The following is a 106,946-nucleotide window of genomic DNA, read 5'->3' as shown; positions in this document are numbered from 1 at the left end:
TGGCTGTCCTGAAACTCTTTTGGTTTTTCCAGATATGGTTTCTTTGTGTAGCCTTGACTATCCTTGACTTACTTTGTAGACCAGGCTCGCCTTGAACTAACAGAGATTCACTTGCTTCTGTCTCCCTGGTGCTGGAATTAAAGGCCTGTGCCGACACTGCCTGGCCTGAAACTCTCTTTGTAGACCAGGCTGGCCTCAAACTCACAGAGATCTGTCTGCCTCTGCCTTCCCAGTGCTGGGAACCATGCCTGGCCAGGTGGAATGTTATAAACACACATCAGAGGGTTCCACTAAAAGCATTTGCTCCAGAAACTCGTAGAGGCTGAGGCAGATCTTTGTGGGTAGAGGCCAGCCAGAGCTATGCAGTCAAATGAAACAATTTATCATCAGCCTTTGGCAGTACCTTATCCATATAGACATTCTCAGAGCAAAATTATGCAAGTTGACCTGGTAGAACAGCCTTAAAACATGAATATTTGCAAAAGATAGGGAACAAAACTTTGAACCACAATTAAGTGAATTATCTCCCTTGGGGGTAAAATCTTACTATCAGTTCAGCATGGTGCACACACCTTTAATTCCAATGGGAGGCAGAGGCAGGCGGATCTATGAGTTCAAGGCCAGCCTGGTTTACATAGTGAGTTTTAGGCTAGAAAGGGCTACATAGTGAAAGGAGGGGTGGGAGGGGAAAGGTATTATTGGTTTTCCCAGGCAGGGTTTCTCTGTGTAACCCTGGCTGTCCTGAGGCTCACTTTGTAGACCCAGTTGGCCTACAACTAAAGAGATCTACCTGCCTCTGCCTCCTGAGTGCTGGGATTAGAGGCCTGTGCCACTACCACCACCAGGGTTCAAAATTTTTTAAAATTGTATTTGTATGTGTGTGTACATTCATGTGCATGTACACACCAATGGTACAAGTGTGGAGTTAGCCCAGCTGCCGGTGAACTTCTTGTCCTCCTCTCTCAATCTCTCCAGTGTTGGGATTACAGATCTGATCAACCACATCTGCTTTCCAAACCATTCTATGGCAGCCTGTGTCCAGGATCCCAATCTTCCCAGCCAGAGGGGAATCCTTTGGTTACCTGACACCTTGAGGTGTTGTTTGCAATATGTTTACTATTTTGAATGTAATCACATCCAAGTTAAACAACACTGAGACAAACATGGTGTGTCAGAATGCTTTCACATGGAACAAACCTGGCTCTGAAGAGATATTGAGACACTGATTTAATTGTGTTAGAGCTTCCCTTATTTATTTCTGACTTATCATATGGGTACAATATCTAAGGGCAAACACAATTAGTTCAAGTTTAGACACATGAATCAAATGAAACATGCTTATTGTAGTTATGATACCTCTTTAAAAAGAAAAAACAAAGCAAATAACTTCTAAAATAGATTTTTATTATGAAATATAAAATTTGAAAAATATTTTAAAAATTGTTGTTAATATTTATTATAATAGAGAAAGCACCACATTAAAAATATGTTGATAAAGAATCTAATCACAACATTGGTAAGTCATGAAGTCTAACTATAGAATTACATCTTTAGAGTATTTAGGGCTGAGTTGGAAATACAGAGTAGTAGTTACATATAAGCAGCCCAGTGGCAGAACTGGGAATGCATACCCATTATGTACACCAAATAAAACTGGGTAAAACTGGCCTGTGAGAACTAGCTCCCTACAACTCTGGTCTGAATGAATCCATAGTATTTTATAGGCCTAATCCACAAAGTGGCAGGTAAATGGCAGGCAGGACTTTTAAAAAATAGTATATTAATTTCTCAAAGAATACATGTAACTTGTACATGTATGCACACATGTATGTGTGTGTGTTGGGGGCTGCAGAGTTCAGGGTAGGGGGCTGGAGAGTTCAGTGTGGGAGGCAGGATATGTAAACCAGGTAGGGTCTGAGGGATGCTAGGAGAACCTGGTTGCCAGGTTCACTTTGATATATTAACTAGGCACCTCAGCCATTTGTCCCAAGCAAGGGTTTGAGACTTTATAACACCTAAACTACTGTTCTGCAGAGTGGGCTTAATTAAACGTGAGTAGAGGTATTTTCTTTTCTGAATTAATCAGTTTAGGCAGTTTTGTGAATGTTGTCCTTTTTTTTTTTTAAAGATTTATTTATTTATTACATATATAGTGTTCTGCCTGCATGCACATCTGCATATAAGAAGAGGGAACCAGATCTCATGATAGATGGCTATGAGCCACCATGTGGTTGCTGGGAATTGAACTCAGGACCTCTGGAAGAGCAGACAGTGCTCTTAACCTCTGGGCCATCACTCCAGCCCATGAATGCTGTCTTAAAACAGCGACTTAAAGGATGAAATAAATTTATTTGAGACAGGTAGCCCTGGTTGGTCTGGAACATATTATGCAGATCACACTGGCCTGTGGTTGACTGATTGCCTTCTACTGTAATTAAAGGCATGTACTGTCAGTAATACCTAGTGTAGCCTTAGCTGCCCTTGAACTCTTCTGTAGACCAGGCTGGCCTTGAACTCTTGACTCCCAGTACTGGGATTAAAGGGGCAAGCCACCACACCTGGCTCTGCAACCAGTTCTTTTGTTTGTTTGTTTGTTTGTTTTGGGTTTTGCTTGTCTTGGGGACAGGGTTTCTCTGTGTAATCCTGGCTGTCCTGGAACTCTGAAGACCAGGCTGGCCTCCAACTCAGAGACCCGTCTGCCTCTGCCTCCCTAGTACTGGGATCAAAGTGTACACTGCCAACACCATGACAGGTTTTACTCTTAAGGAACATTTTGTACTTGCAATCAAAAGTAAAAGTTCTAGTCTGAATATACATAATTATCACAGGAAAAATGTTTAAATAGTTGTTAGAAATTTTAGTGACAGACATTAGAGTGGCAAACCATCTTTTAAAAAAGCTGCCGAAGGCATGTTACAATCCACATATCCTCACTAGCCCAGCAAGAGCTAGTTGCAATTTAAGGACAATACAAATTGCAAACAAACACATTTAACCTGTTAAACATTTTTGCTCAGAGAAGTTCAACATCAGCACCAAGTATCTATCCATCTAATTTCCATTTAAAAAGTTACCAGTGTATACATAACACCTTATGCTTTCCTGTACAATGGCTTAATTTCATATGTGGCTGTTAACTTCTGAAATTAGGCTGTTAAGTCTTTAAGCAACTGAAGAACATGCCTGACAGAACCCACCGTCGAGTGCAAAGTTCTGCTATCACTTCCATTTTTCAAAACAAACCTTTTAAGTAGAGTAGACATGTTTGACTCCCACCTCCCAAACACCTCCAGCTTTCCTTTCTGTTTGGCAGTGCTGGGCACTGGTGACAGAGCCTACATAGGCTGGGCAAGCGCAGCCCCAGCCCTGGTACTTTTTCTGACCTAATCTTTGGTAAAAATTTAAAGCCTTCTCTAGTCTAATTAGTCTCACGTGTATAGTTCAGCATTCAGTTTAATTATTAAAAACATGTATCTAGAAAGCAGCCAGGCCAGGTTTTTGCTTTATACTGCTGTTTTTGTTTTGTTTTGAGACAGACTCTCATCATGTAACTGAGGCAGGCCCGAAACTTGATATATAGCTCAGACTGGCCTTGAACGTGATAGAAATCTGCCTGCCTCTGCCTCCTACCTGCTGGGGTTAAAGGTATGAGCTACCATGCCAGGCATATTTCTGAGACACAGTCTCATGTATCTCAGGCTGGTGTCAAATTTGCTATATAAAGGAGAATGACTGGACTCCGGGCCTCCTGCCTCCATTTCTCAAGTGTTGGGATTACAAGTATGTAATGGGTTACAGCTGAGCAGTCAGGATGTTTCCATAACTCAAAGATGACACTGATTTAAATATCTTAGGTATTTTTATGGCAGTACACAGACAAAAAGGATGGACACAGTTTTTTAAAAAAATCAAGTCAATAGCAAAATGCCACAACAGTATACAGTACATGTGATGTTACAGTCCTAATTTCAACAATTCTATTAAAAACCAATAGGGTTTCTATTTATTCTGAATCAATAAATTATTCATAATTATAAATGTTTCCATAAGTAGTAACAACAGATGTCATATTAGGTATATGAGATTTTTAAAAGAGTAACAAATACTTTAGGATGGTATGATTCAAGTACTGCTTTTACATTATTGAAATGTATCTATAGTTGGTAACTGACCCGTAACACTGGCATATAGATTAATTTAGCAACAATCATGTATGTTGTGCTGTCTGCTTGTTTTTCACATCATCATAGGGCAAACTCTTTCAGTAGGAAATGAGATGTTATACAATACATTGATCCAATTAGTTAGCATATTTATGAAGGAAACGTTCAAAGGCATCGTAGATGGCTTGTCTAAAAATGAAATGTAAAGAAATAATTAGTCATTAACAAATACAGGGAAGGGCAGATAACTACTGTATTTCTTCCTTTCTTTCTTATTTATTTTTTTATTTTCGAGACAGGGTTTCTCTGTGTAGTCTTGGCTGTCCTGGGCTCACTTTGTAGACCAGGCTGTCCTTGAACTCACAGAGGTCTGCCTGCCTCTGCCTTCCATTATGCTGGGACTACAGGCATGCACCACCTCAACTGGCTTAACTAATGTATTTTTAAAACTATCTCTGGTTAAAACTTTAGCTAATGTATTTCTAGAAAATTATCTTGGTTAAAACTATCTGATACAGGACTGGACATGGTGGCACATGCCTTTAATCTCAGCACTTGGGAGGCAGAGGCAGAGGCAGAGGCAGAGGCAGAGGCAGAGGCAGAGGCAGGCAGATCACTGAGTTCGAGGCCAGCCTGATCTACAGAGTGAGTCCAGGACAGCCAAAGCTAACACAGAGAGACCCTATCTTGAAAAACAAACAAAAACCAACCAACCAACCAACCAAAAACAAACAAACAAAAACAAAACAAAAAAAATCCAAACCAAACCAAACAAACAAAAACAGAAGAAACTATCTGATACAATGTTCTTCTGATATCTTACATTCCTCATTCCCTAGAGTACAAAATAAGAGGACCAACCATACAGGAAAAAACACTTCAATGTAAGATATAAAATATGTATTTTTAGTTTATGTTTTAGTCCTCTTATTTCCTTGTTGGCTTCTGTATATTTCTTTTTTTTTTTTAATATTTATTTATTTATTATGTATACAGTATTCTGCCTGCATGTACATCTGCAAGCCAGAAGAGGGCACCAGATCTCATTGTGTATGGTTATGAGCCACCATGTGGTTGCTGGGAATTGAACTCAGGACCTCTGGAAGAGCAGTCAGTGCTTTTAACAGCTGAGCCACCTCTCCAGCCCGGCTTCTGTATATTTCTTAAGGCAAAAAATATTCCCTCAAACAAGCAACAAATAAATATCTGATAGACAAATCATTTTACCTGAAGAGTCCTTGTTTAAAAAGATAAGCACTGATATGACCCCCTTCTAGGTACCGGATTTCACAACCAGGCCAAATTTCTTGTAGGCTTCGAACTCCTGTTCGTGGAATATAGGCATCTTCTTTGGCTTGTACCACTATAATGAGGCTTGGGTCAACTGGAACTAAGTATAGGATTTTGATGCATTAATCAAAGCTCTTTGATTTTTGTACAAATACCTAAAATCATATTCCCAAACAAAATGCACCATACGTGAGTCTGTAACCCTAGCTTCTTGGGAGGTTACCAGTTCAAGACCAGTCTGGACAACTTAGACCCTGTTGTCTAAGTTGGGGAGATGGCTTTGTTAGTAAAGTGCTTGCTACATAAGCATGGGAACATGAGCGTAGATCCTCAGAACCCATGTTGAAAGCTGGGCATAGGGCCGGGTGTGGACTTGGGAGGCAGAGGCAGGCGGATCGCTGTGGGTTTGAGGCCAGCCTGGTCTACAAAGTGAGTCCAATACAGCCAAGGCTACACAGTGAAACCCTGTCTCAGGGGGGGAAAATATATATATACACACACATACACACATAAACACACAGACATACAAATTCTTGTGTAGTCTAGGCTGGCCTCAAATTCACTTTGTAGCCAAGGAGGACTCTGAACTTCTGTTGTCCTCTGACCTCCACACATACCTGTGGAATGCATACCCACATACGGGTACACACACACACACACACACACACACACACACACACACACACCTACCTGCTGGAGAGATGGCTCAAATGGTTAAGAGGACTGTCTGCTAATCCAGAGGACCTGTGATTTATTCCTAGCACCCACATGGTAGCCCACCATCATCTGTAACTCTACTTCTAGAGGATCTGACACCCTCTTCTGGGCTATGGACACCAGGAACATATGTAGTGTATAGACATGTATCTAGGCAAAACACCCATGCACACCTGAAGAATATATGACAAATATTTACACACTACAGATATTCCCAGTTTCCTGTGAAAATTAGTACCTGAGAAGTTTGCTACATGGGTGCACTCATCCATAACTCCTTTCATGAATATTAAAGATTCTTTTTGAAGACTGCTTCTTCTTTTTTCTCTGTTGAGCAGGTGAAATGACTGAGAGTTGTGGCTTGTATAATGACTTTTGTTAGTTGGGAGTGTTTGATTCAAGCATTCCATCTTAGTGGCATCTTGCAGCAGGTGACCTTTTGAAGTAGCACTGATAGATGTTTTACCAGAATTATGGCACTCAGCACACTTTGGGGATACAACTTGGTCTGTCATATCTAAATTTAAAGTTCTAGAAACCAGATTCAGGTTAGTCAGCTTGTCTGCAGGGCTAGGGAAGTGTTTCATGAACTCATGTCCCATTTTGAAAGAGTCTGTCTGAATAGATGATAAAAAAGAAAACATTTAATATACATTAGACTTTATGAAACATTTTAAAAACAGAAAAGGTAAACAATTATCAGTAGGTAAAATATGGTACAGTATGTATACAATGGACTAGTCTCAGAAATTAATGAAAAGCTAGGGGTAGTGGCACACACTTATAATTACAGCACTTAGAAGGCTGAGGCAGGAGAACAGGGTGTTCTAGGCTGGTGTGGGCTACCTAGTGAGACCTAGTCACAGAACCGCCCCCCAATACATACATTACTTTGTGTTCTCTTTTTCTGGCATAGGGTCCCACTGCAGAGGCTCCTTCCCATTCTTGATCCTCTTGTCTTGGCTTCCCAAGTGCTAAGATTATAGGCACAGGCCTTTACTCTTAGCACTAACGTCCCTTCCCTTTTAAGGCACATGGATGAACACTGAAGACATTATGTTATACGAATACACCAGGTACAAAGGGGGAAATGTGTATTCTGCTAATAAGAGGTTTCTCACGGTATATATGAAGCGTGTTCCACTTTATAAAAGTAAAGATGAACTGATGGAACACGTGGAATTCAAGCTCAATAAACTAAGCACCACTGGAAGCTGCTACACAGAAAAAGACAAGCAAAAACTATGTAATTATTAGTTGCTAGATTTGGATTTGAAATGACACCTATTAGCTGGGTGAGGTGGCAAATGTGAGTTTGAGGCCAGCCTAGTTTACAAAGTGAGTCTAGGACAGCCAAGGCTACACAGAGAAACCCTGTCTTGAAAAACAAAAAATTAGAAAGGAGGAGAAGGAGGAAGAGAAATAATAAAGACGCCCATGATGGCTATTTTTGGTTGTCAACTTGACTACATCTGGCATTAACTAAAACCCAAATGGCTGGGCACATCTGTAAGGAATTTTGTTTCTTTGTTTTGCTTTGTTTTGTTTTTAGAGACAGGTTTCTCTGTGTAGCCCTGGCTGTCCTGTAACTCACTGTGTAGACCAGGCTGTCTTAAAACTGACAGAGATCTACCTGCCTCTGCTGCCTGAGTGCTAGAATTAAAGATGTGCGACCCCTCCACCTGGGCATTTTTTTTTCTTAACTAAATAATTTGAAGTGTGAAGACCCATTCCTGATCTGGACCTTTGAGGTGGGAAAATCCAACTTTAATCTAGATATTAAAAAAAAAGATTAATTAATTAATTATATATACAATGCCCTGCCTGCATGTGTACCTGCACACCAGAAGACAGCATTAGAGCCTACTGTTTCATGATCCCAGCATCTACTGAAGACTAGCTCAGACATCCAACCTCCTGTTCCATCTTGTGTCTGCTTCTTCCTCAGGGTATCCAGGCTTTTGCAAACCAATCTGGACTGGAGGGAGTAAGGTTTAGCATGGGCTGGTGGGTGCAATTCAAGACCTCAGGTGGAGGTGAGTTCCAGAGAAATGGCCTTCTAGGGAGACAGCTTCAGTGAGGTAGTTCATTTAATTGTGAGGGACAAAGGCTATTTAAACCTTTGGGGAATGGGACTTTTGGGGTGAGTATACATCATTGGTCGAGGCCAAGGTGCTAGGAATGCCTTATTGAAGAGGAATTTTAGGTGCTTGTTGGACATGCATGGCCTTATAAATAGAGAAGAAGTTTAACCTGTGACCTGGTGCCAGGATACGTGTGCTGGGACACGCAGGTCCAGCAGAGAAGGAGCAGTCCTACTCCTGCCTGTTTCAACATTTTTGGGGTGTGGACATGCCTCAACTTCACTCTTGCTCTGGGCCAGCTCCCCAGTTGTAGGGCTCCAGGGCCCACTTGTAGAGAACCCTGACTAAGACAAGTCCCAACTACTCCTGTGTTGAAAGATGGGCCCCCAATGCAGCAGTGCTCACACACCTGGGACTTTCTTGTCTTGCACTTGCCTGTAGCTGCTGATGACCTTGAACTATTAATCCCCCCCCCCCCCCGTCATGCCCAGCTTATTTTTTTTACCTAATACTTTTAAGTTGATACACACAAATGCCCAGTCCTTTCAAGGCAAATTAAAAAATTTTTGTTGCCAAGCGGTGGTGGCACCTGTCTTTAATCCCAGCACTTGGGAGGTAGAAGCAGGCGGATCTCTGTGAGATCAAGGCCAGCCTGGTCTACAACGAGAGTCCAGGCCAGCCAAAGCTCTGTTACATAGAGAAAACCTGTCTTGAAAAACAAACAAAACAAAACAAAAAAATTGGTCCAAGTTTGAGGACATCCTTGTCTGTAGAGTGAGCTCTGGGACAGCAAATGCTACAGAGAAACCCTGTCTCAAAAAACCCAAAAGATTTTGTTGACTAAAGGATAGAAAAGGTTTCAGTGTCCAGTGATATACATCTTACTTTTCTTTCTTTCTTTCTTTCTTTCTTTCTTTCTTTCTTTCTTTCTTTCTTTAAGCAAGGTCTCACTATGCAGCTGTCTGTGGTGCATGCCTTTGATTCTAGCACTTGAGAGGCAGATCTTTGAGTATGCAGCCAGCCTGGTCTACAAAGTTAAGTCCAGGACTGCCAGAACTCTACTAAACAGAGAAACCTTGTCTCAGAAAAAACCAACCCCATTTCCCCCCCAAAAAGAGTAATTTTGAAAAGTTTAAAAAATGTATATATATTTTTTAAAATTGCTATTGTCTTTATGTAAGTAAATATGCAATCAACTTTTCTTCCAGTGTTACATGAACATTAAAATATTTCAGCTGGGTGTGGTAGTGTATGCCTTTAATCTCAGCACTTAGGAGGAAGAAACAGGTAGATCTCAGTGAGTTTCAGACCAGTCTGGTCTATAAAGCGAGTTCCAGGAAACTTACCTAAGAAACCAGAAACCAAACCAAACCAAACTTACCCCACAGTATTCAAGCATATGAATAATTTCTTCTTCATAAACTGTCTGTGTATAATACTGCTTTTCCAGCTCCCGCCAATTAATTGATTTACTTAATACACCCTGAAAGAAAGTAAGATGAAATCATGACATAGCTTACCCAGTACATTTTTCTTTTTATTAATTACTGTATAAGAGAGTTAGTGCAATTGGGCTTGAGATTATTTATGTATTTATTATTATTATAATTATGATTATTTTGAGGCAGGGTTTCTCTGTGTAGCCTTGACTGTCCTGAATTCTGTAGACCAGGCTGGCCCTCAACTCACAGTGATCTGATTGCCTCTGTCTCCCTGAGTGCTAGGATTACAGGCATGCGCCACCATGCCTGGCTGATATTATTTATCTTTTGAATGGCCTAGGAATTTGATCAACAAATAAGCTTTTACACCGATATTAAACTTTCCCTAAACTGTAAGAGTGGGCCATTGTAGTCATGTGTAAGTCTGTGCTGTAACACTGCAATTCCTTCTGAACTTCTGGTACACTGCAGATAGAAGGCATCTGACACTGACTCTAGACTCTTAGCTGTGCTAGGCTCAGTGAAGAGCAGCATTTCATCACTTGCTATAAGCGACTGCTGGAGGATTCAAGCACAAATCATGAGATTCAGCTCAACAGGGGTCCTTGGAACCCTGCACCAAGTTTGCCTCATTGCCTTTTCCTTTTGTTGATTTTCTGTCATATCCTTTTGCTAAAGTTAAGCTCTGTGTGTGTGTGTGTGTGTGTGTGTGTGTGTGTGTGTGTGTGTGTGTGTAAAACGGAGAGACAATATGTGTGTTCTGTTATTCCTTTTAGTGGTCACTAAACATAGGAGTGATTTGGGGGACCCCCAAGATAACTATATTTAAGTACATGTTATCAAGTATCAGCTGCAATCCAATTACCGTAGTGAAGACTCCAGATGCTGTGGACCAAGACAGGCATGGAATCAACGGCATGGGCTTGGGCCAGTTGGACACCGCTAAGGAGGCCATCTGTAATATGACAACAGCAAGTGTAGTGAGCTTCTTTTCACTAATGTGAGAAATACATAATACTAAAAAGTACTTTATAGTGGGGAGTGAGTGAGATAAGACATGAACACAAGGTCTATCATGTTTATATAATGTATCTAAATTAAAAATTCAACAACATAAATTCCTTGTAGGAAGCAAGGAACTACAAAGGCTTTATTTTGAATATTTTGATAATTTTGCTGTGTGCATAAGCTGCTTCTGGATCACAAGTGTGCTCTTTCTCCCTCAATTTCTCAAATACTGGCAAAGAATGCACTTGGAACATCTGGCTTTGAGTAACATTTTGAATTTAAGTTTTTATTTATTTATTTATTTATTTGTTTGTTTGTTTGTTTTTCGAGACAGGATCTCTCTGTGTTAGCCTTGGCTGTGTCCTGGACTCACTTTGTAGACCAGGCTGGCCTCAAACTCACAGCGATCCGCCTGCCTCTGCCTCCCAAGTGCTGGGATTAAAGGCGTGCGCCACCACGCCCAGCAAATTTAAGTTTTTATAATTCAAGTGATCATCTATAGCAAGTTTCACATACATTTAAAAATACATGCAACACACACACACACACACACACACATGCTACTAATGACAAATGTTACGTTGTCAGAGCACACTAACTGTACTAAGTGCTTCGTGGAGAAAACAGTGCAGCAAGCGCTTATGGCTTAGTGCTGTGGAAATGTACTGAGAGATGAAGCCGGTGAAGCTGGGAGTCAAAAAGGGCTTCTGTTAGGAAGGGAGCTGTGAAGCTGTTGCTCAACTAGGTGATGGCACAAGGGGGCACTAAAGAGACATTAGTGCCCAAAACAGAGCCCTGTGAAACAAGCTAGCACATAGGGAGCAGGAGAAAGCAAAGACTAGACTTAGAAATCCAAGTTATAATAGAAGGGAGGGCTAGGGAGATGGCTCAGTGGTTAAGAGCACCACCTGCTCTTCCTGAGGTCCTGAGTTCAATTCCCAGCATCCACATGGTGGCTCACAGCCATCTATAATGTGATCTGGTGCCCTCTTGTACAGATAAAGTACTCATGTACAATAAGCAAAAAAATTAAAAAGAAAAGTTAAAAAACAGAAGGAAAACACTTAAAGAAACTAGGCTGGGATTCAGAGCAGTGCCTGGCTTAGCTCTCTTCAGAGAGGCTTCCTGAAGTAGATGAGAACAGAGACACACAACTGGGCAATGCAGGTGGGGATGGGGCACAGGTCCCTGAGTTCGAGGCCAGCCTGCTCTACTGAGAGTTCCAGGATAGCTAGGGCTACATAAAGAAACCTTGTCTTGAAAAACAGGAGTTGGGGGTTGGGGAGGAAGCTTTGGAGCACTCAGGCCTAATGTGGGATAGTTTAATCAACCCTTCCCTCAGAGCTCAGGGGCCTGTGCAGAGGAGGAAGATGCATATATATACAATAAACTACTTACAGCAAGAAGCACCACAAAACAATCATGAATTATATAAATGTTACATTCTTAGTGTTTTAGCTATTTGTACTTGCAACCTTAAGAGAACATCTTTCCACTGGGCGTGGAGGTGCATGCCTTTAATCACAGCACTCGGGAGGCAGAGCCAGGTGGATTGCTATGAGTTCAAGGCCAGCCTGGTCTACAAAGTGATCCAGGACAGCCAAGGCTACACAGAGAAACCCTGTCTCAAACCTCCTACCCCTACCCCACCCCCCAAAAAAAAGAAAAAGAAAAAAAATCTTTCCTATCTTGGTTGAGTCTAAAATTCTGAATGCAAATCAATATCTATTATATCTTGTCATTATCAACTTAAAACCTCTATTTAGACCTAAAAATACCTTAACCCCTAAAAAACTAAGCTTAATTGTAAAACCAAACTACCTGGTCTTCAAGACCATCAGAGACTTGAGAAGAAATAAAATTAACTACCTGGGTATACAGGAAGTGCAGGTTAGCAGCTTCCAAAATGAAAAGATGAAAGACAGTGTGCTACCTGATTGTTTTGTTTTTTGTTCTTACTGGCTTTAAGACAATTGGTCTTTGGTTTTTGATTTTGAGGGGCTTTGGGGGAGTATATGTACATTTCTTGTTTTTATTTGTATGTTTTTGCCTGGCTTTTTTTGTTTTGTTTTGTTTTGTTTTGAGACAAGGTCTCTCTGTGTTAGTCTTGGATGTCCTGGAGTCACTTTATAGACCAGGCTAGCCTCGACTCACAGCGATCCGCCTGCCTCTGCCTCCCAAGTGCTTGGCTTTATTTTTTGGTTTTTTGAGACAAGGTTTCCTCTGTGCAGCACTGGTAGTCCTGGACACACTCTGTAGACCAGGCTGGCCCTGCACTCAGAGATCTGCTTGCCTCTGCCTCTCAAGTGCTGGGATTAAAGGCGTGCGCCAGTACTGCCCAATTTTTAACAAAACATCCAATCCAAAGTCTGAGCTATACCTGGAATTCTACAGTATATGCTTGTCTGCTTCTACTTCCTACTTTCACCAACATTAAATTCTCATCTCAAGCACACTTTTATTATCCCTATTTACAAAAATGGTGGCAATGAAATGTAAACTGCAGACTCACATGTCCCCCCATGGATATTCCGGTCATCCCGAGAGGTCCGTAGCCTTCCCTCTCCAGCCAGTGCAAGAGAGCTGCAGACTCTAGAATAAGAGCGCCTCCCATCACAAATAGGTCAGAGACATTTTTCAAGCTGGATCTTCTAGCATTACAAAACAAAATAGAAAATGATTTATTTCATGTATTTACACTTATAATACTTTTAAAAAGTTAAGAAAGTTTCGTGTATGGGTGTCTTTTCTCTTTCCACCTTTATGTAGGTTCTAGGGATTGAACTTTGGTTGCCAAGCTTGAGCAGCAATTGCTTTTACCAGTTCAGTCATTTTGCTGGTCCACAACTACATTTTATTTTATTTTTCTTCCTGAGAAGGAGGCCTGCTCTATACCTCAGGCTAGCAGTGAACTCATATGTAGCCCATGGTGGCCTCAAATTTGAGATCTTCCTGCCTCTGCTGAGATTTCATATATGTGCTATTATGACTGACTACAACACATGTTTTAATCAATTTATTTGAAAGTGGGCCTTGCCATGCTTGCCAGACTGACCTTGAATTCTAGATCTACCTGCCTTAGCCTTAGTGCTGGGATTATAGGTATGTGGAATGAAACCTGGCTAAATTAATTCAAATAAAAACCAACATACCTCAAATTTTCTTTTACTTTTTGGTACAGGGTCTATTATAGATCAGGATGGTACTGAACTCTGACCTGCTAGCCTTTGCTTTACAAGTGCTGGCATTACAGGTGGGCCACTGTGGCCCGCATCAGGGAATTTTCATAAAGAAAAGCCTGCTTTCTGTAACTAGATACTTGGTAGAGAGTAGATGTTAAGCTCCAGGGTGGCTAGGGTTCGATATCAAACTGGTAGGTTCTTCACATAATTAATGTAAGTGGCACCCACTGAATAATCATTAAGTCAATGTGTGTACATTTTGACAAGGTTTTGTTGGAATGCTGAAGCAGGAGCAGAGGTTGGGGCCGAGCCTGGGCTCCAGAGTGAAACCTTGTTTCAGTAGTGTTAACAGGAACAAACAGTATGCTCTCTGCCATCAAAACTGATCACATCCTGTCAGAAAATTCCTCCCTTTCTTTTTGTTCTGTCTTCAGCCAGTTTTATATCTCATTACAACATGTATTTGGCTTTGGATAGAAGCTCCGAAGTTCCACTCCCTGTCATTCCTCGGTTGGCTCTTTTCTTTTCATAGAAAATGCTAGTGCAAGGTTCTGGGTCAAGGGAGATCTTTATGGTGGACCTGGTCTAACTGTTTCCTGTCTTTGGAAGTTTTTGTTATTTGTTTACTCACTTTTGATGAAAACAGACTTAAGATGACTTTTTAAAAGAGAGAAGCAGGGCATGATGGTAGATCTGACTGTAATCCCATCACTTGGGAGGCGGAAATAGGCCAGCTTGAACAACTTAGTGAGGCATCTCATTCAGTGTCCACCTCCCTGACCCCAGCCAAATCAAGCAAGAGCAGTAAACTGTGATTTGAAGATTTAAATGGCAAGCCATTTATTTGTACTCCTGTAGAACTCTTTGAGGAAAAAAAAAATCAAACAAACTGGACCATCATTATTATGGTTTTCAGGGCTGTGTGTGGATCAAGTGCTGGGCCTTGTCTACACCAGGCAAGTGCTTTACCACTGAAATCCAGCTCTACCTCAGACAAGCACATACTATGAGAAACAATGTTCTCTTTCTTTCTTTTGTTGATTTGTTTTTTTCTGTTGTTGAGATAGGGTTTCTCTGTGTAACCCTGGATGCCCCTAGACTCAGATCCACCTGCCTCCTCTTCTGAGTACTGGGATTAAAGGCTTGCACCACCACAGCCAACAGGAGCAATGCTTTTTAAACATAATTCCAAAAGCAATTTTGCATGGAAGAAATCACTAGCATCCCCATTCTATAACAGAACTAAAGAGGCTAGGATATATAATTAGTAAATGACAAGTTATCATTCCAACCTCAGTCTGTATGAGTCAGTCTTATTAACTCAGGTTGCTTCTTGTTAGTCTAAATAACAACCCCCACCCCCGACACACACACACACACACACACACACACACACACACACACACACACACACAGTTTCTTTGTGTAGCCTTGGCTGGCCTAGAACTAGCTCTGTATTTTGCTTGGACTTTACCCTTCACATAGTTCTGCAAAATTCATTCTAACCTAGTCCTCACAGTAAACAAGGAATACTGAGTGCTGATTCAAAGCGTATACTCCCTTCTGGAGAACCCTGCCCCAACCTTCCTAGATAATGCATTGTAACTATCTTCACAAGGTCATTCCAAGCTGGGCGCAGTGGTGCACACACCTGTGATCCCAGTACTCAGGGAGGCAGAGGCAGGTGGATCTCTGTTAGTCTGAGGTCAGCCTGGTCTACAAAGCAAGTCTAGGATAGCCAGGGCTACAGAGAGAAACCAACCAACCAACCAACCAGGACATTCCATTGTTCTGTCAAGGCAGCTGCTTTGGGCTGGTAGGAAACAAGGTAAGAAGAGTGGGTTCTATGATCATAGGCCCACTATCACACCATGGAGTGAATTTCTTGGTCAGATGCAGTGCTGTGTAGAATATTGTGACTCTGGATAAGTCACGGATGGTAGTTTTGGCAGAAGCATTATGTGCAAGAAAGGAAAATACACAACCAGAATAAGTATTGTTAGGGTCTGAAAATCCAAAACAACCCACGCAGGCACAATAGTCCATGCAAAGCAACATCTTCATCTGAATTAGGCAGCAGAAACTGACCAGTCAGGGACAGACTTGAGAGCTGACTGCATCCTCAACTGTTCATCTCAGTAAGTATTAAAGGAGATGACAAAAATCTATTGTATTCAGCCCACTAAACTGTGACTCCTCCTCCCCAAACCAGAATGTTACAGAGCTTTTAAGTATGAAAACCACAAATATCTGTGCCAAGTTACAGCCATAATTTTCCATCAATCAGAATCATTTATTCTTTCATGGTTAGAAACAATCCTTACATTTTGGGGCACTAACAAAGAAAAAGGAGGAAATTAATTGGCTAGCTGTCAGGAAATCTCTCCTAGAGCCTGGGAACTTGATCATCTTATGATCAAAATGAAGTCGGAAAACAAAAAAGGCAGTACTTTGGTTAAGTCTTATTTGTTTGATCCCAACAGTATCCCAATAAGGACAAAGCTTTCCCCTTTCCACGAAGGAAAGACCAATGTATTCAATCTACTAACAGGTTGCTATCTGGTCACCCAGAAGAATGGTGCCATATTGGGGCACAGTATTGGCAGATCTGGCACTCAGCAGCACCTATAACCAGGTCAGCCTTGGTGAGTGAAAGTCCATGTTATCCAGCCAATTCATAACCTCCACTCTGCCACTGTGGCCATTTTGTTGGTAAATCTACTGGGCAAACACAGGGAAGGGATAGCTGGAAAAGGAGGCTGACTGTCCACAGAACAGGCCATCTTACCAACTTGATTACCCAATTCTTTCTCAGGCAAAGTCACATTTTGGTGCACATTTGAGAGACAAGTATCTTAAAATCCTTTGCCCATTTGGAGAAATCACTCATTGTACTTTTCCCCCAAATGTTTTTCTGACCAATTATCCATCACACACCTTCCAAGACTTTGGAAAAACAAAATACTATAGGAAAGGCAAAGTTTGGGGCCAGGAAAAGAGATCAGAGGTTAAGAGCTCATATTGCTATTGCATACAACCTGGCCCTGGCTCCCAGCACCCACACTGGGTGGCTCACAACCACCTGTAAGCACAGCTCCAGGGGATCCAGTGTTCTCCTTCTGGATTCTATGGGCACCTACAATCACATGTACATATCACCCCCCTAAGAAAAGCATATGCAGTAATTCAAAAATATATATTTAAGGGCTGGAGATATGGCTCAGGGGATGAGCACAATGGCTTCTCTTCCAGAGGTCCTGAGTTCAATTTCCAGCAACTACATAGTGACCCATAACCACCTCTAATGAGATCTGGTACCCTCTTCTGGTGTGCAGGCATACATGCAGGCAGAACATTGTGTACATATATGCTTAAAAAGGACAAAGTTTTATCTTTTGTTCAGGTATGTTATCACAAACAAATGTAAAAACATTAAAATAAGAATTAAAGTCAGTGGTAGTCCACACCTTTAATCCCAGCACTTGGGAGGCAGAGGCAGTTGGATCCTTGTCAGTTAGAGGTTAACCCGGTCTACAGAGCAAGTACCAGGATAGCCAGGACTACATAGAGAAACTCTGCCTTGGAAAAATAAGCAAACAAAGAATTAAAGTTCATATTCTTACTAAGTTTAACAAGCCAACTAAGAAAACAGCTGACAACTACGACTCTACTCTTGTCCTGAAGACTACAAAAATGAAGACAACAAAGGTGACAGACACTTACACTTGGTCCTTGGGCTTCCTGCAGCCATTTGAGGAGATGGGTCAAAGAGAAAGTTGTAAAATAATTAAACATACTCATCTCAGAATATATTACTTAAACAAAACAGTTAAATTGGAATATGACTCCCAAGTACCTACTTTCTAGTTACTTCAAAAGCTGTTAGGAATCCGCAGGTTTCTTAATTTAATTGATTTTCATTTAATTTACGTAGCTTTAGTGAGATATAATCACAAACTAAATAATTTACTTATTTGAAATATATAAACTAATATACCCAGCATACTTACAAGGTTGGACAACCTTCAATTTAGATTTAAAATGAAATTTATTGATATAATTTATTTACATGTTTATTTTAGAAATCTAGGATATATAGAAAAGGATTCAAAACTACTTTCTATTTAGACATCGACATTAGCATTTAAAATTATTTCCACTATTTCCTCTTATGTATAGTTTTTCCTCTTTTTCCACCCCACATGGCTTGTTTTGTTTCTGTCTTGCTTTTGGTACCTTGTGCATTTGTTCTACCACCGAGACAAGATAATTTAATGTCCCATTTTTACATCATAAATCCTTTCACACATGATGCTAAGCTTTTATTTAAACGTTAAAAATGCTTAATATTTACCAAATTCTATTCTAAGCTGAGTATTTAGTATTTTTTATAACCTAAGAAACTATTCTCAAGTATAAATGAGAAAACAAATACAAAAAGGTTAAGTGGCAGGTCTGAGGTCAAAACTGCAGAATCAATAAACAGCACAAGCAACTGTATGCACTCTAGTATTATACGCCAGGTTACTCAGTAGTTTCTTTGTGGTGCATATTAATTTCTATTGTCTCATCTAAGTAAAGCTTATGTAGCATGTGTGCTCTCCCCCCTCCCCCCCTTGCCCCCCTGTCTCTTCCTATTTCCAAACAGGTTTTCTCTGTGTAGCCTGGGAGGTCAGACCAGGCTGGCGTGGAACTCACAGAAATCGCCTGTCTCTGCCTCGCTGAGTGCTGGGGGTAAAGGCGTGTCTGGCTGTGTAAGCTCATATATGCTAGGGCACTCTGCCATTGAGCCACATCTTTGCCTAGATGTCAGATGGCTCTGTGTGGGTGTGTGTATGTGTGTGTGTGTGTGTATGTGTACTCACACATGGTGCTTCATATAGAGACCAGAGGTTGACACTGGCATCTTTATCAAACACTGTCCACCTTGGCCAATGAGCTCCAAGAATCCATTTGTCTCTGCCTTCCTAGCACTAGGGTTATGGCTCTTTGGTGAGTTCTGGGGATCTGAACTTAGGCTCTCAGTCTCTGTGCAGGCACCTCACTATCCACCTATCTCCCCAGGCAGGTGTGAGATTAGGAGATAAGGCTCCTAATACATATGTTCATTTTGCTTTTGTATTGAGCTGAACTGATTTTCAATCATTCATAGTAAGTTTCCCTTTCATAGTAGCTTTCCTAATATTGTGTTTGTTACTTAAGAAACACTGGTAACTGTTGAACTTTATTTATATTTCTCTTATTAGCAGAAATGTGCATCAATTTCTTTTCTTCTTCTGTGAATAGTCTGATGTCATTTTGAAAATTAAGTATCGTTCTAAACCTCCACCTTTACTATAAATGTATTTCAAAAATGAACATTTCTTTTCTTTTCTTTCTTTCTTTTTTTTTTTTTTTTTTTTTTTTTTTTTTTTTTTTTTGAGACAGGGTTTCTCTGTGTAGTCTTGGCTGTCCTGGACTCACTTTGTAGACCAGGCTGGCCTCGAACTCACAGTGATCCGCCTGCCTCTGCCTCCCGAGTGCTGGGATTAAAGGCGTGTGCCACCACACCCAGCAACATTTCTTTAATAGCAAACATTTGATTTATTAAGCTCAACATAAGAAGCTCAAGAAATAAGAGGACCAACTGATCCTTATTATAAAAAGGATTAAGGATTAAAATATTTACATTAGTTTCACTGTGCATCCTAAGCTGGCTCTCCTCACAACCTTCCTGCCTCAACCTCCTGAGCACCTAGGATTATAGGAATGACCCACCATATATGGCACACTCTGCCTCATGTGTGCTGGGATTAAAGGTGTGCACCACTACATCTAGCTTTTATGTTTGTTGGTGGTGGGGGGGTGTTTTTTGAGTCAGGATTTCTTGTAGCTCAGGCTGGTCTCAAACTCATTATATATCTAAAGCTGGTCTTGAACTCTTGATCCTTCTGTTTCTACTTTCTACTACATTTCCTTTTAAGAGGGGTAAATTAATCTTTCATTCTTGCTTTTTAATTATTTTCTGAACTGATACTTGGATTTAACTAGTTTTGAAAGTTAGTTACCATAGGGGGATGGAGAGACGGCTCAGTGGTTGAGAGCACTGGATGTTCTTCCAGGGTACCGGGGTTCAATTCCCAGTACCACATGGCAGCTCACAAGTGTAACACCAGTCCAGGGATCTGATGCCTTCTTGCCTCCACAAACACCAAGCACACGTATGGTACACAGATGCATATGCAGGCAAAATACCATGCACATAAAATAAAATAAAATAAAATAAAAAAATCTTTAAAAAAAGTTACTACTGATAATTCTTTTAAAGAGTGAACATGTAACAAGAGAAAGAAACTTTAAGTACCACAAAAGGATATAATAAGGGTTTTCTAGCAATAATGAAGCCATTCTGGCCTCCTTAATCATAGGACGGGCCATGAGAGTTCTGCGCCTCCAGTAATGCTAAGGAAAGAAGGGAAGACACACTTAGAACACAGTGGGCAAGTGCTGAGGAAAAGGGCTAAGGATTCTCTAGGATGGAAGTGCTATGATGTCACAAGTCTTACTTACATGGTCTCCTGTTCCAGCCAGATGAATGCACACAGGTCTGTATCTGCCATTCCATTCCTTAGGCACAATAAACTGGAACCTATAAAAAAAATAAAATTACTTAAAAACAATTAGCTACTATATATATTTTTTTCATGCATACTTTAATTATTTATATGTTTAATGAATCATGGAGAGAGTCTTGCCATTATATAACTCAGGCTGCCCTGAAACTTACTATGTAGCTCAGGCTGGCCTCACATTGTGGCCCTCCTATCCTAGCATCCTGAGTGCTAGGATTACAGGTGCGAGTCACCATGCCCAGATCTAAACTTTCAATTTAAAAAGTATTATAATTAAGGTTACTCTCTCTTTCTGTAAAAGGATGGGCCAATTGATTTACATTTATGAACTTACTTAGGAGTTCTTTCTTCCACCATGTGTGGCCTAGGAATTGAATACTGTTTGTCAGCCTTAACAGTGTCTCTATCCATTCAGCCATCTTGCTGGCCTATAATTTAACAAGCTTAAAGAAAATATTTACAATTTTGACAGTCAGTTTGTAACTATGTGTCCAAAAGTTACAACAATATTATAAACCTTTCTCTTAGGAACAAAAACCATGAAAGCAGGAGAAGACTTAGGAAAATTAGGAATCTGCTGGGATAGAGAAAGGAATGAGAAAATTGGGGGATAAATGTTGCAATGCTACTATGTTTATGAATGCAATGGTAAAAGAATAAAAAACTAACAATTAAAAAAAAAAAAAGGAAATCCACATCTATCCCAATCTCCTGGTAAGTGAAGACTTTCGTGGGACATGCCTTTTGGGCAAGTGTCCAATTATAAATGAGTATATACCATGTGAGTCTTTCCGCTTCTGGGTTAACTCACTCAGAATGATCATTTCTAGTTCCATCCATTTGTCCACAAATTTTGGGATTTCCTTGGGTTTTTGTTGTTGTTGTTGTTGTTGTTGTTTTTGGTTTTTCGAGACAGGGTTTCTCTGTGTAGCCTTGGCAGTCCTGGACTCACTTTGTAGACCAGGCTGGCCTTGAACTCACAGTGATCCGCCTGCCTCTGCCTCCCGAGTGCTGGGATTAAAGGCGTGCGCCACCACGCCCGGCTGATTTCCTTGTTTTTAATAGCTGAATAGTATTCCACAGTGTAAATGTACCACAGTTTCTTTATCCATTCTTCAACTGAGGGACATTTAGGCAGTTTCAAGGCAGTTTCTGGCTATTATGAATAAGGCTGCATATGTACTTGTTGTGTGGCGGAGCATTTTCTGGGTATATTCCAAGGAGTAGAATAGCTGGTTCTTGAGGAAGCCCTAGTCCCAGTTTTCTGAGAAAGTGCCAGATAGATTTCCAAAGTAGTTGTAGAAATTTGCATTTCTACCAGCAATGAAAGAGTGTTCTTCTTACTCCACATCCACTCCAGCATGTGGTGTCACTTGAATTTTTGATCTTAGCCATTATGATGGGTGTAAGATGGAATCTCAGAGTCGTTTTGATTTGCATTTCTCTAATGACTAAAGATGTTGAGCATTTCTTTAAGTGTTTCTCAGCCACTCGATATTCCTCTGTTGAGAATTCTCTGTTTAGTTCTGAACCCCATTTCTCAACTGGGTTATTTGGTTTGGTGGTGTTTAATTCCAGGAGATTGGGATAGATGTGAGGATATCCTACTGAGACTCTAGGTAAGAGAAATATAGGAGATGGGGAACTAGAAGGACCCAGAGGGTCCTAGAAACCTACAAGAGAACATCATGATGGGTGGATCAGGGCCCGGAGGGGGGGGGGGTGTCTTCTCAAACTATTGCACTAACCAAGGACAATACAATAGTAAACATCAAATCTCTACTCTGCTCTACCCAATAGACAGGACAGTCTCCACAGTTATGTGGAGAGTGGGGACTGATTTTGACATGAACTCTGGCGCTCCATATTTGATCACCTCCCCTTGGTGGGGAGGCCTGGTGGCACTCAAAGAAAGAATAAGCAGGCTACCAAGATGAGACTTGATAGCCTATGACCATATAGTGGGGGAGAAGGTCCCCCTAGGTCACAGACATAGGGGAGGGGAATAGGGTGAAAGCGGGAGGGAGGGAAGAACGGGAGGATACAAGTGATGGGATAACAGTTGAGTTGTAATCTGAATAAATTAATAAAATAAAAATAAAAAAATAAAAAAAGGAAATTACCTATGATACCACAGATAGGGAGGAAAGCAACAAATGGGAGTGGAGCTATGCCAATTTTTTGGCACAGTTTGGACATAGATTTATTTAGTGTGGCATGGTGTTATTGTCAGAAAAAAAAAACCTAAATGATTTTTCTCTACAGAAATTAAACAGTGGGGCTGGAGATACAGTTAAGAAAGTAGATAAGCTACACACCTGCTTAGCATGAGCAAGGTCCTAGGTTCAAGCCTAAGTCCCACACACAAAAATGTATATTTATATACTAAACACACACACACACACACAGAGAGAGAGAGAGAGAGAGAGAGAGAGAGAGAGAGAGAGAGAGAAAGAGAGAGAGAGAGAGGCACGCATACTTTAAAAATAAAAAAAGAAGCAAGAGAGATGGTTCAGCAGTTAAGAGCACTTCCTGCCGTTTCAGCAAGCATATACATTGGATTGGGTAGTGGGTAGCTCACAAACATCAAGAACTCCAGCTCCAAGGGATCTGAAAGCCTCTTCTGTCCTCCATGAGCACCAACAAACACATGGCCTACACTCCCACAAATACATAGACACACGTAAAAATTCTTTTTAAAAAGGAAGAAATTGAAGAGTTGCTCTGAAGATATAGTAAGCCATTTGCTTGCCTGGCATGCGCAAGGCCCCAGGTTCAATCTTAGTACTGTAAATTAATTAAGGAAAGAAAGGAATCTAACCATCTATATAGGGAAAGCAGGTGTCCTAAGATGGACTTTTGTGTCTAGAATCAACTCTTGCTTATTCTTGTAACAAGGTAGGGAGCTTCCCTGACTCAGCCACCTGTACTTAGTAAAAGTGACTTTATCAGATATCATACAAATCTTAAGGACTAAGTGTTGGGGACAATAGGCCATATGGCCAATGTTCAGCCATCTTGTCAAAGCCTGCACCTTTTTTTTTTTTTTTTTTTTTTGGTTTTTCGAGACAGAGTCTCTCTGTGTAGCCTTGGCTGTCCTGGACTCACTTTGTAGACCAGGCTGGCCTCGAACTCACAGCGATCCGCCTGCCTCTGCCTCCCGAGTGCTGGGCTTAAAGGCGTGCGCCACCACGCCCGGCAAAGCCTGCACCTTTAAGTCTCTGTTTTTCCTAGAGCTTGCCTTTCACCAAAAACTAGCTGACTCTGTTGTGGGTCAGCAGTTAGACTAAAGACAGACAGAGATGGAGCAACCCTATTATGGTTTAGCAGTTAGACTAGACAAAGAGGGAGCCAGATACCCTGTGTGGCAGGACATTATGACCCTGCCTGGAATTCCCTGTGTTTTGAGAAAAGCCTGCAGCTGGGTTGCTATAGCAATATGCTTCCCTACCTTCTGACTTATAAAAGCTGCTGCCTGACTAATAAAGTTTGAGAGTTTGATCAACCAGACCTGCTCTCCTTCTTTGTGTCTTGCATTCTCAACAGGTGACCTTCCTCCCGTGTTTTAGTCGAACCCCGCAGGTCGGGTCAAGTAAGAACTCAAAGTCAACCTCACCATTCAGGAGAAGTAAAACTTACTGAAGAAATGTAAGCCAAGCATCTATCTATCTATCTATCTATCTATCTATCTATCTATCCACTAAAGCAACCCTCCTTTAATGAATATCACACTCAGAGGAAAAGGTGTCTGTGGAATAGTAGAGGTTGTCAACAGAAACTAATGGCACAGGAAAGTTGATAAAATAAATTAGAATAAAAGGATTTAAAAACAAACAAACAAACAAACAAACAAACAAACAACTTGCAGGTTTCTCTATAGCCCTGGTTGTTTTGGAACTCACTACACAGACCAGGCTAGCTTTGAACTCAATAAGATACTCTTACCTCTGTCTCCCAAGTATTGGGTTTAAAGACATACACCACAACCAGGCAAAAAAATGATTTTTAAAATTCCAGTAAGATAGATGTATGGCTTGGAAGTTACAATTATTAAATTATATGTTTGAAATAAGTATCTCATATATATACATACATACATACATATATGAAATAAATACATTTATGTATCCATTTGTATGTATATATGTATGCATCACAGACACATATTATGACAACTAAAAGATATATTATAAGCTTTCCTAATTTTTACCCCTACAACAAAACAAAACCCAGAACACTCCCCAGTGTATAAGCATTTTTAGGAGAAAAAGAAAAAAGAAAAAAGGAGGGGTCAATGGCTCAGCTAGTAATGTGAGGGAGGCTTCCAATTGAAGAGTTAGAGTAGTAGCCCAGTAGACAAGATGCAAGCATGCACTATGGTCTTAGTTCTACCCATGTAAAGATCTGAGGCTGTGGCTCAGTTGGTGGAGAGCTTGCCTCACACACAAGCGGCCTGGGCTCAGTCCCCAGCAGAACATAAAACTAGCCATAGTAGTACACTCCTGTAATCCTAGCATTCAGGAGCTAGAGGTAGGAGTTACAAGTTCAAAGCAATCCTCAGCTACACAGCAAGTCTGAGGCCAGCTGGGATAGGTGAGACAGACAGACAGAAAGAAAGAAAGACAGGCAGGCTGGCCAGGTGTGGTATTCACTTGTGAGCGCAATGCTGGGGAAACAGCAGAGACAGGCAGATCCTTGAGGCTTGCTGCCCAGCTAACCTAGTCTAACCTGTAAGCCCTAGGTCCCTCAAGATTCTATTTTAAGAAAAAGGTGGATAATCCCTGCAAAACAACATGGGAGGTTGGCCTACAGCCACCACCTGCATGTGGATCTACATACATGACTCCCCACCAACACATACACAAGAAAGAAGAGTTAAGCTGCAAACTTAAAAATGTCCTGCAAGTTTGGTGAGATGGCCTCAGCAAGTAGACGTGCTTGCTGTCAAGCCAGATGACCTGCCCTTGAGTTCTACATCCCACATGGCAGGAGAGAACAGCTGTCATTTGACCTCCACATGTATGCACATGCACATACAAACATTTTTAAGAAGAGCTATAAAAAAATAGCATAGAAAGCTTTTCATTTGTTTTACTCTTTTAAAATTTAAAACATCTTTTGTATCCTTACTTTGGATTATTTTTGTTCCAATTCTTTGTTTGAGATCTAGTCTCACTATGTAGCCTACATTGGTCTAAAAATTTGTCATCCTCCTTCTTCTTTCTCCCAAATCGGGGCATAAGTCAGTACAGTAGTGCATGCTTGTAGGCCCGGGTCTTAAAAGAGGCAGGAGGATGACAAGTTCAAGGCTAGCCTTGTCCACATGGTAAGCTTCAGGCCAGATTAAGGGCTACATAGTGAGAGACCCTATGTCATTACAGAAACAAAAACAAACTATACAAACAAGTATTGTGATTACAAGCATACATTAACCATGTCCAGCTAATTGGATATATTTTATTTCTTCTTTTAAAAATTATTATTTTTGTGACTATGTATGTGTGCCTGCCTATCTGTACACATAGTGTGTCCAAAGAGGTGATTGGGCACAGTGTTCTATACGCCTCAGGGGAAATAATTAACTTAAAAAAAAACCATCATCTTATTTAGTATGTAGCATTATTTTTCTTACTTTACAGATGAGGAAATTGTATGAAGTTGTAAATCTAGAAATAGTGGAGCTGGGGTTCTAATTTTTGAGCTCTTAAATACTAAGTTATATGGCCTTTTATAGTTCTAGAATATAATATAAACAGTGGCTTTCCATAATCTAAGTTTCAGAAGTATGTGAAGAGAAACAGGAAGAAAGATGGGCAGCAGCAATTTAATGTGTGGTTGGCGAATGTGTAATCAGAACATGACATCTGTAGTTCACAGAAGCACTCTTTTTATCTTGTTTTTTTTTCCTTTGCCAACTTTTGTTTTGTTTTTCTCTATGAGATAAAGTCTCCATATGTATCTCAGGCTAAACCCAATCTCCTGATCCTTTTGCCTTAGCTTTCCAAGCTGTGGGATTAAAGCCCCGGTGGCACAGAACCTGTCTCCTCCGTTTACTCCACCTTCCTTTTACTTGATTTATTTTGTCTTGTATCCTGTACTCATCACATTGTTTCCCCACTTCCTCTCTGCAAATGCCTTTATTAAATAACACATACAGATACCCCAAGATAAGATAAAGGCAAGACATTTTATGCCAATAACCTATAAATATTGCCTTTAAATCTCTTCAGTAGTTTGCCTTTAACACTGTGGTCCCTTGGTCACTGTTTTTCTTAATGACTAGTTAAGAAGGCTGAAAGTAATACTTTTGAGTTTCAAATTAAAAAGTGTATTTCAGCTGGGCGAGGTGGTGCACGCCTTTAATCCCAGCACTTGGGAGGCAGAGGCAGGCGGATCGCTGTGAGTTCGAGGCCAGCCTGGTCTACAAAGCGAGTCCAGGACAGCCAAGGCTACACAGAGAAACCCTGTCTCGAAAAACAAAACAAAACAAAACAAAAAAGTGTATTTCAAAGGCAAACACTGCTAGGTTTTCTAGTTTGTCTTGAGACAGGGTCTTTCTGTGTAATCTTGGCTAGCCTGGATTTCATTAGACAGATCAGTAAGGCCTCTCTTCCTGAGAGCTGGTATTAAAGGCACGAGCCACCATACCTGGTCTTAGTGATGCTTTAGAAGCTAGGAGGAAGCTGAGCAGGGAAGCCCTACATTCTGTCATATGAAATGAGTAATGATTTTTCCTTTCCTTTAGAACTCCTTTCTGATTCTGCATGGTTCTTTGGAAATTCAAGCTGTAAGCCTGCCATTTGCACTGTTTGACTCCTGATAACAGATAGAGGGACTTGCACAGAACAGCAAGCTACATCCCAACTCAATAAAGAGAGAGGAGATTAAAAGACAAGAAGATGCTGAAGTAGCAACATGTGTCTCAGCAAATCAAACAAAGCAAAGCAATATATATATATGATTAACATTACATGTATTGATTTAGAACTGTCACTATGATGGACTGTAACACAATTTTAAACCTGTAAGGAAAGAAGGAGGAAGAGTAAGAAGAGAAGAAGAAATCACGTGGGTGCTGGAAATTGAACTCAACTTCCTTTGGAAAAGCAGCCAGTGCCCTTAATGACTGACCCATCTCTCCAGCCCCATCTCATGTTTTTTGTTTGTTTTGTTTTTGTTTTTAAATCAGCCATAGTAAAAGCACAAAATCAAGGAGACAGAATCACAGGTAATGAACCAAGTGACAAGAGGACACAAGTTTTTTTTCTTGCGGATTCTAATATAATCAGCTATTAACATGATGACAGACTACCTATTCACTTATTAGTTAGGCCAAAAAGAAAATAGTCTTATATGTGAATACCAAGGGGAAAAGATGATAATATATGTAAGGTAGCAATGACCTCTTCGTGTTGGAATTATTAATACTTGTCCTTTCTCTTATTTGTATTTTGTTATATCTTAATGCAATGACATGAGCTACTGTGACCCTGCTCCTCCAACCAGATGAGTAAAGAGCAGAAAACTAGATGTCAACGTGTATCAGTTGGGAATTTCTATTCATCAAAATAAATGATGCTTTATAGCCAGTGCATAAGGCTGGCCTGGGCTATATAATGATTGTGTCTCAAACATTCTTTGAAAACAAAAAAATAAGTGCTATTGCTGTGTTAAAAGTTGGTTGTTTCCCTAACGAGGAAGAACTACCTTGACTTCTAATAAATGTTGAAATTATATTATTTCTTCCCTTGAGCCATGTTAACTATGTCCTCTAGCCAAGCTCCCCCTTTCCTTTTTCTATTTTTCTTTTGGCTTTTCGAGGCAAGGTTTGTCTGTGTAACAGGCCTGGCTGTCCTGGACTTGATTTGTAGACCAGGCTGGCCTCAAACTCACAGAGATCTGCCTGCCTCTGCCTCCCTAATGCTGGAATTACAGGTATGCGCCACCATGCCCAGCTACTTCCCCTTCTCTTTAAGCTAATACCTATGCAATTTTCTAGCTCAGCTGAGAATCTATCAGAGCACCTAGATCCAGGGAGTATAACTATAATATGCAGAAATAACAATTCGTTTACCACATACACCATCAATATGCAGTCTAAAGAACTACATATTTATTTAGTGCCTTTTCTTGTCACTGAATATGACTTTCATTCCTCATTTCACTTAGCCCTTTGAACCACCACAAGACATGAAAGGTTGCCATCCCTATTTTATAATCTATGGTTCAGAGAAGTATCTGGCTCTAAGGTGACTGGATTAATAAGTAGTGGGGCCAGAGTTCGGTCCAGATCTGTTTAATGCCAAAGTCCTTGTTCTTGGCTCTACACACACTGCTTGCATTTTATTTTTAACAGGAGGAGGAGGAGGGGGAAGAGAAGAGGGAGGAGGAGAAGGAAGAGGAGGAGGAGGAAACGGCCTTTAAAAACAGCTTAGCAGTTTAGTTCAGAGCACCAGGTTCTCTTCTAAAGAACCCAAGTTCAATTCTCAGCACTCACATGCGAGACACAACCACCTGCAACTCCAGTCCCAGGATCTAACACCTTCTTTTGCCCTCTTAGGTAACAGACACACACATGATGCAGACATACATGCAAGTAAAACATTCACACATATAAAATAAATAAATAAAATTTAAAATAATATCTTAAAGCAAAAAAAAATTGTACTAACTACAACAGGTAAATACAGTTATATCGGTTCCCAGGTGTGGGTTTTTTGTTGCTGTGGTTTTGTTTGTTTTGCTTTTGAGAATGGGTTTCTCTGTGTAGCTCTGGCTGCCCTGGAACTCCCTCTGTAGACCACGCCTGAAACTCAGAGATCCACAATTAAAGACATGTGCCACCACTGCCCAGCCAGGTCTCAGTTTTTTGTTTTTTAATAGGCTAATTTACTGGGTTATTTTACTGAACTAACTTACTGAAACTCAGTTACATAGCTTAAGCATGGTTCTACTACAGAATGATGCCTTATCACTGCTACTGCATGCAAAATCTTTTTTGTTTGTTTTGAGACAGTGTTTCACTGTGTAGATGGTCTGGCCTGGACTCCTCATGTATGTAGGCCAGGGTGGCCTTGAACTCAGAGATCCACCTGTTTCTGCCTCCTAACTTCTGGGATTAAGGGCATGTGCCACCCATCAGAAGCAGAAATCATGACCCCCAGCATTAGGAGGCTGAGGTAGATAGATGTTTGTGAGTCTTAGTCCAGCATGGTCTGCATGATGAATTCATGACAGCCAAGACTACATAGAGACCCTGGACCAAAACTAACACCATTCACACAAAATGCATAAATAAAATAAAGATAGATAGACAGACAGACAGACAGACAGACAGACAGACAGGAGAGAGAGACTGGGAAATGCCTTGGAGGGAGGACTTGTGTTTGAACCCCACATCATGTAAAAGCCATGGGGTGACTTATGTACTCCAGTAATCTCAGCATTTGGGATGTAGAGACAGGAGGATTGTTGGGGCTTGTTACCAGCCAAACTAGCCAAAATTGTGATTTGGCTGGGTCCAGTGAGAGATCTTATCTTGAAAAAGGTACATTGAGCACAAGAGATTAGAGGTATGTTTACTGCTCTAGTAGGAAGTTTGAGCCTAGGAGAGAGGGGCCTAAAACTGAGGTAGACTAAAGGCTCATATAACAGACAACTTATACTCTGAGGGTTGAGAGGAGTCACCCGAGTAAAATGAACAGTCAGAAGGGCAAGCTGTATGTGGCAAACCATGAAATAACAACTGCTGAAGTAAACTCACTCCTGTCTGCTACACCTGGGAGGAGCATGGGAACACAATCCAAGAACAATTCAGTTTTTGAACAAACTGAGATCCCAAGACTTGTTTTCTTGGAGCTTTCTCATAAGCACCAGAATTCTCACACAGCCATTCTTGAACTGTGTTCCCACAGAGGTAGACAGCCAACCTGGCTGATCTCTGGACTCCACACACAAAAGCATGCAGACAGGTATACAACACACAAATAGGCTATAATAATGAACCATTGCACTATGAGTAATAAACATTATAGCCACGCAAATTAGTGGTATAAAGATCCAAAATCAGAAGTGCTGGTGGAAACCTTTCAAATCAGCATCCTGGATGCGGCAGGACCATAAATTACAGGCCAGACTAGGCCACTTGGCAAAACCGTCTCAAACTATCTAAAAAGTCAAGAGTTAAGAATTAACTGACATTTTAGACTAACTACTTAGATTCAGAACTAATTATAAATTACCATGAGAAATTTTGCTGAGAAAAACCTATGTAATCTACATAGTCCAAATTTATGACACTATTTAATTAGTGTATATGCACACTGGAAATTCAGAAAAGTGTTTTGAGATTTAATTTTAAAAAAAACCTTTTTTTTTAAAAAAAGAAAAGATCTTACTGTGTATCCCTGTGGGGCTGCCTCCTGAGTGCGGGGATTAAAGGCATGTGCCATCATACTGGACTTGAGATTTTTATGTGTATACTGGAATGTATGTCTGTGCACACAATGCATGCAGTGCGTAAAGGTCAGAAGAGAGCATCAGATAGTTTCAAGTCACTATGCTAATGCTGCAAACTAAACCTGGGTCCCATAGAAGAGGAACCACTGAGCCTTTTCTCCTGCCCCAGCATCACAGAAATTTAAAAAATATAATTTGTATTCATTTTATATGTATGGATTTTGGCCTGCACTATGTCTTGCACTATGTTCACACAATGCTTAGAGGCCAGAAGAGAGCACTGGCTCCTCCAGAACTGGAGTTGCAGATGGTTGTGAGCCGCCACGTAGGTGATGAGAAGTGAACCCTGGTCCTCTGAAAGAGCAGCTATTGCTCCTAACTGCTGAGCCATCTCTACAGCCCCATCATCACAGAAATTTAAAAGTGAAATTTTACTAATTTTGTGTATGTATGTGGGCACACATGTGGAAAACAGAGGACAACTTGTGGGAATTCCCTCTTCCTACCATTCGGGTCCTGGGAATTGGTCATCAGGTATGGTCAAGTGTCTTTAACTTCTAAGGTATCTCACTATCCCTCAAAGTGAAAATTTAATAGGCACACTCTCTTTACTCAGAGATGACCAGAGCTGGCATATGACTAAAATCCTTTGGAAATGACGCTTTTTGTTGTTTTTTATTTTGTTTTTTGAGACAGGATTTCTGTGTCGGAAATGACCCTTTGTTACTGCACATGTCTGAATTTTTAAGAAAATGGTGTTGACTTCTTAAGTCTTCACAGTGTGACCTCATTTTGATGTCAGTAACAATATATATGCACGAGAGGGTAACTAATCTAGTGTGAGTATTTAGGGCACCATCCACACCCTGTAAGTGCAAGCAGTATTTACATGCACTTAGGCACCTTCTGACACTGTGCTGCTAGAGCCAACTCACACAACTTCTTGCTGAACAGATCCTTACCTTGCAGTGACAGACTCAATTGGCATGATACCAGGTACATAGTGGGCCATGGGAGAAACAAAGTGTCCATCTAGGATCTTACAGTCTGACTGTTCCTCAACCTAAAAGAAAAGAAAACCAAGGTGGATGCACAGTAGACTAAGATATAGGTCTATCGTGGACTTTTTTTCTGATAAACAAGTCCATCCACCTAAAAGCTAACACTCTCTCAGCTCTTGCGCAAGAGCCCTGTTTTTACCTATGAGAGCTGGGCTTCACCCTTAGCCCACACTGTTTTCAGTGCTTATTATGTTTCCTTTTTGCACCACTGTTTTTTTTTATCAAAAGATATATTTTTCAAGACTATTTATAGTTTCATATTTATTTAAAGAATATTACATAACTGATACCTTCTGAAATATTTCATGCTTTTCTTTCAAACTCCTCCATTTATACTTACTTAACACGGAATTATCCACTGCGCCTTTTTAAAGAAAACTTTTACTTATAAATACTTATTTTCCTCCTACACTACAGTATAATTGGGAAATAACAAATTTAATTCATACACTGGCAGGCAATGTCTCAAAATAAAATGCAAATTAAAAGAATTCAGTACAACAGGGCTAGGAGCATGCTTAGAATAGAGCACATGGCAAGCCGGGGGACCCTGGATTCAACCCTAGTTATCACAAAACCAAAAACAATCCAAAGCATTCAACGGCATAAAAGCAATCAAAAGTACAACTTAGAGGCAGCAATAATTTGGTTCAGTTTAAGCTGCTACCAAGCACTCAGAGTGGTTTGATATAACATTTCCTGCTGGTGCATTATGTGTGGAGAAAGGGGAATTTTTATCTATAGTGAAGGCTTTGTGTAGACAGTTTGGCAACACATATTTAAAATCACTACAATTTTGAAGCTGAGGGAGGAGGCGCACAAGCTCAAAGCTAGCTTGGGTTACATAGCAAGACCTTGTTTCAAAAACAATTCGAATAACAACAAAAAAGGAAATTTTGCTTTATTTTAAGCTTACTTCTCAAGAAGTTATTTGCTTTCACATGTACTCTGGTGCCTCATATTTGACCACATCCCCTGGAGGGGGAGACCTGGTGGCACTCAGAGGAAGGATAGCAGGCTACCAAGAAGAGAGTTGATACCCTATGAGCATATACAGAGGGAGGAGGTTCATAGGGGAGGGGAGTAAGGGGAAAATGGGAGGGAGGGAGGAATGGGAGGATACAAGGGATGGGATAACCATTGAGATGTAATAAGAATAAATTAATAATTTAAAAAAATTCCATTTCAGGTCAAAGGTTAAAATAAAGTAGCAGGAAGGGATCACATATTTTCACTATAATAAAACAAAATCTAAAAAATATCCCCAAGCAACAGGCGTGGTGATGCACACCTGTAATCCCAGAAGGCAGATCTCTGTGAGTTTGAGGCCAGCCTACAAAGTGAGTCCAGGACAGCCAAGGCTACACAGAGAAACCTTGTCTCAAAAAATCAAAACAACAACAAACAATATCCATGTCTATGGCTGTAGTTGTTCAAATCCAGATTTTTTTTTCTAGTTTTATGTCTGTGACTTAATATTAGTAAACTGTTTTCTTCCACACGGCAGGCACTCTACTGATGAACTACATTCCTTGGCCCTACCATTAAAAACAAAACAAAACAAAACAAAATAAACAAACAGAGAGGAGGTGCTCTTCCCGAGAGCCCGTGTTTGATTCCCATCACGCACACCGGGTGGCTTGTAAGTGCCTGTAGCTCCAGCTCCAGTGGACCTCACACCTCTGACCTTCACGGGCACTGCACTCATGCACACATACCGCCCACGCACACACATGTTGCAGGCTATTTGATCCCACTGTGATCCCTGAGACTGTGAACTGTAAAAGCCTGCCTTTTAGTTGGTGTGGTTGAGCCCTTTAGTTCAGGAGCTTACAGTACACAGGATTTAATAATGTTAACCCTAGGTCAAGAGCAAGAAACCAGTTAAAGACTCGGAGGGGCTTTGAGTTGAGGGGTATTTAAGACAGCATGTAGAAACGGGGGAGCTTTTAGCTCTTCAGCTTCTTGGGGGGTTTTTGTCTCCCTCCGCCCCCACCAGCACCCCACAGGGACAGGGTTTCTCTGCATAGCCTTGGAGGCCCTGGGCTTGCTTTGTAGACCAGGCTGGCCTTGAACTTACAGAGATCCACCTGCCTCTGCCTCCAGAGTGCTGGGATCAAAATGTGTGTGCCACCATGCACAAAATCCTAATTTTTAAAAGAAAAAAAAAAAAAAAGCAAAAACCAAAATCAAAGAACCAACCAACCAACCAAACCCAAGAAATAATCACCAAAATTTGAACCACAAAGAAAAAAATTTAAAATCTAAACCAGATTTAACACATATGGTATAGAGACCATTTCCATTTACAAATTTCTGGTTTATAAGTGAGAATCTTCTCATGAAGAAAATCTAACCATATCCAATATATTAAAAATGCAAGTATACTTACTTCAGCTGAAGGTCAGGGATGAATTGTGAAACCCACCCATCTAGTCCCCTTCTCATAATACTTCAAAGTATGCAATCACACACACACTTAGATTTTATATAAGCCAGCTGGCTGCTTATGAAACAAAACAATTTAAAAAGTATTCTCCTTTCTCTAAGTTGACAGCACTTTCTTTCTGCATTCTCTGAGCAGTGTCTTCTAGTACTGCTACCTGGGACTTCCTGCTAGCTGCCTTCGCAAATAATGTCTAGTTTGCTGATCCCCCAAGCACAGTGCTGTCTCATAATACTTACTAGTCTTCTTTAATATTCTTCTTTAATGTTGAATATTTGAACCCTCAGGAGCCTACGAATACAAAATGGAACTCAGAAAAATGCAGCCTAAATACTGTGTATTCAGGCAAATGCTAAACATGTTTCCCACTACTTATGAATACAATTATTAAAGCGTGGCTGGTACCGAACAGCATTCTTTAAATATGCACACACACTCCACTGGACTGTCTCGGGGTGACAGCGACAGGACTCCATTCTTGCTTACCTTGTCAATGTGTACTGGATAGTCTCTTGAAACCAGGTTTTGACACTTTTCTCGATTTCCAATCGTCTTTCTGAATTCAAAGAGTCTATTAGGAGACAAAAAGGTTTTGGTCTTTTGTATTAAAAAAAAACCTTTTACTTTAACTATTAGACATACTGTGTTATGAGTGGTGAATAGAGATTAAAATTAGCAAATTCAATTAAACTTTTATCACTGACAGAAAAGCAGAAAAGGGTATTTTCTCTCCTTTAGAAACTGGAAAACTTGTCTTAAAAAAGTATGAGAAACAAAATTGCTCAGAAGCAATATTCACATTTAAGATTCAATATAAAAGGGGCTAATCCTGAAAATAATTTTTCTTAGGTCTACATTTTCCCATGAGTTCCAGTGTATTCCAGTTTCAAAGTCACTAAAAATTGAGGTTACTCAAGAAAAATCAGTGCCTGAAAGCCACAAACAACTTCAACTAGCCTAGTGATGACTGATGTTAAAAAAACTAGTTTGCGTCTAAGTCATGATGTTATAAGCCAAAATGTACAGAGAAACCTAAGAGGATAAAAGGAAAAGTTTTTATGAAGTTCAACATTTAATTTTGTCAATAAACTACTTTAGATCTGAAGCTACAATATTTTATAACTAAATTTAAAAATTTTAAATGCGCATTAACACAACAAACTCAAAATAAGCTTTCAGAGACTGAAGAGATGGTTCAGTACTTTGGAGCACTTGTTGCAAAGGGAGGAGGGTGGGAAGAGGAAGATACAAGTGAGGGGATAACAATCAGGATGTAATCTGAATAAATTATAATTAAAAAAAGAGCATGATCATTTACAACTCCAACTCCAGTTCTAGGGGATCCCATGCCCCCTTTTGACCTCCACAAGTACACAAGGCACACATGTGGTGCACACACATATGTGGAGGCAAACATTTAAAGTGCAAGCAAGTACTTATACACATAAATACCAGTCAAGCATTCATAATCCTCGCACGTGCGCGCGCGCGCGCGCACACACACACACACACTCTACCTCTTGAGATCTTCTGGCCTTCCCCATCCTCTGATGAAAAGTTTTGTGAGGAGAAGTCTTCGGTATAGAATATCTAACTTGCTTACACCCATTAGTGCCAAACAGCATCTAGAAGTAAAATTTTAAATGACTTCAAAATATTTTTACTTGTTATCAATGTAGCAGGTCAACTTTTTAACCATATATTCGAATACCAGGTAAAACCAAAGACTGAAGAATAAGTTCTTGGATCTGCCCCTGTGAAAACACAGTAGGAAGCCAGGTAGTGGTGGTGCCCTCCTTTAATCCCAGCACTCTGGAGGCAGACACAGGTGGATCTCTGTGAGTTTGAGGACAGCCTGGTTTTCAGAGAGTTCCAGGACAGCCAAGGCTGTTACACAGAGAAACCCTGTCTTGGAAAAAGAAAACACAAACAAAAACACAGTAGGAGATTTAGAAAAAAACTGGGAAGGAAAGTAGAGAAATGAAGAGCTTAAAGCCTCAGTAAAAACAAATTCTTCTAGGTCAAGTGCTTCCATCTTGAGTACAGGGACTGACTTAAGTACCTAGTGTGCTGGAAAGCAAGATTAAGTAATGATACTCACAAAGGATAGTAGTATCAGCCAGGCACTATTTACATTACAACATAACCACGTGTTCTCGTTTATCCAAGGACCCTTGAAAAAGGATTACTCGAGTTATACAGAGGATACCAAGGCACAGAGAAAACAGTTGTTTATCCTAGGCCCCATAGCTAGTAGGGAAGATGACCAAGCTTCAACTTCAGGGATAATATAATGTCCACGATTTAGCAGGTTCACCACACCAACTCTTAATATCTGTGAGCAAACAACCATAACTACTGCTTCTGGCTGAATACTATTTATTTCTCAAATATTTCTCTTCTCTTTTCTCCTCCTCTTCCTCCTCCTCTTCGGTTTTTTTTTTTTTCAAGACAGACTTTCTCTGTGTAGAAAGCTGTCCTGGACTCACTCTGTAGACAGGCTGACCTCAAACTCAAAAAGATCTGCTTGCCTCTGCCTCCTGAGTGCTGAGGTTAAAGTGTACACTACAATTACCTGGCTTATTTCTCAAATATTTCTAAGAAAAACTTTAATATGTACCTCAACCTTTCTCAATTAAAAGTATAGTTCTGGGCTTTACATGAAGCTTAGGCAGAGTGTTTGCTTAACAGACATGAAACCTGGGTTCATCCCTAATACTATAAAAATGAAAGATACAGTTCTGGTTTAAGGACAAAACTTGATTCAGATTCTAGTTTAACTATATAGATACATGTCTGTCCATTGGCTAGATCTGGGGGGGTGGTCCACAGTTGAGAGTGGGGTATGACTTTCACATGAACTCTGGTGCCTCATATTTGACCATGTCCCCTGGAGGGGGAGACCTGGTGGCACTCAGAGGAAGGACAGCAGGCTACCAAGAAGAGACTTGATACCCTATGAGCATATACAGGGGGGGGGGGGGGGGAAATCCCCCTCAGTCACAGTCATAGGGGAGGGGAATAAGGGGAAAATGGGAGGGAGGGAAGAATGGGAGGATACAAGGGATGGGATAACCATTGAGATGTAATAAGAATAAATTAATAAAAAATTTTTAAAAACTATATAGATACATGAAAAATGACATTTCCACCATTGCTATTAATATTTATTACTTCAAAAAAATTTAAAGACTTTTTACTGAGACTTTGCTTTTTGATATATTACAAGTTGTTTAAAGTTTTTCTTCTTTAGGGAAGGGGTCTCAAGCAGCATAGTCTGGTCTTTGATGCACTATATAGCTGAGGCTACCCCTGAACTCCTGATCCTCTGTCTCTGCCCTCCAAACTCTGGGGCTGTAGGTAGAACCACAATGCCCAGCTTTGTTTTGTTCTCTGTGCTTTTTGAGACAGCACCTCCCTCTGAAGTCCATGACTGTTGGTAGCTTGGGGCTGGCCGCAAACCTGTGCCATTCCTTTTGCTTACCCTCTCCAAATGTTAGAATTTCAGGTGCAGCATTCCTGGCTGCCTAACACTTCTCTTCTTAGGACTGGACCAACAAAGCAAATTGTTCACAGGCTTCTCAATTCCCACAAGCAACAGTATTTACTAGATGCTGTTACTTTTTAGGCTACCATAAAAACTGTCAACCTCACAGCTTAGCATTAAGCCTACTTCTATGAATGCTTTCCAGAAAGAAACAGTCCTGGGTGTAGAGTTGCAGCTGTCTGAACCACATTTTGCAATCAGAATCACTTTTGTGAAGATACTTTCTCCAGACAAACACTGCCTGCAGCAATCTGCAGTAACCAATGGATTTCTGTTTCAAAACAACCTATATGTAATCCTTCTTGCCTTAAAACGTTTTCACTTGTAAATTGATAAGCTATGTTTGGTTGATATCCAGGGGAGGCCTGCCCTTTTCTGAAGAGAAATGGAGAAGGGGCGGGGAACGCTGCCTTCCAGGTGAAATACATGAAAGGATAAATTTTTTAAAGTTTCACTTGTCTCAGTCTCCTTAGATGTAGCCATCACAGTACGCATTCATCCTGGATTGTAATCACCTGTCTGGTCTCAAATTCCCTTCTGTGAGAGTGTCTCTGCTGTTAAAGCAACACTTCTAACGTGAAATCATGCACTTGAATTTCCTGTAAAACGCTTCCAGATTAAAGTAGAAAACAAACATTCTAATCCTAGCACTTGGAGGCAGAGGCAGGCAGATCTCTGAGTTCGAGGCCAGCCTGGTTTACAAAGTGAGCTCAGGACAGCTGGAACCAAAGCCAGAAACCCTGTCTCAAAAAACCAACACACCCCCCAAAAAAAAGAAAGGGGGGGGGAAACCCAAACATTTATCGTAATATCTTGAAATTCACTTTTATTTTATTTAAGAAATTTTTCCGAAACAAGGTTTCTCTGTGAGGCCTTGGCTGTCCTGAACTCGCTTTGTAGATCAGGCTGCTCTCAAACTCACAGAGATTTGCCTGCTTCTGCCTCTCCTGTGCTGGGATTACAGGCACGGGCCACCTTGCCCAGCTTGAAATTTATTTTTGAAAACCTTGGTCGTACTTAACAAATCTCGTGTGAGTGTGTATTCAATTGAAATCCATTTTTCTTTTGTAAGACCCACCAAATCGTAAAACTACTCCTTTTACTTTGCTTTTCCAATCTTCCGCGCACAACTAATCAGGTGAATTTTAGCCGTCTCAGGTTCTTAGGACACTCAAGTACTTGATAAAGGCCACGTTGGCTTTGTGACGCAGCTGGAACTGGAGGAAAGCTGAGGCGCACGCGCACTCAAGCTGCCCTTTTCCACCGCGGCCGTGGGAATGGACACACCTGCCCACGTGCGGAGAGCCCGCTGGCCATGACAACGACCACCACCACCATCACAACCGTAAGCCCAGCACGCTCCATCTCCTGCCCTGCTGACCCTCTGCGCATGTCCTCTGGCAACCAGCTCACTGAAATGGCCTCGACCAGTCAAGGGCAATTTGATGTTTATGAGGCACTGGATCTTACAGAATTTGCCAAAACCCAGCCTTGGTGGCGAAAACTCTTCGGGCAGGAGACACGTCCTTCAGGTGATAAGTACAGCGTGGCAACCCAGCTCCTGATTGGCGGTGTCACTGGCTGGTGCACTGGATTTATATTCCAGAAAGTTGGAAAGCTGGCTGCCACAGCGGTGGGAGGGGGCTTTTTTCTCCTACAGCTCGCAAACCACACTGGCTACATCAAAGTTGACTGGAAGAGAGTAGAAAACGACATGAAAAAGGCCAAGGAGCAGCTGAAGATTCGGAAGAGCACCCAAATACCAACTGAAGTCAAGAGCAAAGCTGAGGAGGTGGTGTCCTTCGTAAAGAAGAATGTTCTAATAACTGGAGGATTTTTCGGAGGCTTTCTGCTCGGTATGGCATCCTAAGGGGTATCGCTTCACTTTCACTGTTCAGCAGTCGCTACACTCCATCGTAGGAAAATCCAGACTCCTTTCTTCTTCCTCTTCAGGCCCTCCTCCCTGTTGTAAATCTGAACCGCTTCCATAGGCATCTTGCCCATGCGAGTTAACACAGGCCCTCCCATGGGCTTCACACGCCCGGGGGAAGCACACTCTCCATCTGGAGACCAACAAGAACGGTCCTTTTCCTGGGTGTAAAATCTTCCCCAAGCCATCTTTAAGATCTGTCCCTAACAGCGGAGCTGGAGGAGCGGCACACAGTTACCTTAATGCGCTGCGTTGGAAAGGAACAGATGTAACTGACTTTGAGCATGGGAAGAAAGAAAACACAGCAGGGACAGTTGTGGGAGTACCTCGAACTAGCCAGCCATTTTAGGGGGACAGTCTCCATACAGAACTTTACAAATATATTGATTGATGTTTTCTTTTCCTCTTGACAGCTACCCCAGTAAACTATAATTAGCATAGTTATCTTAGTTTAGCACTCAGAAGTATGACACTTTATTCAAAAAGGGCTGTAATTTAAATACCTTAAAGCTCCACCAGGAGTTTTTTTTGTTTGTTTGTTTTGTTTTTTTGTTTTTGCTTTTTTTGGGAGTGTGTGTGTAACATTGGGGTGGGCCTAGGGCCTTGCTCATACCAGGCAAGGGTTACCCCTGAGCTATATTTCCAGGCTTTGGGGTACTTCTCACTTTGAGAGAAGGTCTCACTAAATTGCTCTAGCTGCCATCCTCACATCTCAGCTTCCTGAGGTGGGATTAAAGGCCCAAGCCATGAAGAAGAGACCTTAAGAAAGAACTGAAGAACACACCTTGAAGTCTTCTTTGCCCCTTCTCAATCTTCTCATTTGCCTTTTCCTCCAGGATTAGTTTACAAAAACCCACCTAGTTGGGTTTTCAGCTTCAGGGGCGTGTCCACTTCAATCAAAGGCCAGCTGGGTGAAATTTTCATCTAGAAGCTTCAGTGGAGAAGAATCTGCTTTTGGGCTCTTAGGTTTGGGGTACAATTTATATGCTTGCAACTACAGGATTCATTCATATTTTGTTCTTTGTCAGCCAGAGGACAAGCTCAGCTCTGGGAGGTTATCCACAGTTCTTCTCATACTGACTTTGCTCTCTCCATACCAGTCAAGAACAGCAGGTGAATTTTCTTCACGGCCAGATGGAGAGAGACATAGCGGGCCCCAGGGCTCTAACACCTCTGCAGAAAGGGCAAGTATGTGAGTGCAGTCGGTGTTTCCATTTCCTGTTGATTAGGAAGTGAAAATCATGGGTCCTGCCCAAACAACATTGTGAGCGCCAGAAACAATGATCTTAAGGACAATCTTGGAAACTATGTGCTGCGTGGGAAAAAACTAACTGTACTTCTCAACCTTTGAGTATGGATTTACACCATTATTACTGGGATTAGATCTTCATATTTCCATCAATAGGGCAAAAAAGAACCTACACAAAATCAAAACAACAAAAAAATCCCCATACTAAAACCACAAACTCCACAGACCTGAGCAACAACTTGTTTATAAGCCAATTGGCTCTTTTCAGCTTGTTTAAATCATGTTTATATTCTTCACTTAAAACTCTTAATTAAAAATAATACTCCCCTGAAAAGTAAAATTTGCAATTAGTACTCTGTCTTTTAGTCATTAAACAAATAGAAAATGGAAATTGGCTTTTCTGGTTTTCTTTTTGAACAGCATGTCATGTAATTCAGGTTGACCTCAATCAACTTGTAGCCAAGGATAACCTTGAACTCTTGATCCACCTACCTCCACCTTTAGCAAGTCTAAAGGCATGCACTACCACATGCAAATCGGTGATTGACTTTTTTCCTTTTCCTTTTTTTTTTTTTTTTTTTTTGGTTTTTTGAGACAGGGTTTCTCTGTGTAGCCTTGCCTATCTTGAACTCTGTAGACCAGGCCTGCCTCTGCCTCCCGAGTGCTGGGATTAAAGACATGTGCCACCATGCCTGGTTGGGCTGGGTTTTTTTGTTTGTTTTTGTTTTATTGTATCTATCCTTTAATACAATCACTGTATGGATTTTCCAGAGTTCTGTCAAATTACTGATCCACTAAAACCTTAAGAACACTTTAAACTTGTAGCCAAGTTAGTTCTTTCTGGAGGTCTGGAGACCCGGGAAGTTAGACTAGCATCTGGGGCCGTGGTAGCTGCAGATCTTAATTTGAGAGGGGAGGTTTCCACTAAATGGATTATAACTATTAGAGGTGAAGTAAATTGGAAACAGAACAGCCAGTGTATTCTTTACCCAATTAACAAAAATCTAGGGCTGGTGAGGAGGCTCAGTTGGTAAAAGCACTTGTCTTTGATCCCCAGGACCTACATGGTTGGAAGAGAACTGACTTCTGCAAGTTGTCCTCTGGCCTCTACTTGCACAACACACACACACACACACACACACACACACACACACACACACACACACACACACACGCTAAAAAAATATAACGTCCCATACTACCAATGAGGTCAGCTCCTTGGATATATAGGGTAGAATGGAGATAGTTTAAGGAAATATAATTTTAAGTGATGAACAGTTATTATGGTTTGGAGCTGAAATGTCCTTTGGATGTGCTAAAGGCTTGGTGCTCAGCTTATAAGGAGGCGGTTTAACTTTATAAAGTGGTTTAGCGCCTGGATATGTATGCTTGAGGTATATTAAGAGCCAGGCTCCCTCTTGTCTCTCTGTCTTCCTTTTATCTTCCCTCCTTTCCTGTCCATGATTGGAAAGGATCTTCTCTGCCAATACTGCATGTCATGATGTTCTTACCACAGGCCAAGCCTAAAGCAAAGTGGTCAATTAATGACTTGAAATTTTTGAGCCCAAATAAACTTTTTTCCTTTTTTTTTTTTTGTGGCGGTTTGAATGAGAACCCTTCACACCCCCCCCACCCTCCCGCCATCCAAAGCACAGTGCAGTGGCAGACACCTGTAATCCCAGCATTAGAGGAAGCAGAGGCAGGTGGATCTCTGAGTTTGAGGGCAACCTGATCTACAAAGTGTGTCCAGGACAGCCAAGGTTACACAGAGAAACCCTGTCTCAGAAAACAAAACAAAACAAAACAAAATGGGGGGGGCAGGCCCCCATAGGCTCATATATTTGTTTTTTTGCCCCCTGTGGTGACTGATGTGGTGGTGGGGCTGAATCAAGGGCTTTGTGCTGAGCTATACCTTCAGCCCATATCTTTACCTAAGAAAACAAGGTCAACAATTCATATAAAACTCCTTTGTTTTTTGTTTTTGAAGACAAGGTTTCTCTGTGTAGCCCTGGCTGTCCTGGACTTGCTTTGTAGATCAGGCTGGCCTCCAACTCACAGTCATCCATCTGCCTCTGCCACCTCCCGAGTGCTGGGATTACAGGTGTGCACCGCCACACCTGGCTCATATGAAACTAAAGATTTATCTATCATATATACAGTGTTTTGCCTGCATGTACACCAGAAGAGGGCACCGGATCTCATTATAGATGGTTGTGAGCTACCATGTGGTTGCTGGGAATTGAACTCAGGACCTCTGGAAGAGCATTCAGTGCTCTTAACCAATGAGCCATCTCTCCAGCCTGGCTCATATATTTGAATACTTGGTTCCTAGCTGGTGGAACTGTTTGGGAAGACTGGAAGTCATGCATGGCCTTGCTGGAGGTTTGTCATTAGGGGTAGGCTTTGAGGTTCCAAAAAACCCTACACCATTCCCATTTAGTTCTCTCTGCCTCATGCTTGTGATCAAGATGTGCGCTCTTAGCTACTGCTCCAGCACCACACTGTCTGCCACTACATTCTCATCACAATGGTCCCCTTCTGAAACTATGTATCCCAAATAAAATCTTGGTCATAGTGTTTCCACAACAATAGAAAATAAGACACTCCCCCCCTTTTTTTTGAGGTATTTTGTTAAAGAGACAGGAAGCTAACTGATTTAAACTATTTTACGACTTGGATCTTCCTATAATGGTTCATATACTTATTACTCTTATTTTTGTATGTATCTATTCAACTTCAGAACAGCTGCATGATACTGTAATACAGGTCCTGTCTTTCTCTAGTACTGTACACTAGGATCAACATTTTTCTTTAGAATGTCGATGCATCGTGACACTAAATTCAATATGAGAAAACAAACAAAACCCAAATATTCTCCAACAAGAAACACTATACTATTCAAGAGCTGGTTCACTTCTATTTTATTTTATTTTTTGAGACATGGTCTCTCTACATAGCCTGGCTGCCCTGGAGCTTATGTAGACCAGGCTGGCCTCAAACTCACAGAGATCTATCTCTGGCCCATGCATGCTGGGATTAAAGGCAAACATCAACTTGCCCAGAGCACTTTTAAAAATTTACATTAATTTCTGCATGTGTAACAAAGCTCCTAATGACAATGAACTTCCAAATATTTTGTAATGAGTAATATTCATTATATACCAAATTGTTTAATCTTTGTTTTGTTTTGGAGACAAGGTTTCTTACAAAGATCCCCCTGTCTCTGCCTCCTAGAGTGTTTGGGATTAAAGGTATATGCCACTATGCCTGGCCAATCCTTTGTTTTTCAACCCTACACTAGAAAAATTTCCTAAGTCACGTTGCTTTCCTATGTAATAGACCATTCCAAGCCTAGAGGCAGCTTATTTCCTTGCCAGCAAGCAATTCACAGGCGAAGAACAGAAAGCAAACCAAAGACACAGAGCTTATTATGTATTTGGTTCTGAAATATGGTATGATACACACCTCCTTTAATCCCATTTCAGTCCTAAAGCGGTAGCAAATGAAGGGTTTTCTGAATCTCTAAATAATTCTTTCTCTTTTGGTGTGATGGTGGTGGTGTGTGTGCACGCACATGCGTGCTTTGCTGCATATGTGTACATAGGTTTACATGTCAGTGGCAATGTAGTAGCCAGAGAACACTGAGTGTTCTCCAGGTTGCTCCTGGAGCCCAGAGCTGGAGTTGGCAGCCAGCAAGCCCTAGCAGTCCCATCTCCACCCCTCAGTGGTGGTGGGGTTATGTACACACGCACCAACACCCAGACTTTAACAAAAGTGTTGGAGACTTCAGTCTGCCTACGTGTAGGCAGTGCTTGTAGAAAGTGCTCTTACTCACTGGGTGACTTCTCAGTTTTCTAAAAACATATCTTTCTAGGCAGAGCTGGCTATGTTCAGGATGTCCAGAACTATTAATTTCTAAGTTGGGATAAAGACAATACCAATTTAGAATAAAGAAGTGCCTCCTGGAGCTAGTCCAGGTACTACAAGGCCTCAGGTCAAGCCAGACACCAGTAAGATCCTGTAGAAGTAGCAGCCACTTTTGAAGTACTAGGCAAAATGATCACAGCTGCCACCTGTGTTTTTAAATAGCAACTGTGAAGGGGAAAAACAGTGGAACAAAAATAGAAGTGTGATCACAGTGCCAAGGAAGGAAATGTCTTTCCTAGAAGTGAGTTTTATTGCTAATGTGGCACTCACAATCTATTACTTAATCTAGTACTTTTGAATCCCTGATTACTCTGATACCTAAGTATTTAAACACATTACTTTTTCTTCCTAGACTTTTTGCTTACACAGGGCTTCTCTGTGTAACCTTGGCTGTCCTAGAACTCACTCTGTAGACCAAGATGGCCTCAAACTCAGAGATCCGCCTGCCTCTTACCTCTCAAGTACTGGGATTAAAGGCAGGAACTCTCACATCTCTGCTCTTCCTAGTTGTTTACCATATGTATCTCAAAGGCATAAGTAGAATTTCAAAAACTGTCACCTTGGGAAGAAAACCGCATCTACAAGCTGTCCTCTGACCTCCTCATAGGCTCTGTAGCACACAAAATATTTATTTATTTATTTAGGTTTTTCGAGACAGTTTTCTCTGTGTAGCCTTGGCTATTCCAGACTCACTTTGTAGACCAGGTTGGCCTCAAATTCACAGAAATCCTCCTGCCTCTCTGCCTTCCCAAGTGCTGGGATTAAAGGCGTGTGCCACCACACCTGGCTTTTAAATTCCACTACTCTTAGGCAACCAATTTAATTACTTTTACACTGAAGAAAAGTAAGAAGAGTAGGAAAATAAGTGTTTGCGACTTATACCTTGGAACATTTTATATATATATATATATATATATATATATATATATATATATATATATATCCCATCAAGGAAAACCAACAAGGGTTTGAGTATATAGCTCAGTTGATAACATTCCTGTAGAGAGCATATGCAAGGTTAATTCAATCCCTAGCCACACTCCAAGAAAAAAAAAAGAAAGAAAGAAAGAAAGAAAAAGAAAGAAAGAAAGAAAAAAGGAGGAAAGAATACCCAAGTCCCACATCTTTTGAGTAATACATTCAGGAAGATATTTGTTATCTTCTCTTTTTGATGGACTATTTAAAAGGAGGGGTGGGGAGAAAGATGGCTCAGTGGTTAAGAACACTGGCTGTTCTTCCATAGGACTCAGGTTCAATTCCCAGCACCCACATGGCAGCTCACAACTGTCTGTAACTCCTGTTCCAGGGCTTCTGACACCCTCACCCAGACATACATGCAGGCAAATGACCAATAAACATTAAAAAAAAAAAGGCCACTGTTGTCCTCCTCATGTTTACTTTGATTGCTACTTGTGCTTTGGAGTCAGACTTCAGGAGATCTCTATGTAGTCTGAAGTCATCACTTGGAGGCAGTAATGGAAAGACCCGAGTTTCTCCACTAGCTGTGTGACCTTGAGTGAGCCACCTCAACTACACTTGGCCTAATACAGAGGAACATATTATTTAAACAAACACTGAATACTTGTTTTGCTATTATGAAATATGAGAAGATATTATTGGTATTCTGTTTACAGGAAACTTGGCTGTAAACAGCACAGGTTTGTCAGAGGAGTTCTGTTTCTTGAATTCAAGCCATTGTTGGTTAGGTGTACAACCCTTAGCAATTTACCTGTTCTCTCTGCCTCTCACTTCTTCCTCTACTTGAGACACTCCCTCTCCTTTTTAGAAAAAACATTGTTGGGATGAAACGAGGGAACTGAACTAAGCATTCTTTCAACACACACAGCATTCTGCTTTGTGGAATGCTAGTTACATTTTTCTTCTTTCACTACATATGCGCCACAAATTGTGCCAGGCCCCAGGGATTAGAAAAGTCAACTATGACACAGGAAGCGATACTGTGGTTGAGAAAACACTTCATTTTCCACCCATCTACACTCTCGGAACCAGTCACAAGAATCTGCATGTTTCTGTTACTATAAAATCTGCTGAATACATCAAGTATCAACAACCAGGGCTGGACTCAGAAGATAATTAACAGAAGACACATTTTAAGTTTAGCTGTTCTCTGGTGGGGTATGCTTGCTTGGCGACAAACGAGATGATCACAAATGAAAGATCAGAGGTGAGTTGATGGCAATACCACAGAACAGAGAGCTCATATGAGGCAGGACAAACGCTAAGCGCTAATACTAACTCAACACTTGAAATTGGATCTCAATTCTGCCATCTCCCCATTGAGAGATCCTAGGTAACTTATCTCAACCTCAGGTCATGGTAAGATAGAAATGTGTCGGCTTTACCCATCTCCTAGGATAAACGTGATCCAATGAAACCACACGACAATGTTATCTAGAGCTGGCAAAACGTTAATTTATGAGACAATCTGACTCCTGGCACCAATCAGCTGGCAAACCCAATGGCCTGGATCTAACACGCAGCGGCCAGGAAGTAAACAGCATTCGAGTCTGTTGAGTATCTGATGATGAAAGCAGCCGGTTGGAGCTAAACAGGCTCCGCGGAGGGGGCTTCTAACAAAGCTGAGGTCCGGGGGTGGGCGGAGCCAGGGAGTACAGCAGCAGCTGGTTGCTACCCGTCTGGTCCCTCAGTCCCCCTCAGGTGAGAGGAGCCAGCAGGGGAGGCAGCGGCTGGTAGCCATCAAGTCCCGTCGCGCAGGGGTCGCCAACGCCCTCCCTCGGACTAGTCTCCCAGCTGCGCTCATGCCGCCTTGCACGTACGCAGCAGAGGCCGGGGCGCATCGGCTGCTACTTACAGGCCGCTCGCGGACGTACACCTGAAAGGGAGCCCGCCGAGCCTCCTGGCACCGCCGCTCTCCGCGATCCAGGGACCGGACTTTGGCCACAGCTCTGACAGCCAAGAGCTGAATCTCCTTAGGTACCAAGCAGCAAGCTCGCTGCTAGCCTGGCCGGCCAGGAGGACGGACTCGGGGCGGGGCGCCCGACGGACACGCCCCAAGCAGCCCGCTCTGTCCTCGCCCCACCCCTTCCGGCCTGCTTCGCCGCCGCTGCCGCCGCCGCCTCCCGCCACTTCCCCCTGACAGCTGGTCCGCTTCCGGACCAACCCCCGCCCCACCCCCCGCCGTCGCCGCCCGCCCCGGCGCGCATGCGCACTCGTAGGAGAGTTTTGACAGCTCTGGCGGAAGAGGAGGAGCAGCTGTCGCGAGAGTTGGCGGCGCGCCGCCTAGTGAGCGCTTGTCATTATGGCGAGCCTGGGAAGCGAGGCGGAACGGGAGCCCCTCCTGGGTCCCGGCTGCCCCGGAAGCAGGTGAGCAGTTGAGTGGGACTGGCTGGGTTCTGCTGGCCGCCACCTGGGCCCGGAACCCGGTTACATATACGTAGGCCTACGTGCGCGCGCCCGGCGGTTCCCCCGGATACCAAGCTTGGTACTGAGAGAAGTTGGGTACCCAGAGAGCTGGGGAGGCCGATGCCTCACGTAGGGGTCCCAAGACACAGCATCTTCACATTGTATCTTGTGTGGACTCTAGAACACTGCAGCTTGAGGCTCCTGCCTCAGTTCTCTTATGGAAGTTCCTTCCTGCTTGAGAGCTTCGTTTTCTTCATTTTCAATTTTTTCCTTAGTTTTGTATAAGCGGCTTCTTTCACAGCAGACACCGCATTCTGTAGACCCCTGATAGCTGACCCCTGTCCACGTTTCACAAAACCCCCAAAGTATGTTTTAAGTTCCTGTCTCTCCTGCCATCACCTCTCAAGTGTTGGAATTACAGAGATGTGTGCCTCACACACAGCAATACATAGTAACTATATTAAGTAAATTTTAAAAATTGACAGCTATGCTTCAATCTAAAAAGAAATTTTCGTTTGTTTATCTTCAGCGCCAATCCTTTTATTTTATCCATGGTGAAAGTTCGTGGTCTTTGGTTTACTGTGCAGAGAGTATAGGGATTGCAGTTTCATGTTACTTGATTTTATCTTGAGGTGATTAATGTCGGTGGCAATGCTGAAATTTGTTTTAAAAGAGCTGCGTTCCCAGGCCTGTTGAGGCCTGTGGAGCTGCTGCCTGCTATACTATTTTTTTTTTTGTTGTGCTGCTGCCCTTTTGGAGTTAGTTCCCACAGCGTTGTAGTTGTACTGCCTCGTCCTCTCCTAGGAGACCATCCTCATCTTCCCATTGAAATCTGCTGCAACCCTTGTTTATGTTACGGTCAGCAACTTCTTTTCTTCCAGGCTTAAACATTTGCTGTGACCCTGAAAACCAGCTATTTGTTCTTAATAGAACTTGTGCTTGCAATGTACAGGCTTTGACAGATGGCTAGAGCGCTCCCCATGTTAGTGAAGTGTTAAGTCTGTGATGCTTCCATTGCTTAGCATTCTTTTTGCTGCTTGTTTCCTTTCTGTTATAGTTCATGTTTCTCAGACAGATCATGGGATCCTTGAGTCACAGACGTACAGTTAACTATATAAATATGATTTTATGGTTGCACATGTAACTTTATCCAAATAAGCCTACTTAAACATATTTTTTTCTTACTCTTACCTTCCTTATAAATAAGTGGTTGTGTTAGGATGCATCTACATTCAGATGTTCTGTCCATAAAGAGTTCATTACACTGAGGTTCTATATTTAGCATTTTAAAAATACAAAGGAAATATTTTCAGAACAATTCAACAAGTGTGCAGGGTTCTTTAAAATCATAAATGGATTCCCTAGTTGTGACTGACAGGTTTTGCTCACATTTACTTTACTGTAGAAATTCAGTTATCCAACAACCCTTCCTAGCTAACAAGATTGATTGATTATGATTTATTGGACTAATTGGCTCAGGTCTTTTTTTTTCTTGAGTGTCTAGTACTCTCAACTGACCAACTTTATGAGTTGCATTTAAGAGAACAGGGGTTGACCCACTTTTTCTGTAGTGGCCCCATTGGTAGATCGGTTCAAGCCAAAAGGCAAAGTCAAGGATAGTGCAGATACTTAGACAAAAGAAAGTATACAAATTGTAATAGATGAGTGAGTTATTTGGTGAGTAGGTTCATTTCCTGATGAGAAAAGTAGATTTTGAAGTTAGTGGTTTGCAAACTAGTCTTAGCCCTCAAACGACAGACAAGTGGTGTGTATATTTGACCTGCAGATTATGGCTTGTAAGCCCTACCTTAGGGTTTCCTGAAATGGTACAGATACTTCAAATTGGGACACCAAAGAAATATTACTGCCCCGTTGGTCCTTACACTGCCTGCACCCCTCCCCCTCCTCTTTCTTTCTTTCAAACAAGTTCTGATTGTGGAGCTCAGGCTGGTTCACAACTCAGTCTGTGGTAGAAGCTGGCCTTGAACTTAGGGCCTTCCTGCTTTCCCTCACAAGTAATGCAATAACAGTAACTGGCAAGTGCCAGTGTGCTTGTCTTACAGTGCACACCTTCTTCTGTCGTATTTCTCCAGTTAAATAAGGTAGTCTCAGAGGCTCGCCCTTCTTTCTCTCCAGCTCTGAGTCTAGGTGTTCTGCTCTTCAGGAGTGAGTCCAGAGCTGGTCTCTTGAAAGTACAGTGTTGCGTTGCACCAGTCTCTGTGCCTGAGAATCCACTGAATCCAAAATGTATTTATTCATGCTACATTTTACCTAGGTGCTCTGTTCGTACCAGTGTATTGTGTCCTTTTCCTGTTTTTTTTTGTTTTTGTTTTTGTTTTGTTTTGTTTTGTTTTTTCAAGATAGGGTTTCTCTATATATTAGCTCTGGCTGTTCTAGACTCATTTTGTAGACCAGACTGGCCTTGAACTTACAGAGATCCACCTGCCTCTGCCTCCTGAATTCTGGGGTTAAAGGCATGCACTACCTCGCCTGGTGTACTTTTCCTGGATTTTAAGCCATACATTTGCTAAACATTCTGCCCTCTGGAGCTGTGGTTATGGAAATGTTAGACCACTACAATCTGCTTGGAAGAGAGTTCCAGGGGGAAAATTAGGCCCAGAATGTGGCAGTAATAATAGATAGAAAGTAAAAGTCAAACAAATCATCTTGGAAGTAAGTACAACATTTCTTTTCTTTTCTTTTTTAAAGATTTATTATATATACAATGTTCTGCCTTCATGTATGCCTACCTGCCAGAAGAGGGCACCAGATGTCATTATAGATGGTTGTGAGCCACCATATGGTTGCTGGGAATTGAATTTAGGGCCTTTGGAAGAGCGGACAGTGCTCTTAACCTCTGAGCATTCATTCTCTACAGCCCCAGTACAGCATTTCTTTTGCTTGTTTGTTTTGTTTAAACAGAGTCTCACTATGTAGCTTAGGCTGGCCTGGAATTGCTATGTAGACCAGGCTGGCCTGAAACTCACAGAGGTCCTCCTATCTCTGCCTCCCTGGTCTCTCTGCACCTCAGAGTGCTGAGATTACAGGCATATGCCACTACACCCAGCTACAGCATTTTTTCTTACACCCTGGTAAGGCAAAAGCCTGTTCTACAAAGAGAGTTCCAGGAGAGCCAGGGCTGTTACGCAGAGATACCCTGTCTAGAAAAACCAACCCCATCCCCCACCCTCCGAAAAATTTTTGTCTTAAATTCTACTTTTCCTATCAGTATTTAAGAGATATGATTATAAGAAGAAAATTAGGGTCTGGAGAAATTGCATAGCACTTATGAACACTTGGAGAAGACCAGGTTTGGCTTACCAATATGACAGCTCATAAGCATCTGTGACTCTGTTTGCAATGGATCTGTCACCCTCTTCTGGCCTTCATGGGCACTGCATACATTTGGTGCAGGTCACAGACATATGTGCAGGTAAAACTTCCATACCCATAAAATAAAAGTAAATTTAAAAAGTAAAGAAGAAAATATTTTTAAAAATTGAGGCAGAGGCAGAGTCTTGCTATATATCCTAGGCTAATGTTGATCTTGACACCTCAGTATCTCCTCCATTTTTTTTTTTTCTCCAGAGTGTCTTGGAACCCAAGCTGGCCATGAAGTTACTATGTATCCCACCATGACCTTGAATTCCTGATCCTCTGCCCAATGTTGGGACATACACTGAGGCCTAAACCACCACATCTGTTTTTCCTCAGTTTCTTAAGTGCAGGAATATGAGACATATTCTCACTCTATAGGCCAGGCTGCCTATATACATTCACTACATAACCAACATTGGCAATGAAATTGTAACTGCTTTTTTGGCTAGGAAAGTTTTTGGTTTTCAAGCCTAGGTCTCACTGTGTAGCTCTAGCTGTCCTGGAACTTGCTCTGTAGACCAAGGTGGCTCACAGGGATCCACCTGCTTCTGCCTCCTCAAGTGCTAGGATTACAGGTGTGTGCCACTGCTCTAGGCATATATGAAGTGCCTTAAGCCCTTACAGTGTATCAGTAATGGGGCCTGGAAAGATGGCTCAGTGTATGAGGGAACTTGCTGCTGAGCTTGGTGACCTTAACTTTTGTTCCCAGTTTATCCTTTGACCTCCACGTGTATACTAATAAAACACACATAATTAGTAATGAGTACCCTTAGCAAACAGCAGATCTTACGCAGGTTGCAAGTTTCTTGTCTCTTGTCTTCTCTTTCTGCCATTTTCTTTTTCTTTCTTTTCTTTCTTTCTCTCTCTCTTTTTTTTAGACATGCTTTTCTTTGTGGAGCCTTGTAGCCTTGACTGTCCTGGAACTCATTCTGTAAATCAGGCTGGCCTCAAACTCACAGAGATCTGCCAGTCTCTGCCTCCCAAGTACTAGGACCAAAAGGTGTGCGCCACGACTACCCCGGCTCTTTCTGCCATTTCTAAGCACAATACATTTGAAAAAAGAAAGCTTTTCATTGATGACTAAATTTAACAACCTTAAGGTCTATTTTAATAAAATACTCTTAGACCACAGACTTTAATACTAGACTTTTACTGAGGCAAAAGGAGTTAGCTTCTGGCTAGCCTGGGCTGTTCAGAAAGACCCCCCCAACAAAGGAACAGTGGCAACAACAGCTAATCAAACCCTTCCTCCAAAAGGAATTACTCTTGGACCACAACTAGGCATTAACTGTGTCCTGACATTTGGGAAGAGTAGTGCGCTCATCAAGGTAAGTTTGCCAGCTCTGGTACCTGTGTGGTCATTTAGCAAGCATAAACACTCAGGTGTCACCTAATAGAGGGAGGGTGTCAACTAATATACTCATTCTTAGTCCAGATTATAGATTTATCCAGAAGACAAAACCAGTTTGCTGTATCACCATAAGGTCTTTGGTCCACAAGCGGACTTTATTTGGCAGTTCACGGCAGAGCCAAGGCCAGTGCTCTGGGAAGCACCAGGCTGGGTTACATCCTTCCAGTCAGAATAGCTCACAGCAAAAGTAATGTGCTTCCATCAAGTATGCATGCTGGAACATGAGAGTAGTTATAGAAACATGTATCTTTACTGTGTTTATTCATGTGTAAATGCAAGCATGTGTATGCCGTGATATACCTATAGAGGTCAGTCTACAATTGGGGGGTGTCGGATCTCTCTTCTCACCATATGGGTTCTAGGGAGGGAATTCAGGTCATCCAGCAGGAACCGTTGCCCATCTCACCATCCACATAGTAACTAATTTTCAATATATCCCATTTGAGGGAGATTTATTTCTTCTCTCTAATTTATATAACCTTTCTTTCTTTCTTTTCTTTAGCTTCCTTCCTTCCTTTCTTTACTTTCCTTCTTTCTTTCTTTTTTTTTTTGTTTATGCTTTGTTTTTTGAGACAGAGTTTCTCTGTGTAGATCAGGCTGGCTTTGAACTCACAGAGAGTCCTCTGCCTCTGCCGTCCTAGTGCTGAGATTAAAGGTGTTTGCCACCATGCCCGGCTAACTTTTCTTAAGAAAGTTTATTTACTAATCCTGTTAAATTAACAAATTTCTTTTGCACTCAGCAGTAGAAAATTAGAAACAGCTCAGTGGTTACAATGCTTACGCAGCAAGCAAGAGGACTAGAGTTTTTGTTTGTTTGTTTGTGTTTGTTTATTTCGAGACAGGTTTCTCTGTAGTAGCTCTGGCTGTCCTGGAATCTCTTTGTAGAACAGGCTGGCCTTGAACTTACAGAAATCTGCCTGCCTCTGTCTCCCAAGTGCTGGGAATAAAGGCGCGCACCACTATTTCCCAACTGAGGTCTAGAGTTTGGATCCCCAGAAACTCATGTAAGTGCCACGTGGTTATGATGGCCCAACTATAATTCAGCATCAGAAGTCAGAGATGGATTCCCAGAGCAACTGGCTAGCCAGACCAGCAACATCTGCCTCCAGGCCTCCATCTACACATGCGCACCACATAAACATGAAAACTTGAAAAAGTATAGTACAGTAATCACTTTGAAAAATGTTTTACTTTTTAAAGGGATCTTGTATCATCCAAATGTCTATATACAATGGTGCATTAATACCATCCTACAATCCAGTGTTATTTAAAATGCTTTTTCAAAGGTGAATTAGTGTCACCAGAGCCAATATCAATAATTTGCCTGTTATATAACTTTCATATTTTTTTTTGTTTTGTTTTTTGAGACAGAGTTTCTCTATGTAGCCTTGGCTGTCCTAGAACTCTCTCTGTAGACTAGGCTGGCCTTAAACTGAGAGAACCACCTGCCTCGGACTCCTGAGTACTGAGATTAAAGATATGTGTCACCACTGCCCAGCCCATAACTTTGCTATCTTTAGAGAAGACAAAGTAAAATTACTGATGCATATATACTGCTCCTAATGACCAGAAGGCCCAGCCTTTGTGCATTATCTGAAGTGCTTGGGATTTTCTAGTTCTTGGGTCTTTGGAGGAGATGGTACAGAGTATCTTCCTGCGTGTGCGGTTTTGTTGTAATTTGATGCATGAAGTCAGATGATAGAATCTCCACACTCAGTTACTGTGACAGTTTGGGTTTGATGTTTTGAGATTAGGGACACTCAACTCTGTTAACCTTTTTCTTCTTTCCACCTAGAGAATGCGTGATAGAAACCCAAGAACATTACAGGAGCAGATGGAGATCTGTTAGGGTTCTCTACCTCACTATGTTCCTCAGCAGTGTGGGTAAGTGCTGGCAATTACACAGTTCTACAGGTCAGACTAGATGCTTCAGCTTTGTGGCAATTTTAAGATTAGTTACTTATCTATTTGTTGTTGTTTTTGAGACAGGGTTTGTTTGTTTGTTTTTTAAATAGCCCTGGTTGTCCTGGAATTTTCTCTGTAGACTAGGCTAGCCTCAGAGATCTGCCTGCCTCTACTTCCCAAGTGCCGAGATTAAAGGCATGCCTAGTTTATCTATTTAGAAAAGGCCTCACTATGAAGCCCAGGCTAGCCTTGAACTCAGGGTTCTGTTGTCTCAGCTTCCTTAGTGCTGGGATTACATACTGGGCTGTTTTTTTTTTCTTCCTTTAAAACACTTAGTTTTTATTATTCAGCCATCTGAGAAACAATTTCAAGTTTAATAACAAAAAGCTACTTGAGATGTTAATTGAAATGTTAACCACTGTACTTGATGTAGCTTTCTTTATGGTAAAGTGTACTTTTTTATGCTCTGGGTGGGAGAGGGTTTGAGACAGTTTCACTGTGTGTCCTACTCTGTGTATCCTCCTTCTTCAGCCTTTTAAGTGCTAGATTACAGGTGTGGGCCACCAGGTCTGCCGAAGGAAGAAGTGGCTCTCTAACTTCTTTATTCATCAGCATCAATTCAATTCCAAGTACGTAGAGAGCTGGATGTACTCAGTGGCCTGGCCCTACCATGGCCAGGGTCCTGGGTTCCCAACAGTGCACCCCCACAAAAAAAAAATAGAAAGAAAAAGGAAAAATCACAAAGTAAAACTAAAACATAAAGATGAAGCTAGAAATAAAATCTGTTACATTCAAAACAGATGTTAGGGACATCAACATGACTCAGTGGACAAAAGCACTTACTTACCATGCAAGCTTGGTGACCAAGTTCAGTCTCTGGAAACTGTGGGTTCTGCAGGTTTTCCTCTGCCCTCCACATGTGTGCCTGCAGTCATACACATGCAAGTGTCACTCTCACACATAGTAATAATGAAATTAAAACAAGAAAATTGACTTTAGCAGCCAAGGCTACATAGCGAGACCCTATCTCAAAAAGATAGACCTAGGGGTTTTTTGGCATTTATTTTTATGTGTGAGTGTTTTGCCTGCCTGTGGGTATATGTGAGGCACTCAGAAGAAGCTGTTGCATCCCTTGGAACTTGGGATCCAGAGTTACAAATGGCCGTGAGCCACTGTATGGGTGCTGGAAACTGCATTCAGGTCCTCTGGAAGAACAAATACTCTTAACCACTGGGCCATTCTTCTACCCCAAGCAAATAGACTTTGTAAAAGAAAGAAGTACTTAACTAATAGATGCTACCAGATGCATGAGTCTTAAGGTAGTGTGTGAAAGAAGGCAGCCCCTCCTGACTCTACCCTCACTCTCAGCACTAGGGTATGGACGATGGCCTCTGTGCCCAGCTTTTAGGTAACAGTGGGGGTCCAAACCAGGGTTTCCATGCTTGTGTGGCAAGCCCTGTACAGACCGAACCATCTTTCCAGCCCTATGTAGTGCACTTTGAGTACAGCTACCCTCCTGTTGCCCTCTCCTATCTCTCTACATGAATTGTGTAGTGTAAAGGGGCAAGCCATGTGACTAATGAATCATATCTCATTAAATTATTTCTTTATGTAAAGCAGTGTCTCAAGTTGGTTTGAAATTCTTGATCCCCCTGTCTCAACCTCCTGAGTGCTGAGATTACAAAGATGGGCCACTACACCCAGCAAAAAAAGCTAAACATTTAGGAGTAGCCTTTCATAATTTCTGGCTGAATTTGCTTACCATTGAGGAAGGACAAATAGGCCTGGGGTGTGGCTGGGTAACGTACCTAGAGCTCATGAGGCCCGGGTTTGATCCCCATCACCACAGAAAACAAAACAAACAAAAATGATAACAATGACAAACAGGACAAGAGTTTCCATTTTAGTTTTCAAGTGGGAAAGCCTATCTGAAATCAGGAATTTGCCTTTAAAATGTGGCCATCTTTAAGTATCTGAGGTCATATACTCTCCTTGAGATGGTGTTCCCTCCTCCTCATCTTCCTTGCAGTGAATTGCTCTGTCAAACAGTGCGGAAGCTTTCAGTAATCTCTCTTAGACTAAAATTACCTTATTGTTTCTAGTTTATTTTTAAAATCTTTGCTACCTTTCCAAAAACTATGCCTGTAATGGTGATTACATTATTATAATGCAAGTAAATGTGTCTGCCTCTTTGCAGGTTTTTCAATTGTGATAATGTCAATCTGGCCATATCTTCAAAAGGTTTGTGCATTTCAGTTCTGTTCTTTGAAGTAATAGTAGTAGTAACTCACATGTGGTTGAGCTTTATCTAAAGAGTGTCTTTAGTATTCTGTTATTTGATTTGTTCCAGAATAACGTAAAATAATAGTTCCTCAAAAGAGGCGTAAGTCAGTCATATGCTCTACTGTACAAACAACACCACTTAGAACAGAAAGGGTGCTGGGCCAAGAACTGGACTTCTGCCTGGAGCATGGCTGACAGGGTGAAGGCGGGGCTGCCTCCTTATTCAGCCATACTCACATCTTGTCACAACCTCCCCAGTGAAAAGGAGCTCAAGAAGACAAAGTGAGCTCTCAAAATGTACAGATGATATCTTTAAGGAGTAATTTCTGATTTTCCTGTGGAATTAATTTGAATTTTCAGGAAAACTTTGTGAAAAGGATAGGCATTATGGCTGTCTCTTGATATTCATGGGAGATTGTTTTTTCAGGTCCCCCCAAAGTGTGCCAAATCCATTACATACATTGATATGGTATTTGCATATAACATGTGCACATTTCTCTGTATGTTATAACCATCTCTAGATTACATATGATGCCTAGGACAATGCCAACACTATGTAGTTGTTAAGCTTCTCTGTCCTAAAACAGTGACAAAAAACAGTCTGTGTTCAGTTCACTTTTGTCCTTCACGGTCCTTCCGGGCCTCATGAGCTCTAGGTACGTTACCTAGACCAGGGCCTGCACTGTCCTCCCTTACACCTGGAACTCCTCACTTTGTGCCAGTTTTTGTCCTACTCTGATTACTCAGTCTTAAGTTCTCTGTATCTTTATTAGCTCACCCCTTGCTTACTGATTTTCCAAGGGTCCGTGTGTGTTAGGCTTTGGTCTATAGCAGATAAGCAGACACAGTGTGTTTGACATACAGACTTCAGGGACCCAGGCTCTGCAGGCTGCACACAATCATCTTAGCTCCTTTCTAGCTCCTCTCCTCTCCTTCCTTCCTGGGCTTTGCTTCGTCTCTCCTTCCCTTCCTCCTTTCACCTTGTAATCACCCGTCAAGCCTCTGCCCCTCTCACATCTTCAGAAAGCCTTTTCTGATTGTCGTTACCTAGTTTGGGCCAGGTTTTCTGTGTATAGTTGGTTCTCCTTATCCTTGAGTTGAACTATATTGTAGAACTATTTTTTTTTAATCACCTGTACTGCTTTTTTATTACCTCCTAAACTGTACTGTATAACAGCTTTCTTTACAGACCTAGTAGTGCGCATTGTAAGTGGTCAGAGATGACTCACACCTGTAGAAGGTATGTGTAGTTGGTATGCAAACACATTCTATATGAAGGGCTCGTGCGTGTGCACTCATTCTGGTGTCCTCGGGCGTCCTGCAGTCAATTCTGAGGACACTGAGGGATGGCTCCACTTCATCTCTGTATCCTCAGTACTTGCCGTCTTGTAGTATGATGTCAGATGTACAATGATGAAGGTCCCCATGATTGTTACATGTTCAGGAGCCCTCCACAGAAATACTAGCCCACGGAAGTTCTGGTAGGAATGCAGATGCTCTGGAACACAACCTGCATATTTGTCACAAATCTAAACATAGTTTTACTAACTGACCTAGCAGCCATGTTCCCAGGTACTTAGTTCCCAGTGTCTGAACACTTACATGCATGCAGAAGTCTGTCTTGGAATGGTTATGGCTGCCAGAAGCCGAAGACTGCCGTTGTGTAATGACTCTTAAAGCATTTACTTCTCTCTGCAGATTGATCAAACAGCTGATGCAAGTTTTTTGGGCTGGGTTATTGCTTCATATAGTCTTGGCCAAATGGTATCTTCACCTCTATTTGGCTTATGGTCTAATTATAGGCCAAGAAAAGAACCTCTTATCGTCTCCATCTTCATATCGGTGGCAGCCAACTGCCTATACGCATATGTCCACGTGCCAGCTGCTCATAATAAATACTACATGTTGGTTGCTCGTGGACTGGTGGGATTTGGAGCAGGTAATTGTGTGTGTGTGTGTGTGTGTGTGTGTGTGTGTGTGTGTGTGCATGTGTGTTTGTGTGTGTTAGGCCACATTTTCCCTCCTGTTCTAGTCATGTTTCTGTGTCATCCCTTCTCAGTCTCACATCCCAGAGTGCAGCAAACTCATCTTAAGAAGAGGCACGTGCCTTTTACCATCCTGCCTTTGTTCACGGTCCTCCTGCTACACACCGCCTTTGTTTCTGCTAGTCTTCACCCTCAGGGTGCACGTTGAGTGCTATTTCCAGTGTGGAGCCCTCTCAGGCTTCTTGAATGGATTCTTTGCGTGCCCTATTGTACTGGTTCCATCTTTTTCACCAATTATAGTAAGCCTTTTTGTGTTAGAAGCAGTAAATGATATTTTTAAGTGTTCTGTGGCCCTAGGAGTCTCTACTACAAAACCAGTACCTAATAGATTTGTAAAACCTTTTATTTTTATTATGTATATGTATGTGTCTGCAAGTGAGAGCAGTGTCCTTAGAGGCCAGTAGATGGGACTTGAGTTACAGGTGCTTCTGAGCTGTCTGATGTGGGTGCTAGGAACAGAACTCAGGGGACTACAAGAGAGCAATATGAATGCTCTCTCGAGCCAAAAATATGTTAGTTAAATTCTTAGTGGACCTTTTCTACTTCTGCATTACATATTTATGCATGCAGTTTGTGATGCATTTCCTTATAAGGTAACACTCTGTTAACACAGCTGACTATTATTTGATAAGAAAAATTTGGCATTATACACTTTATCTAAAACTGTATTTTTTACTCCTGTGGGTGGGCTTGTTTTATTTGGATTCTTGTCTTGCTGCTGGTGGTTGGTTTTGAGACAGACTCTCACTATATACCTTCGGCTGGCCTAGGACATTATGTGGCCCAGGCTGGCCTCTGTCTCCCAGTTGCTGAGATTACAGGTGTGCACCCACCCCTTGCCTAGCTGCACTGTTTCTTTATCAGTGACAATACTGTGTTCTTACACACTTTGTGTGGTGGCATAGTGAAAGAAGGGACCCTGTCATTCACTAGTATTTCTTGCTCTGTGTAGAGTCTGGTGAGGTGAGTGTTAGAGCTGAAGAGTGACTCCTTTACTCTGGGCACTGTCTCTTTAGGAAATGTGGCTGTTGTCAGATCGTACATTGCTGGTGCCACTTCTCTTCAGGAAAGAACAAGCGCCATGGCCAATACAAGCACATGTCAAGCATTGGGATTTATTCTGGGTCCAGGTAGGTGGTCTTTACTCGACTACTTAAATTTGAATAGGGGTAACCTCTGAGGTTCAAATTTAAATGTAGTCCATGTGCGAGACTTTCTGGCTAAAGGGAAAAGGAGAGAAACTTTAAAAAGGAGAGAGGGAGCCAAGGAAGTAAGATGCGTTAACATAAGCAAAGTATAGTGATAAATATGCATAGAAGTATCATAATGAAACATTTTGTATGTCAACTAAAAATCATCATAGTTGTGAAAAGATAAAGCACCAATCTCCCCAAACTGCTGTATTTGTGTGTGTGTGTGTGTGTGTGTGTGTGTGTGTGTGTGTGTGTGATTGTGACTGAACCCAAGGTTTTAAGCATGCTAGGCAAGTACTATACCACTGAGCTATAGCCTTAGCATGGAGGGACATTAATATCTTTGTTTTTTTCCCCCCTGCATGTATGTTTGTGTGAGGGTGCCAGATCCCCTAGAACTGGAGTTATAGACAGTTGTGAGCTGTCGTGTGGGTACTGGGACTTGAACCCTGGTCCTCTGGAAGAATAGTCAGTCCTCTTAACCACTGAGACATCTCTCCAGTCCCTGACAGTAGTGTTTTTAATATATTCGTATTTGCCTTGATAGCAGAGCTCTTAGTTAAGTGTTGTTTGCCTCATTTTACAGATGAGGATCTATCCCATGATATAGAGAGTCTTCCCAGAATTAATAAACTAAGTGGGAAGTGTGGGCCTCAGAACTGATGTTTTTGTGGGTGCTTTATACCAAGTATTTGTGTAAGGACAGCATCTTTTGTCCTCAGTTGCCTTTGATCCCAGTTACTAATAGGGCCTATGGGAAATCATCTCAACCAGAACTGAAAACTAGGACTATTCCATCCAAGTTTCACCACTGATTTAATATTAAGTAATACTAAATATGTAAAATTTAAGGACCATATACACAGTCATATTCAAAATGGTTCATTTGAAAATGTTATGCTTTCTGTCTTGTAATGAAGTTGATTAAAGTTCTAATTAATTGAGACAATAAGATTGCTCAGTAGGTCTTACTTTTATGCTGGCTGCCAAACCTGGTGGCCTGAGTTTGCACCCTGGAGACTGCATTGTGGAGGGACACATCAGACTCTGGAATGTTGTTCTCTGACTTTCATAGGTGCATCCTGGCAGGTGCAAGCCCTCCAGCCCCACATGCATACACTAACACAAATCAATATAATTAAAAAATTTAAATTTATATATTGAATAAATTGTGTAGCTTAACTTTTATACAGAGTAGCTTTTTTTTTATTTTTTAGAAAAGTAGATACTAAGGGTTAGAGTGTAGCTCAGTGGTAGGGTAGATGCTTAGCATGCCTAACGCCTCAGTCCCTAGCATTCCTCCTTCCCCCAACAAAAAATGACCCTAAACATGTGGTAAATATGGTAACACATTATAGATCTATGAAAAGATAATAGGGCAGGAGAGATGGCTCAGCGGTTCAGAGCACTGACTGCTCTTCCAAAAGACCTGAGTTCAATTCCCAGCACCCACATGGCAGCTCACAACTGTCTATAAGTCCAAGATCTGACACCTTCACATAGACATACATGCAAGCCAAACACCAATGAACATAAAATAAAAACAAATTAAAAAAGAAAATAATAAATTAGTATATGCTAATAAAAAACTGAAAGATCAAGAAGAGATGATACTGAGTTGATTGAGTTATATAATGTACACATCTGTGTGTTATCTTTCTCGTACTGTCTCCCTAAAGAGCCTTCTTAGATGGTTTTCCTATTTATTCCATCCTGCATGAATATTAATGCCACACATCTCTCACATATCCTAACATATATACATATAAATATATACATATATATGTTTGTAGTTTATTTAAGAAAAGAATAAATTGTTTCTACCAACCAAGAGCTAGTTTTCTCCCTCCACTTGAGATCCCTTAACACACATGGCAGCTCCACACAGACCGTAGCAGTTCTATGGTAAGCATCTTTACAGTTTTTAGCTTCTGCCTCCCATATCAAAACTTACTGTTCACATAGTACTTTATTAGTTTTTCAGACTTGCTTTGCACTCATTGGAGAAGAGGGTGTGACATGGGACACCATCAAGCTGCAGATCAACATGTACACAGCACCAGTTTTACTTGGAGCCTTCCTGGGAGTTCTAAACATTATTCTGGTTCTTGTTATATTAAGGTAACTTCATAGAAATGATAAGATATGTTTGTAGATTCTAAATTTTAACTAACCTTGTTATTATTGAAGGAAAATTATTCTCAGTCTTTTTGTGTGTGTAGTACTGGCCCTTGTACATGCTAAGCAAGCCCTTTACCACGACTCTGTATCCTCCAGGCCATAGCAGCCTTTATAGAGATTTATTTTTATGTTTTTAAGTGTTTGCCTACATGTATATATATCTGTATGCATGCAGTGCCTTCAGGAACCAGGACGGAGAATTGGGTCCTCTGGAACGACCATTACACAAATGGCTTTCAGGAACCGAACCTGGGTCCTCTGCAAGAGCAGCAAGTGCTCTTAGCTGCTGAAGCCCCTCTCTAGCCTTTAAATTTTTTTACTTTTTATTTTAATGTAGGGTTCTGATAAGTTGCTTAAGTGCTCTGAGCACCAGAAGGCCTTTAATTTGCAATCTTCTGCCTTAGCCTCCAGCTAGCTGAGACCATAAGCCTGAGCTGTGAGGCCTGGTCAGCTGTCTGGGATGGCTCAGCTAAAGCGTGCTCTACTGGCAGCTGCTGTAGTAAGAGAGATTAGGAATGAACATACATTAGGAAGATATGGTCTTGATTTAATAAGTTTCTAGGTATTGAAATAGTATTTCATTTTCTAAAACTAGTATAATTACTTAGTATTTCTTGTTTTTACTTTAGTTTTTAGTAAAAGTCTTACTGTATAGCCAAGGCTGCTTGAGAACTCAGGTTCTTTTTGCCTTAGCTTCTGAAGTGTGGTATTATAGGTGTGTGCCTCCAAACCTAGACCTGTTTTTGTTGTTGTTGTTTATTTTGTTTTTTGTTTTTTGTTTTTTGTTTTTTTGAGGCAGGGTTTCTCTGTATAACCTTGGCTGTTCTAGAACTCACTTTGTATACCAGGCTGGCCTCGAACTCACAATGATCCACCTGCCTCTGCCTCCCAAGTGCTGGGATTAAAGATGTGAAGGTCCCCCTTTGCCCCCCAACCCCAACCTAGCATTGTTATGTTGAATTTTTTTTTTTAAAGAGTGCTTCATTCAAAATGTCCAAACCACTTATGGCTAATTTTTAAAACATTGACAACTTCAAATATGTACTAAGGCAAGTCATGTATACTTCTAAGTAAATTTTGAAAAAGTATTATATGATGATCTGTAGTCTTCCTGGTCAGGAGAGTGATGTGGGAAGATTGCTTGACCCCAGGTGTTTGACAGCCTGGGCAACAGTGCTGGGCCTTTTCTCAGTGAGGTCACACTGGAGGTACACAGTTCGAGGCTTTGGGGCTTTCTTATCTAACATGTATAAGGCTCTGCTTCATGTCTAGTACTAACAAAAAAAGATATATTTACTGTTTTTTTTTTTTTAGTAATTCATTTATAATTTTATTTCTCAGAAGCCAATAAGAAAAACTATCTGACTGTGGGAAAGATAGGGTGCTAATAATAAGCAAACTGCTTCTGAATTAAGGTCTTGTTAATATGTGTGCTATTCTTTTTAAGAGAGCATCGCGTGGATGACCTGGGACGGCAGTGTAAGAATGTGAATTGTCAAGAAGGTACTGTCCGCCTGTGTTGCACCACCTGAGTATCCTGATTCTATTTGGTTGATATTCACATGGCTTTTGCCCCCAAACACCATACAGTGGGTGACTGGGGAATCTTTTCAAAGGTGAAAGAAGTCTACGTTAATTTCCTTAAACAAACCTATACCTATCTGTTATGTGGTATTTATGAATGGCAATACTAAAGCCATAGCTAAAGATCATTTATCCTAAAATCCTTGCACTTTTTGCATTGGTCCTTGTAACCAATGTACAGGGAGCCTTTTCTGTCTCAAAGAGTTTTTGTTGTTGTTTTGGAACAGTGTCTCAGCATGTAGCTCAGGCTGACCTTGAAAATGACATGTTTGAGAGCAAGGCTGCCCTACAACTTGAGATCCTTCTGCCTCAGTCTCATAAGCACTGGGGTCACAGTTGTATTACACCTGGCTTCCAGCAATTCTGTGTACCTTAATTACTTAAGTAGCCATTCTATTATTTTATAAATGTGTATTTTCATCTTACAAATTATTTGCTGGTGTGTGGGATATGCATATGTGCAGGGGCACGTTCCCATGTGGGTCTGCACAATCAGATGTGTGTTCCCCGCCCCCCCCCCCATGTGCTCTCCACCTTACTTTCTGAGACAGTTTCTTACTGACCTGGAGCTTTCCATTTTGGAGAGAATGGTTGGATGGTGAACCCCAAAAATCCACCCGTCTCTGTCCCCAGTGCTGAGTGAAGTGGTTAGCACCACCACACCTGAGTGCTGTGGACGCTGGAGACCAGAACTCAGCTCGCAATGCCTGCATAACAGACACTTTACCAATCTTCACAGCCCAGTCCTTTAAATCTGCTTCTGGCTTATTTATAAGTTCCCAATCTGTTAAGTAGGAATATTTTCCTTAGTAAATAGTTACTTAGTTACTGGTTGTGGCCTCTAACCATATGAAAGAATGCAAACTGACACTTGTTCGGTGACTTTACAAGATTATAAACTAAATTAAATTTTACAAAACTAAAGTGAAATTTTACTAAATACTTTCACATAAAATAATTTTATAGTTCAATAAATATCTTGATAAAATCCATTTGGTAAAAACTTATATGATTTTTAAAAATTTAAAGATAGTCAAGTTTAAAGACTTTTTTTTCCTTGAGTAGATTGTAATTTCTAATTACATAAAATTGGGGGTGGGTGGAGTGATGGCTCAGAAATTAAGAGCACTTATTACTATTACAGGGACCTGGGTTTAGTTCCCAGCACCCACATGGTGGCTCAAAATGTTCTGTAACTTCAGTTCAGTTCCAGAGTATCTGAAGCCATCTCCTAATCTCTGCAAGCACTGTATATATATATATGCTGGCAAAACACTAATACACATAAAAGTGAATCAATAAATCAATTTAATTTAAAAATTGGATCAATATATCAAAGTTGTCTTTCCTTAAAATTCTTGTAATCAGGGCACATAGTCACCTTCCTCAGCCTGGGATGCATTCTGAGTTCCCTTTCAGCAACCAGTGCTGAGTAGAAGCTGCAGGGAACTAACCATATATGTTGGAATTTTCAGTCTGACTTGGGGCAGCATTTGCATTTGACTCAAAGGGGTCAAGACAGGCTCTGGGTAGTAACTAAGAATTAGAAGAGTACATCCCAGACAGTACAAGGCTCAGAAGAGCTATGGCCTGCTTCTGTGAACAGATCGGATGGAGGGGGCCAGTACTCTTGCTGGACTGCAGAGCCAAGTCAGAAGCCACTACGGACCATTTCTAAACCACCTTTCTCCTGAACTTACACAAATGTTCTATGCCAGGGAAAGCCATACCTGCTTCTCCCCTACACACACACACACACACACACACACACACACACACACACACACACAGAGAGAGAGAGAGAGAGAGAGAGAGAGAGAGAGAGAGAGAGAGAGAGAGAGTGAGTGAGTAAACATGTCCGTTCTTGTGTTACTTATGACCTTCATGCTGAATAACAACATGAGGGATGGGTGTGAGTTGATGTATATGGCCGTGCATATAACTGAAGTTATGTCAGGAATGCTCTGTACTGAGTACGTCATGTAACTGATTAGTTCAAGGTGAGAGTCTAAAGACATTGCCATGCAAAGATACAAGTCATTTTATTTTTGAGATAGGTCTTGTTATAGCTTAGGCTGGCCTTCAAATCATGATTCTACTGCCTAAGCTTCCTGTGTACAGGGATAGCTATGTCACCGACCTTAGCATTAACATAACTTTCAATTAATATTTCCTTAGACAGTTTCATACATTTACACACGTACTGACCAGCCTCATTCCCACCTAGTTCTGGTCTGCCTGCTGCCCTGCTTACTGACCTCCTCCCCACAAATCTCACATTACCTTTTTAATGACAGGAAATAAAACTAAACATTTAAAATTATGTTTATTTTGTGTTTATGACATGCTGAATGTTGAGAGTCTTCTCTCACCACATAGATCTAGGGGACCAAACTCTGGTCCTTACTTGGAGGCAAGTGCCCTTTGCCGTTAAGCCATCTCACTGGTCCCAAAAGGAAGATTTTTACTAACACTAATAATACATAGTGTTGAAATAAAAAAAAAAAAGAGCCATTGAAATGAACCAAAGAACTGGGAACTGTTTGATGAACTATTGATATTACTTAATAAAATCATTATAAATTTAAATTTTAGGTAAGGTAGAAAAATCTGTACATGGAACTAAGCAAGTGTGTTTTCCATGAAGTCTATAAAATGCACTCTTTGGACTGAGAGAGAGCAACACAAGCCAACTGAGTGATTCCTGTAGCTGATGGTCCTCATGCACTCCCTGGAAGAGTGGCCACTTTAAACACCATTTGAAGGCTGCTCCCCCTACGACTCTTTCCCTCTGCCTCCTTCTCTTTTTTCCCAGCTTCCCTCCTGTTTTGTCACTAATAGTCCAGGCTGGCCTCAAATTTTGGCCATCCAGCCTTAGCCTCTTGAGTGATGGGGTTACAGGTGTGAGCCACCACACCCAGCCAAGAATTTCCTATTGCTTTGCTTTGAAAAATTAGATATATAGGTAATACCATATTTCTCCTATTTATAGAAAATACAGATGAACTTCAGATTCCTGAAGGAAGTATTGATCATGTTGCTGTTGTGGCTACCAATATTCTGTTTTTTGTGGTTTTGTTTATCTTTGCAGTTTTTGAAACGTAAGTTTTATTCTGTCTTTATTTAAATCTGATTACATACTAATCTGTGCTTACTTATGCTTACAGAGTTGGATTTTAAAAACTTAAGTAAGAGCCAGGCAGTGGTGGTGCACACCTCTAATTTCAGCACTTGGAAGGCAGAGACAGGTGGATTTCTGAGTCTGAAGCCAGCCATGACTACAATGTAGTAAAAACCACAGTAATACCCTGTTTAGAAAAGCCAAAACCTGTCAATCAACCAACCAATCAAATTATGTAAGGCACATTTTTCTTAAATAAATTTGTTTTGTTTTGTTTTTTATTTTAGTTTTGGTTTTTTGAGACAGAGTTTTTATATGTATCCTGGCTTTCCTAGAACTCTTGATAAAGACTAGACTGGCGTTAAACTCAGATCTGACTGTCCCTATCTCCTATGTCCTGAGACTAAATGGGTGTACTACCATGGCCAATTTAAATAAAAATATATGTAGATTTAGTACCATAATATAATTAACACTAAGTCTGGCAATATTAGCTATATTTAATCTTTGGTCAAAAATTATAAAATTTACAACTGTGTAGGTTTCATTTATCCTTTTAAAAAAATCACATGACCCTTTCAAGAGAAAAAAGTATATATATAAAACTAGATACTGTAAATCAGTTCCAAATGCATCACACACAGACACACACACACACTCCTCCAAAAAGCCACTTTGTTTTTTCAAGTGGGGAGGGAAAGAGTGTATTAAACTCTCATAAGCTGTAATGTTACCATTTGACAACTTGATTTATTTCCATATACCATAACATTTTTGTGTCAATACATATAGATGTGCTTGGTGTATATATTTTCAAAATTATTCACCCACTTGAAAATAATATGTTTAAAAAAAAAGATTTATTTATTATTATGTATACTGTGCTCTGCCTGCATGTACACCTGCAGGCCAGAAGAGGGCATCAGATCACATTATTGATGGTTGTGAGCCACTGTGTGGTTGCTGGGAATTGAACTCAAAAGCTTTGGAAGAGCAGTCAGTGCTCTTAACCTCTGAGCCATCTCTCCAGCTCAAAAATAATGTTTCTAATACAAAACACACAACACATAAAATTGGCCACATTACCCTTTCCCCTAATACTGGGGATTGACTGTAGGGCCTCTGGCATGCTAGGCCAACGCTTGACTGCTGAGCTACACGCTGATCACTTTTCATTTTGAGACAGCGTCTCACTAAGTTGTCCAGACTGGCATTGAACTCACTCCGTAGCTCAGGCAGACTTTGTCAGCCTCCTGTCTCAGCCTCCTGTAGTTGGGCTTACAGACCTGTATAATCTGGCCTAGTATTTTAGCTAGTTTAAAATAATTTTTTTAGCTGGGTGTGATGGTAAACACCTTTAATCCCAGCACTTGAGAGGCAGAGGCAGGCAGATTGCTCTGAGTTTGAGGTCAGCCTGGTCTACAAAGTGAGCCCAGGACAGCCAAGGCTACAACAGAGAAACTCTGTCTTAAAAAACAACAACAACAGGAAAATTTGTTTTAGATTTATTTATTTTTTAATGTTATAAGTGTTTCATGCATCATGTGTGTGCCTGATGCCAATGCAATCAGAAGAGAGGATTGGGTCTCCTGAAACTGGAATCACAAATAGTTACAAACCACCATGTGGTGCTGGGATTTGAACCTGGGTCCTCTGTAAGAGCAGCAAGTACTCTTACCCTCTGAGCCATCTCTCCAGACCTTTTAACTGCTTTTGAAAAGTTGAACACAATGGCATTCCGTATGGTCACAACTTTGTGAACCATGTCGAGAATCTTACCATCATCGGGGTCAAGTGGTACACCCTCTCACAGTTACTCCCCATGGCTTCTACCAGCTCCCAGGTCCTGTGTAAGGAGCCTCGTATAAGTTGTGGCATGCAGTCTTTTGGTGTTACATGCTTCATTTAACTGAGTGTGAGGTTTTTTATAGTTCTTCATGTCATGGTGTATTGGGCTTTCCTACTTTTTTTTTTTTTTTTTGAGACAGGGTCTCTCTGTTTTAATCTTGGCTGTCCTGGACTCGCTTTGTAGACCAGCCTGGTTTTGAACTCACAGCGATCCGCCTGCCTCTGCCTACCGAGTGCTGGGATTAAAGGTGTGTGCCACCACGCCTGGCCCTAATTTCTTATGGAAGGTACCAGCCACTTTTAGCTGCCCGTTCATCTGCTGATGAGAGTTTTGTTGGCACCATGCAGCTATGCTGAGTGATGCTGCTTGCACGTGTCAGCTTAAGTTTTGGCCTTGCTCTTGGGTTCTGTAACTGGGAGGAATTGCTAGGGTACATGTTAACTGTTTAGCTCATAAACCATGCATTTGTTTTTTATATCAGCTTATCTGATTTCAAGGTTTAAGATACTATCTTTTTTCTTTCTTTTTTTCTTTTATTTTTTATTTTTTAATTTTTTGAGGCAGTGTAGCCTTGGTTGTCCTGGACTCACTTTGTAGATCAGGCTGGACTTGAACTCACAGAGTTCTGCCTGCCTCTGCCTCTCTGAGTGCTGGGATTACAGGCATGTGCAACTGTGCCTGTCAAGATACTACTATTCTTTTTAATAAAAAATTTAATTGTATATAAATATAAATTGTTCTGTTGTCAGCCAACAGAAGATGGTAGAATATAAGAGTAGAGTTGGCAGAGGTGTTCATAGGGAGGGAAAGAAACAGGCAAAGTACGGAGGGAAAGAAACAGGCAAAGTACGGATGGAGGGAAAAGTCCTTTAGGCTCTAATAATAACAGTGGGCACTAACAATGCCTTAGTGTGAAACTTCTGGTAACTTACTCACTTTGATAATGACAGGAAACATTTAGAAAGTACACTTCCAGGAAAACTGAAATACATTTCTGATTTTGAAAAAAATGTCAATGTAAAGTTTACCTTTGTAGAGGCTCTTGATGGGAACAGTGGTCCCTCTGTAGAGGAAACGCCCCAAAGAGAAGCTAGTCACACAGTCCCACCCTTAAAGCTCAAAGCTCCACCAAAAATAAAGATCAGTGTCAACCCCTACATAACTATGAGTCGTTGCTGGAAGGGTCGAGTTATAATTGATTTATGTTGTCTCCTGTTTGCAAGCCTTCTGCATGTAACTGTGTTCCTTATATAAACGAAAATTTAAAGGGTTGTTTATTCTTAAAGGTATTATTTTTAATGTTTATATTTAATTCTTAGTGACTAGTGCTATTTAAATAAGTCTGTCCTTCTCTTCTTAGAATCCTCACTCCATTAACTATGGACATGTATGCCTGGACCCAGGAGCAGGCTGTGCTCTATGATGGAATTATCCTTGCTGCTTTTGGAGTTGAGGCAGTTCTTGTTTTCATGGGAGTTAAATTACTTTCCAAAAGGTAAGTTATATGTTTTCAAATTTATTTTAAATCTTTTTGTTTGTTTGTTTTTGTTTTGCAAAAAAAAAAAAGATACATGAAGCAGTGCTAATATAAATGAATGTGCTAGTAAAATAAATTTCAAGGTTTTCTCATGTATTATAGCTTTTTTTGTTGTTTTGTTTTTTCTTCTTTTTTTGCTAAGACGGTGTGTAGCTTTGGCTGGCCTGGAACTTACTTTATAGACTTGTAGACCTAGAATTCACAGGCCAGCCTGCTTCTGTCCCCTGATTAAGAGCATGCACTCCCATGCCTGACTGACTGTATTATAGTTCTTGAAAGTTTGCAAAACAATGCAGACTTTACTGAGAGTTCATGATAATTGTATATTCTATGGCATCACTGTGGTAAAGCAAAATGCCTTTCTAAGTAAATAACTTAACACTGATCGATTGTTATATATTATGTTATGTATATTAGTAAAAGTGCATTTTATAAGGCATTGTCTTACTAGATTGAATGACTCAAGCTTGGAGAATTCTGGTTATCAAAGCCTCTACACTGATGGCTGAGAGAAGAGGACCATGATTCCCTGCATATTGAGACCATGTCTCAAAGAACAAACTGAATTTACATAGATTTTCTGTGTTTTGTTTTTATGAGGCAGGTCTCATGTACCTTGGCTAGCCTTGAATTGCTGATCCTCCTGCCTCTATTTTTCAGGCACTGGGATTAGAGGCATGCATATTTTAGAACTTCTAATCAGGTTTTCAGTTTATAAACACCATATCATCACCATGGCAAATACAGTAAAATCATTTCTCAAAGTTGTTGTTTGACCATGTAACTTTTTGTGTATGTGGTGCTGGGAGTTGAACTTAGAGCCTCAAATATGCCAGACAGATGCTTACCATGATGTTCCCAGCCCCTCTAAAGAAACCCAGTGTCGGGAGAACTCATGTGTAAACTGAGTTCTGTCACGTAGTTTAGTTTTCTCTCTGGGTTCTGGGAATTGAACCAGAGCATCATGCGGGCTAGGCAAGCATTCTACCACTGAGCCATATGTCCCCAGCCTATCATATATGTAACATAGGTTGTTAACTGGTGAACAGCTTTAATGGTTTATTCTTAAAATATTGAAAGCAAGCATAGACATGTATAGGCATGCTTATTCTTCACAATGGTTTTGAGTCTCTTTCCCCTAATAGCTACTGACAAGCTCTACTTTTTATAGGAAAAGATAAGTATATTTATCTAGAGTCCAGCCCCCTGATCTGAAATCAGCAGTTTATTAGAATAGTCTTTTTTTTTCTCTCCCTAATACAGGGTCTTACTATGTAGCTCAGGCTGGTCTGAACCCCCTCCCAGTCTTCCCGCCCTGTGTCTAGATGCTGAGACCCCAGGTGTACACTGCCATGACGGGTGCTGGTTGCTTTCTGTGGGGCATTCAGTTTAGCTTTGCACTGATTGATAAATACGATGAACTTTGTAACAATTACATATGGCAATGGAATTGTGAATTTTTACTTCATTTAAAAACAAGCGTTTCTATTCAACAGGATTGGCGAGCGTGCTATTCTCCTGGGAGGCCTCGTGATTATATGGGTCGGCTTCTTTATCTTGTTACCCTGGGGAACCCAGTTTCCCAAAGTACAGTGGGAAGGTACAGTGATTTCAGTTCTGTAGCATGAGCCCCTTCCATTCTTTAGAAGCAGCGGGCAATACCTTATCCTACTTTATTTTACAGATTTACACAACAGCTCAATCCCTAATGCTACATTTGGGGAAGTTATTATTAATCTTTGGAATTCTCCAAGAGAAGATCACAGTGAACAGCCAGTTGGGTGCCCAGTTGAACAAGCCTGGTGCCTGTACACCCCAGTGATCTATCTGGCCCAGTTCCTGACAGCGTCTGTGCTAGTTGGAATAGGCTATCCAGCCTGCAATGTCATGTCCTATACATTATATTCAAAAGTTCTAGGACCCAAACCTCAGGTGAGCACGTGAATTGCAGTTCCCACATCTCCTTTTGCTGTAGTTCTTCTTAGCAGACACTGCACAAGGGTGGATGTTTAGACAAGCTCAGGAACTAGAGCTCATTGTCCCTTGTGGCCCCAGCTGAGCTTTAATTTCTACCTCTGCCTCCATCACCCCCAAAACTGTAATGTGTTTAATAAGGTTTATCTGGTGAAATATAACATTGCTAAATCAGAACTCAGATGTCCTGAATCAATACTTATGAGCTCAAAATAGTTTTCATTAAAAAAAAAAACCTCTAAACTTTAAATTTCTAAAACCCATTATTAAAGAAAACCAAAATTAGCAGCCAAATTTGCATGCAGGCAGTTATAAGGGATGAAAACACAATAGTCTTGTCTTAAAAACTTTTTTTGGCAGCTATATCTATTTCCTCTTCTGTGGTGTGCTGGAGACTAAGCCCAGGGTCTTGTCAGCTTTAACTATTTCCTCTTCTGTGGTGTGCTGGAAACTAAGCCCAGGGTCTTGAGCAAGTGCTGTTCTGCTACACTGAGACCTATCTATGTGTATTTTAACTGTTGGCTTTGTAGTGTTAGGATTGGATTCAAGGCTTTGCACATGCTAGGATAGTGCTCTGTCACTGAGGTAAAGCCCTAGCCCAAAACTGGTTAAGTAAGAATGTTGGAGACTCAGGCAGAAAAATCACTGCAAGTTCAAGGCCGGCCTGATTTACATTGTGAGGTCCAGGACAGCCACGGTGAGAGTCAGTCTCAAAAATAACACAAAGACACACTCAAAAATTCATAGGCTGGAAATACAGCCTTTATCTTGGAATGCCTGACACCCTAGGTTTGAACCTTAGCATGTGAGCTCACACATTCATGCTCCAAGTCATTTTTGTATTCATTAAAAATACATAGATGCACTGTGAATAACAGTTTCAGAGAGGTCATAATTGCTAAAATTTTAATGAAGTCAGATTGCATTTTCAGCCTATTATATGACTATGTAAATGGGTATATGCACTTCAAGGTGCCTATCATGGATTTTTTTTTTTAGAGAGCAGCTTTCAGAGACATGCTGCACTTCATTTTATAGATATGGCATCACTTAATCACAATTGGGTATTGTTTACTTATTCTCTGTATGTTTCTAACTTTTCTAACTTTTTAATGGCAGTTATTTAGATGGCTACAAATTATATTACGCTTTAAAAAGTAAACTGAGCTGGGCTTGGTGGCGCACAACTTTAATCCCAGCACTCAGGAGGTAGAGGCAGGCAGATCTATGTGAGTTTGAGGACAGCCTGGTCTACAAAGTGAGTCCAGGACAACCAAGGCTACACAGAGAAACCCTGTCTCAAAAAACCAAAACCAAACCAAACCAAACCAAACCAAACCAAACCAAACAAGAACAAGAACAAAAAAACAAACCAAACAAAAACAAAAACCAAACCAAACCAAAACAAACAAACAAACAAAAAGTAAACTGAGCTGGCTATTGTGGCACATGCTTATAATCCCAGCATTTCTGAGTTAGAAGCAGGAAGATCTCAAATTTGAGGCCAGCCTGTGCTACTTGATGACTCTTAGTCAAACCTAGACTATAAGTAAGGTCATCTTTAAAAAGCAAACTAAGGAGATGGAGACAGCTCAGTAGTCAAGAGTGCTTACATCTCTCAGAGAACTGGAGTTGGGGTCCTAGCAGCCACATTAGGCGGTTTATGTGATCTGTGGCTCCAGCTCCAAGGGATCCAGTAACACCAGCACTCCCTGGCCTGGAACTCAGTAATGTAGGCCAGGCTGGCTGACTGCCTGGGCAACCCAGGGGTTCTGCTTGTCTCTAACTTGCCAGTTCTGGGACTCTAGGCATGTGCTACCATGCCCCAAGCCCCACACCCCCCCCCCACCCGCCCCGGCTTGTTGTTGTTGCTCTTAATATTTTTATTGAGCATGTCACCTAATGCACTTTGATTTGATCATATCCACTCTGTTCTCGCACTCCAACCCAGATCCACCCCCACTGCTCAGCTTCCTCATCTGTTTTGGGGCTTGAACTCAGGTATTTGAATTTATAAGGAAGACACTACCAACTTCATTGAGCCATTTCTCCAGATCAGTTTTTTGTCGGTTTTTGTTTGTTTGTTTGTTTGTTTGTTTGTTTTTCGAGACAGAGTCTCTCTGTGTTATCCTTGGCTGTCCTAGACTCACTTTGTAGACCAGGTTGGCCTTACACTCAGTGATCTACCTGCCTCTGCTTCCTGAGTGCTGGGATTAAAATCATGCGCCACCACGCCCGGCTTTCAGATTAGTGTTTTGAGATAGTGTTTGGTCATGTATCCTGAACGTGTGATCTTTCCATGTGCTAGGTTACAGGCCTGTAAGACCATACCATTTATTATTGCTGTATTTGGAGAGGTTTCAAAGAGAAGAGAAGGTGTTGCTTATAAGTTTGTAATAGCACCATTTTTATTTTAAAATAACTAAACCTGAGTTAATTTGTCCTCTACGTTACCCCTACAGGGTATATACATGGGCTGGTTAACCACTTCTGGAAGTGCAGCACGGATTCTTGGGCCTGTGTTCATCAGCCATGTGTACACTTACTTGGGCCCACGATGGGCATTCAGCCTTGTGTGTGGAGTAGTGGTGCTCACCATCTTGCTAATAGGAGCCGTTTACAGAAGACTCATTGCCTTTTCTGTCAGATATGGGAGGGTCCAGGAGTAAGCTGGCAGTCTGCTGGATGCTTGCTGCCTAGGAACCCTGAATGACTTAACTATGAAAGGTAGGATGTTAAGAACGTTCTGGGTCATAACCTCCATATCAAAGGTGAACTGTTGCCGGCAGTGGTGGCGCACGCCTTTAATCCCAGCACTTGGGAAGCAGAGGCAGGTGGATCTCTGTGAGTTTGAGGCCAGCATGGTCTACAGAGCAAGTTCCAGGACAGCCAGAGCTGTTACACAGAGAAACCCTGTTTCAAAAGACGAACAAACAAAATAAGGTGAACTATTTTTCATATCATACCTTACTGGAGTCCCATGAATTAAAAAATGAATGAGTAACAGTTTGTAGGTATGAACTACAGTCAGTGTAAACAGTAGAGCTCTCTCTAAAGCAACAGACTATGCAGTGCAACTGGAGGGAAGTTCTTTACTGACCAAACACATCAGGATGAAACATTTAAAAAAAAAAAAAAACCTAAACAAAAATACAAGTATTTTCATGAAAAAAAAAGCATTATTATTCACTTTCCTAATGAAATAAAACTGAGCCTTAAATTCTTTTAGCCTGCCCACAACCAGATTAAGCGTTAGTTTTTCTTTCCTGCCTAAGGTGAGCCCATCACTTCCCCTTCGAAATGTGTAATTCCCACATTGCACCTTTGCCTATTTTACTTTAGAATCTGATTCTAAATTAACCTATGAGTAAAAATAATGTTAGTGTCTGAGGAGTAAAATGACAGAATCAAGGTGGTTTTTTTACTACCTTTAGAAAAGCTGCCAGTAAATTTACATTAGAAACAAATAAATTTGTTCTAATATGGTATTAACAGCAAATGGATTTTTTTTAAACAATTGGGTTTTTTCTTTCTTTTTAAAAGGTTTATTTATTATTACGTATACAGTGCTCTGTTCATGTGTATTCCTGCACACCAGAAGAGGGCATCAGATCACATTATAGATGGTTGTGAGACACCATGTGGTTGCTTGGAACTGAACTCAGGAGTTCTGGAAGAGCAGTCAGTGCTCTTAACCTCTGAGCCATCTTTCCAGCCCACAGCAAATGGATTCTTAAAATTATTACTATTTTCCAAGTCCTTTAAACTCTAGTGTAAACTTTAACCTGTTAATGGCCCTTGTCAGTAATGAGAAAGGAACAGCTGTTTCTAGCCAGTCTGCAGAACCATTCACAGCAGCAGAACTGCAGTTGAGTTTTGGATGCTGTGACATCTCGCCTGGTCAGGCTGGGATTTGAGCAGACTGGCCAAAGGCAACTATCAAACTGCATTTCTACCTCTGTATGAGTCGAACACTGTTATGTGTATGGGAATCACTGCAAAAGATGCAGAAGCGTTTCTCCATTATGTTACCGTGGTTTTAAATCTGAGCGTGAACATTATTTTCTCCACTTCATACTGTACAGTCTACTGAGGGCATCAGCATTAAGTGATGGCAGCATTTTGCTTCAGTTAGTTTCTGTTTTGTTAGGCCCTGGACGTCTTCTTACTTGCTCTTCTGCTCTTCCTTTTCTGGTCCCTCTGACCTTAAATTCCCTCTATGTGGTATGTCCAGAGCCAAGCTCTCCGTGTTGCTGTGTAACACAGCTTCTCACAGCAAGCTTAGGGCTGAAGATAGATCCTGATCCCTGATACATACGAATGGAATATACAAGCCGCTTAGCTTCAGGGCTAACCCATATGGCTGCACTTTCTCTAAACAGGCACATTGCCCAGAAAGCTACACTACCAATTACTTAACTGTGAGGATTTGCACTAGTGACTCAGACTTGTAGAAATATTTGGGAAAAAAATTTAAGTGCACAGAATGAGGAAGCTTTTATCTTAGAATACCATGTTCCCAGCCCTAGAATTATAATACAGTAACTACAATCTAGCAAAGGTGACTGCATCTTTTTTACTAAGGCACTCACTTCCTGGAAGATTAGACTAATGCACATCTTGTCACCAAAGTGAGGGAAGTGATAGGTTTAGGGAAAGGGCTAAGAGGTAAAATTAGCACACAAAATGAGTGTAAGTTGAAAAGCAGAGACCTTAAGGTATGAAAATGGCTAATACTGTATATTAAAGAAGGTATTTTTGAAAACCTAGCATTGTTTCCTTATTTGAATGAACAAGCTCTTTAAGTTCATTTCTTGAAGTAAAATAAATGTGTAATTTTTAATTTAATGAAGATAAACTATTTGTATCTAAGACTAACTTATTTTAAGAGAAAATTCTGGCTACCATTTACTATTGAAGATTTGTATCTTGTGTTACACTGTAAGTGTTCATTTCAAATAAAGCAAGATTCTAAGAGTGTGTTATCTGTCATGCTGTCCATACATATTAGGGGGCCCTGAATGCATGCCTATTCCCAAGCCCTTAGTGAGACTTGAACAGTAACCGCCAGGCTTACATTCCACCAGGAACCTCAGACACAAAGTAGCTGGTACAGATACTTATGGTTGGCTGTGGGAAGGGTCATAAAGAACATAGAGACCAGAGTAGCCTAACCTGAAGAGAAGCATTAGGACATTCCTCTAAGAAAGTAGGGTTTTGCTAGGACTTGGTGTAAGAGAAAGTGCAGAGCAACTGCACTTTAGGCCTTGCAAATAACTGAAAGGTAAGGATTCTTAGAACTCTAATAGGTCCAAAGTGGGTGGAATAGAATAATTGATTGCAAAATCCTGTTAGTTCAATTTGGATTACTCAAGGTCCAAATTATAAAGAAAATATGAACAGTGTATCCTAAGTACATTTCCAAATGACCCATAGTAGGTCAAGTCTCAACATAGGTGAAATGATAAAACCTCAAGAATGCTGCCTAACAAGATTCAAACTTGAAGTTTCAATGTGGTTCAGAAGTTTAGATTGCTTACTGCTCTTGTAGACTCAGAAGCAACATTGTGGCTTACAACTGCTGTTAACTCAGATCCAGGGTTGTTGAATAATTTTATTAGTAGGGGCCTTTTCTAATACCTGTCCCAGCTCCAAAAGAATTGACATGGAGACATTACACTTATTAATAAGCTTTAGAGCACTGAACTGGACCGATACTGACCTATTCAAATCCACCTACACTGGTCTGGACTATTTCCCAACTGTGTGCCCCAATACCTGTCCTCTACTCTCACCTTGCTTGCTCCTACTTCATCTTTACCCTTATGGCCACCTTCTCCTCAGTGTTTTTTCAATTTGTCCCTATGCTCCCTATGAACTGGTTGCTTGCTCTGCCTCTTGATGTACAGGTACTTAAGCAGAAAGCTCTTGGATTAAAGGTATGTGCCAGGGCTGGGCCACACACTACCAATAGTTTTTTCCAGTAAACAACACAAGGTCAGGTTCATAGTGTGATCGAATATCCTACAACACAGGATATCTGATGCCTTCTTCTGACCTCAGTGGGCAAAATAAGATTTCTTAGAAAAAGTGCTTATAAAAGGCACAGGAGCTGCTAACCAAGTTCCTCCCTTGACCAGTCCCACCCTAGCAAGGCAGAGGGGCATGTGCAGGTTAATAGCCTCACTTTGCCCAAATGGATGTTTTGTCTGAGTGTCTAGCAGCCACAATCTCTTTATCACTCTAATCCCCTTCATTCCATGCCTAGACTCTTCTCTCCTAGGCAATGCAGGCACCCCCAGCAGAGAGGAGGAGTGAAGGGAGATGGGAAATGCAGCATGTGGGTTAAAATAATAAAAGCCCAATTGCAAAATGGGGTGGGGTGGAGGTGCACTTTTCCTACAGCAAACAAAATTTAAGAATGAATTTACAGTAACCTATCTTAAAACAAGTATTTAACCAAATAACCCAAAAGGTTAACTTACCACTGTGTTTATTTTATAAAATGTATTTGCAGAAATGTTTTTCAGACACAAGTGCTATAAAAATAAATATAATATACACGTTTACATATTGTTTATATGTACATTATTTACATAATCAAAACTGCAAAACTATAACATGTTCTGTCCATGATTCTCAATGTCTTACTAGTATAGAAAACAACAAAAACAAACATACAACTTAGTTCATACAAAATTAGGAGCACAGAAAGCCTGAAGGATTATGTACTTGGAGCAACATTAGACATCCTACTTTATTTTATGATCACTGTATTTGGTAACTAAATTTTTATTTTTTAATATATATATTTATGGTATTGATTAAAATTCTGTTTAAAGAAAGGCTTTCTGAATTTATAGTAAATTTTAAAAAAATCACTTGAAAGCCAACCAAAAAGTCATTTATTAAATATAAACATCTGAAAGGACTTTAGTGAAAACTAGGAGTCGGATTAGAAAACATCAGGAGGATGGATGAAAGACATTGTAATTTCTGTTTGATGTATTCTGGTAATTTTTCATTTTCTCCATACCTGAAAGAAGCAGAAAAACAAATGAAACTTTATTACTTGGACCTTAATGCTCAAAAGCATACTCTGCAGCAATCTTTTTATGACAAGAGGAGCTCAAGAAAACAATACATTTACCAGGATTACAAAAATCAATTGAGGCTCACCCAAATTGTTTCTTTCAAAAACAGAACTTTTGATAGATGTGTACAAGCATAGTGTTTTTTTTCTTTTTTACAAATATTTTTGATCTGGCATTAGTTGAACACTCAGAGAAAACATTTGTGTATATACTGGGAGGACTAGTGGTTTGCCTTCAAAATGTCTATCAGTGCTGGACTTGTACAACTCAGGTGCAGAGGGCTTGCAAAGCATTCATAAGGCCTGAGGTTCAATGCCTAGCATAAAAAAACAAAACGAAACAAAACAAAACAGAAACAAAGTTTTTTTTAAAAAGCTGGGAATCAACTTTTATTTCAGAAAAATAACCAAGTTTAGTTAACTTGGACTTTTTTGAGACAGGGTCTCATATAACCTAGCTTGGTTGGCTATGCAGCCAAGGGTGATTGTCAGTGCCTGCTAATGTATATGCACCACCACATCTAGCCACTTTCCACCTTTTATTTTCAGACAGGATTTCTTAATGAAACTGGAGCTGACTTATTTGACTAGACTGGGTGGCCAGTGAGCACACTGCCTTGCTTTGCCTTTTTCATGGGTTCTGTGGCATCAGACTAATGTCCTCCTGCTTGCAAAGCAAATACTTAAGCAGCTTAGCTATGTCTCCAGCCCTCCATGTCCTTTTTGTGTTTGTTTTTTGAGACAGCCTCATTGTGTAGCTACCTAGCTGCACTGGGCATCATTATGTAGATCAGGTTGGCTTTGAACTCACAAAAATCCACCTACCTCTGGCTCCCAAGTGCTGGAACTAGAGATGTGTACTACCACACCTGGCTCATGTTCTTTTAAGTAAATAATATATTAATATATATATTTTATATATATATATATATATATATTACTATCCTAAGTCCATTCTGAAAAGAGTTAACTTAAATAGGTCACTGAATAATAGGGTTACAAAGAAATCCTACCACTTGATTTGATTATGGGTAGATTATTCTTATAGATAACAATAGAATGAATATTAATAATAATGAACAATTAAACAGTGGAAGTAAACTTATTAAAATTTTGAGTTTATTTATTTCAAAGTACAAAGAAAGCAAAATGAGAACAAACACTGAATACCACCCAACTTACCTAGTTGTCTGACCATCTGGTGATGTGTAACTGATGGAAGATACTCCTGCTTGGACAACCAACTGTGACCCATCATTAAACTGAACCCACACAGCTCCACTAGTTAGCTAGAAAAAGCAAGCAGCATAGAAAATGATCACACAGAAGGCAACTTAAGCTTTTTAAAGGCTTACTTAAAAAGTGTTTCATACAGTTTTGCTTTACTCATTTGTTTAGTGTTTATGGTCTCCCCACCTTTTTGACTTGGAGTCTCAGTACAGCACTAGCTGACCTCAAAATCACAGAGATGTACCTGCCTCTGCCTTAAGAGATCTGGGACTAAAGACACACATCACACTTAATTTACTTTTCATGTGTATGAGTATTTTTCCTGCACATTATGCTTCTGTGTAAGTTGCTTACAATACCTGAAAGGGCCAGAAGAGGGCATCAAATCCCCTAGGACTGGATTTACAGACAGTTGTGAGCTGCCCTGTAGGAATAACTTGGATCCTCTGCAAGAGCAGCAAGTACTCTCAATCACAGAACTATCTCTGTAGCTCCATTTCATATGAGAGTCTCACTCACTACACAGCCCACATTGGCATGGACTTCACTCCTGCGTCTGCTTCCTAAATACCATGATTCTAGGTCTGCATGATCACCCCCAGAGCTGATACAGACTTAAAAACAACTGTCTCCAGTAACTAAAAGCTTGGGTTTATAATGAATTTAGTATTGAAAAAAAGAATTTTTCCCTCTTCAGATCATTCCTCAAGTGGCTAAGGCATCACAATATTAAAATGACTCTCAATATTTAATTTGGTTTCTCACAAACACATGCTGGGTTATTTAATTAGCTTTGTTTTCCTTCCCCATATAGCATTTCTCCCAAGACAGGACTGAAAAAAGCTCCCTTATGTGTGTGTGCTTGGGCGCTAATTTTGCTCTCCCTGCCCCCAACCCACCCTCTCTGTTTTTCGAGACAGGGTTTCTCTCTCAAGTCCTGGCTGTCCTTTACTTGCTTTGTAGGCCAGGCTGGCTTCGAACTCACATTGATCCATCTGCCTCTGCTCTGTGTGCTGGAATTAAAGGCATGTACCACCACATCCAGCCCATGTTATCTCTTACCCACAGAAACTTGCCTTTGTGCTACTATGAATGGAAAAGCATGTGGTATAGGTAAGAAACATCACGGCTACCAAGACTCAAACGGTTCTGAATTTACACCAGACTACAGTTATACACACTATATATGGACTATACAAATCAATCTACCATAAAGAATTGTAATTTTACTGTCTTTTAAAAGGGTAGCTAGCATCAGTTTTACCAGGTTATTTTAGGGGATAAACTCGACAACGTATGTGAGAAGCACAGAGCTGAACAGCGCAGGCGGTCCTCAACAAATGCCACCAAATACCATGAAGTACTAGAGTAAAATTTACATGTGCCCAAGTCTCCATACTTCAAACCTTCTGAGAACATACACAATGCAAAGGCATATACACTGACTAAACTTTATACATTTGAATTTAATATTAATTCAGATTCTACCATTCTCTGTTCTGCACAACCCTTATCATCCACGCCTCATACCAACATCAGAAGCTTTCTGATATATACCAATTCAAACACCAAACCTTAGATGGGCACAGTGGCACACGCCTGTAATCCTAGCACTTGGGAGGCAGAGGAAGGTGGATTGCTGTGAGCTTGAGGACAGCCTGGTCTTCAGAGCAAGTCCAGGACAGCTAAGGATATACAGAGAAACCCTGTCTCGAAAAACCAAAATCAATACAAAAAACTAAAACCAAAACAACTACAAAAAGCCAACTTTTAGGAATGTAGCCAATATAAAATATCTATATTTAAAAACTTCCTAGAAAAGAGGTTCATAGTGAGAAAATTACTTTCTCAGAAATGTCTCACCTGTGTAGCCCAACCAATGTTTTTCACAAAAACAGACTTCAAAAGCTGAGCTGATTTAGGAAGACTTGCAGAAGACAGGCTTGTTCCTGTGGCAGTGGCTGTGTGGCCAAGTCCCTCCACTGTTGCAGTCTACAAACAGTAAGGGAGAGAAGACATTCCTTAGCACATTCATAAGCCACTTCAGCTCCATGATTTTAAAGCAGAGTTTCCTCAAAACAAAAACTCTAATATATTAAAATACCAACCACATTTTTCAAAATACAAATGAAAAGGAAGGCCAATTCACGTCTTCTGTTTTCATTTTAGTAAACTTCTTTCCTCAACCTATTTTTTGTAGCTAAAGTCAGAGAATGTACATATACATCCACTAGTTAGTTTCTCTTTCTTTCTTCTTTCCTTTTCTTTTTTCAGACAGGGTTTCTTTGTGTAGTCCACTTTGTAGTCTAGGCTGACCTCCACCTCAGAGATCTGCCTGCCTTTGTCTCCCTGAGTGCTGGGATTACAGGTGTATGCCACTGGGCCCAGCACACTATTTTCTTATGCACTGTATTCTTCTACATTTACACAGTCTTTACAGGTATGACAGTTCACTGAGGAAATCTAATTACTGTGAGCCATGAGGCAGCTGTTAGCATGTGCAAGGACCTTTGGTTTATTCAAGTAGACATGTGGTAAAGTAGTTCAGTGAGGCTTAAACATTTAAGTGATGCTTTATTTTTTCTGGGTGGTGCTGGGAACTAACCTATGACCTGCACATCTTACGCATGTACTTTTTAACTTAGCTGTACTCCCAACCCACATTTCACTTTATATAAGGGTACCAGGCACTCACACAGGGTCTAGAAGCATGTGGTACATATTTACTTACAGAAGGATTGAGTAGTGGTGCCTGTGTTGGAAAAGCTGCACTATTCGTGCTCAAGCTGCTTGCTGATGCTTGCTCTTCCTTTGAGTAGCTTGGCTCCACAGGAGGTGGTGATAAGGCTTTAGGTGAACTAGTATGACCAGGTTTTCTGAAGGAAGAGAAATGCTCTGATATAGTTCCCTAAAGTTTTTCCATATATAGACAACTAAACACTTACTTGGGTGGTTTTTGTGTGTTTTTTGAGACAGGGTTTCTATGTAGATCAGGTTGGCTTTGAACTCAAGAGATCCACTTGTCTCTGCCACTCTAGTGTTAAAACTAAAAGTGTATGCCACCATGCCTGGCTACTGAAGTTTTTACATCTTCAATTTATTTGTTATGCATGTCTATGTGAATTGTGTGGGTATATAGGCACATATATGCCAGGATGTGTCTGGAGGTCAGAGAATGAGTTTTGGAGTTAAGTTCTCTCCTTCAATCTTCATGTAGGTTTCAAGGATCAAGCTTAGCTTATCAAGCTTGTGTGGCAAGCACTTTTAGCCAGTGAGCCATCTCACTGACCCTTGTAGCTGACCCTTGTAGTGAGATAGAGTGGCCTCAAATTCCTCCTATCTCTACCTTGTAGATGCCAGGATTACGAGGGTGTCACCATGGTGCAACTCTAAACATCATTTAGAATGAAGTGACCAAACTGAACCTTAAAAAACATTTTAGCTATAGTTAGGAATTAAGCTTTTACCTTCCTACAATTATTGGGAAGAATGAGGAGCTCCTGCTTCGCTTTTCCTCTTCTGAGATTACAGACTCCAGTGCCAAGCAAACACGGTGACCCTATTACAGAGAAGATTGCCTCCTGTCAGCAGTTCACAGCTTTAACAGGCGACTGTTAACTGGATGAAAAACAGGTACAAACCTCATTAGCGTGTTCCATATATATTTTTATTTCCTCTTTCAAGGTGGTAACTTCATTTTCATTTTTTAAAGTGTAAGATTTCCCAGTTTTTTCAATCATGTGAATTAAATCCTCTGTTTTATGTATTTTGGCTCCTGAAAATTAAGTAGAAAACCATTCTTTTATCAGTTTACTATTCCTCTATTTAATTCATTATTATACTAGTATATAATGGTTGACATAAAGGTTATTTACTTCATTTATTGACCACTCATAAAAAAAGTATTCAAAGTATTCAACAAAAGTAAGCTATCATTTCTCTTTTCAGCATGTACCTGATCTGACTCTACCCAAAGGCATGGCGCTCATACAGAATAGCGGGGGACAGTCGTACTTATGTGCTATGATATGTTCATGGGAACTCTTCATGGAGAGAGACAGTTAAAGCCAGATCAGTTCTGCAGAATGCTCAAAGAGATTGTCTGTTAACCCTGATATTTTTGCTAAGTTTTATAGCTGTCAAACCTGCATGTGTCCACCTAGGTTCCAAGTAAGACAGGAATGTTTTCATGCAGTGTTTATGTCACAGACTGAGAGAGAGATAAGCAGAGACCAAGGACTGGCCCACATGACCATTACAGATGAACAGCAGCAATAACTCTAGATCACATGTAGTATACTCACCATCATAAAACCAGACTTCGAAATCAGCACCAGGAGAATTCTCCATCAAAACACATTTAGCATATCTTGTAAAGTAAGTGATTTTGGGAGTTTTAGACCTTACAAGCTGAATAAATCTGGACGCATACTGATATTTCCGCCAGTACTTTTCTAAAGAGGAAAAATACACCTAATGTTAAGGAAGAAAAAGTCAACTAAACATACAGTTACATCTACGCTCTAGTTCCTGGTAGTGTTAGACAGGGTTCTTGTTTCTCACAGTTACATCAACCAAGTGCTACTCAGTAGTTATTTCTCAATTCATAGCCTCTAGGGAGCTTATGCAGGAGATAGCCTGCTCTCAACAATTATAAACCACTTTATATATTACTGCAATGATTTCAGATGTGGAAAACTGGATATCTCACATTGGAAGTTTGATGAATCGAGACAGACCAATAATTAAGAAGAGCATAGGATATTGTTCTCATGTTAATGATACTTCAGAGGTTCACGGTAGCACAACACATGGATGGTAAACAGTGGAGTAATACTATACAAGATCTTCCAGACACTAAGTACATGAACTTGACCAGTAGCCATGGTAGTCACAGACATACATGCAGAATTTATGTGCATGTAAACCTACGATCTCAGTCCATCTCCTGAAAATGCACATACCTGGTAAATTGTCAAAGCTGTACCTGCTGATGTTGTCAGTAGGCAAGGGTGGTCCATCAGCAAGAGGAAAGCCTCTCCCATCATTTGGGTAATAAACAGTGATCTGGTTTTAAGAAATTAAAACTTTTAATTATATGCAGTTAAATATTACCCTTTGTTATCAAAAATACAAAAAATTCGATTTTAAACATTAACACTAATTTAAAAAATATTAAAATAGATGCTGAAGCAATAAGGTATTTTAATCTAAAATTTTAATTTTATTAATAGTTACAATTATTTTTATTTTTCAGCTTGTGAATTCCAAATGTTATATTGTAAAAAGAACTAAATACCAATGTTTAAAGTCACACCTGAAATTACAGTTAATAAGATTAGTACTCTACCATAGTGCCGTCACTAGATATCTGAAGAACTTCTTTCACATATTCTTCAGATGCACACTCTTTTAGAAGCTCCACACACACTTCCTCTGAATCAAGGATGCTCACCTGGAGAAACAGAAAAATCAGTAAAATGGGTTTTTTTTAGAATACTTCTGGCATATAATATTTAAGAGAAAAAAGTACTCAACCATAGCAGAAATAACAAAACCCAACTGCAGCTTCACTCTGGCAGTCCAGGACACAGATATACTTGGGTGCAGCTGTGAGCCAGAAGGTACAAAGGTGAGAACCTGTAATCAAGTGTGACATGCTAACCAATGAGCACAAGGCAAGCAGAAGGTGGGGTGGGGAACAAGGGCCCTGAAGACAATGGGAGCGAAATAACAGCAAGACTGGATGATACGAGAAACAAAAGAACAAGGAGGATCAAGATGCAACCACAAAGAAATTATTCCACCTTCACATATGCTCATCAAATTCTTGACACAGAAGTGCATATTGCTTTTATTTTAGTTTTTTAAAAGTTGTATTTTCTAGTTTATTCTTGAAATGAAATTAAAGTAGAAATTGAAGCTTAACCAAAGGACTAATATTAAGTTTCAATTTACCAGCTGTAGGTATAAAGTATTTAAGTGTCTTTGAAATATTAATAATTTAGGGGCTAGAGAGGTAGCTCAAGGTTTAAGAGCATTTGTTGTCACAGAGGCCCTTGGTTCATTTCCCAGAACCCACATGGTGGGCTCATAACTAACTGCAATGCCAAAGAACTTAATGTCCTTTGGGCCTCTCTGGGCACTGCACGCATGGAGTACCTATAGAGAGACGCAGATAAAACACAAAACCAAAATACATACACTAAAAAACGTCAGTAACTTAAAAGTTCCATACTTATCAGAATCAACTTGCCACCCTCCCCACTTTTTTTTGTTTTTTTTTGAGACAAGGTTTCTCTGTGTAGCTTTGGCTGTCCCGGACTCACTTTGTAGACCAGGCTGGCCTAGATAGAACTCACAGAGATCTACTTGCCTCTAATTTCCTGAGTGCTGGGATTACAGGCGTGTGCTACTGTGCCTGGCTCCAACTTCCCATTCTTACAAAACTAGAGGGAGCACCAGAACGCAGGTATACCTGCAATCACAGCACTCCTGAGGCAGGGGCAGAAGGATCACAAATCCGAGGCTATTCTGGATATCCTACTAGAAACTTTATCTTAAAACAAACACACACACACACCCTCTAAACAAAGGGAAACAATTTTTTCCATAATATTTTTCCATAAATATTCAATTTCCCCTCTCATGTTAAGTTTATATAATACCTCAAATCCCAGAGATATCATAAAACCCAAAAAGATCACACACAAGAATTACATTCCAAAGAAGACATCAAATAGTAACTTAGAAAAATAATTGACATACCACAGCCTTTTTGGTTTTCTGTCTGATTGGTTTTAATCTGTGAGCAATCAAAGGAGGTGTAATGCTTCGTAGGGTATATTTTTGGTAACCCAGGGTAGACTCCATACTCTTATTCTTGCTTTGTTCAGAATGAGGGTGCAAGCCGGGTTCTTGTGGCATGTCCTCAGGTTTACTGCGGTATGCAGTCGTGTGCTTCATTACAGGGTGGGCATTAGCAGAAGCACCAGCGTTCTTGCTGACTCTGGTATCCGCCCAGGCATTTCTTAACATGCCCTGCGCACTGGGATAGCCCTGGAGATCTCGGTTTGGGCTAACAGTGCTGCGTTCATTATTCTCTCCCAAATGAGCTAAAATATACATTAAAAGTAGTTTAGTAAACTGTACCATAATGTGAAGATTATAATATAAATTTTTTTGAGGGAGGTTGAAGACACGGTCTTTCTATGTAGCCCATGCTTGCCTTTACCTCCCAGGTGCTGGGATTAAAGGCATGTGCACCATACCCAGCCATAAACATATAAAGTAGGGTTTTTTTTTTTAAAATAAAGAAACTATTAAGAAAATGAGCACTTAAATTTTTTAATAAGGACAAAAAGTAGTTAAAGGAACATTTAAAGCCAGGTTGAAGAAAATCTTTTAGTATTCTTATGGCTACAAAAATGTACTAATGTGAAATCAATTTTATTTTCTTTGTTTTGTTTTTTGAGACAGGGTTTCTCTACGTAGCCTTGGCTGTCACAGAGATCTGCCTGTCTCTCCCCTCTAAGTGCTGAGATTAAAGGCATGTGCCACCACTACCCGGCCTGGGAAAACAAATATTTCTATCAAGTGAAATACTTTAAAATTAGAGCAGAATGATTAAATCATTTATATAAAGGGTTTTCCCCCTCCATCTCAGAAAAAGCCCATATTACCAAATAGAAATAACCTATAAATAAGTACAAGAACAAAAAACTAATGTACAGGGCAGTTTAAACCAACCAATAGGAATAAAAGGTCTGATTAATTCCCTTTTAGACTTCTGAAAATTGTACATCTCTCTTGGGAAGGAAAACACTCCTGACAGGATATAGCAACTCTGCCTAATGAGAGCTGCATCTCACACCCCATAGGCAACACAGTGTTTGGTGAAAGATGATCTCCTGCTCCAGATGCTGCCTTCTAATTCCCATTTCCCACCATTTTCTACCCACCTTCTGTGAGTGTTATTCATTAATGGGAGACATTTAATCTCCACATTATTAATAATGACCTAGGAACACCTGCTTAAAATGTTTAGGTTTCAGTTTGGGGAATTATTAGCAGACTAAAGCTTCTTACAGGAAAAGTTAAATCATCTTTGATTATTTAATGGGCCCAATAACTGTTTTTGACACAGGCATCACCAGAACACAAGGTGTCATCCTCTAGCCTGAGCCAGCACCACTTGAGATCCCTGGCTCTCCTACTTAATGACTGAGCAACCATGCAACCTGAGTTCTGTGAACAATTTCCTCATGTATAAAATAGCTTTCTTCTCCATATTTATAACGAAAATTTAACAAACTAATCATATGCATTAATATTAAAGAGAGTAGAGAACGTAATATTGCAAATGTCAAGTAATGACTTTCTTATATATAAGAAAACTAATATGTTTGCCAGGTCCCAGGTCATTACATTTTATTTAAATATTCCATTAAAAACTCACCATTCACTTGCAGATTCCCAAACCACTGTTGTACCATTTCCATCTGAGGTGTCTGGTCTGCAAATGGAAAAGGAGTTTTTCCTAGACAATGATGATTGGAACTAAAGAGGGGGAAAAATTCCATAAACCAATTATTGAGGAAGGAAGGGTTACAGACAGAACCTAGGGCTACATACAAACATACATACATACATGCTGAATATGCATTCTATGACAGAGAATTCTTAGTCCCTAAACATTTTAAAACAGAAACCCTATAAGAGATTTAAGTACCTGAACTTTTAGAATAATTGTAAAAAGCAGTATCTGTATAATCATCTCTAAAATTCCTATGCCAAAATGCCATGGCACTATGATGGCACTATGTCTACTATGCTTTTATAAACTTATAATTCAGCATTAAAAAACCATGCCAATTAGTAGCTAAATTAGTGTTTATATCAGAGCAGTCAGTCAGGTACTTGTTACTCAGTCTCAGCTTCCCTCTACATGCAGCTACTATTAGAGCTTTTGTGATCAGACTTATTGAAAAATGGCATGTTATGCTAGAAACCTGCTCCAAACATCAAATTAACCTAAAAACTGAATGATACTCAAGAATGTGAACACTTTTTTTTTTTTTTTTGCAGTGCTGAGGATTGACATTAGGGCACAATGCATGCTAAGCCACTGTTCTTCCCCTGAGCTGTACCTTACATGCACGTAAGAGATCTTAACCAACAGCAACAACACAGAACCCTGTTCATTTTGAGGAAAAGACTAGCATAGAACTTGCTGTCATCTAGACTGGACTCAGCTGCAGATTTCTGCCTGTACCTCCCAAGTTCTAGTAGTTAGGCATGGGCTGGCACACCAGGCTCAAGGCTGTAATTTTTTTGTAAGGGAAACACCTAGGTATTTCATAACATCACCTTATTTACATTCAGCTTTGTATTGTGATAATATTTATCAAAATGCTTTTGAAAATTTATCCTTACACCACGTAGTCATTATCAGGTCTTTCAAAAGACCCACAACTATTGGCTGTTTGGTCCAGAGGAGGTTAGGAACATTGACAAGCTGTTGGTGGTGAGTACCTGTATTCATGCTCATCCAGTGATCTTCTGGGCTTTGAAAGCATTTCTACTGAGCGACATCGTTCTATTGAGTATGTTTTTGGTTGAGACTGATTAGAACTGCTGGATCTATCAGAGGAATGAGCTCTGCGGAGGTATCGGGAGTGCGGTCTATCTTCTGCATCTTCTATTACCCGTCCCCGCCCTCTATGACTAGTTTCTTGCTCTGGGTTTCCCCATTGAGTACAAAAATTACTTCCATCTCCTGAAGAAAAGTCACTTGAATTTTTAGTTTTTTGAAATACAGTAATTTTATTTGGAAGTGGTTGACTAATCAAAAGTCTCCTTCTGTCAAGTAAGCTACCACTCAAGCTGGTACTGGAGGAAGCTGTAATTGTTGTGGAAAGTGTGGCATGCCCACTATCCATGGAGTCCTCTGCAGTCCCCAAGTCTTTACTTTTTGCTGAAGGATTTTGTGACATAAAAGGATGGTCCAACACAGAAGACAGACTTAAGCGATCCGCAGGGTTTCTACGAAGTAACTGGTGGATAAGGTCCTGGGCCTCTCGTGACAAAAAGGCTGGCATTTCATAATCTGCCAATACTACTTTATTCAATGTGTTCTTGACTGTATCAGTGTCAAAAGGTGGTCTTCCAATAAGTAATGTATAAAACATACAGCCCAATGACCAAATATCAGATTCAAGTCCATGTGCACTTCGAGTTGCAATTTCTGGTGAAATGTAATTAGGAGTTCCACATAGTGTATAGTGCTTCTCATGTGGCAGTTTCAATTGCGTTGCTAGTCCAAAGTCAGCAATTTTTATGTTCATATTACGAGTAAGTAAGATGTTAGAGAGTGTGAGGTCCCGGTGTAATATGCCATGAGAATGAAGATATAACATTCCTGTGATGATCTGGTTCATGAAGTGCCTAGCTATAAAGATGGAAAAAAAGAAGACTTAACAATTCAAAAGTTCTGAAAAATCCAGTGTTTAGAATACATGATAAACCCTAGAATACATGTATTATATTAAAATCCTACCTTGCATCTTAGAATTACCAACTAAAAAACCACTCTGGGTGATATAATGCTATCTAATTCTCCTTAAGAAAACTAGGGACTCCCTTTAACCTTTGCTTTTTCTAACTTGTGAGCTAAGGGAAGCCAAATTTATATTAATTGAAAGTGTTTTAGGATACTAGGTAATCAGATATTTGCAACAAAAAAATTATTTAGAATTCTACAATTCATAAATATATCACTTACAAAAATGTTTAATGTTTTCTAAACACATGTGTAGTGTTCGTGTATATGCTTACTTACGTGTGAGTGGATATATGTGCATGGCAGCCAGTGGTTGATATAAGCTGTCTTCCTTGATTGTTTTCCATCTTACAGACTGAGGCAAGGTCTCCTGAACTCAGAATTCACTTACTCCACTAGGCTAGCTAGCCAGCTGCTTGGGGGAATCTTATTTCTAGTTCTCGAGTGCCAAGTACAGTAAGCAAGCTGCCACATCCATCCAAGCATTTACATGGGTGCTGGGACCAGCCCAGTTCTCACACTTGCATGGCAAGAACTTGTAAACATTTTATATATTTCTCAACATGTTTCTGCATGATTATATATTTTTAAAGCTATAGACATAATAAATGCTTTAAAAATATTTTTTAAAATGGTATGAAAGTAGTTTCATTACTTTTCCTTTGTTAGGGTATTTCAGAGTTATTTCTATAACATATTATAGATTTTAGTTTTATTTAATTTTTCTTGAACATTGTGTAATTTCTGATGTTTTAAGATTACAAATAGGGGCTGGGGAGATGGCTCAGTGGTTAAGAACCTTGTCTGCTCTTCCAAAGGTCCTGAGTTCAATTCCCAGCAACCACATGGCGGCTCACAACCACCTATACTGAGATCTGGTGCCCTCTACTGGCATGCAAGCTAACATGCAGGCAAACACTGTATAAATAATAAATAAATCTTAAAAAAAAAGATTACAAAAAATATAGGAATAAACATCTTGTACATGTTTGCTTTTTGTGCATATGTGAGTTTCTATGTGATATACATACATACATACATACAGACAGACAGACTATATAATAATATATTAGTTTCATACTTTGGTAAGTTAGTCTTTAAAAGCCTTATTAACATCAAATAGTCTCAATTCAATGTGTGAAAATGGTCCATTATTTTGGTTAGGACCTTCATGACTATGCATCTTTTCAAGTTTATTGGTTATTTGAGCTTTCTTCTTAGTAAATCATCTGCTCATATCCTCTAGCTTCTTATTTGATTATCCCTTTCCCTTTTAGGCACACCTTTAATTTTTCAAAATGAATTTTTTCGTTATATGCACTACACATGGACCCATATGTCAATGGAAAACAAGGAATCTAGGGTTTTGTGCATGCATGCTGAGTAAACATGCTACCACTGAATTACAGCCCCAGCCTATCAGTCATACATTTTGTAGACATTTTCTTTCCATCTTTGTCTTAAACTCTGTTGGTGGGAGGTGTATCTTTGGATATATAAAAGTTTTTACTCTTAATCCAGTCTAACATTTTTTCTTTATAAATTTTGTCTTAATAAAACCCTTCATTAAAAAATTACCAAGCATTCTGGAAAAACACATAACCACCATCTATGTGTATGGATTCCTTCAATACAGTGGGATTTGAGATAAAGATTATCAAAATTTCTATAATTCAGTATGTTAACTGTTTTCCAACAGAGTTAAATGTATGAAAACATCTGTCAGACCAGTGTGATGGCTTAGCAGGTACAGGTGATTGCAGCCAAGTTTGACAACCTGAGTTTGATAGCCAGAACCCACATGAGAGAGCTCCCTAGAGTTGACCTGTGACCATAACAACACACAACATACAAATGAATGATGTATATAGAAACCAAAACCTATCAGCACCCATATGCCTTAGCTGCATCTATAGTATCAATATCAGTTGCAGCTTAGGAAAAAAAATCAGTAGTTTGACAACATATGGACCTCGATGAATTGGAACTCATTTTGTATTTTTTAGAAAAATATTATTAGGTGCAGGAAAAGCTTTGTCTCCATGTTCATTTAAAAACCTGTACTGGCCAGGAGTGGTGGCGCACACCTTTAATCCCAGCACTCAGGAGGCAGAGGAAGGCGGATCAATGTGAGTTTGAGGCCAGCCTACTCTACAAAGTGAGTCCAGGACAGCCAAGGCTACACTGAGAAACCCTGTCTCAAAAAACAAAAACAAAAACCTGTACTGTAAAGATATATTATCTCAGGAGTCTGAATCATTTCATCCTTTTATACGTTGATAACAAGCTAAAGTAGTCCCAGCATAATCCTCTGCATTTCAGACCTTTTATAGGAAATGTTCTCAATATTTATTTGGAAACTTTAGTCAAACACATTCTAAGTAGTTTTCCAGATTTCAAAGGATTTACTATAAACTTGTTACCAACAATTTAATTTAAAATGCGTTTTGGAGAACAGAAGGCTAACAAATTTTTCTACTTCTGCAACACCTATCTGATTTATAAATACCAGCTTTTGTGGGGACACTCCTTTTTTAATTAAAATAGTTTTATTTGTGGCTGCAGAGATGTCTCTGCTGTTAAAAATGCATACTGCTCTTGCAAAGAATCCAAGCTCTATTCCGAGTTCATGGGAAGGGGCACCTATTCACACTACATGCACTCACCCAGATAAAGGTGCACACTCATATACATGGCAATTAAAAAAAAAAAAAAAGGAAATCATTGAGGTTGAAAGGATGGTTCAGTGGATAAGAGTCCTGGCTGATCTCACAGTGGATCTGGATTCTTAACACCCACATAGTGGTTCACAATCAAGTTCCAAGGGACCCAATGTCTTCCTCTGGATTCTTTTAGCATCAGGCACACAAGCAGTGCACAGACATACATACAGGTAAAAATTCAATACATGCAAAAAAAAAAAAAGGATAAAATTAAAAAATATATACCTTTTACTAAGCTAGGTGTACTGGCTTATACCTGTAATCCCAGCACTCACAAAGCAGAAGCAAATGGCTCTCTGTGAGTCTAAGGACAGCCTAGTCTATATAGTGAATTACACGATAGCCAGGGCTACGTAGTAGAGACTTTGTCTCAAAAACACAAAAATTTTTAAAAATACGTATTACAAAATAACACATTTTTCAAAACTACACCTTGAAAAGCCAAGTGTTTGCCACACACGGGGTGGGGTGGGGGGGGTGAGGGGGTGTGGAGAAGAGAAGAGCCCACCCATTCCCCAAAAAGATACTTACCTTCACTTTCTGAGAAAGGTTTCGTTCTGTTCTTTAGATACCTGTTCATTTCTCCATTATGGCACATTTCTAATACCAGGTATACATAATTGTTATCTTCAAAGTAATTATAGAGCTGAAACAGAAATGATGTAGTCAATTATACAAACATCCAGGTTTCTGAACTACGTCTATACACCTTGTATCTTACCTCTAAGACAGATGGGTGTTTCAACTGGCAATGTATTTTCACCTCATTTTGGACTCTCTGTACCATTCCAGCTTTGTACATGGCTTTCTTATCTATCTAAAAACAAGAAGCCAGAATTGTTTGATTTTTATAGTTGTCTGGTTTGAACCCAGAACCCTGTGCATGCTAGAGAAAAGCACTCTACCACCAAGCTATACCTCTAAGCCCAGACAAAACTCCCACATTAACCTAAAATTTCCCAAAGTCTTTTTATGTCTTTGAAGTCGATTTACTCTTATCTATGTTCTGCCCTTGCACCTCGGGGAGTACACTCTCAGTATGTCCTGTGCATTTATGTTACAGCAGATGTTGGCCTTGGACTTATGGCCTCCTTTTTTTCAACTTTTCAGAGCTGGGATTATAGGCTGACAATAATGGTATTTTGGGATTATTATAGCCACACATAAGCATATTATCATTACTATAAATAAATTGTTCTGACTTCCCATTACCTTATTCATAGTAACAAAATGTACTAGTTTCCTGAACACTAATAACGTATAAAACCTTCATGTAAACAAGGTTAAGTGTCTCTTAAATCTACTCAAATTCAGCTGCTGCACTTAGCAAACAGTGACTTTTGGCTATGCAATATATTACACACACACACACACACACACACACACACACACACACACGACAGGGTGCACAGCTTTTAGTAGATTAAAAGTGTGACATTTTAAATAGCATGCCTCACTAGTCCTTTGCAAAATACTAGAGAAACAGTCACTACTACACTCTTACCATTTTGATTGCAACTTCCAAACCGGTGTGAATGGACTCAGCTCTGTAGACACCAGCAAATGATCCTTTACCAAGTAGATTTCCAACCTTAAAGTCCTTAAAAAGTAAAGATTACACGTGATGAATCGCAGAACTAGAAATCTGGGTAGGGACTGGAATGTAAAATGGGCCAGAAGGGAAATGTAACAAGGTTCATGAGCAACTGCCACACCTCGATGATGCAGGTGTCTGGGATGGAAGGCATCATGATGCTCCAAGAGGCTTCCCGAGCTCCCGCCAGGATGGAGATTGAGCACTCTAATAAACTGGTTAGCTCGGCTCCCTGCTCACGTCCACCGGGCTCCCGCCGCTGCTCCCGCCAGGGTAACCGCCATCCCCCGGGAGGGGCAGGCGCAGCAGCTCCCCGAGCGCGGCTTTGGAGGCGGGAGTGGGGACCCGACGCCAAGGGACTGGGACCGGGCGGGGCCCACAGCTGGAGACACACCTGCTGGGTACCAGGCGCCTCCCGCCCACCGGCACCGGGGACCCGAGGGGCGGGTCTGTACGCACTCCTCTCCACAGTCCGCCCCCACCACTGCGCCCGCCCGCCCGCCCGCCTCTCCTCCGCGGTCCGCACGCAGCAAGGGGGTCACTGAGCTCTCGGGAGCGCCTCGGTCAGACTGCCCCTCAGCCAGCGCCCGCCCTCCCACCTCGGCCCACCGGTGTCTGCACCGAGCCATATCCGGATCTTCCCTCAGCACTGCGCTCGCCTCACCTCAGTCGGTCCCCACACACAGCGCCCGCCTCACCCGGACCTTCCCTTAGCTCCTCGCTTGCCCGTCTCACCTCGATCCTCTCCCCGATGCACGCCGCCATGTTCCCGGGCCGCCGGCGCCCGGGACTCGGCCGTCTCGCAGTCCCTCCGAGGCAGCGCTCCGAGAAGCCAGCAGGTCTTGGCGCCCATCAGGCTGCCTTGTCTATGCCGCCGCCGCTGGCGACGCCGCCGACGCCACCGAAAGGTACCCACGGTACCTCCTGAGGCCTGGGCGGCGCCTCGGCGCTCCCATTTTGAAAAACTCCCGCCGGTCTCCGAACGCGCCAGCCTGGCAGTGACGTCAGCACGCTCTCCATTCCTGAGAGGCTGAGAGCCATGCCCATGCGCATGCGCAGGAAGGGCTTCCGGACCTCTGCGCTCTAGGCAGGAAGTGGGTCTTAGTTTGAGGGAGAGCGGTCAGTATGAGACTGAGCAAAATGCCAACTTTTGACAGTGGACGTTTGGAGCTGGTACGTTGCATTTTGACCCGAGGAACGAGTTTCTAGAGCCAGAGGCAGAGAGCAATCGTCCTAACATAAATCCTAGTAGTGTTACAATCCAGATCTAGATTGTTATTCCCCAAATACCAATGACTCCAGGATAAGAAGTGAGGCAAGGAAAAATTCACTTGTAAAGTTAGCAAACCAAAAAAAGACAGCGTTTTTGTTGGCAACAAAGATGGATCATTTTAGGGGGCTTTGTGTCTCAAAGGACACTTTATAGTCAGGAATAGGAGCTAGAGACAGTGGGCACTTTAGAAGCTATGTGCTAATTAAGGTCCTTATTCGGGGCATTTTGTCTTTGGCTGTAATATTCTTGAGATAAGCACATTAGGCCAATTTTCACACATTTTAGGTGAGTACTTTGTTACCCTGCAAGCTAAGCATTATTTCACAAGTACTTGACTCATACTTTTTAGTTACTGTGAAACTCTCTGGGGCTGGAGATAGGACGCAGTGATTGAGAACTGCTGCCTGCCCTTGAAGAGGACTACAGTTGGTTATCAGTATTCAGGAATGTCAGCTTGCCTGTTATCCGAGTCCAGGGGCTCTGATGCCATCTTCTGGTTTCTGTCAGCACGACACTCACAGAAACCTATACTCACATATACTTTATAAAATCTAAGAACAAAAAAAACCTATTGATCTCATGTGCTAGACATTTTCAAAGCTGCTTGAAAACAAAGGTATGTATGCCAGCCCTATGGAGCTTTTCACTTTTGTGTGAGATACTTTATAATTAACATGTAATTTGCACATTCACATTGCACATGCAATTTGCATATGCAGAAGAATGACTGCATATTAAGCCCAAACAAACAAAAAACTTGGAATTTAATGTTTTTTTTTAAATTTGTAGCTTAAGGAATGTTTACATTCATAGCAGCACTAATTTTTTAAAACATGATTTAACATTGTAGAATTTTAATTTCAAACATATTGGCATATAGAATGTTTTGAAATGTCTTTAATAGGTAATTAAAATTATTTTGACACAGGGTCTTTTTACGTACCTTGGGCTGGCCTTGAACTCCAGATCCTCTTTCAAATGTTGGGATTTCAGGTGTCTACCACCATTTCTGGCTTCATAGATGAGTTAGACTGTTGTCTAAAAGTCTGTACAGCAGTCTTTGGTATTCTTGGGCTTTAGATTGTGGCCTCACTGTTTTTGTAAATATTCCACATGTATTTAAAGTTTGTCAGAGTCCATTAAAAAGTCCATGACCATTGATATAAATCTATTACACCCAATTACTTTTTATATACTTTTATATCACTTTTATATACTTATTGCCTTCCATTATTAGTGTTCCTGTGGGCCTCATCTTCATTGCCAGTTACTTTCTATGTTCTGAGATGGTGGGGTCAGAGCTGTTATATTTCTGGTGAATTATCTATAATCAAAGCATACTGTTTACATTCTAAATGTTTTATTTATACCATTCATGTAGGGTGCAAAACTTTAACTACATATTCTTTTTTTTTTTTTTTTTAAATCTGAGTTTCCTATCTTTTGGTAGGTATTTTCTCAGTGTAACTTTTCCTCTGTTTACGTCATTTTTTGGTCTTTCTGTAAGCCACAAATAGTCTACAAAATGACAAATGTATGACAGCTCTTAAAGTAGTTATTGGAGAGCCAGGCATGGTGGCCCACACCTTTAATTCCAGCACTCAGGGAGACAGAGGCAGGCAGAGCTCCGTGAGTTCGAGACCAGCCTGGTCTACAATGAGAGTTCCAGAACAGCCAAAGCTGCACAGAGAAACCCTGTCTCGATATTTAGATTTGTTTTTATTTGCTTACAGAGACCAGGACTTTGTAGCCCTGACTGGCCTTGTACTGACTTGTGATGAGTGCCCTTCCCTCTACTTTCCTAGTGCGCAGAAAACCAAAACAAGCACCCCATCTGGCTCCTAGATTTTTGAATGTTGTGTGATTTCAGTGTTTTCTTTGCTTCTTTTAGGCACTTAGTACAGTTTGGTGTAAATTGTCTATTAACTTAGTGGTGTTACTGTCATCACTAATCACTAAGAAAAATCATGTTTATCCTGCTCTGTTGGCAGTGAGATTTAAACAGCTTCAGAGGCATCGCTGTAGGGAGAGTGTGCTGGCACTGTGGACGCCATGCTGCCTGTGAGATTTCTATTCCTTTATCAAAAACGGGGAGGATTTGAAGATGAATTATTAAAGACAGGTATAATCTGACAGTCCCTCCTTACCTCAAAAAATAATCTTTCCTTATATTTACATAGCTGGAGAGGTTTTTAAAATAAGATTTTAAAAATGTATTTTGTGTATATGAGTGCTCTATCTGCATGTACACCTACGCACCAGAAGAGAGCATTAGAGGGTATTTATGGTTATGAGCCACCATGTGGTTGCTGGGAATTGAACTCAGGACCTTTGGAAAAGCAGACTGTGTTCTTAACCACTGAGCCATCTCTTGTAGCTGGCCAGTTTTTTTTTTTAAAGAAACCTTTTCAAATTTTCAACTCATGAGCAGCTGAACTGAATGAACGCCTATAATAGCTTACCCACCTAAGACTTTAGAATAAACATTTCATTGGGATTTTCTCTCTTGTTCTCGAGGCAGAGTTTCTCTGGCTGTCTTGGGACATGTTCTGTAGACCAGGCTGACCTTGACTCAGATCCACTGAGTCTGCCTCCTGAGTGCTGGGATTAAAAGTATGTGCCACTACTGACATGTAGCTGCTCTCATTTGGAAATTTAAGCTGCACGTATGTTTTCCTAGATCGAGGATACATATCTTTTTACTTTTTACCGGCTATCTGATCTCCCTCAGAAGATTCATATTGTACATGTTATATTTATTTTTTATAAGGAACAGCAATTATTTTTGTACCTGCAACTGGCTTTGTAGATCAAGCTGGCCTTAAGCTCACAGATCCTCCTTCCTCTGCCTTCCAAATACTGGGACTAAAGATAGACACTACTGTCCCTAGCTTTGAGACATGCCCTCTCACTAAACCTGTAGCTTGCCAAAAGTTTAGACTAGATGGGTCATCAAGGTGCAGAGATCTTCAAGCTGCAGGGATGTTGTTGCCATTTCCTGGATTAGTACCACTAATTTTTGAAGTGGGTGCCCTGGATCCACAGGCTTGCACTTGCATTTTACTGAGACATTTCCCCAGTCCCAAGAACAGCAGTTGTATGGTACGTGTGTGTGCTCGAGTGTGCCCATACACACGTGCCAAAGTCAGGACAGCTTTGTGCAGCTGGTATCAAAACCCCGTCAATCATGGAACCTAGGGATAGACTCAGATCCTTAGGGTTGCATAGCAAGTGCTTTTATTGAGAGAGCCACCTTGCCAGCTCCAGGAGCAGCAAGTCATAAACAGCAAGTCATTAATACATCTAACAGTCACAAACTACCACGTGAATTTTCAGAATTAAGTGTCTAAAAGTTTGCAAATCTTTCCAGGTTACTAAAAAATACTCACTGTTTTGCAAAATTCTTAATTTGGTGACCTGTTCTAAGTTTTTTCATGTAGTGAATAAAGTTCATCACTTGAAAATTAAGCCTCTGGTGTGCAAAACTCATGGTTCAAGGAGCAGGTAGAAATCTGTATTTATTATTATTATATGACTTCTTCACAATGTGGACTGACATCCAAAATGAACTGCATTTATTATCAATTGTAACTTGTTTGCTAGGATGAAGATGCAACTTACATACATAGGAAATGTGTTATATGCTTTGATCATTCCATAAGCAAACATTTTTGTCCGTATGTTTGTGACCCCAAGTCAGATTCCAAAATATTTGTAGATTATTGTCAGTTAACCTGGAAAGCCATTCTTATGTCTGTTATGTCAAGCAAAAACTATCTTTGCAGACATGTCAAATTTGACTGTAATTTTCTGCATTGCAAACAGAATTGATTATTCAAATGTGCAGTTCTAGTTCTTCTAAAGGGACGAAAACTAAGAAGAGTTTCTAAGAACTAAAGTTATTTTCCAGAAACGACTTCAATAGAGTCACTTTGAACATAGTTATAATAATGGTTGTGAAGATGACTAGAATATTATTTTATCAGAAATGGGCAATGTAGTATAGCTTCCTTTAAAAGCTGTTCTGGCTGAGCAGTGGTGGTGCTCACCTTTGATCCCAGGATTTTGGAGGCTGAGGCAGGAGGATCTCTGTGAGGCTAGCCTGGTCTATATAGTGAGTTCCAGGACAACCAAAGCTCCACAAAAACAAAACAAACTCTGTGTAGAGTGATAAGTAAAAGTGGCTTCTTCCCAAATCTAAGAGGTGCCCATTTCATCTTAACATGCTCCTTCCAAGACACTAAACCGCACAAGTTTTAGAGAAAAATGTACAATGTAAAGCTTCTTTTATCTAGTGTTTACCATCTACATTCTAAGCAGACTGACTTGATTTTAAAGGCGTTTTCACTTAATCTCTCAGAATGAACAAACTTAGGAAACATCTTTTAAAAAAGACAAAGAGTGCTTATTCTTAATAAGAAATCAAAGGTTTAAGAGAAATGTTCTTTGTATTTCTGAGCCTTGTTATCATACTTAACAGACAATACTCACAAACTGACTTCTTTTGTTCAGAACTATTTCTCATTATTTAACACCCAATATATGAACAACCTATTGATTGCCACTATTAAAACTGGAGATGATGAACATGGAAATGTATATTATGGTTTATTACATATGAATTAAGAGCTCCAAACCATAACGGTAAGGCTAAGTATTAAAAAGGAAACAAAGGGCTGATCATGGTGGCACACACTTTTAATTCCAGTACTCAAGTACTCCTGCTGAGTAAGGCAGGAGTATCACACGTTGAGGCCAGCCTAGACTACACATCTAGACCTAGTCATATGTAAGGGGAAAGAGACCTTAAAGTTACCTAAACTGCTAATTTAATCATCAAAGTAGCAAAATGTTCTAAATGCCATGAAAGAGAAGTTAAAAGGAAAGTCAAGATTTTAAGAGCAATACATTTAAGAACACTAGTTATTTAAATGACATTTTACATACTACTGATTGTGAAAACTAGTTATTTATATTCTGTAATACAATCTGAGATATGTCTTAGCTCACCATCTCTTTTTAGGATAAGTAAATTTTGGGGTCTCAGTGTTTTCTTAATAATCATCCTGTGACTTGGGTGACATAGCTTCATACTCCAAGCAAGGGTCATGTTATTTCCACTGCTGTGGATCTGACAGCATCCATGAGTCATGATTTAGTTACTATCTTTGACTCCTTGATTTGAAAACTCTTAGTCTCAATATATTCTGACAAATATGCCTTTTCTTTTACTACTTAGTCTAATAATATGTTGGTTGCATCCTTAAGAATCCAGAGTGATCCTGGCGTGGTGGCACATGCCTTTAATCTCAGTACTCGGGAGGCAGAGGCAGGTGGATCGCTGTGAGTTTGAGGCCAGCCTGGTGTACAAAGTGAATCCAGGACAGCCAAGGCTACACAGAGGAAACCCCGTCTTGAAAAACAAAACAAGAATCCAGAGTGTGAGGAAACCTTTGCAGCTGTGCAGTGCTGACCACTTCCAAGATTTCAGTTTTTTAATTTCCTTTGAAGCAGTTTAATTTTCAACATTTTTAACATTCTAGATGCCCCCTTTACCATTTAATAAGAATTTTTTCATGTTTTGTGGTTTGAGTAAGAATGCCCCCTCTAGGCTCATATATTTGAATGCTTAGTCACCATAGAGTGAAACGTTTGAGGAGGATTACAAGTACGAGGAAGTGTGGCCTTGTTGGAGAAAGTGCATCATTAGGGGTGGGCTTTAAGTTTTCAGAAGTCTACAAAAGGCCCAGTCTCTCCATCTGTCTTCTCTTTTCTCTCCCCCCCCCCCTCTCTGTAGATCTCAGCTGGCAGCCCCATGCCTGCCTGCCTGCCAAATGCAAATGGACTCACCTCTGAAACTGTAAGCTAGCTTTCTTTTGAGTTGTCTTTGTCATGTTATTTCTTCATAACAAAATAGAATAGTGTACTAAGACATCACTAACAAAGAATTCTGTAAGCCCAGTGCTGTTCTGTTAGGAGACATTGAATATATGACTAATATATTTTTTGAGTTTTTAATGCTTATGTGTATGATTGTTTGCCTAAGTGTTACACTTGTGCCTGCAGTGCCTTCTGAGGCTGGAAGATGGCATTGAATCCCCTGGAAATGGAATTACAGATGGCTATAAGCCATCATGTGGGTGCTGGGAATAGAACTCTAGTCCTCCTTGAGGAAAAGCAACTAGTGCTCTTAACTACTGAGCTGTCTTTCCAGACCCAAGAAGTCTGTGTACTTTAGAAATGTGATGATTAAACAGATACAGTTTTAAGTTAAAATACTGGTCTTTGATTTATATTAAACTTGTTACTTTTTAATAAAAAGAAAATCTTCTATGAGTCCTTGGAATTGCTTTAAAAATCTTTACATTAAATCTTGACAAAACCTCATAAAGAAATCTTTAAAATTGGTAATCTTTTGGTCAGAACTCTGTGTCCTTCATCACAGGGAAGGACTAATCTGTACTCCCGGCATACTCAGGTAATTAATTTTATTCCTTCTCAAGTCTCTGATGTTGAAGACCAGATAGTTTAGTTTTACAATTAAGCTTAGCTGTTTTTTAGGGGTTAAGATATTTTTAGGTCTAGATAGATGTTTTAAGTTGATAATGACACATATGATAGATATTGATTTATATTCAGAATTTCAGACGCACCAAAAAAGGAAAGATGTTTTCTTCAAGGCTGTCAAATACAAATAGCCAAAACACTATGAATGTAACATTTATATAATTCCTGATTGTTTCATGGTTCTTCTTGCTGTAGGTATTTATTGTGTATATGTGTAATAATATAAATGTATATGTAAAAATATTTCATAAAAATTGTAAAAACAAGAAACAAATAAAAAAGAAGTATGTGTCCTTTAAATTTTCCTGGCTGCTTTAAGATTACTTACTTTGCTAAAGGGTTGTTAAAATATGGAATTATGCCAGGCAGTGGTGGAGCACGCCTTTAATCCCAGCACGCAGGAGGCAGAAGCAGTTGGATCTCTAAGTTCGAGGCTAGCGTGGTCTACAGAGTAAGCTCCAGGACAGCCATGGCTACACAGGGAAACCCTGTCTTGGGGGGGAAAAAAAAAACAAAGGAATAACAATGAGAAAAACTCTATAAGTATTTTTCTTTGTGTTTCTTGTAAACCACCTGCATCTTCAAATATCGACTAAAAGATCAATTAGTTCTTCATTACATTTTATACAATTAAATATCACAAGACAAATTGTATATATATCTAAAATGAAGTTTTGTTGTACAATTCTAAACTGACAAAGATTTATATTTTTCTGATCGTCTAAGAATCATCTCTAAACCTTCTAAAATATAACACTTTGTTGTTGTTGTTGTTGTTTAGGGATCTACTCCAGTGTTAAGAATGTTAGTGAGGCCCTCTACACCAGAGCTGCCCCAACCCCCAGCCCTGTTACATAAAATTAGTACAAAGGACTTACTTTGAGTTACCAACGTCTAGCTTGATTCAAAACCACATGGAAATGCTTCCTGGAATTGTTTCAACAGTCACCATTACATTTCAAATGCATAAGAATCCAACAATGGTTTTACTTCATTTAGGTCGTACTGATCTAGCCACTCATTCTGTCAAGATCTCTCGCCTTTTCAGCTGGATTTCTTCCAGATGTGCTAATTGTGATTAAACGCTTTCACGATACAGTCTCATTACTGTAGCATTGGGTGGTCTACAGCATATTATGTAGATCTGACAGGTTTGAACGCAGATCTGTCTTAGGATAAAGGCACTTGCCATCATGAGTGGCTTAACACTTTTTAACTTAATTATTGAGCTCTATAATTTAAAGATGTCTGGTTAAGAAATAATCACAAACTCTCTAAAACTTGATGCCTCCCTCCAGCTCAAATAAAGTTCATTTGTTCACAACAAAAACATGGTTACTGTCTTAAAACTGACATGTTATTACAGTACCTGAATTACTCAATATGTTCTAGATTTTTAAAGTTTAAAGATTCTGTGCATTGCAAAAGAACTAAAGCAAATTTGTTTTCTGAGGTAGGATCTCAGTGTAGTCTAGCCTGGCCACAGTAAGCTCGGATTCCTTCCGTCTCCATTCCTGAGTGCTTGTACTCTTGTAAAGTTTTTCTTTCTTCTTTCTTCTCTCTTCTTCCTCCTTCTTCTTCTTTCTTCCTTCTTCTTCTTCTTCTTCTTCTTCTTCTTCTTCTTCTTCTTCTTCTTCTTCTTCTTCTTCTTCTTCTTCTTCTTCTCTCTCCCTCCCTCCCTCTCTCTCTCTCTCTCTCTCTCTCTCTCTCTCTCTCTCTCTCTCTCTCTCTCTCTCTCTCCCTTCCCTCTCTCTCATCATTTAACAATCTTTGTATAATCACAGTATAATAGTTATTAAGGTTTGATTTCTTTTGGGGGGGCAGAAGGCTCAAGACAAGATTTCTCTGTGTAGCCCTGGCTCTCCTGGATCTTGCTCTGTAGACCAGGCTGGCCTTCAACTGAGAGATCCTCCTGCCTGCTAGGATTAAAGACATGTGCCATGACCGCCCGGCTTAAGAGTTGGTTTCATAAAGGAAAATAATTTATACTTTCAGAATTAAACCAAACTAATTTATACTTTTAGTTCCTATCCTTTAAAATAATAGCACAATGAATAGTAATATTGCTTTGGCTATTCGTTCTTTAAAATTGCACCTTTAAGAAAACTTGGATTTAGCATTATTTATTTCAATGCATATTACAGATGAGTTGGATCATACTGTCTACTCAAAACTACTAAGGAAATTTTCTACTAAGGAATTTTTTGTCCTTTAAATTCTATAAATAGCATAGAGTTTTGTTTTTGTTTTTTGAACATTCACATAAAATTGGTGAAGTATACATATTATTTTTGGAAGTATTTAACTTATTAAATGAAATATATAATTGCAAAAATGTTTTGTCTGGCTAAAACACTAAACTACCTGAAAGTGACTTATGAGCTGGATAGCAAATGTGAGGCTCTGCTGGGCATTCAAGTGCAGAGAGATATTTTTCTTCCACTTCCAACAGGCCCCGAGGAACAGCTTTTTACTAAGTGAGTGTAAGTGACAACTGAGAAGCAGCTGTAAAACCTCTGTGATAACATATTCCCTTCACAACATGATTTTTTTCTGAAATGCACCTATGTACATATTCACCATACAAATGAAAAGTAACTAATAGCTACTTTAAAATGTATTTCTTCATTTATTGGATCTAATTGTCTCATTGTAATAAAAGAGAATAGACACTTAAAATATATTGGGACTATATAATTTTCTTAATAAAAGGGTTATCTCCCCCTGGACATTGAATAAAAATTCTTGCAAAATGACCACCTGACCCTCCTACACTCTCCTTTCAGTGAACACTACATTGTAGGAACAAAATCTCTATTAGAGAATTCATTTGAGAAATGTCTATCCCTGAAGATAGTATACTCTCAGTCTTTAGCTACTTAAGAAAAGTCAGTATTGTGTTTAGTATACAGATTTAGCTTTGGGAAAATGAAGAGCCTTTGAAA

The 106,946-nt window shown here is 40.5% G+C and overlaps 4 protein-coding genes across 9 annotated transcripts; 2 read left to right on the top strand and 2 right to left on the bottom strand.

The window, feature by feature from the left end:
* Positions 1-1,383: 1,383 nt before the first annotated feature.
* Positions 1,384-48,231, bottom strand: ABHD18 (abhydrolase domain containing 18). Of its 4 annotated transcripts, none has more exons than XM_084768510.1 (13): positions 47,949-48,231; positions 35,980-36,087; positions 34,949-35,033; positions 31,918-32,018; positions 20,436-20,514; positions 20,230-20,327; positions 17,610-17,627; positions 13,217-13,355; positions 10,562-10,651; positions 9,636-9,737; positions 6,409-6,787; positions 5,391-5,553; positions 1,384-4,352 (listed from the first exon to the last, which is right to left on the bottom strand). In XM_084768510.1, exons 2-13 carry the CDS (start codon positions 36,069-36,071, stop codon positions 4,301-4,303), a joined length of 1,398 nt encoding a protein of 465 aa, XP_084624636.1. In that variant the 5' UTR covers positions 36,072-36,087; positions 47,949-48,231; the 3' UTR covers positions 1,384-4,300. The 4 variants fall into 4 exon arrangements, with proteins under 4 accessions (XP_084624636.1, XP_084624637.1, XP_084624638.1 ...); XM_084768511.1 differs by lacking the exon at positions 47,949-48,231 and adding an exon at positions 34,702-34,753 and having other exon boundaries at positions 35,980-36,034; XM_084768512.1 differs by lacking the exons at positions 20,230-20,327; positions 20,436-20,514; positions 31,918-32,018; ... (1 more) ...; positions 35,980-36,087; positions 47,949-48,231 and adding an exon at positions 19,934-20,160.
* Positions 39,156-41,579, top strand: LOC311589837 (FUN14 domain-containing protein 2-like). The gene is made up of 2 exons (XM_084768514.1): positions 39,156-39,865; positions 40,776-41,579. Exons 1-2 carry the CDS (start codon positions 39,325-39,327, stop codon positions 40,865-40,867), a joined length of 633 nt encoding a protein of 210 aa, XP_084624640.1. The 5' UTR covers positions 39,156-39,324; the 3' UTR covers positions 40,868-41,579.
* Positions 48,232-48,302: 71 nt separating the features above from the next.
* Positions 48,303-77,940, top strand: MFSD8 (major facilitator superfamily domain containing 8). Of its 2 annotated transcripts, XM_084768508.1 has the most exons (12): positions 48,303-48,460; positions 55,084-55,172; positions 57,391-57,434; positions 59,175-59,415; positions 60,538-60,651; positions 62,691-62,835; positions 64,343-64,398; positions 67,472-67,580; positions 70,810-70,944; positions 72,483-72,586; positions 72,671-72,918; positions 75,423-77,940. In XM_084768508.1, exons 1-12 carry the CDS (start codon positions 48,396-48,398, stop codon positions 75,627-75,629), a joined length of 1,557 nt encoding a protein of 518 aa, XP_084624634.1. In that variant the 5' UTR covers positions 48,303-48,395; the 3' UTR covers positions 75,630-77,940. The 2 variants fall into 2 exon arrangements, with proteins under 2 accessions (XP_084624634.1, XP_084624635.1); XM_084768509.1 differs by lacking the exons at positions 72,483-72,586; positions 72,671-72,918 and having other exon boundaries at positions 75,423-75,597.
* Positions 77,941-79,848: 1,908 nt separating this feature from the next.
* On the bottom strand, positions 79,849-97,145 carry PLK4 (polo like kinase 4). Of its 2 annotated transcripts, XM_084768506.1 has the most exons (16): positions 96,897-97,144; positions 96,072-96,167; positions 95,289-95,384; positions 95,099-95,213; positions 90,818-91,733; positions 89,742-89,842; positions 88,052-88,398; positions 86,634-86,738; positions 86,248-86,350; positions 85,588-85,737; positions 84,925-85,058; positions 84,751-84,842; positions 84,015-84,159; positions 83,147-83,275; positions 81,236-81,342; positions 79,849-79,996 (listed from the first exon to the last, which is right to left on the bottom strand). In XM_084768506.1, the coding sequence occupies exons 1-16, from the start codon at positions 96,924-96,926 to the stop codon at positions 79,894-79,896; spliced, it is 2,769 nt and encodes a 922-aa protein (XP_084624632.1). In that variant the 5' UTR covers positions 96,927-97,144; the 3' UTR covers positions 79,849-79,893. The 2 variants fall into 2 exon arrangements, with proteins under 2 accessions (XP_084624632.1, XP_084624633.1); XM_084768507.1 differs by lacking the exon at positions 83,147-83,275 and having other exon boundaries at positions 96,897-97,145.
* Positions 97,146-106,946: the final 9,801 nt, after the last annotated feature.

This window comes from Acomys minous (assembly GCF_964271855.1).
Source record: "Acomys minous genome assembly, chromosome: 19".
NCBI lineage: Eukaryota > Metazoa > Chordata > Mammalia > Rodentia > Muridae > Acomys > Acomys minous.
Note: the sequence above shows the minus strand (reverse complement) of the source record. Positions and strands in the feature narration are given on the sequence as shown.

What these genes read in the sequence shown, in the direction of transcription:
- ABHD18 (XM_084768510.1), bottom strand. Translation starts at nt 36,071, where the DNA reads ATGGGTGTAAGCAAGTTAGATATTCTATACCGAAGACTTCTCCTCACA. An exon ending in ATATGCTTGAATACTGTGGG is followed by an intron (nt 6,788 to 9,635) that starts GTAAGTTTGGTT and finishes TCATCTATTCAG; the next exon opens with ACAGACTCTTTCAAAATGGG. An exon ending in TTTAAACAAGGACTCTTCAG is followed by an intron (nt 4,353 to 5,390) that starts GTAAAATGATTT and finishes TTTCATTTTTAG; the next exon opens with ACAAGCCATCTACGATGCCT.
- LOC311589837 (XM_084768514.1), top strand. Translation starts at nt 39,325, where the DNA reads ATGACAACGACCACCACCACCATCACAACCGTAAGCCCAGCACGCTCC. An exon ending in TTTCGGAGGCTTTCTGCTCG is followed by an intron (nt 39,866 to 40,775) that starts GTATGGCATCCT and finishes CTTTTCCTCCAG; the next exon opens with GATTAGTTTACAAAAACCCA.
- MFSD8 (XM_084768508.1), top strand. Translation starts at nt 48,396, where the DNA reads ATGGCGAGCCTGGGAAGCGAGGCGGAACGGGAGCCCCTCCTGGGTCCC. An exon ending in CCCGGCTGCCCCGGAAGCAG is followed by an intron (nt 48,461 to 55,083) that starts GTGAGCAGTTGA and finishes CTTTCCACCTAG; the next exon opens with AGAATGCGTGATAGAAACCC. An exon ending in GTTAAATTACTTTCCAAAAG is followed by an intron (nt 70,945 to 72,482) that starts GTAAGTTATATG and finishes TCTATTCAACAG; the next exon opens with GATTGGCGAGCGTGCTATTC.
- PLK4 (XM_084768506.1), bottom strand. Translation starts at nt 96,926, where the DNA reads ATGGCGGCGTGCATCGGGGAGAGGATCGAG. An exon ending in TATCTAGTGACGGCACTATG is followed by an intron (nt 86,351 to 86,633) that starts GTAGAGTACTAA and finishes TCTTAAAACCAG; the next exon opens with ATCACTGTTTATTACCCAAA. An exon ending in CACCACTACTCAATCCTTCT is followed by an intron (nt 83,276 to 84,014) that starts GTAAGTAAATAT and finishes TACTGTTTGTAG; the next exon opens with ACTGCAACAGTGGAGGGACT.